The 144,179-nt window shown below is 37.1% G+C and overlaps 1 pseudogene; it reads right to left on the bottom strand.

Annotated features, from left to right (window-relative positions):
* Positions 1-52,490: 52,490 nt before the first annotated feature.
* LOC149176794 (uncharacterized) lies at positions 52,491-88,362 on the bottom strand (annotated as a pseudogene).
* Positions 88,363-144,179: the final 55,817 nt, after the last annotated feature.

Genomic DNA, 144,179 nt, shown 5'->3' on the forward strand with positions numbered 1-144,179 from the left:
GCAGCAGTAGGAGACTTTGTCAACAGCCCTAATCTACTGTGAAGAGAGACCCATACACAGTCTTGGGAGGCTCCTATTTACTATCATGAAAAGGCCTTATACATAGCTCTCCTAGCCATAGTTTGTGAGGCCCTAATCAACAACATATGAAGGTGTAAAGCCGTAGTTAGAGGAGCCCTTATAACATCTTGAAAAGTACCCTTAGATGCAACTATAAGTGTGGACCTAGCCCCAACAAAATGAGTACTACAGCAGTGTGAAGGTTTTGTGTTAATACCACATTGTTGTAGGTGACAGTGTAGTCTCCTTCAGGGTTCTTTAGGCATGATAAGGTTGGTCTTAAGCTCAATTTGTAGGGTAGTAGAAGTCGCTTAAAGGAGGAGCAAGAAATTATTGTGTAAGGGATGATTAGGTCACTATTTGAAGGGATCAAAGTTACAATCCACCGTTGGGCTAGGATGCAAGCCATAACCTGTAGTTGGAGACCTTTATAGGAGTTGTGTTCAGAGGGTAAGCAGCCCTATAAGGTAGTGTATGGTTGGAGGGATTGTATGAAAGCTAGACGTAGTCAATAGGTGGACTTTGGGGTGTGTTTAAGGTGTTGTGGCACTCATAGCTTGTGCCCTAACAAGTGACCAAGTCTGCCGTGAAATGCACCAGTCCTTGCAGTATAAGAAAATTGCTATATTAGTAGCCTTATCATGATCAGGGAAGCAACAAAGGAAGGAGAGTCTTATTGAAGGAAAGCCTCAGTCTTCTAGGTAATTGGTTGAGTTGTTCTAGGACTATCATCTATTGCATATCTTCAGTCCTTGGTATCAGAATTGCAACCTCATTACATGCATGGTCGATATGGAATGAAAACTACCCTCAAAGGCCTTCCCGGGACCTTCGACAGACTGTAAGATTATCTGCAAAAGCTACCAAGTTACACACATGTTCATCTATCAAACATAAATTGACAAGGTATGGAAAGAGGATCACCTTTAGTTCCTTCTAGATTTGTTTGGAGATCTCTATGCGGCAAGAAGAAATCCTTCAAGGCCGGCTCCAAGACAATTCCTGCATAAAGGACAAGGCAAACCAATCACAGCATACGCTCTTGAAAACTAATGTAATAATGCACAATAAACATATATTAGTGTATAACTTAACTACTCATCTCAACAAGCATCAGAATGAACAAATAAATGAACAAAATTACCGACATTATGGAGTAGAGAACACAACTGCAGCTCTATATTTATAGTGGAAGAGTGATTACAACCATTCGTTATATCAGCCTTCCTTTTACCCTTCTTCCTCTCTCTCTCTCTCCCTCTTTCAGCTCGCTTCTTCAAGAATTATATTACAGTTCACAACAACTCTATCGGCTATCCTTCCAAATGCTTTGACCCTTTTCACAATGGCCCTCTTGCTACTTATGTAGCAATCGAATTAGGGCTGCCAAGCTCCTCCTAGAGTTCATTAGGGCAAAAGCCATGAACCTGCCCTGTTTTCAAGCTTTTTCCCACTTTCCTTCATTCTCAGATTGGAATTTCTCCAAATATCTTCATTTTTGGAGTTTCCTTGCTTTTCTTGAGCAAATTTAGGGATAAATATCTAGATATTTGCGAGCAGATTTGTTGGCTTGACCCACTGAACTTCCCTTAGGTTCACTAACGCTCCCCCTGGTCTAACAACTTGAGTTAGCAGGGTGACTAAGGCTCTCTATGCTTGGTAACAAGCTTTATAAGGTAGGTTAGTAGTGTGCAGAGAGTGTTAGTGTGGAATCAAGGCCTGCAATTGTGGTCTTTGCTTCAGTCATCTTGTCTTTCACCTCTGAGTTAATGAGGAGGTCATTTTGTCCTATAACAATTTCCTATTTAGCAATTCAAGTATTGACTTCAAATATTGTTTTCTTTTCTTCTTTCTCTCTGCTAAAATATTGAAGAATATAAGAAGAATTGGTCAAGGGTTTCCCCACATTGGGGTTTGTCCCTGGTTGGTGCCACATCTTGTGTCCTCTTGCTTTTGCGTGTCTTCTATTGTTTATGTTTATGTTCTATCTGCACTTTACTATCATGCTAATGTGATTTATAATTTGAATATTGACATTGGGATAATATGAAAAATTGAAGTAAATTTCTCTAAGCATAGAACATACCTAAATTTAACATGGTATCAAAGCTGAGGTGAAGATAAAGCCCAAGCAAGAGTGGAAGAGAAATCACCGAAGACAGTTGGAAAGGGAAAAATGCTCAATGGGTTCCTCATCCCACTTCTCGGCTGAATACAAGCTTCGTTAAAAGTCTGAATATCATGAATGGAAGATGTCAATTTATCTAATTTTGGAAGATCAAGAAGTGTTGGATTACGTGAAGGGTAAAATCCCTGAGCCTTCATCAAATGCACTAGCTGCTACAAAGAACAAGTACACCAAGGGTGAAGTCAAAGTGAAAAAGATTACCAGATATTCCATTGACAAGTGTTTCATGGCCTACATCTCTGATCTAAACACCTCTAAGGATATATACGATAGATTGGTAAGCATGTTCAAGGTTAGTGATGCAAATCAAATTTTATTTCTAAAAAATAAGCTAAAGGATATTAAGAAGGGTAAAGACGAGGATATTCAATCCTACTTCTTAAGGATCTCTTAGATCAAGAATGATCTTATATCAATTGCAGAAATCATATTGTATTAATTCCATCTACAGTTCGTGTAGGAAAAAGGGGGCTAGTAGTTGTTGCTAAAGAAATACCAAGGCAATAAAGGACAACGCATAAATTGTTTGAGAAATTATCTAAAATTTTCTTGAGGGTGATAGAGCTCATGGAGGCGTGGGTATCATTAAGATGGCAAGGAAAAAATCAAAGTAATTACAAGTCTGAAGATGATGATAGTAGAACTAAAGAATTAGTGGTCTATACCAAGGCAGGCATAGAGTAAGACTTGAAGACTACCAAAGATCAAGTAGCTTTCGAAATTACATCTGAAGGGAGCCAAAATAAAAGTGATGAATCAAAAGATATGGAGAAGGATATGAAGATCACTTTCCCAGAAAGCATCCTGAGGGCATCGATGAAAATGATTATTTGATAGGTAATAGAGGACCAGAGAAGTCCAAACCTAGCCAAGAAGATTATGGTGACACTGGTCATTGTATAAATAATGATAGTGGCAGTATCAATAAGAATTATTCTATCACTATCAAGGAAAAACAAGCTGTGTTGTCCATCAAATGACTTGGAGCCTTGTTAGAACACATTAGACCTGAAAGGAAGATATTTGAGTGGGATAATCCAGATATCCCTAGTACTTGTACAGAAAATATCACTGATCCAACACAGAGTAGTAGGACCTTGGGTTTATTGCCATGTGTGATTACTTTACAAGGAAGAAACATCAAATTTTCCCAAAGTTGAAACAAGGATCAAATTATGAAGGGGACTCTTTTCAGCTCTTGTAAAATGGAAGGTATTGAATCGGGGGATATGTATCATCATCAAGATAGAAACAAAAAGTGTTACCCAACAACATAATTATAGTATTTTATCGAGGTAAGGGGAGAATACACCATAAATGGTGCAGTTCCTTTGAGAATGGCCTAACTGAGAAAATGGGCCATTGGCATACTTTCAATGAAGACGCTGCAGAACCGTATCCTCCATTCTTTGTTAAGGAAATTTGTAGGACAGAGGGTATTAAGACTTTAAATCTGGAAACATTGTTAAAGGAAGGTGTGCCTCGTACCTTTTGGCCCTTCTTAAAGGAATATGATTATTATTCAACCAACAGTCTATCTCCTTTTGTGGCTTTGCAGATTTTGAAATGAACACATCAAAAAACCATGAAGGAATTAGGTGTGACCACTTCAGTAATACAACCTGGTGCATTTATTTTAGATTTCCTTCCTAAATGTGCACTAATTGTTGATATGAAATTTACAATGAAGAATATTATTAGTGCTATTGGAAAGGTCAAAGAATCAAATTCAAGTGGACCTAAATTCTTGTTACATAATCTATATGTATCAGCTTTTGTGGATAGGTTGCATTTAATCTCTTCAGGATTTTCCCCACTCAATGGAGCCATTCAATAAGAACTTACAATCTATACCCTTGGAGATTTAGTTGCACATTTTCATAGAATGAAGCCAGATGATGATCTTTCTTAGTATAGAGTTATTTCTCTTGATAAAATTTGCAAGGCTCTATTTGTAGAACATCTTTTAAGGCATTGGGCTTGCCACCCTTTGAGAAGTAATGGAGAAATTAATGCTATAGAAGAACTGTTGGCTTCTCCAGAAATTGAGGTTAAGGGATTTTAGGGCTTGTATACAATACTCAATTGATTGGAACTTATAATTAAAAGTCATTTCTCTTTCAATATCGAATCTCAGAATGTTGTATTTTCCTTCCCATTGTATAATGAGGTTGTTGAATTCGTTTATTATAGAGACACCATGGTCCACACAGTTGTACGTGCTTTGAAACTTGCTATATATAGAGGCGATGAATGTGTCAACAAGTTTATCACAAGCCACACAATGTTATCATACTGATATTTGATGAAATTCCTCAAGGAGAAAAGCATAAAATTAGATGTTCTTGTTGTTCGTGTAGTACAGGTTGATGATGTTTCTGAGATTACAAAAACATTATTTTCTATAGTTGAAGAAATCAGAGATGACCTTTATTACTACAGTGACATAATTTGTGCCATTATTTCTGATTTGAGTAGGCCGATGACACATAATTTTCTTCATTTATTGGTTTTGCAAGATTTTCTACCATCACTTAACTTATCTCTTCCCAATATGAGCACTCTTACATCATTGTATATAACGTCTTGTCTTCTACAAGTGGTCAATAACAAAGAGTTGGTGAATAGTATTGCTACTGCTTTTTTGTGCCCATAAACATCGGACACTACAACCTTCAACCCTGAGTGAAATGGTCATTTATTTGTTGGAAACTTGCTAAATGAGAGCACGAAGGTACCTGCAGGATCTGGAATATCTATGGTCAAGACTAGTATTCGAATTGAAGAGCAGAAAAGTCAGGGAAATGTTATTGGACCTTTGGAAAGAAAATTTATGAATATTACACTTCTGGATACAAATAAAAAGACAAGTTCAAGTGGATTTCTATCCTTTGTTTTTTGTGGGAACAACAAATTAGTGTTGGCATCTCTGAGCTTGTTGGCTATCCAATTACAGAGTGAAGAGTTGGATAATTCAATGTTGGATGTACTGGGTATTGTTGCTCTAAGAGTGCAACATAAGAACTCACAAGGTGACCTTAGTAAGGAACTAGGATCTAGCAAGAGCATGCCAATGTGCCCGATTATTGATACACTGATAAGTATTCTCTACTGGAGACCTTTGTGTACATAAAAAACATATCATACAACCTTGTATTTTCAAAAACTAATTCCATAAAATGAAACAAATTTTTATGTTCATAATTTTAATGTTGCTTATGAGAATGCTGATGATGATCTTATGAAATAAGTCAATGATTCATGTTGTGATCCTATTTCAAATGTTATTATAGAGGAATAGAAACACTGCAAGAAAGCCTTAGAGATACCTACACCTCAGGAAGATTTCAAGTTCATCCTTCTACCTGATTCATGGCCACATATTCTAGATGGTGATGATTCTTCTTACTTTATCAAATGAAGGAAGTTGGTAGCAAAAATAAAACATATGGAAGGTAAAAAATTAATTGGTGAAGGAAAGCATGTTGATTTTGTGGCCTGTTCCATGGAATATTGTTGTGTTAGTTTGGAGGGCATTTAAGACTCTAGCCAAAACTGCAATGCTAAAGTCTACAGTTCATTATTGAGGGACACACATTGCTCTGCCTTAATGGGCATTCACTTTAAGTTTGCAACTATACATGGAATATTTCTTGCATACCTACTAGAGGAATCTTGTGAATCCTTGAATAGAGATGCCATGCTAGGGACTTTTGAGCCTAATGGTGCTAATGCAGTAGCTACTTCTGAATCCTTGGTGAAATGGCTTGTGCTTGTTGGGATCTGGAAAACCATTTTACTATGGAATCCATGGTACTAGAACAATATAAAGTTGCAGGTTCAAAATAGATGGGAAACTTTACAAGTATATGCAAGATTATCAAAATACCTTTTGGTCTCAACAATGGCACATGCCACAAACATCGTTAGTTTTAATAGTCATGGGGATGAAAGAATTATGGCTCTTGTATCTAGGGTTTTTATTAAAGTATGGGACCCAAACATGCAGGCGGATTTCATGGGACAAGAAATATTAGGCAGGGAAGACTGTAATGTCCCTATTATTTGAACAACAAGCATATTTTGTACTTTTTTGGCATTTTTGGTTATTTTCACAGAGGGGGAAATATTGTTTTTTTGGAGATTCGTGGAAAATTACTATTTCATTGGAGAATGGAGGAAAATGAATATTTTATTAAAAAGGTGGCAAAAAACTATTTAGTGGAAAGTGGCCTTGACTAATAAAATAATATTTAAAAGAAATTGTAGAGGTTTCTTAAAGATAAATTATAAAGAGGGGAAGGACCTCATTTGGGCGTCATTCTAAGTTACCATTCTACTTTTAGCTGAGGGTGAGATCAAGAGAGTTCAACTAGAGTGTCTCAAGGGAGATCCTTAACCCCACTTCGTTAGATTTAATTGCTACCCTAGCTAGTTTTCCCTTCTTTGGTGAACATTCTTGGCACTCTAGTGGGATTTTAATTTTGTGCTTATTTCTGAAGACATGATGAGAATTTTGGCACAGAGATTACTGGAATAATAATTTTATTTTGGAGGCCTGATATTCCTTCCTCAAAGAAGCATGAGTTTCATTGTTTCCCAAGCCAGAAATCAGTCAAATTTGTGGGTTGACTTCGATGAGTTCTATAGAGGCAGAGATTAGGAATGAAGGGGGTTGTATTCCTTGCATTGATATAGGTCCTGGGTTATTATTACTTGTTGGAGGATTCCTAAGGGTGATTGAGCTGAATCCCTTGCCAATACCAAGGTTGTGGTAAGTTTCTCTTGAAAATGGACACATTTTGGGCATAAAGCCAACATCCCTCTCTGTTGTAACTAAGTTTAGGGAGACCCATAGTGCTGAGTATTATATAGACACCAGTGCCACGAATTTATTAATTTTTGGTCATTTGGCATTGGAGAGAGAGTACTGAAGGAGTGTTAAGAATTCTGGGTGCACCTGGACAGTTTGTGGGGGGAATTTATATGGAATATCAGCCTCAAAGGAAGGGCCACGAGCTTCCCATCTGCTGGATTACAAATCTGTTAACTATGGATCACTGAAATCGTAGTACCCTGAGGGAAGAACACATAGAATATTTCTTTGCTAAAGTTTATGATGTATTGCTGGTCAAATTCCTTCTTCAACTACCACTCTGGAAGCACACCGTGAGACAGAGGCCACAAGTTCCTTGATTTTCTTATGTCTTTTTGTATTTAGTTGGTTAATGTGAAAGAATATCCTCTATTTTATTTATCTATGATGTACCAACTATACACATATGTAAATTTCTGAACTTTCATAAATCTATTTGAGCACTTGGAGTACTTTATTTTGGTATGCACGTTAGTTTTTTATCCACATTTAATTGGGTGAAATTTGTAAAGGCGAGCCTACAGTTACACGTGGCTAAATTGCTACTAGAACACATCACTAAACCTCACACACACTTAGAAACCTATTGAAAATTTAAGGCTTTTCTAGAAAGGAACATTACACTTTTCAAAGCTCTCATCAACTACATGCTTGAGATTGTCAAACCATCTAAAATCAATCATTGATTCCCTAGTAGGTCTTGGAACATATCCAAGAGATTATTCTCACTATTTGGTTACGACATCCTTTTGTACCTTCTTAGCAGCTACCCCTAAAAAAGGGAGGGCTATGTCTGAAGAATAGAGGACAATAGTGCAACATAAGTAAGAAGTTCCGTAGTTTGATGACTCACCTTAGACGTGGACATAGATGCTCCCACTTTTTCCTGTACACCGTATAATGCTTGAATAAGCCATCTTGACTTCCTGGATACACTAGAATGTAATGAGGTCTCTGTTTTTTAACTAGAATCTTGCTGACCTAACTTTGATTTCTTTTTCAATTTTAGAACAGAATATGGAACAACAAGATTTTTGTGTTCATTAATCACTATAAGATATTTCTATGATTTTGGACCATTCATCCTCATCAAAATTCATATCCTTGCTCACCAATATGCTCATTTGAACTTGAATTTAGATTCAATAAACCTTAGATGTATTATTTTGTCCAACAAATATCCCCTTTATATTCAAGGGTTCAAACTTCAAAATTTAGTTCTTTTCTTATCATGAATATGCATATAAGTTGGGCAAACAAAAAGATATGGAAATTTAATACTTGTGGCTTCTCACTAGTAAAATATTTCTTTGGTGTTTTGTCCTTTAAGATCCTATGAGGACATTGGTTCAAGATATAGACAACTATGTTGTGAGCTTTGTCTTAAAGACAGATGGGTAAATCCACGTCATGGATCATGGTTTTATCTATCTCAATGATGTATTTGTTACTCTACAAACCCATTCTTAGTACCCTCTTGATTCTTGTTTCCTTGCAAAAGGTGCCAAAATCCTTGGAGGTGTTCTCTCCCGTAAAATTAAAGCATTTTGATCTTTTCCCCATTTGATTTTCAACCAATGCTTTGAAATCTTAAAACTTACCAGATACTTCATACTTAGTCTTCATAAAATAAATCTTGGTTTTGTGAGAGGAATCATCAATAAAAGAAACATAATATAGCTTATCTATGAATGAAGAGGAAGGCATAGGCCCACAAATATCTGATTGCATTAACTTGAGAATATTTCTTAATTTTTCCTCACTAGATGGAAAAGAAATCTTTGAATGCTCATTGAGTGCACACCCTATACACTCTTCAATCTTCTCTACCTTGAAGTTTGGCAATCCATACACCATATCCGTCAAGAGTGGAAGAGCTCCATGGTTCAAGTCACCAAAGTTCTTATACCAGAACTTGCATAGATTTCCACTATCATGCACTAGAGTATCATCCTTTGTAGTATTGACAAGAAGCTTGTAAAGGCCTCCTTCCAACACACCTTTAGCTAAGAACCAAGGAAATTCATGGTTGCAATATCTAATAATGCACTTCTGATCATTGAGCTCAACTATATGCTTCTTATTTGGGATAGATGAGATAGAAAGGAGGTCCTTCATTAATTATAGTACATAAACAACATATTTACAATCAATATTATCCCTTGATGGCATCCTAAAAGAGATGGTTCCAATTTTAATCATATGATATGTAGTATTATCACCCAACTCCACTTGTATACCCACATCTTGTTCTAGAAGCTTTCTGATTTTTTTTTTTATTGGTCACATGCTAAAATGTTCCATTGTCCACATACAAACAACACTAGAAGGGGTATTGGTAGAGAGGAAAATCAAGTTAACAATGAACAAACAGACTCTAATGATATGGCTTCATCTACGAACAAGACAGGGAAAAGATTGTTGCTAATTCTAGAGGTTTAGGGTCATCATTCAAATGTATTGGGTTGAGTTTACCCAGACGGATGAATACAAAGAGGGATGAAGAGATGCATGCTTCCAAGCGACATATAGAAGAACTTAAAGGTCTTATTGTAGCTCAAAAAAAGGAGGTACATGGCTGCTCTTTGGAATGATATTTTGGAATTGCAAAACAATATTTTGAAAATCTAGCAACAAGTTGCAAGGTGATCATACTTGTATTAATGATGATACATGGATTCAAAACCCTCTAAGTGGGTGTAGATGAGACCAGGTGTAAGTCTTGGATTATTTTGACCCCACAGAATTTCCCCTCATAGTGTCATTTCTCAGCCAAAGGATAGTTGTCAGCAACTTTATGAGAAAACATATCATAAAATAAAATCAATGATTGAATCTTCCCAACTTTAACTTATGTTACCTTCATACCTTATTGTTGATTTCATGCAAGGCTTAAAAGTTTGGCATCTCTATTCGATTGATATAGATTTAGACCTTTTTAGCCTTTTTTTCTAACCCTTTTATGTTTAAAAAAAAACACATGCGAGGTGTCCAGATGTCCCCCTTTTCGGGAGGGGGCACCCACAAGCCCAACTTAATTGGGAAGTGTCCTTACACACCAACAAAACATTGCACTATGCATTTCATGTATTTTTTTGCAAAAGAGAGGACGCAATAAAATGTTTTTCTAAATGGCCCTGAGGCCTATGGTCCTGAGAATGCAAGGAGCATGTCCCTAACCTTGGGAGTATGTCCCTATGTAATAATGGATATTTCCACAGAAATCTAATAGCGGAGACTTTGGGAGCTAGACTCTATCTCATAACTATTTTCATCTGTCCCTAGTTGTCTGTGTGTGTTGAAGGACAAGACCTTTCTAAGCAATTGGGAGGTTATAAATTGTTAAACTCATCTTGAAACCATTCCCAGAAATTCTTAGCATATGCGCATGTGTGCTTCGGTTTAACCACTTGACCCATTGTTCAATAAATTAAGATAAGTTTGGTATTGAATATAACAATTTAAACTCCACTATTTCAGTGTTTGTTTTAAGCCTAAGTTATTTGAAATTTGACAGATTCCTACATTTTCGTTAAGAAAAGCATCAAATACTACCACAACTAACAAAGATTAAAATCTTTATGGCAAAAATTGAATTTCGATTCAAAATCATTATAGAATAAACTGAATTTGGTTTTAACAAGAAAAGCCAGTTCTTGCTGAAAATGATTAAATTCCCCTCAGCTAAGAGGGGATGTTACCATGTGAAAATGTAACCTTACATATTTTTGCATATCTAGTTGGTTAAATACATTGTGACATACTCTAAATGTGTACATGCTTATTTTCTAACGCAATTACTCACTCTAAATAGAAGCAGTCTCTTTCCTATGTGATACTAGTCTTCTACAACATAACTACTATGACTCCCATGACTTAACTTATTTCACCTTCAGATTGAGTGTACTCTCTCTTGTACTTGTACATCATTAAAATAACATTTATATCCAAAGTGATTCCTTGGGATACCCCCAAATACATACTCCCAGTCCAAAGTTAGAGGGCATCTTGTTGAGGTGATAGTGGCAAGATCCCTGATTTGCCCAAAGTTGGCACCTTGTGAGCCTTGCACTGCTTCTTAGAGCCATAGAGTGGGGGCTAATACATTACTTCTTAGAGCATCTAACCATAGAGAGGGAAGTGGAACTACTCACTTTAGATTGCAAATAAAGAAGTGGGAAGTTGAACCGATTCACTAAGGATGGGATGAATCAAGATAGATTGCATGAATCACACTATCCTTATTAGAGGCTTAGAAAAGTTGAACTCATTCAGTAGCCATAAGGATGGAATAGAACCATAGAGATTGCAACCAGTTCACTAGCCTTTATGGATCCATAGTGTGTGGTTTCACTATAGAATGTAGTATAGACAAATAAGACGAGAATGCGCATAGATTCTGGTAAAGAAAGAAAAGCATAGAATCATAGATAAAGAGGAACGGTTTTTGTCTAATCCCCGATTGAAGGGAGGCACCATATAGAGGAGAAGGTTTGAATTAGAAGGTTTGGAATTGGAAGGGAAGGGATGGTACCATGTACCAGGTACTATATGGTACTATATATCACTCTATATGAATTATAGGCATTCCAATCTAATATTTATTTTGAATGGTACCAGATATAGTGTCAAATATAGTGCCATGCAAAAACAAGAAAGAATTTGAATGGAAGAGATCATACAATCTAATAACAAAGTAAAAGTTGGTAATACTACCTCAAGCAAGTAGGAGAATGGTCTTACTAGTCCCAACACCCATTGAAAGACAAAGAAGATGTGGTCAAAGGTTAAATGATTGGTTTGAGTGCCCTATCTCAAATGAGCACACATGGAAATAATGTATGATATTAAGGAAGAATGATAGTCAACCTTTAGAAGCGTTGTGCCCAAATTGAGGTTTTGAATTGCTATATTTGGACATTCTTGAGGAGCACTTCAAGGAGAGGAGTACATGTGTTATGTGCACCCTATTGACAAAGTAAACAATCCTCATTTAAAGGGAGCACTGCTTATAAAGCTAAGACTGAAACAAGAAGAAGAAAGAAACAATCTTAATATTTTCATATAGGAGACAATCAAGAAGGCAGTGAGTTGGAAACTAAACTTATTAATCTAAAGAATCAAATGATCAATATGTCTCTAAACATGTTGTAGTAGACCATAAGCATGGCAAGGTCAAACAATAACATAACCTCATGGATGAGGTTTGAGGCTTGAGTTCTAAATAAGAAGAATCTCTATGAGAAGAGAAGAAAAATTGGGAAAAAGGGAACACTATAAAAGTCCAAACACCCATTAGAGAGAAAGTGAAGAGTGACTTCAAGCCATATGTACTTTATATTTTCACCCTTATTCAATCAATGGTTACAACAAATCGATGTTTATTTAAGTGTGCATGCAATTAGTGAAGAGGAAAGAATCTCTTTCACTTGGTTGAATTTAGAAGGCCATGCATTAACCTAGTGGCAAGGGTATGTTACCACTCGAATAACTGAGCAGGAACCACTAGTAAATCAATGGGAAACATTAAAGAATCTTATTATGTTAATTTTGGTATGTTATATGCTTAGAGAAATTTATTTCATTTTTCACCATTAGGTCAATATCTTTTCCTGATTAGAAATCACATCAGCATTAAAGTAAATTGCAGATAGAACATAAACATAGATTGCAGAAGAAAAGCCAAGACAATAGGACACAATATGTGGTGCTAGCTAGGGACAAACACCAATGTGGGGAAACTCGTGATCAATTCTTCTTATATGTTCTTCAATAGTTCAATAGAGAGAGAGAGAGAGAGAGAGATAGTACATTTACAAGAGAAGTCAACACTTCAACTTATCTTAAATAAGAGCATAGATCATCTCTAAGAAGATGATACATGAGGTGGCTAAACTCAGTTGAAGACATGTTGCTTCAACTGATTCTCCCAGGTGACTTCATCACCCATCATAGTGTTGCACCTCTTCATCATGCTGCACCTCACTACGCTACACCATGTTGTATCCATCATCACTATGATGGACCTCATTATCATACTACTGCACCTTTTAGTACTGCAACATCTTGATGTACCTTATCATCTTGCTGCACTCACTAGTGTTGCCTCAACCTGTACCTCACCATGCCCATCATGCTGCATCTCATATACCATGGTCCATCAAGCATCATAACCTTACTATCCCATTTGTTTGCTCCACCAAACATCATAGCTAGCTATCCCATTTGCTTGTTACACCAAGCACCATTGCCTAGTTGTCCCATTTACCATCCTCCAACAAGCACCATTGCCTATCTATCCCACTTACCATGTTGTACTAAGCACCCTTGCGTAGCTATCCCACTGTTAGTCATTTCTTTCATTGTTATTTATAATATGACTAGTTAGGGCATCTGGTCATGCTGCAACAACCCTTAACCATCCACCAAAACAACTCTTAAGTTTTGCAGCCCTGCTAAGGTAGAGTCCTCCACATACGTGTTGTTGTTCCATGCACAAATATGGCCCAAAACCTCTCCACACTATCCCTATTTTGAAGTGGTTAGGACTGCGGCCTACCACAGTCCCATGCTATCACCTACAACACACTCAAAACATACTTCCCTTACCTTTTCTCTTCCCCAAACAGTCCTGCATTCAGCCTCCTTCAACTTGACCTCCAAGCTCAGCTCCACGGCCCTCTAATAGTAGCTCGATTAGCCCTGAAACACACCTTAACTCCCTCTCTTGCTTGGCCTCTTCTTTCTATAGCTACCATAGAGAATTATCCTCCTTCAATGAGCTCTCTTCCTCCTTGTGTGTTGCACAATCGACTGCAGCTAGGGAATCCTTAGGACTGCGGCTAGGGCTTCCTTAAAACTATGTCTAGGGCTTCTTTAGGACTGCATCTATATCCCTTCCATAGTTTTGTTGGCATGTGTTCTTTGGTATAGCTAGGGAAGCCTCCTTTCCTCCAACGTCTATGGCTTCCTCTCTTAGATTTGTCTTCCACTAAAACCCAAAGCGAGTGGAGAGAAATCAAGAGATAAGTGTGTGTGAAATAACTCTCAAGTCATCTCCTTTTATACTAAAATGTTGAGCACATGTGGGATTTATTTCATTGTTGGACAACCTTGAAAAATTGTCTTATAATACAAATAAATTCATAACTCCATGAATACTTATCGGAATTAGATGATATTTAGATCAATCCTACACCTCTCGATGAGAGGGATCCAAGAAAAATATCATCTATGATAGATAAGATGACCCACATGGAGTTTGGACCTAGTTTCCAATTTTAACACATTATGTGGTAGTTCTATCCCAGTGGATATGAGTAAGAAAAAAAAGATAAAAATGAATCTATTTCAACAAAGACAAGGAAAAACCATGCAAGAGTCCACCATTGAGTTTCAAAAATGGGCCATTCAATTGATTATATCTCCCAATAAGAATATTTTTTTAAGTCAATATTTCGGAGGACTACATAGTGATATTCAAAGAAAACTGATGTTTTGAAGACCAACGTCCATTGATAAAGTCAGTGTACAAGAAATTGGAGTTTTGATATCAGTGTCCCCTAGTAACCAAACTCAGTTAATGGGACTAGAATATCTCTGGCAGACTTCAAAGGGAAAAGAAAATAAAATAAACAAGTAAGCCCAAATGATGACCGGAAAGACAGTCGTAGAGGACTCTTCAAGTCTAAATGAAACCTACAAATATAGCCATAGAGATTGTCAAATGGTCAAGGGGATAAATAACAAAAAGTTACAAAACCCAACTCCTAAGGACAAATAATCTTGTAAATCTATGTTGTGTATTGTGACCTTGAGTTTGTTATGATCGAGGGGTTCTCAGAGCACAAAGGGAGATTGTACTTATGTCGAAGAACCATGAAGAACCTAAGGAAAAGAGGTATGTCAGTGACCAACTGCTTGTTGCATCTTGTGCTTAAATGGGGCCAAAGATGTGGATCATCTATTGTTGCATTGCAACTACTCAAGAAAGGTTTTTTGTGAACTATTTAAACCCCTGGGAAGAAAATGGGTTATGCCTCCCTTTTTCCAAATTATGGCCAATGGGATGTCAAAGTCTGGTGGAATATGGCCCCCACATTTTGTATGGGCTATTTGGAAGGAAATAAATTGAACAATGGGACAAGAAAATGGAGGAAAACACTTTGGCGAGAAGGAACAAGATTCTAATAAATGAAAATGTGAGCATCATGCCAGAAAAGGAGAAGGACAATAAACCTTAAAGCCTTGAGGGTGTTTGGTTTCCCTATCCTTCCAACTACCTTAAGAGAATTTAGGGGTTTGGTTATGGCTTAAGCATTAGACATTGTCGTCTGAAACATTTAAGTGGGAATAGGATAAATTCATCCCATACTATTAAGAATTATTCCCATACTATAATGAATACTCACTATGAACTTGGCGTAGAGGAGTAGAGCTTTAGATTGAGTTTGATGTTCATGGTTACTTGGTTCATGGTTAGTGAGGCACTATGTGATTTCATGGTTGATCTCTCAAGTAATTACTCTTGTGATCATCCTAGTTGTTGAATATTTGTTTACTTTGATGGTTCCTCTCTCTTGTATTGGTTAGGTGTCCTTATAGTCTATCAAGGCTAAAACATAGTTCGAAAGCCTTAGTTGATTGATGCCCTAGTTTGATACCTCATCCTTATAAAACCCTAATCTATGATAACCATTTTATTGTGTTTGTAGTTGTGCTTGCTAGACTTCACTCTCCTTCCTTGAGTAACCTCAAACCCTAGCCCTAGGGTTTCCTTGACTCCATTTGTCCTAACCCTAGATTAGAGTGAGGCACTAGTCTTTCCATAAATTTGATCCTTTTCGCAAAATCCAAAGTCTCATCCTAGGTAATGATTTATCTAGGGTTTTACCCTAAGCCATAGAAAAACCTTTAAATACTATAAAACCCTAAAATACTCAAATCTAGATCTACTTGACATAGGTTCCCTACCTCCTTGTTTTTCCCTAGATAGTAGGATAAATAAATTTACTGTTTTTATAGGGTTGTATCAGCGTTACTATGGTAGGAACTTGCTATTGTTCTTAATCCATTGATTCAAGCCTTAATGATTCACTCTTACCACTGCAAAAGTACAACTGTACATTTTCTTCTTATTTCTTTTGGTTTGACCTCAAAAAGCACCCACTTACCTAGGAGAACTAGGTCCAACACTGGTTTCAATCTGTTGTTGATATAATTGATTAATTTGTTGATATATAGCTGGTGTAATTGACTATATATATATATATATATCTATATGTATATATATATATATATATATCTGTTGGTTGACTGAAAACAAAATGTTGGTATGACATGATATAAGTGTTTGTGTGATTCTGATAGATACTATTTTGTTTATGATGTATAACAACACTTGTTAAGGGAATAATCTTATTACCAAGGGATTATACAATTACATATTGTTGCACATATATTTGGTTAAATACATTGAGTGTAATCTCCCTTGTACCTGGAAATCATTAAAAGAACACTTATATCCAAGTTTATTCCTTGGAATACCCCAAAAGTCTTATCTCTTGGTCCAAAGTTAGAGGGCATCTTGCTGAGGTGACAGTGGAAAGATCCATGAGTTGCCCAAAGTTGGAACCCTATGAGACTAGCACTACTTCTTAGAGCCATAGAGTGGGAACTAATACACTACTTCTTAGAGAAGCTAAACGGGAACACATCCTCTTAAGATGGAACCATATAGAGTGGAACTCAATCATACTATCCTTCTTAGAAGCTTAGACAGGTTGAACTCATTCAATAGCAATAAGGATGGAATAGAATCATAGAGATTGGAACCAACTCACTAGCCTTCATAGAGCCATAGTCTATGGTTTCACTATAGAATTTAGTACATACAGATAAGACAAGAATGCATGCATAGATTCCAGAAGAAAGAATATCTTACAGTAAGGAAAGAAAAGAATAGACTCATACATAAAGAGGAAAGGTTTCTCTCTAATCTCTGACTGAAGGGAGGCACCATATAGAGCACAAGGTTTGAATTAGAAGGTTTGGAATTGGAAGGGAGGGGATGGTACTAAGTACTAGGTACTATATGGTACTATAGATTTCACTCTATATGCATTCTAATATAATCTTTATCTGGAATGGTACCAGGTACAGACAAGAAAGAATTGAAGGGTAGAGATAAAACAATCTAATAACAAAGTAAAACTTGGTAATACTACTTCAAAAAAGTAGGAGAATGGTCTTAATGGCCCCAATGCCCATTACAAGAAAAAGAAGACATGGTAAAAGGTTAAATGCTTGGTTTGAGCGCCCTAGCTCACAGGAGTGCACATGGAAACAATGTATGATCTTAAGGAAGAATGATAGTCAACCTTGAGAAGCACTCCACACAAAATTGAGGATTTCAATTGCTATATTTGGACATTCTTGAGGAGAAATACAAGGAGAGGAGGACATGTGTTATATGCACCCTATTGAAAAAGTAAACAATCCTGGTTTAAAGGAAGTACTCCTCATAAAGCTAATATTCGAGCAAGAAGAAAGAAACAATCTCAATATTTTGATATGGGAGACAATTAAGAAGGTAGTGAATTAGAAACCAAACTTATTAACCTAAAGACTCAAATGATCCATATGTCTCTAAACATATTGCAACAGACCATAAGGATGGAAAGGCCAAACAATAACATAACCTCATGGATGAAGTTTGAGTTCTAAAGAAGAAGAATCTAAATGAGAAGGTAAGCAAAAGTGGGAAATGGGGAACACTATGAAATTCCAAACACCCATAGAAGAGAAAAATAATATTGACTTCAAGATGTATGTAATTGATATTTTCACTCTTAAATTCAATCAGTTGTTACTGTTGGCACAAGGAGTTACTCCTAGAATGCAAAAGGAGTAAGCCTTACAGATCATGATTTCATTTCAAATTTAAAAGGGTTTTTTGAGTGGTGGGATGGATTTCTGAAAGGGTTTTGAAATGATTGAGTTCCTCTTTAACTTTCATGCATTTGACAGGCTATGGCAAGCATAAATTGTATGATTAAGTGAGTAGTATAGGGGAGCAGAGGAAGGAGAACAGGTAGTTGATACTTATCCTAAGAAAACTAAGTATCTTAAGACAATCACCTCAACTACATAAAGCCTTATAGAAAACTCTATTTTTTGATAAGGATAATAACAGATAGAAAGTAGGAAAAAGTATAAAGTATTTCACAAATCCTTTGTGAAACCTTCACTAACAATTTCTAATTAAACTGATATTATGATTTACAGAAAACTGGGCAGTAGATAAATCATCATTAGGTCCTCTTAATGATTCTCACTCATACTATACTAGCTGTTGCAATTTATCATTTAAAAGATTAAAACAGGCTTGACAAGGAAAACAACAATTAGGAAGTAAAAACATGTATAAAGTATCTCACAAATCCTTTGTGAAACCTTCACTAGCAAGTTCTACTTGAACACATATTATAATTCACAGAAAACTGGATAGTACATAAGTCATCAATAGATTCTCTTAATGATTCTCGCTCACAATATACTAGCTACTACAAATTTATAATTCAGAAATTTGAAAATAGGAGATAGACAAACCACACATTAGATATGACTTGAATCACAAAATCCTCCAGCATCAAGTGTAGAAAAGCTATTTTATTAAGTTGAGTCTTCAGGTGAACCAAAATCCAACCCTGAAGTGATATTTACAAAAGGCATATATAGGGAGTGAGGCACCAACTCCAACTCTCCTAAATTGGTGGTTCCACTACATTCTTGTTACATGAGTACCTTTTAGACATTAAGATCATCTGCCATCAAATTACAATAGAAAGTACAGGTGTAGATGAGAAGAAGGGGAAGAATGACACTTTGTTGCTAGAAAACTAATTGGTTGCCCCTTTTGCTGCTGAATTTTCTCTTTATGGTCTTGCCTATTGAATGACCATATGTCTTCATTAAACATAACCTTCAACAACCTCATAACTGTCTCATATCCATCATCTTTATTATCCCTATCATTATGAGTTGTTGTCTTCCAAAATTGGCCCGGAGGTTTGCTGCTGACAGCTGTATATTTCTATTGTGACAGGTGCTACTGGAAATTCCAGTAATACCTGTAATGGCGAAAAAACTGGAAACACTTCAAAACTTTTGGTAGGATAATGTTTCCACTTCAAAATTTCAACAAAAATGCTTCAAAATACCCTTTCATCCTATGTGAGCTGCAACCTCTACAAGCTTATCCAAGTTGGTTTTAATTCTAGAAGATTTAGACGTTGTGATTTTTGTTGTATCTTCTTTGATGATGGCCTCTCTCTTTTCTTCTTCTTTTTGGATATTTTTTCTTTTGGAAGACTATGATGGCTGGTCCATGGGAGCTTTGTCTCTTTGTTTCTTCAAGGATCTTCTGATTTCTGTAACTGAGTGATCCTCAATCTATAACTCTGTAGGCTGTTCTTCTATAACTATTGCTTCAGTTAGCAAATGAGTGTTATTTAGGGCCTTTGATTTCAGTCTGTATTTGTTCTTTTCCCTAGTATGCCTCCTCCTAGTTCCAACAACTAGCTTTAGCTCTTCCTTCTTGTTCTTACTGCTTCTTGTATACCCTACTTCCTTCAATATTTCCTCATGAGAATCAAGAGGTTTGTCTTCTTGTTGCTGTTCATGTGCTTCTGGAATTTCAGGAAACACATGCGCTTTAGATTTCTCTTTAGCTACAAGTTTTCTTCTCCTAGTTCTTATGTAAACCTTAGGAAAAGGTCTAACAGGAGGAACCATTTTTGAGCTTTCAACTTTCTAGGCAAAAGAGCTTTCTCCTTGCTCCTTTTTCTTTTCAATTTTAGTAGCTGAAGGCTTCTTTTTGCTGCTTTTGGCACCTCTGCTCACACCTTCCCTTCTTGTCTTTCTTTTGGAGTTTCCCTCAGCTGATGCAGTTGCTGTCCTCTTTGTCTGAACCCGTGTTGAAGAAGGCTTATTAGTTTCTTGGGGTTTTGGTGCAGGTTGGCCTGCTCTATAAAACAAGAAATGGTCCCAAGTCTGGTTCCTCTTTTTCAATTCTTCTTCAACCAGAACCTTGATAATTTCCTGATGATACAGGCTATACTCTGATGCTTCTTGATGTGTTTGAATCCTGGCTGCCATTTTGGTTAGGCTCTTCAATATAAAATAAGGCAGATTAAGAGCCCTCATACCTGCAAAATGAAACAGAAACCTCATATGGTACAGAAAAACTACTGTATATCTTCTCTCACAAGCGAGGAAGATCTTAAGTAGCTTGACGTTTTCTTCTCATTCTTTCTTTAGATAACTGTTGGGAATTCCTTTGGCCCAATTGGGATCTCTGTATTCATCTCTAATAAAAGCATTGAGATCTCCTCCTGTAATAAGTTGTCCTTTAAACCACTTTTGTCCTTCCTAGGGAAGGTTAAAAGCATCTGCAATTGACTATTCTGGAACCTGCAATTGAAAACAAAAAATGATAGCTTCCTGTCCATCTTAGAAAATTTACGGGTTACTTGATCCAGGTGGCTCTAGAGACACACATAGGACAAACAGGGTTTATGAATGCTCGGAAATGAAAGTGTTCAGAATGATGTCAACCCAGGACCAGATCGTAGATCTTGTCATCCTGATCGCGAAGTTGTGAATGGTTTGTCAATCCGAGCTCATATGAGGGAGAACGAGCCAGTCAATGTTTTGGTCAAAGTTGGGCTGTGGGCCAGGTTTATGTGTCCTACAATTTTACCAACCGCGAGGCATGAAACCTAGCTCCCAAAATTGGTCAAAACTGTGGCCTCCTTAATTTGCCCAATATCCCTTATGTTCTAAGGATTTGAAAACTTCTCTATGTGTTATATATATATATATATATATATATATATATATATATATATATATATAGAGAGAGAGAGAGAGAGAGAGAGAGAGAGAGAGAGAGAGAGAGAGAGACCCCCAAATCTATCACATAGAAGAATCAAAATTTTTGGGCTGATAGGCCATCACCCCCACCGGCGCTCCCGCAACCACCTTACAAAATTAAAATTAAGTTTGGCTCAACGACCATCACCCCGTTGAGCCCTCCACCATACACATAACTGTTATGTTAATTATGGGGTGGGCACGGGCCACCTCCGGTGGACCCGGCCCACACCCCAACACTTTACAACACCATATAACATGTAATATGGGAGCGACGGGGGTCGAACCCACCCGGCCCATGTGGCCGGCCCCCAAGCGAGCGGCCCCAAAAACCAAACACTCCCCATTAATATGTAACCCCACACTGAAACTTAATGTGCCTCCAATGCACCATTAATAACGCGTGATTCAAATGTTATAGGGATTATGGGGGTGGGCCACCCAATGCGGACTCGAACCCCCATTCACACATATTTTTTGGTTTTGAAACTATAATGTGGAAAAAAATAGGAGGGACAGGGTTTGACCACCCGACCCCTCCTCAACTAATGCCTTAATTTACCACAATGCCAAAACCAATTTCTTGTTTAATTTGCCCTCCAAAATTTAAAAGAACCCAATTTTCTCAGTGCATGGGTAGATGGAGGAACTAGGAGTGAGCACGAATTTCGAGACAGAGGAGGTAGAATCTTGGCACACAGTTCTAGGCAGAATTTTGCAGGAGGGCCAAATTTTCACTTTGTTAGAATTTGACAAATTTATATGGTTTAAGCACTTCTCGACGCCATGAACTCAATAGTGCTATCTATTTCTCCATCCGAGTTCTATGTTTTTCAGCCATTTTTAGTATGAGGGTGGAACCATGATTGCTGCAAAAACAGGGAGCAGAACCATGATCCTTGCAATTTTCCTGAGGAGGTAATTTTTCTCCATGTCGGAATATAGTGAAGTTTACAGTCATTTTTCATGGTTTTTCGCAGAGATCGTAATGGAAAATTTAGATTCACCTTTGGAGTTGGAGATTTCCGGTCCACCCATGGAGTAGAATCTTTGAGGAATCTAGGGGGAATGTAAAAGATTCCTTGAGCCCCAGATTCTCAACTTCTCGGAATTCAAAAATTGGACAGTCGATTTTGCACTATTCGACGTCACAAATCTGATGATGCATTCAGATTTTTCATTTTCTCCTATACTTCAGCCACTTTTCTAAGTGGAATGCAGGTTTCACCATTCATGTGCGAGCAACCATTTCCATGCGATTGATGCCATGAGATTGATGGCACAAACAGCTTCAGCAGTTTGACATTCGCTTCTTTAGATGGCCCTTGGTTGTGAGGTATATGCAGTGTTCATGTACTTCTTTTTCTATGCATTATTCTACACAAGTCCTTGATTGATGTTTGATGTGGGATCCTGTTTCTTACTAATTTTTATGATTCCTGCTTGATGTGATGAGGAATCAACTATGTGATGTACTTGTTGTCATGATTCATCACGTTGTGTTTTGATATCCCTTTGTTGTATGTTGATGGGATACTCATGTTGTCGTCATGCATGTTTTCTTTGAGATCCCTTTTATGCCACATTGGCGAGATGCTGATCATGCATGAGTTTTGTGTCATACTGATAGGAGCCTTTTAACTGAGAGTTCCTGTAGTGGAACATCTCTTAGAGCCACTCCTGTGTGAGGACATTTTCCTTGTATGATCGTGACATCATCTCTTGTGTACATCATCACTATTGATAGCACTTAATGCAGCAACCTACACCATCTTGACACCGGGGCCCGAAGACGTAGTCCCTCCTGGACGAACTCCGTTATCAACGGCTTATGTTTTCATGTGTTGATGATTTTCATGTTCCTCTTCTTTACAACATGCACATGTATTCAGTTATGTTCTTTTAAAAATGCAATTTAACACATCACGAAATTAAAAGGTCTTGGAAGGGTCCTTCGTCACACCCGGACCTGGATCATTACTCCTTGATGTGAGTCTCCTAACCTCGTTCAGAGTGGATCTCATGATTTGGATTTGATATTCCGCTATTATGATACGTGGACAATAGAAAATGGTTCTGTTCTCGGATTTATTTTAAAAAACGCGAAACGCTACTGGAAATTCTGCTAGCATTGGATTTTTTTTAAAGAAAATAGGAAATAAAACAAGAACGGTAAGACTGTCCGAAAAACAGGGGAGACTGTCTGAACGACAAAAATGGGAGCTACCAGAAATTCTGATAGCGTTTTAATTTTTTTTGAAATTTACAAAATTAATCCTAAAAATAAAATTTTCAAAACCTACTCATGACTTAGCCTAGAACTGTGCTAACAGTTACAACATCTCGATGTTTATTTAAGTGTGCATGAAATTAGTGAAGATAAAATAATCTCTTTCACTTGGTTGAATTTAGAATGCCATGCATTAACCTAGTGGGAAATTTATGTTACCACTTGAATAATTGAGTAGGAACCACTAGTAAATCAATGGGAAACATTAAAGAATCTCATTATGTGGAAGTTTTTTCCCATTGGATATGAGTAAGAAAGAAAATATAATGGAATCTCTTTCAACAGAGACAAGGACAAACCATGCAAGAGTCCACCATTGACTTTCAAAAATGGGCCATTCAATTGATTATATCTCCCAATAATAATAATTTTTTAAGTCAATATTTGGGAGGACTACATAGCAATATCCAAAGACAACTGATGTTTTGAAAACCAAAGTCCATTGATGATGCCGATGTACAAGCAATTGGAGTTTTGATATCAGTTTCCCCTAGTCCCCTAGTAACCAAACTAAGCTAATGGGAGTGGAATATCTCTGGTAGACTTCAAAGGGAAAGGAAAAGTAAGCCCAAATGATGCCCAGAAAGAAAGTTGTAGAGAACCCTTCAAGTATTAATGAAACCTACAAAGAGAGCCATAGAGATTTTCAAATGGTTAAGGGGATGGAGAACAAAGAGGTCAAAAACCTAGTTCCTGAGGACAAATAATATGGTAAATATCTGATGTGTATTGTCACCTTGAGTTTGTTATTATCTAAGGGTTGAGCACAAAGGGAGACTGTACTTATTTTTATCAAGACTCTATTTTTAGGTTGGTCTATTCAATGTCGAGCTTGTATATTCAACACAATTGCATCTTGTCAACATGGGTTACAAGAAATAGTAAAGATCTTGGATTCAAATAGATGAGAGCAATGTTCAAACCCCATGGAAGACATGAGTGGCTGTCAGGATGAGAAACACAAACTTTGTAAGGAATAAAAATGCTCCAATTCTATTTTTACAACTTGAAGAGAAGGGATTTAGAAGTAATCATGCACATATCATGGGTGAGAGAAAAGAGGCTTATATTAGGATAGTTATAATAGACAAGAAGCTCTTCCTTGGCCTAGAAATAAGCTCTTAGACAAACTATATTTTGGTGTCAAATCTTACCCACCATCTCCATATGCCTCTCAAATTCATCCCTAGTCATCTTGTTAGAATTCTTCAATATCTTCACAGTTACAATTGTTTTGTTCTCCATCAAAGCCTTATAAGTAGTACCTAGCATGTGTCTCTCCATAATTTCAGCAGATGCACAAAGCAGATCCTCATAGTGTACATCTGAGCTTCCCCACAACAGAATGTAAGAACCTGACCCCTTTGCTACTCATACTGAAGGCTCTTAGCATCTATGTTAACATAATACATATGATTACTAGTCTCCTCAATATAAATCTTATCACCTGGCATTTTCAGCCTCATCAAGAGGCTTTTGCTGTCTGTACCTCTTGCCATAAAAGCTAATAAGGAACACCATGGAAATCACCCCAACAACAGATCCCGCAATAATTCCTGCTATCTTTCCTGGATTTAGCCTTTCATGCCTCTTAAAAAATGGCCTAAAATATTGCTCCATTGGCAAGATTGTAATAATAGGGCATGGAGAAGGGGTCACTACTATGTTAAGCATGCAGGACCTAGGTAATGGGCCCCCACAAAGCCAAGGATTTCCTACAAATGAAGAATAATTGAACATGGCCATAACTATAGTAGCTGGCATTCTTCCATAGAGTTGGTTATTAAAAAAATTGAATATTTTCATGCTAGACTGATTAAAACTAGGAACAAGGCCCTCAAAATGATTGTTCTCCAATAGAAGAGCATACAGGATGACTCATTGGTCCATCAGAATTTGAAGGGAATGGAGTCTGTGAGTGTTCATTGTCCCTTCAAGCATTCACTATCTGAGACTGAGAAGATTGAGTGACTTTAAGTTCTATCATACCATAACTGGAACCATTCCACTCTTCGACATCCCCAGTTTTCCATATTGCTCCACTTCACAACCCTGCTTCGCCAAAATGAAAAAACATGCCCATGGTTACAAACTTATTTCAAAAAGCCAATTATATAGTAAACAATCTACAACCATTACAACAACAGATTGAATCTATCATAGGCTTTAAGTTATTCTATGCAAGTAAAAACCAATCTTGGATATAATAAAATTTGGGTATTTAAACATTCATCATATCCTAACAATGGCATTCCAAACATCTCTGAAATTCACTCAACATTACATAAAATCATCGACGAACCTCACGCAGAATTTATCATAACAACAAGATAACTAAATGCATATTGCCACCACATACAAAATAAAGACCCTAAATCGAAATCTAATAAATGCAGCCAACCTTTGGGCCGATAAGCTTCACCTTAGGGCCAGGAAGGGAAAAGTCTCGATGGCTATTGGTTCTCTAATGCAAAGACAACAATTCAAACAAACTTTGAATCTCCGATAGCTAATTGTTCTTAGATGCAACTGTAACCATCTCGGATAGCTAATCCGATAACTAATTTTTCTTAGATGCCACTGTAACTGCCTAAACAAACTTTGAAACTCTGATTTTGAAGCTCCCACCAAATTACTAAATGCTTAGAGGGAAATTACTAAATAGTTAGAGGGAAATTTAAAAATGCAAATTTGTGATGACTAAAAACGTGAGGGAAACAAAGAGGGCATCTTAATTTGATGACAAATGGGTAATGAAAAAATGAAGTAGGTTATAATAAGGAAAATATAACACATCATATGACTTTTAGGTAATATTTTTTTTCTTTAGTCATCTAAATATTTAAATTATTTATTTAATATTTATTTATTTTTTTTCTAATTTTTTGTTTTGAAGAGAGCACCACAAATTTTAAGAAGGAAATATTTTATTATTATTGTTTTGTAATTTTTTGCTTTGAACAAAGGAGCACAAATTTTAAGAAGGAAGAGATCACACATTAGATTACTTTTAAATAGTCTTTCTTTTATTTATTCATTTTTGTAGATTTTTTTCTTTTTTTCTATATTTTTATGTTTTTTATTGATTTTTATAGTTCTCTTTACTTTCTATGTTGCTAGGAAAATTTAGGCAAATATTCGAAAATCTCCCTAAGCTAAAAGCTATCAAAAAACTAATAGATGTTGATGTAGAGGCATGGAAATAGGTGTAGGTAGTGGGGTGTGGCGAAAACGAGGGTTTGGTGGTGGACAACAAACTCCAACCATGGTCCAGGTTATCATTGGTTTCTGGCGATGGCGGACTGCTCATCGACCTAGACTAACTTCGCTTACCCATGCCCTGCACTGTTTAGGCATTTAGTTGCTCTCTAACTAGGTGACCACCTCCATTTCGGTCCATCCCGTCCATTCTTTATTTTTTTCGTGGCGATCTGCACTGCATTCCCTCTTGACCTCGCATTTGTCGTTTGTGGTCTTGGGATGGTTATACATCTACTGTCGGTTATCATGGAGGATGATGTCGTTGATTAATCTGAGGACCCCTCTCCACTAGACCTCCACTAGACTATCTTCCCCTCGCATATGTTGGTTATCTCCTCGAATCTTTCACTTAACATTCCCTCTACCCTAGTTGGGTCTTCTAGGGTTTACTTTGTCCCGGAATATCTTGCTTTCACTTCTTCGGCTCTACAGACTCACCATTCTGGGCCGTCCTCCTCTACCTTTCCGTTTTCTGGCTGCCTGGATGTGGTGGATTTCCCACCTGGAACCGACCTCCCTCCATTATCCCCAACCTCTCTTCAGTTCATTTATGCCTGCCTCGACCCGCCTCATCCCCCGTATCCATCGCATCTACCATCATCCTCCTCACTTTCCCTCTCCCACATCCCACCACCTCCAGCATCTCAAGCCTTGTTGGCCCAACCACTTGAACCTATGGTCCCATTCCCCCCTCCTCCCTCCCATGACCCTCCCACATCCGGATGTTTTGTTGATTCATTGCCCCCCGAAATCAGTTTGTCTAGGAATCTTGGCTGGGAGGCTACAGTGAACCCACCACTCTCCCAGTAAGTGAGAACAACCCCCATTCGGTCGAGGCACCCTGCAAAGCACTTCGAAGGGGTTAAAGCGGGCAATAAACATATATCCCTCACTTTTGGGATTGATATACAGATGGGAAAAGTTATGGATACGTCTGACCGAGTTCTAGTTGGTCATGTTCGTGGACAGGCATACTTGGCAGCACGTTTGAAGCAGTGGGTGTTGGATATTTGGGGTCATATCCTCACATAATTGTCGTTAGTGGTAACTCTCTCTCAAGGATGGTTCACATTGCACTTTCAGAGGCCTGAGTTTATCCCATGGGTGTTATCAAAACACTGGCACATTGAATTGGCCCTGGTCCTCCTTAAGCGTTAGAGCCCCCTCTTCAATCCTGAGCATGAACACCTTGGGGTTGGACCCATCTAGGTCAGATTACCTGGACTCCCTCTACATTTTTTGTCAGAAGACATTTTCAAATGGATAGGGAATGCTCTTGGTAGGTATATGGACTTTGATAAATCCTACATGCTGATAGGAAACATGTCCATGGCACACATTCTAGTCTTCCTTGATACCAGAGAAGGTTTGGAGGAAAGCATGCAGCTGCATTGGTGGGACACTTGCAGGATTCATATATTGGACTATGAGGGAGTCCCTTACCGATGCAGGAGATGTCAAAAAATTGGACACCTCTATAAGGATTGTCCCCTTCTTGCATCCAGCTCGGCTTCGGTCGCTCGGTCTGAACATGCTCCTGCAAATCTAGATACTGATCGATGAGGGAAGGCACCTGCAGGTTAGATGGTTGATCAACCTTTTGACACTTAGGCTACTCGTGCGACAGACAAGCGCAAGGAGCAGTTTCATCCCCCATCCCCACGTATCACCAGATCACATGCGGTTGTGGCGGCGACTGCCTCTGATGCGGGTACTATCTCTAACCCTCCTCCTTTCCATATGATGTTGTCTATTTCTTCTTCTAGTTTATTTGTTTGTAATGTTGGCTTTGTGCATTGTACCCCTATTGTTTGTACTCTAATTACCACTACAACTATTTACTCCCCCACTCCCCCCACCACCTTTGGGATTGTGGACTCTCCATCCCCTCCTACGCCATCTAATGAATCTATTTCAGGACATGGTTATCTCCTTCGGTCTATATTTCATATACCTTTGGGGGATGGTAGTGGCCTTGGCATTAAACCTCGTCTGCCTTCTTCCAAGTCAGCCCAAGTTCGACAATATAACATCTCCAAAGCCATTCTTTAGGCTGGTCTGGAAGTGGCATCTGGAGGACAACTACCCATTGATCAGGTCCTTAGAGAAATTACCTCCCTCCTCCTAGTTCCCCATTAAGTGGCTCTCTTAAAAATGTAGGGGATTGGCTAGCCCTACAAAGAAATTAGCCTTCTGTCTTTTGATGGAATTGGAACTGGTGGATATTATATTCTTACAAGAGACCCTTACGACTGGTATGAAAATTTTTCCCACCCTTTAGGCTATGCTACTTGAATGGCACTTACCTGCACTGGATGCTCGTGGAAGACTATGGTTTTATTATTGGGGATTGACCTCAGAACCATTAGACTATTAAACTCCTTGGGGGGGTGGGTTTCATCGGAGTAGATATTTACTCAATAGAGCTTGGTAGAGAGCTACGAATTTTCAATGTCTGCAAACCCTACAACAATAGGCTCAATTTCTAGCAGAAGATTCTAGACATGGAACAATTCCATGCTAAGAACATTATTATTGGTGGGGATCTTAATCTTTCTATGGGACATGCTGAGTCTTGGAGAATGAATTCTCAACTGGACTCTCTATTAGATGGGATATTACATGTTATGGAGAATCACATGTTGATTGATATCCCCTCGCCTAGCTTAAAGCCCACTTGGAGAAAATGAATGATCGGGGATGTAGCATTAGCCAGAAGACTGGATCAGTTTCTGGTAAAGGAAGCACTTTTGGAACAATTACCCCTTTATCGATAATAGGTGGGATTCGGGGGATTATCAAATCATCATCTCATATATCTGGATATTGTTGGTGGTGTTAGAAAACCTAATGCACCCTTCAAGTTCAACTCAACTTGGCTAAATGATGAGAGTTATATATAGTTGATTACCTAGACCTGGAAATCCATAGATTCTCAGCAGGGTTTAAGTGTCTCTGATATTTTTGCAAACAAAATGGAAATCATAAAACATAAATATATTAAATGGGTAAAGGATAAAAGGATCAAAGATGTGATGATACTGAGAGACACTGAACTAGAGATTGAACAATTAAATGGACATGAGAGTCGTGGATTCACATGTGTTGATGCGAAAGAGCATTTGACTTAGCTTGATATCAAGTGAAATTAGATCCTGAAAGATAGGGTAGAAACCTGGTGACTCAGAAGTAGGGCCATCTGGTTAAAGGACGAAGACGAGAATACAAAGTACTATCATTGTGTTGCAAATGGGCGTAGGGTCATCAACACCGTCTGGCATCTAAAGGATGAGCATGGTACACAAGCAAAGACCTTTCACGAATTGGCCAACCTTGGTATGTCTCACTTTGGATGTTTATTCAGGGCTCCCCCTAATGCAAACCTTGTTGATATTATCAAGGTAGCTGGACTATTCCCTAGTTATGTCGATCAGGATGTCGGTGAAGATCTACTTAATCCTGTAACCATGGGGGAGGTAGAGGCTACTCTTAAGTGGTTTAAGAAGGATAAAATTCTTGGACTGGATGGTTGGTCAATTGAATTTTATATTGCATTCTTTGATATAATTGGACATGAGTTAATATAGGTCATCAAAGAATGTCGAACTACTGGGTGAATGTATGATGCCTTCAATTCAACATTTATCTCTCTCATTCCCAAGTCGGATGACCCACAGATTTTTGATGATTGTATACCCATATCCATGTGTAATTGTATATTCAAGATCATTTCTAAGATCAGTGAAAATCAGATCAAACCCATCCTATTTGAGCATATATCCTCGGAGAAATTTTCATTCCTTGACCATCGACAAATTCATGAAGCAGTTGGCACTATAAAAGAAGCACTTCACTCTATCAAATCAAAGAACCTCAAAGGGATGATACTTAAAATTGATTTGGAAAAAGCATTTGATCGCACTTTTTGGATATACATTCGAATGCTTCTTATGCATCTTGGCTTTCCTCTTCTATTCATTCAATGGATTATGCTATGCATTAACAATGTATCTTATAGCATTTTGATCAATGGATCTGCATCCTCTTTCTTTCATGCAGAACAAGGATTGAGACAAGGATGTCCACTCTACCCCCTACTCTTCTTATTGATCATGGAAGGCGTGAGCTGACTCATCACGACAGACCAATTGCAGGGTAGACAGAAGGGCATCAAGATCACAGACAACTAGATTCTCACCCATCTCCTATTTGTCGATGACATTCTTATTTTCTGAATGGATCCCTTGGAGATTCTATAGCTTTTGCTGCTGCATTCTGTTTATTCTATCATGCTACTGGGATGCACTGCAACAACCAAAAATCTACTCTATCCACTTATGGGTAAGAGAAATAATATTAGAGTGATAATATTTAAAACATTTAGTCATAGGAGAAATAATATTAGAGTGATAATATTTAAAAATTTGGTCATAAGAGAAATAATATTATATTGGTGTAATATTTAAAAACTTTAGTCATAATGATCCATATTCTTTGATATAAAATAAATTTTTAAAATTTCAATTTTTAAAATCTCTTGTGTAGTTATCTATTTTCAAGTAGAATATCACAATAATTTATGTCGGTAATGGTGTGATCATTTCTTTTATTTTTTTAAAGGAACCTTTTCTAGACCTACATCCCATCAAGCATAAATCATTTTAACATATATCTACTTTTGAAGTAATATAAATCATCCTATGGTTATCCTCAAAAGAATTATCACCCATAGCCTTAGTGATAGTGTAAGGCTCGTGTCAAAGTGGTATGAACTTCTTATAGGAGTTTGTCAATTGCCCTTTATGCAAGTCCAACCATAACTCGTCACCAACCTGAAACTTATGTCAAACTCAATGGATTGTGTATCTACTTGTATTTGGAGTTGGCAACTTTCTACAAAATATCATGAATTCATTGTTGAATTTGTCAGATATATTCCTAAAAATTGGTTTCTTTACTTATTTCGTTCCAAGTATAGGAGGTATCTTCATGTGTTATACCATGAAAATAGCTATATCAATTTGTGCCAATTATTGGGACCCTAAGCACACCTAAAAAGTCTTGTGGAAATAGAAATATGAAGAGTTATTTCGAATTTATGTTGAAAATATGGAAGGCTTTCAACACGTGTATGTGGATGCTCGGAATTTTATAGTCTAAATAAATCTATAATAATCGTATTAACTACTACTTTTCTATTGATCAATCTAGAGATGGAAGGTAGTGGATGGTCAAGCTTGATGTCCATTATGGACCAAAGGTTAAACCAAAAAATACTAAGGAACCTATTATACCTATCAAGAAATGTGGTATTTGGAAAACATGACATAAAATCCAGGGGCACTAACTCCCAAGGATTATCTAGAGTAGGCAAAGGCCTACAATTGGTGTGGATGGTCATTTCCTTTGGTATAATATAATTCTTCCATTGCTTATAGGCTTTGTCAATAGAATGTAGCTTGTTGTCATAGGTTGAGTATCTTTGAAACCCATCATAGTGTATTTGGCTATGATAGACCATTGAATGTTTGTGTCGTGTGGGCACTACATTGACAACATGAACAATTGGCTCATAGGGTCCCTCTTGTTTAGCCATTCATTGAATAATGGTGTTGGAGATAATATTGTTTCCATAAAGAAGAGAACTAGAAATAGGCTCATGAAAACCATCAATATCTACTAGAGGGGTTCCAATTAAGGCAATAATGAATACAAAAGTTGTGGTCAATAGGATAGGTATCATCAAGATGTTGAGCCATCCAATGTAAAGATGGTTTTCAGTGCTAGTGATCTAGTCACATAAAAGACCCCATAAATTTTTTCTTTGGGATACCCCCAAGATTCATTAAGTAATCCAAAGTGAGAGGATTCGTTGATAAGGTGATAATTCCAACAACCCTGAGTTGACCCAAAGCGACACCTTCTAAGTCTTGCACAATTAGGGTGCCAATTTGTGCATCAAAAGGAGGCACAATTGCACAAGTGGCAACATCTCACATTTATGGCACTTGGCCACAAATCTTTATGCGTTTTTCCATTTAGGGTACCTTTAACATTTCCTAAGGCACAAATTACATATTTGGAGGAATTTTGGATGACTTGTCGCATTCCACTAGCTTCATGCATGAAGAGGTGCTCCCATCCTTTAAGAATATTTTGGAGAATTTCATGGCATAGTCAAGGGTCACATGTATAAAAGAAGAACGCCATAGTTAAGAATATGAAAATTGGCATTTGTATCACGTGGCATAAAGGAGAAGGACATAGGTGAATATTACTCCATTTAGAAACATCTAAAAGCTTGTTTATGTCCTCTTTCCAAAGAAGAGAAGATACCTTGTGACAAAAGGCCCAAATTGCCAATGGAGGAAGACTAGGGTAAGGGTTACTTTTTCTTTCACATGTTGAGAGACATTATGTATTTTAAGGCATGTTTTGTTCTTGAGTTCACATAATTGGAAGAATAATTGCACAAGTGGAAACATCTCACATTTGGGGTACTTGGCTACAAATTTGTATGCATTTTTCTATTAAGGGTATCTTTTACATTCCCTAAGGCACAAATCAAATATTTCACTGGCTTCACACATGAAGAGGCATTCCCATCATTTAAGAATGTTTTGGAGGGTTTTCATGGCATAGTCAAGGGTTACATTTACAAAAGAAAAACTCCCAAGTCAAGAAGATGTAAACTATGTTTCCAAGGGATTGTTAGATGTGGCAGGTGTTATGGCATGTCAAGATGTAAACTATGTTGCTTAGTTGTTTTATGGCCATGGTTAGATGTGAGCCTTGACTTGGTAACTTGTAACCTGTTAAGTGGGATAAGTTGAAATTGGACATGAGTATCCTAAGATGAGTTATATTCAGTTCTTAGGTGAACAAGGCACAATCTAGTTGTAGTAATCGTAACTTGGTCAGGTTGTTGTAGTCGAGGCAAGACTTGGTTGGGTTCCCAAGTCCCAAAAAAAGTAAGGGTAGTTGTGATGGCATGATAATTAAGGAGTGTCGAGGTGTGCCAAAGAATGAAAAGGCATGCTAACACATGCCAGATAGTTTCAATGCATGTTGAGGAGTTTTAGGAAGTTCCAAAACATCATAAGGGAGAACTAGGTCAAAATTCATAGAAATTGATGAATAAGAGTGTGTGCAAAGGAGTGTCAATTGATTCCAAGTGTCTCAAGGATAAAGTGTGTTAGGAGAAGGTTAGAATAATACTTGTAGGAGGAAATCCTATGGTTATAATAAGGGGTTGGACAAAGCAGTTACAAAGAAGTTTTAGACAAAGGGACACTTTGGGTTGGGCATAATATTTATTTACCCAATGACTTGGTTGGGTTCCCAAGTCACAAAAAAAGTAAGGCTATCTACAAGGGAATGAAAGTTAGGGAGTACGAAAGTGTGTCAAGGAATGTTAGGAAGTACTAGTACATGGTAGATGATTCCAAGGTATTATATGCATGACAAGATGTGTCATGTGCCAGGGTGTGGCATCAATGCATGCTAGGGAGTGTGAGGACGAAGTGCTAGGGAGACACAGGGGAGCACCAGTTTCAATTGCATGGAAATGAAGTGTTAGTGAGTTCCAGGTGTTCTAAGGAGGGAGTGACAAGGTATGGTAGGTAGTTCCAAGGCATGTTAGAATTCTAGGTAAGCATACCAAGATGTGTCAAGTGCCAAGGTGCGCCAATGTGTGCTAAGGAGTGTTAGGGAGTACCAGGGAAACACAAGTGAGCACTAGGTAAAAATGAATGGAAATGAATGAATAAGAGTGTGTGATAGGGAGTTTCAGCAAGTTCTAGGTGTGTTAAGGAGGGAGTGACATGGTATGATATGCAATGTTAAGTCATGCTAGAGTGTCAGGGCGGCATGCGCCCAAGATGTGCCAGGTGCCAGGGTGTTCAAATGGGTATTGGCACCAACACTAGGTGCCAATTGGTTCCAAGTCCCAGGTGTCAATGCATTCTAAGTCCAAAATCTTTCTTCGTTTCTTCTCATCTGGTTTTCAATAATTGATCTCAAATAAATTTAATATTAAACCATGCCAAAGCATACCACGTCATCTCAATGCATGCTGAACATGCTAATACTTGCCAAGTGCCAACACATGCCAAGTGTCAATCTATGTTAGGGATTGTGAAGCATGATATGAAGTGGCAGAACATATCGAAGAGTGCTAAGGTGTGCTAGAGAGTGCCAATGCATGCTGAGGAGTGTTAGGGAGTAGTAGGGAAACACAAGGGAGCACTAGGTCAAAATGCATGGAAGTGAATGAATATGAGGGTGTGTCAGGGAGTGTCAATGAGTGCTAGCTATCATGCTAAGGAGGGAGGGTCAAGGTATGATAAGAATAGGTAAGGCATGCAAGGGAATATCAGGGAATGTCAAGAAGTGCTAGAGTGTGCTAGGTAGTTTCGGGGTGTGATAACTTGTGTGAAATAGTGCCAAGGCATGCCAAGTGCTAAGACATGCTAGGATGTGCAGGGTGCCAGAGTATGCCAATATGCGTCAAGGAGTTTCAAGGAAACAAAAGGAATAACCAAGCTAAAATTTAAAGAAATGAACAGATAAGAGGGTTAATAAGTCGAGACTTTATCTTTTTCAAAAGGGGCATGCTAGCCACACTAATAATATGTTCCAATACATGCCAAGTGCCAATGTGTGCCAAGTGATAATGTTTGTCAATGCAATATTATGCCAAGGTATTCGAGGGCATGCTAGGGACTACAAGGCATGCCAACACATGATAGGGGAGTGCTATGCTATGCTAGGGCATGCCAACATGTGCTTGGGCATCCTACTCATGGCAAGATGTTCTAGGTACAAATATGTTTGAGGTACAAAGATGTTCCAAGACATGCGAGGTGCCAAGGAATGTTAGTGTATTGTTCCAAATCATGTTAAGGTGTGCCATGAGTGTTGAGGAGTGCTAGGTCTCTCTCATTAATAGAATTGATAGATCTTGATTATGTATTAAATAATATAGTTCCTACACACACTAGTGGAACTTTATTTAAAGGAAATTTGCTAGATAATAAACCTAATAGAGATGAATCATGTGTTGACTCATAGGAAAGCTATATTCTTATGACTTGAGGGAAATGATACACACTAATTACTTCTTAACAAATTGACTGACTATTATAACGATTATGACCTTGAACACATAATGAAAAAGACTCCACAACAATGGTCTTAAGTCATTATATTTTGACAAAAAATATAGTAACAGGTACATAGCGTCATCAAAAACTCATTGGAATGATCAATGATGACGAACATTTTTTGACCGTCACCAAAAGTAACCAAAAAGAGCATTAGTGAGGGTCAATAAAAGATCATCACTAGAAGTGTCACCAAAGAGAGAATTAGTGATGAGCCTTTAACGAACTTGACCAAAAGTGTCATTAAAAATGGCTTTGGTGACAAACCTTAAAGGACCATCACTATATACACTTACAACAACGATTTTTTAAAGACCGTCACCATATGCGACATTGGTGACAGACCTTAAAGGTCTGTCACAGGCATGAAGCATCATCAAAAAATCATTGGAATGATCAATGATGATGAACATTTATTGGTTGTCACCAAAAGTAACCAAAAAGATCATTGGTGATGGTCAATAAAAGATTGTCACTAGAAGTGTCACCAAAGAGAGAATTAGTGATGGGCCTTTAACAACCCTCACCAAAAGTGTCACCAAAGAGAGAATTAGTGATGGGCCTTTAACAACCCTCACCAAAAGTGTCATTGAAAATGGCTTTGGTGACAAACCTTAAAGGACCATCACTATATACACTTACAACAACACTTTTTTAAAGACCGTCACCATATGCGACATTGGTGACAGACCTTAAAGGTCTGTCACAGGCATGACCCTCACCAATGATCTTTCTTCTTGTAGTGCATCCAACAACATTAACCTCTTTTGTATTCCCTTAACGATATTTTATACTTTCTTTCCAACAACTTTTTCCTAGCAACATCCTGCTTTTTGGTTCTTCTCCCCTTTCGTTACATAGGATTTTTATTTTAAATAGGATAATGTTTTTCCCTTTTCCTTTAAATCACACCTTTCTCTCACATTTTTCTTTTCTCTTACTTTTACCTAACTTAGCATTTCTCTTCAGTTAAGTTTTAATTTCCACTTAGCATAATCTTTCTCTCCCATTATGTTATTTTTGTAACGACAATTTTCTCTAGGTATTTTGAGGAGAAAGATTTGGGAAGGTCCACCATGTGGATTTGACCACTTAAAAACTTTCTAGAATAGCAAGAAGTCTATATTACTCATGTGCTCTTTCCCATAAATTCCAAAAAATATAAAAAATATTCATAATACAAAATTTAATTACACATTCAATCAATTCAAACCCTGGCCTCCATAACCATTAAGTTAAAATAATAATCACGATATTCTAAAAATAGTGACATATCTAAGAAGTAGAGAAAATGGATATCACATCTTCCCCATATCAAAATAAACATCGTCCTAAGTATTTTTGAGTTCCCATTACTTCTGGAACAAGGTAGGAAATGCTTCATGCATTTTATGCTCCATTTGTCTAGTTTGAAGTGCTTCATTTGTAGTTTAACCAAGGCGATGATTTAATTTCAGAGTGAATTTTCCCTCTGATCTAATATTCGTAGAGTTTCAACTTGGAATTCTCCTTCAATTTCAACCTAAATGAAATTCCATTCAATCACATGAGTAAGGTCATGACAAAACTTCTTCAATATGGAAACATGAAAAATGTTATGGACTTTTATATGAATTGACAGCGCTAGATGGTAGGCCATCGACCCTACTTTAGCTAGTATCTTGAATGATCCACATAACCTTGGTGCTAACTTAGCATAGGTTCTGAATTTTATAGTACTTTTCTCTGGCTTAAATTTTATGTAGACATGCTCTTGCACATTGTACTCTTTATGAAATATCTTCTGATTTGCATAAATGTTCTACCTATCTTGGGTAGTTTTCAATTTTTATCTTATCTTCTTAACCAACTATTCCATTTCATACAAAGGATCATGTCCTAAAATCAACCTATCTTCTGGATGAATCCAACTTAAAGGAGTGTGGTGCTTCTGTCCATACGAAGATTCAAATGGACTCATCTAAATGGATGCTTTATAACTATTACTGTAAGCAAATTCTACTAAGGGCAAATAATCCGCTGACTTTGTGGGTTGGTCCATTACATACATACATAACATATCCTCAATTATTTGACATGTCCTTTCTATCTGACCATCTATTTGAGGATGGTAAGTTGTATTGAAGTTCAACTACGTACACATTCCTACAAATAGTGTGTTTGAGAAACTAGAAGTAAACTTTACATCATGATCTGATATAATTGTTTTCGGTATCCCGTGTAACCAAGAAATCTCCTTCACGAAGATGTCTTCAATTTGCACTACTTTATATCTGGAGTGGACTAGTATAAAGTGAAATGACTTGTACATATTGTCCACCACCACAATGATTAAGTCGTGTTGCTTCCTTTCTAGGTGTGCCTATAATGAAATACAAAGAAATAATCTCCCATTTCCATTCTGGAATGGGTAAAGGATTTAACATTCTAGTAGGGTGTTAGTGTTCCACCTTAACCTATTAGTATTCTAAGAAACTAGCCAAATACTCATCCACTTCCCTTTTTATTCCTATCCAATAAAAATCTTTTCTTAAAGCTACAATCATTTTCTGATACTTTGGATGGGATGAAAAGCGTTTCATGTGATTCTCCTTCAATTTTTTTTTTTAAAGTGGGCTCATTTGGAATATATGTTTTGTTTCTAAATGTTAGCAGCGTATCCTAGATTTCTACCTAAGCAAACTGCTCTACACTGCTTAATTTTTGTTTTATATGTCCATAATCTTCATCTTTTAAGGTTGTTGCATTGATTTTTCTACAAATTATGTTTTTCCATTGCTGACAAAATTTTGATAATCAAATTTTCATTCCTACTCAATGCATATGCTACCTTATTCTATTTCCCTTTGGTGTGGTTAAAATCGAACTCGAATTAGCTCAAGAAGGGAATCCACCTTGCCCACCTGGAATTCAAATCTAGTTGGCTAAAAAATTACTTCAAACTAATATGATCAGTAACTAATAGGTGATGTGTCAAATATTTAGCACATGTATAACTGCAACGAACTCAAGATCATAAACAACATAGCTTTTCTCATGGTCTTTCAACTTTCTTGATTCGTATGAAATTAAATGATCTTTTTGAATCAATACTCCATTGATCCCTTGAAGACATGCATCAATGAAAACACTGAAATATTTACAAGGATCAAAATTTTAATATTGGAATACTATTAATAAATGTTTCATTCTATCAAAGCTCCCTTGAAACTTTTACGTCAAATTAAAATTCACTCTTTTTTTCTAGAATGAAGTGATGAGGTAACCAAGTTTTGAGAATCTTTTAATAAAACTATGGTAATACTAAGTTATACCCATGAAGGACCTAATGCCTTCTAGATCATTAGGTATTGTCCAGTTTAAAATGGCCTTGAATTTTTTAGGATCAACTAAAATCCCATCCTTGGAGATCACATGTGCCAATTACTAGATTTTTTTCTGATAAAATTAACATTTGATGAACTTTGCATAAAATTGGTGTACCCTAGGAGTTTTTTGGACTATCATCAAGTGTTTTTCATGTTCTTCTTAAGTTTTTGAATATATCATAATATCGTCAGTAAAAATTAACACAAACCTGTCTAGATACATACTGAACACACTATTTATTAGGCACACAAAGGTAGAAGTAGCATTTGTAAGACCAAATGGTAGTACATCAAATTCATAGTTCCCATACAAGGTTCGAAATGCAGTCCTATGTATGTCCTCATCTTTCATTCTTAATTGGTAGTAACCAAATCGAAGGTCTATTTTTGAAAATATTGTTTTGTATATAACTTGGTCAAACAAATCATCTATCGTTGGTAGGAAATATTGATTTGTGATAGTCAATTTATTTAGCTATCTATAGTGTATACACATCCTGAAGGTATCGTCCTTCTTTCTTACAAAAAATATCAGGGCTTCCCAAGGGGAAACACTTGTTCTAATTTACCCTTTATCTAGAAAGTCTTACAATTGCATTTTTAGCTCCATGAGTTATGACACATGCATTTTGTAAGGTTCTTTGGACATAAATGTGTCTCCCGAAACTAATTCAATTGTGAAATCTATGTCTCTTTTTAGAGGTAGTCCTAGAATCTCATCTAGAAGCACGTCTTTAAATCTATGATCACTTCAAGGTAATTTAATTATTTATATTTTCACATTTTGTTTTTTGTGTAAATTCTTCTACCTATACAAAAATCAATTTGCAGCCTTTCTAGGCGCATTGTTTTAGTTTTAAAGTTGAAGTTTTCCTAGTGGATATAAGCATTGGTATTTCTTTTATGAGTTGTACATTTCCCTCTTTAGTGGTGCATGTAAAGAATTTGTATAGACAATTAACTATGGACTTATGTTTCTCCAACCAATCTATTCCTATCAACAAATCGTAGGAACATAGAGGAAATAAATTCAGATTAAATCTTGTTTAACATCCATTTATATTTACAACATAGTTTTTAACCTAGTTGGTCACTTTTCATTTATTATCGGTGACCAAATTAACTAACCATGAATTCTTAAATTTTTCTGTAGTTAACTTGCATCTGTCTACAACTTGTGGACTAGCATAACTAGGGTTGGCTCATGGATCTACTAAAATAGACATAGTCTAGTCTAGAATCATACCTTCAATCTCAATCATTATTGATTGGTGTTTTTATTGATGATCTTCCAAGGCAGTATTGATGCTTGGTATATTCCTAGCTACACCATTCACTAGAAATGCCTCTTATACTTCCTACAAGGCTTGAATTGATTTGGTATTATATGGGAAGTTTCTAAGAAACAGGGTTTTCCACAACCCCAACACTTTAATGATCCCCTCTCTTGCCCCACAATACTTCCTTTTCTATTTAGGTTAATTGTTTGAGAACCTATTTGGGACCACTAGTACAAAATGGCTAATTAGTTACTAAAAAAATGACTAAAATTTGCATATAAATGACTATTTTTCAATCGATGACCGATAGTGGCTAATTTACAGTATCTTATAACGCGACCAACTTTTAGTCGTTTTTAGCATAGTCATTAATTGGTTGTCTCAATTTAATTTTCTATTAGTATATTCAATCATAAATTTGGTCATTAATTGAGTCATTGATTTAGTGATTAGTTGTCACAATTAATGAGCAAAAAAATATAACCAAAATGTTGGTCGCGTTATAAAATACTGTAAATTAGCTACTAATAGTCATATATATGGAAATTTTAGTCATCGTTTGAAACCAATTAATGACCAAAGAAATATGAATAAATTTTGGTTGTGTTATAAGATACTGTAAATTAGCTACCACTAGTCATATACATGCAAAATTTAGTGGTCAATTTTAATCAACAATTTATCATTTACAATAGTCATTTATATTTTTTTGGCAATTTCATATTCATTATATAAACGACTAAGTTAGTAGTTTATATTCATTTCATTTACTTTCATTAATAATAATTATAAACAACCAATTTAGTCATATAGTCATTTTATCTATGTTCATTGTTAATCAATATAACAACTAATTTAATAGTTTTAGATTGATTTTATTAGCTCATTATTAATCAACATAAATTAATATGATTTTGCAACTAAATTGAAAAAAAATGTCATACAATGTGCATGTTCATCTAATATAAAAGCTCAAAGTTACACTTGGTAATTACAATACTAAATAATATGAAGTACAACTATAAATAATTTTAACCACATAAGTTCCCGGATGCGGGTGATTTCACCGCGCGATAGGCATGTGGCTCGTCACATGGGCAGGTGTCAGCCCGGACGAGCCACAATGAAACAGCACGCAGGCACAGTTAATGCGATTAAGGGAGAGGTAACTTGGGTTTTAAAGCCCGTCTCTTCGGCATTCATTGCGCAGCAGAGAGCGATGTTGATGGCGCTCCTTAAACCTGAACCCAATGCCGCCTTCCCGCATTCCTTCAAGCCGTCCGAGCAAGCGCTGGCAGAGACGGAACATTCTCTGGTTCAGTGTAAGATTTCTCAGAGGAATTCTTGTCTGGAGATGCAGAGAGAAAGGCCCAGGATGAGCAGTCGTCGTGGCGGCTCCAGGGGACGTGCTGCAACACAGAGGCCAGTCGTTTCGCCTTCCTCCTCGGTGGAAATCACTTCTGAGCAGCATAGGAACTCAAGCAGACTTGCAGGCCGCAGCAATATGCGAGTGTGGGGAGAAATTATGGACTGTGGACATGTGGAGCATCCGGCTGTTCGCTACCGGATCCCCTGCACTCTGGAGAACAACACTCTCATTGTCTCAGTCTCGGTGGAACATTGCAGCAGTCTCAGGGGGCAATTGGAAGACCTGAATGTGCCAATGGTTGATATGCAAGTTCCTGCGGTTGATATGAGGCGGCCAACTAGAGAAGACATTCCCCCAGCCACACAAGCAGCTGATGCTGGCCCCAGTGAGCCGGTACAGAAGTCTTTGCTCTCGGACACGGAGAAATCCCAGAAGCTCAAAGGCAAAATGAAGGATGAGCCTTACACAACTGATGAGGATTAGCTCAGCCATCATTCTGATCTTCGCTGCCGGGAAAGGAACGCAACTCTCTGTTCGTCTCTTCTGCTCTCTTCGTCTGTTTGTCATTCTGTCGATGTATGTGTCCAATGTGTCGATTTTTATGTCCACTGTGTCAGTTTATATGCTGTCTGTCGATTTATGTACCCACTGTGTCGATTCCTATGTCCACTGTGTCGGAACTTTGCACCGTGTTGATCCATTTTTGTAACAGTGTCATCACTGAAAGGTCCATTATGGAGAAATTGCCAATCTCTCTGGAGATGCAGGGCCTCTGCCCTGATGTAAAAATTGTTGTAATTTTTGATATTTTGTAATATAAATAGCTTAGTCTTACGCAGAAAAAAAAAATAAAAAAATTTAACCACATAAGTTAAATTATATGAAATGTCAAATATTACAATATGAATTTCCAACTTAATATTGGTTCAATTATACATAAAATATTGTTTCATCACTTCAAAACATTATCATTGTGTTGCCAATGTATTGTAGGTGAATTCACCAACTCTAAAGACTTGACCATCAATATCTATGTGTGTTTCTCCTACGGGATATTGGATTTAAGGGTATCACTAGAGTGGTTCATTTCTTTCTTTCTTTTTGCATTTGTTGCTTCAATGTTATTGTTCTCCTCTTTCTTCAATTCTTGCTTCTTACCATCAATAGTGAGTTCCTCTTCTGAAAACGAAAGAAGATATAATGTAGAGTATAAGACATGAAAGACGACGAATACTAGAATATAAACTAAAGTATACTATAAAGGATTTATATGACATATACCTCAACATTAGCAATGTCAATGCAATTTTTCCCTAAAAAAGCAAGAAACTCGAACAAGTTTTCTTCAGTTGGGTGATAGTGGCCACTATGTGGCCAAATAACCTATATTACCAAAGAAAATAAAACGTCACCATAGAAAAGAACTCCTTAGTAACTTAGTATTCAACCTTCAGGAAAAGATCCGCACAATAATGCCAACTAAGTTACATGCTAAAAAGCTCAAGCTATAGATAACTTGTGAAAACAAATAATTTGGGGCATCATGTCTAATCCTTGTCATTTTATTCTCAATAACACTGATTCTCTAACACATGAACTTGGTAAAGTATATAGACGACTTGTACTCAAATAACAACATGAAAGTAAATTTTTCTAATAGTCATGAAAATATTTTAACACAAAACAACTAAAAGGATTTCAATCAATATCATGTAACACTATTTTCATCTTCAAGCTTTGGATGTTGTTTAAATGGACATGATACCAAGTATTTTCAATTTCATAGTTAAAAGAAAAACAAGATCAAATGAAACATTCAAAATACAATCAAACAATAAAGATAGAATATCTTGTAACATTTCAATTATAAAAAAATTGTCTACCAGTCCAACAATGTCTAGCATTCCTAAAACATTTGCTTGCCCAAAATAAACATGAGGTGAGAGAATCACAACATTAAAAACTATATGAATCCCTACTAGAAACATTTCCAAATTCGATGGACCAGGTACCTAAAGGATTTCCAAAAAGAAATGAATCATATTCAAGACATGCTCTACATTATCTCCCCATCCTTTTTCCAATCTCATTCCCTGTAACCTGCCGACACTAGAGTCAAGTAACAATCAAATGAAGGGGTTAACATTTGTTTTTATCTTTTATATCTATAAAATTTGAATCATATTTGTTTCAAGAACATAGTAATTCATATTTAAAGCCTTCCTATCATGAGAATGTATCAATCAAGTAAGACATCATAAAAATGGAAATCAATGATAACAAAATGAAATATATAAAATATCACATCCATCGCAATTGCAAGTTGGAAGGGGCTTCGGTGGAGGAGGAACTTGTGACTTGAGCAATCCGCAATTGTGATATCACAATCGATGGGGGAGGACTTATCGAAATCAGCGGGGAGAGAACTATTGCAATCAGTGAGGGGAGACAGAGCTTACGATATCACAATCAGTAGGATGAACTTTCAATATCGGAGGAGGAGTGGTGACGAGACTTATGTGATATAACAATTAGTGGGGAGGACTTGTGATATCAGTGAAGGAGAGATGACAAGACTTATGCGATATCACAATTCATGAGGGGAGACAGAAATTTGCAATATCGGTGGAGGAGAGATGACAGGACTTATCTGATATCAAAATCGGCGAGGGGAGACAAAACTTTGCGATATCGCAATCAATAGGATGAACTTGCGATATTGGTAGAGGAGTGGTGATGGGAGTTATGCGATATCGCAATTGCCGAGGAGGACTTCCAATGTCAATGGAGGAGAGATGAAGAGAATTATACGATATCACAATCAGTGAGGGGAGACTGAACTTTGTGATATCAACAGAGGAGGTATTTATGATTTGTGAAATCCAAGAAGTTATCACAATCAGCGAGGGGAGACAGAAGTTTATTACAGTAAGCAGGAAACTTTGCGATATGTGATATTGCAATCACAAAAGGAAAAGGGAGATGAATAGATATGTATAGAAAATGAAAATGGGCAAATAACGATAAATTTTTGCGGGTCCCAGGCTTTTAAAAGGCCTTAAGTATGTTTTATGAATGTTTTTAAGATATTTCAAAGGGGAATGGGGAAACATAGCTAGAGTTGGAAATAGAAAGGGATTTTCCATTGGAGTTAAAAATGGGTCACTGCGACTAGAGTTTAAGAAAAAAGGAAAGAATGGGGTTTTTGAAAGAAATGGTTTTACGAGAATATGGAAATTTCTCCAAAACAATTTGAACTGGACCTGTTCTTCCTCCTTTAATCTCCAATCTGCAAAGAACAACAACCTCTCTATTCTTTTTCCCTCTTTGTACAACTAGAACTCTCCTTTCAGAGGGTGACAACATTGGCTCCAACTGGGGTATAGCCTTGCTGGCAAGGTGCTGAGAACCTGTAGACCGGTAGCCTTCACAATTTGGCATGGAGTCAAAAATATAATGAAGCTATATAACCAAAAAATCTCTATGGAACATCTTTTGTAGGGAGTACTTTCCTCACCAAACTAAAACGCTGAAATATAAACTCTAAAAACTAGAAATTAAATGTTCATCAAGTGAGCTTATTTATTTACAAATCCTACTTACTTACAGGGCTCAATTCACGTAAGTGGGTTTGACCATATAATGGAGACAGGCCAGCATTAGAGTACTGGACCTTGTGCCTCCATGCTGCTGAAAGTTAAAAATTAAAATAGCCATGCACAATGAAAAATCTACAAATCGAAATCTTGACGCATACTCCAGAAACAACCTCTGATGCTGACTTAAGAATGTGGTCATGTAATCAACTACAGGGTCATAGAACTAAGAAGGGAAATTTGAAGCACCTTATTTTCATAAACCAACTACTGACCAATATCTTCTTGGTTAGGGAAGTCTCAAATATTGTTCGGCTCCTCAGCCTTAAAATTTTCAAAAATCTTATTGCTAATCTGTTGCTACGCACTTGTCAACAAGCCAACCCTCTTGGAAATCTACAATAGAATGTTCAGTTTCTGAACTATAAGAGTCATAGATTGGAGGGCCTACTGATAATTCCTGGCAGGGACGTTTTTGCAATAAGTAATCATAGGCACTACTTGCTCCTTCAGCTTCGGGCTCTTCTTGAGAAACTTGTTACTGGGAGCCTTCTCCCCACGTGCTGGTAAACAACTCCCTTTGAACCACTGTGGTCATCTCATCCTCCTATGAGTAATATGGATCATAAATCGATGGAGATTATTGAACATTTTCTCCAGGTGAACAATGTGCATCGTGGTCTAGAGCCTCTTCATTCTGTGCATCTTCTCATGACTGGGATTGTTGTAGTTTAGCATTGCTGGACTTCCCATCGGAGTCATACTCATCATAAGAAGGAGAATCATTGAATTCGGTTGGATAATATCTCTGAGAGTTTATTTGCAACTCGATGATGTTTCCTTCTTTTTTTTATTGACCACTGGGCAATGCTTCCTGATGTGAGTATATATCTTCTTGGAATGGAGTCTCACAAACATCTTCAATAGGATCATTACCCTCGGGGATATTTTTGACATTAAAATGTGTGCAACAATCTTCAAACAAAGCATTTGGTGGTTATAATCTTTTGCAATAAAGATGGAATGCTTTATGAAAACATTTTAGGGAGGATATGCTACCACGAGGTATTGTTTTGTACCAAACACTAAAATCTTCTTCTAAAGAGTGAATGAAAATTTTCATTTGCGCATCTTCAAAATGATACCCTGTTGCTCCATGCATTCATGAAAGTCTTTTAGGTGCTGGTCAGGCCTTCTATCTGTGTTCCCAATGAATCTAGGAAAATATGTATTCCATTCATGAAACGAAGGGACATGATTGGGATAACCAAAAATAGAAGAAAAGTTCAATGGGGTAAATTGGTTTGCTAGAAATGCAAGAATGCACATTTTGAAAAACCCCTAGGTGAGTGATCTCAGTTTAAAAGGCAGGGAATTTTTTCGGTTGCTTTAGCATCAAAGTGAGTATGAGTTTCATTGAAAGCCATAATGATGAAATAGAGATATGAATAGTGGATTCACAAGGATATTTACCATAAAATTGAAACAATGGAGTCACCAAGGTGAGAGATCTGCAAGCCACGCTTCCCTTGCTCACCTAACAGAGGGAATGTAAATATTTTTCATACCCAAGGAAAATTATTCTAATCCGTTCTCCGGAAACGGCACCAGAAAGATGTTTTCACTTTTAATGGTACTTGCAGCACGAGTGCTTCAGGGGACATAGAAAGCTTCCTAGAGACATCGTTTGGGTTGATTGTAGACCAGTGCCTTGGACATCTTAAAGAGAGGAGTGCATGGAAGATTTTTAATGGGGGCTTTCAGTTACACTCTAATTTTCGTGTTGTTAAAAGAATAATAAAGGGGATTTGGTTCAATTAGCATTCATGAAGGTAAACTTGAGCCAACACATGGATCTGAATGCTCAGGGGGTAAATCAGGCCAACCTCAAAGAGAAATGCCTTGTTCTGGTGGCCGACACACAACAACGGGTAGTATTAATATCGATGTTGTAGTAAAGGTGGAGAGGAGAGAAAGGAGAGGATTCGATGCATAGGGCTGCCATCGGAATCCTAAGAAATAATGTTCCAAATAAAATATGGAAGAGGGAGGAGATGAAGGAGCTACAGGAGTGGAGTGCTATTTAGGGTTTCAGGCCATATACTCATGGGCACATTTGTATCCAAAAGCTTAAGAAAATATGTGCACATTACCAGTGTTTAAGTAAATCTGTAGCTAACACAGGTACTGTTGCTTCTTGGTAACAAATACACCATCATGAACGAGGGAGAAATCGACAACATCATCAAACTATTTTAGAGACAGAAAAACATATATGGAATGAGATTACAGAAGGGAAAAAATAATACGCATTGATCTACTTGGAATCACCAGGGAGTTTCATACTTGAATGGTCCAAATAACCATTCCATTACATTCAGCATGCGTCACTCTAATCCCTCATGAACAGGAAATTAGAACCAAATGGAACCCAAGAATTAGGACCTTGTGGGTGCAGAATTCTAGAACCCCTTTAAGTATTTCTCCCCCTTATTTATACTGATAATCGACATTTACAAAATATCTCAGCTAGGTCTAGTTTCCTGATTGACTATTTGTCTCGGGCTGCGATAGCTCTACTGCCCAAAAATGATCACAATCGGGATTTTATTCCTTTCTTTAATAATGCAAGAAATAGAAAAACATAAGGAAAATTGACTGATGGCAAGGAGAAAATCTCCCAGTTGTTCCTGTTATGGCCTCTAGGCAGGCTGCATCTCTGCTATGATGTGCCTTTCTTGTTATTCAGCCGGTTCCTGTCACTTTCGCCTTAACTACCTGATTTCTCCACTCTCTGTAGTTGGTAGTAATCGACTGGGTTTGCTTGTCACAAAGAAACATCAAAGTTTGTCCGGGCAGTCCTGAATTTATGACTAAGTGGAGCTCCACATTGAGGCATTAAGCCTTCCTGAGTCCCCATACCATCATTTAATCTCTATTCTATTTGATTACCGTGTTGCTGGATATATGCCGAAAAACACCCTCGTCAGCCCACCGAGAGGAAGCAAAATAGACGTTTTAATGTTCATTGATCTGGAGTCGTTGATCCAGGCCTATTGGTATCACAATCGTAATACAAGGGAGGGATTTTTACCATATTCCATAATCCTTTTCCGACAGGTTGAACTCGAAACTGTAAAAAACTAAAATATATAAAGTATCACATCCATCGCAATCGTAAGTCGGAAGGGTCTTCGGCAAAGGAGGAACCTACAACTTGAGCTATCCCTTATTGTAATATCGCAATCTGTGGGGTAGGACTTATCATAATCGGTGGGGAGAGAACTATCACAATAGGCGAGGGGAGACAGAACTTACGATATCACAATCAGTAGGATGAACTTGCTATATCGACGGAGGAGTGGTGATGGGACTTATGCGATATCGCAATCGGCGGGGAGTACTTGCGATATCGGTGGAGGAGAGATGACAGGACTTATGTGATATCACAATAGGTGATGGGAGACAAAACTTTGCGATATCACAATTAGTAGGATGAACTTGCAATATTGGCAGAGGAGTGGTGATGGGACTTATGCAATATAGCAATCAGTGGGGAGGACTTGCGATATCGACGGAGGAGGGATGATGGGACTGATGTGATATTGCAATCGCCGAGGGGAGACAAAACTTTGTGATATTGGTGGAGGAGGGATTTATAATTTGTGTGATCCGCGATTGCGATATCATAATCGGCAAGGGGAGGAGTTATCACAATTGGCGAGGGGAGACACAACTTTATTACTGTAGGCAAGAAACTTTGCGATATGCAATATTGTAATCACAGAAGGAAAAGGGATATGAGAAGATATGTATAGAAAAGGAAAATGGGCCAATAGCGATAAATATTTGCGGGTCCTAGGCTTTTAAAAGGCCTTTGGTATGTTTTATGAATTTTTTTAAGATATTTCGAAGGGGAATGGGGAAAAACGGCTAGAGTTGGAAATACAAAGGGATTTTCGGCTAGATTTAAAAATGGGTCACTGCAGCTAGAGTTTAAAAAACAAACGAAAGAATGGGGTTTGTGAAAGAAATGGTTTTAAGATAATATGGAAATTTCTCCAAAACAATTTAAACTAGACATATTCTCCCTCCTTTAATCTCCAATTTGCAAAGCACAACAACCTCTCTGTTATTTTTCCCCCTTTGTACGACTGGAACTCTCTTTTCAAAGGGTGACAACAGTAGCTTTGTAGAGCCTAATACAATATTTAGGAGTGAACAAAACTATATATATGATCATCTTAAAGGAGGAAAAGGAATATTTATGTTAGAAGATGCCTGAGAGTAAGGATGTTTCCTGAAAATCTATTACTCGTTTAGCATATTCATCTATTTTTCTGCTAGAGCACAATAATATTCTTCATGGAAAATATATACGAACACCATCATATTTTGCTGCATTATCTCTAGTGAATTTATCACTTTGTAAATTTATGACTCCACACTTTCTCTTTATAATATTTGTTTTATTATTGTGTATTAATATTAGGGACATAACATTTTCTCATTTGATTGAGGTGCTTCTTGATCATTACTTCACAATTTATACTCAAAACGTTCAACTCTCACATAGTGAACATGAAGTTCTCTATCATAGTTCAAAGCAATTCCTTACATTTCATCACTAAAGAATCTTCTTCAGGATTATGAGATTAAATTACACATCTCAACCATATCAACAAATACATATACATCATGCAACATTCTAAAGCTTCATATCGAATCCATGTTTCTTAAATACCTGATTAGCAAGGTCATAAATTAGCTTAGAATATTAACCTTACTTTCCCATCAGAGTCTCTCTCAACTCAAAAACTGGAGTATCAAGGCCCATAACACCATGATGCTTGAACACCCCTACAATTATCGAAAATGCTCTCTCTTATGGCCATCTGTTCTGGTGTGAAATCACGGGTACCCTGTCATTTTATCAATTCAAAGCTACCAAAATAAGCATGTGGAGGCATATGGAAGTAAATAAATAACATTAATATTCCCCATAACAAGTACCCAATTAAGAGAAAATCATTACATAAGTCATGGAGAAACCCCTCTGAGTAGGAATATTATCATACTGCTCACTAGAAAACCAACAATTTCAAAATGAGATAACTTCTTCTGCAATAAAGGAAATAACTACTACAAACAGCTCAAACCAAACTTTAGAAGCATCTAACAGTGTGAATCATGGAGTTGATAATGTTTTATCTAAATTCAAGCCACTAGACAAAGAACTCTAGTATTGTTTGGTAGGAGTGAGAGATGAAAATTAAAAATGGGACTCATTATGAGAACCCTGAGAAACTGCAATTAGCTTAAAGAGTGAATTTTTATTGCATGAATGGTAAAAGATTTAAATCATAACATATCAACTGAAAGCTATCAAATAAGCATGTGGAAGCATATAGTCGTAATGAGAAGAACATTGATATTTCCCGAAACAAGTACACCATTTAGAGGCAATATCATTACATAACTCATGGAAGAACCCCTCTTCATAAGAATAATCTATTGTTACTCAATTGAAAAATAATAATTTTAGGATGAAATAACTTAAGTTGCAGGAAAGAAAATAAGTACTACAAATAGTTCAAACAAGTTTCACAAGCATTTAAAAAGCAAACAATACAAATCATGGAGATAATAAACCTTCATGCAAAGTCAAACCATTAGACAAAAAATTCGAGTACTTTTTCTGAGATTGAGAAATGAAAATAGAAATATGACCAATATGAGAACCTTGAACCTCCCAGATATTTAAAGAGGGAGGTTTCATTACATTGATAATAGAAAGTTCGAGCATAATAAAATACAATTTACTAATAATGAAGCTAAACAACTTGTACAATTAAGCTTCTAGGAATTCAATACTATAAGATTGAACTGAAATTTTCAAGTAAAAACAAATACCATTTGACTATTGACAGTAGTCACAAACCTAGCCATGGTTCTTTGCACAGGGAGACACAATGGCCAAAAGAAACATCTATAAGGAAGCAAAGGGAATGCAACTGCATGTTAAAGAGGTCATTGCAGGCATAACAGAGGATTATATAGAGGGGTTTGTAGCAGCAGAACAAAGGTTGACAGAACAAGTGGCTAAGCTAAAGCAACAGCTGGAAGTCCATGGTATAATCCTAGAGTTCACTCTCAAGAGTCAAAACACTCGGAATTAAGAAGTAGATGGAGACGGACCACAACCAAAACAATGGAGACCGATGAGAAGCACATAAATGTCAGAGTATGTCCACCAAATCAACTAACTTCATGACCAATCTAGATAAGTATTGTGGTTTTATATTTCACGACTTTTCTTATAAAAACATTAATAGTCAGGCTAGCGTTTTAAGAAACTGGAAAGCCAACATTTTAATTTGATGAGAGAATATGCTAGAGATTTGCCATGAACTAAAACAAGCAGATTCAATGATTTCATGTAACTATTGGTCTTAATGACAGAGACTGTGAGGAACAGATCTGTACACTTTGTAGATAAAGAAATATTTACTTATCAAACAGAAACAATAGTCACAAACCTTGGGAATTTTAGGTAATCTTCTAGTTTCATTGCTTTCTAAAATTGTCTTCATAGTCTCTAATAGCATCTGAAGTTCTGAGTCTTTTAGATCGAGTAACAAATCTAGTTCCTTTTCCCATTCATCCGGTTACAAATAAACCCAAGTAGGTGTATTTCCTAGGTGTAATCTCTTTTGAATAATTTGAACAATGAGCTTCCTGACAATAGCAGTTCCCTTCCCCAAACCAATTTCTTGGTTCCCTTTCTTCTTCTTTTTGCCTCTCGACTTCCCCTTAGTTTCATGTGCCTTCGTATCATTTTCCTCTATGCTTCCCCCTTCATTGTCGCCCTATTTGAGAACAACATCCTGGACAAAAATATTTCTCGGGAATATTTCTCTGCTGCTCCACCTGCAATAAGATTTTCATGCAAAATAAGTAAAGAGAGTGTGAAAACTGGAAAGAGCTAACCAGCCATATATTGGGTATTTAATGCCCTCAGAGCAGCACGCGACTTAAAGCGATAACACGGGAGCAGGCAAATTCGGCATTAAATAATATTTGCCCGCTCCCATGTTATCGGGCTAAGTTGCGTGCTGCTCTAAGGACATTAAATACCCAATATATGGCTGGTTAGCTCCAGCCGTGAAAACTGACTCGCAAGCCAAAATTTGTCTCGTCTCGTACAATAAGAAAAGAACGTGACTGGCCACTAGAGCTCCATCTAGCTCATTCTCAGAAAAAACCTTCAAGAATATTGATTGCAATTTATGGTTTAAGGCATCTAAGTGAGCATGCTGCCGAAGAAAATGGTCATCCAACTTCATATCATTGTCAAGGTTATTAAAAACTCTAACACTATTCTCAGCCCTGCTGAAGCTATTGTTTCCGACCGCCTGCAAAGAAACGACAACTGACAAAACCGCCTGCTTTAAATCCTGAAGCTGCACGACTTCACGTGAACCCTGCACACTGTCGGATTTCTTCTTACCCTAAACGGTGTTGTTAACTTTAGGCCTACTCTTGTTCTGCGACAATTTAACATTTTCGCAGAGGCATCTATGATTGTAAGGGATTGAGAAAAATGCAGAATCTCCATCAAACCGTAAATTCTTAGGGTTTTCCAGTTTCAAGCAGAATGAAAGTGTGTGCATATCACCAGCGACGTCGTTGTCTGATTTGTTTGAAAAGCCCTCGCTTGAAACCTCTAGATCAAAATCCTGCGTGTTAATTTGCACTGCTTCACAGGACAAACCCGCAACAGTGTCTACAGCTACACACAAGGCCGACGAAGTATAAATGGCGGGCGAGCTAATTACAATGGTAGCCGGAAAACAAGCCTCCATGACCTCAATTTCCTCTGCGATGTAAAAGAAATCCTCTGAAATTCTCATAAAAGACTCAACCCTGAGATCATCTTTAAATTTGTAAATTGCTTTCACAACTGCGTGGACAATTTCAAAATATATTATCATCAAAATAATATATAATTCAAAATATCCAAAGCTTTATTATCATTATTATTCAAAATATATTCAATAAAGAGTGGAATGATTGGAAGGATTCGAGCCTTGGCTTGCAGAAGCTTGTTTACAAGCGCCACGAGTGCAGCTCTGGCTTCCACACAGGTTAAATATGGGTCGTTTCCTTTCGCATTTTCAGTGATATTTTCTTTTCTGTCAGCCTCATAAATATTTCGAATCACTTCTAGGGGGCTCGCTGCTACCCGCTAATGCTTGGATCTGCCCAGTGAGCGAAAGTTCATGCAGTAATCCGCTCAAGTGCGGTTACAACCTTTAGTTTTTCACGGAGAGTTTGGGCTCCGAAAGCTCAGAGGAGAGGGAGGATTGTTCTACGCAGCCTAACCTTATGAAGCCTTGTTGAAATTGTAGTTGTATTATGTGGCAGACGCGGAATCTAGCTACAGTATCGTGAGGAAAATTTTCATCATAAAAAACCCTTAGGCTTAACAAACAAAAAGCAGAGTCGGTCGTGATCACTTAAAAGAAATAGGGAACCAAAAAACTCTGTTACCTAAAAAAGTAGAGTCCTGATCACTTTAAAAAATAGGGAACATCAAACTATGTTACCTGTTACCTCTTAATTGGGTGAAAAATGGGTCATGATGAGAAAGAATAGGTTGTAATAAGGAAGATATCACGATTTCTAAATAGTGTGCCTTTTTTTTCGGTTGTCTTTTTCTTGAAGAGAGTGACATAAGTTGTAAGATGAAAAGGTCACACATTATATTAATTTTAAATATATGTGTATACATGTATTTTTTAAAGATGCCTATAATTTTTTTACTTTTTAGGTTGCTAAGAAAATTTAAGCAAATAGTAAAAAAATCTCTTTAAAATAAAGTGATCAAAAAACAAAATATTAATAGATATCTCTATAAACTAAAGCCATCAAAAAATAAAAGAGTAATAGATGTTGATATAGCATGAAAATAAATTCTGAGGGAATTACAAGAGGAGGAAAAGATCAAAAGTGAGTGTGTAACCTGAGGAGTGGACCTTAAGATACTAGCTTGCATGGTGGAAGATTTATATCCCTTTCACTTTGTACATTTCTAATTTCGTATTAATAGATGGATTGGTTGATTAATTGAATTTTATTTTATTATGTTCTTCTAGACTAAGAAATTCTAATAGAGAAAAAGAACCACCTCCCTATGTTCAAATTTTTATTCCACATCGATATACATCCCTTCTCATTATATGTATACTTATATTTTCAATTGTTAAAAACTAAATTACAGTGAAATTTTGGTCATGAGTCGTGGTGATAGTTGTTAAGACGAACTACATGACCATGTTAATATGTGTTGAGGTTAATCATTTTATTACAATGATGGTAAACTTCTATGTTGGTTTAGTAGCGTTTTTTTTTGTTTTTTAAGATTCAAACATATGACCTTTTAAAGTTAATATATGGCCACAGAATGTTGAAGCTCAACTGCAAAGTTAGGCTATTAAAAAAAAGTGTTTAAGGAAGCATAACCTTTCAACCAATATATAACAGCCTTTCAATCCAATATCACTTGTAAGTTTAGATTGTTGAAGTGACACAATTAAAAGACTAACATAAATGACTAAATTGTATTATTGTAGTACTTGTTAGGTAGTCATACTTTTATTCCTAGACTAAATTAGTCATTCATGTTAGTAATTTTTAGTTGTATTGCTTATTATCTAGTCATATATTTTTAACCTGGAATTAAATTAGTCGTTTACGTAGTCGTTTTTAGTTGGGTGAGTTATGATTGCTCATTTTTGGTAGTATTTCACTTAAAAAAGTTGTAGTGACTAACATTTTTAGTCACCTAGTCACCACTTTATCATTTTCTACTAGTAGACTATGTAGGTTATCTCTAAATATTTCTATTAAACTTTTTGGGTTGATGGTTTTGTCCCAAAGTTTTTGAAAATAACAGATTTTGACTTTTTACTAACTACTCCCAATATATATTTTCGTTTATTAGGCCATGATTTTGATCCATCAACTTTCCACTTGAACTCTTGATAGGGGATTTTAGCTATTTCATTAACATTGTCTATTATTTTTGGATTATTAAACTCAATTTTTTTCTTATATGGAAGAGGGAGACATTTAAGAAACCATTGTACCTTTTCTTTTTCTTCTCGAATATAAGGAACATACCTTAGTATATTTGAAAATTTGTCCATGAACTCATCTATGCTCATTTGAGACAACTTCAAACCATGAAATTATTTTTCCTTGTTGTTGGCTTGCCAAATTTTTGTATTTTTCAACATCATAAACAACCATTTTCAGTAATTTATCAAACCTTCTTGCCCGTTTATCACACATCTTGCTGTGTTTCCTCGTGAATGTGCCACACTAAGCTTATGAATACTAAAGTACTTAATTATCATAGATAAAATATAATTTAATTATTTTCCTTTATTTTTATGAATTAGAAAGGATTATTGTTGGTTTTTCTGATTATGATTTTCCTATTTTTGTTCAAGTGGTTCTCATGCAATAACAGTAACCAAACTCCATGGATGGTATATCTACATAGCTCTAGGAGACAATCTGAAACATGGATTTTGTTCCTATGGATGTTGACATGGATTTGTGTTACCTAACTCATATTGATTTCAACTACATTAGGCTCGAGGTTGTTGTACCTCTGAGATAGTAGTACGTCAGCTACCAATGCCAGAGCATCTAAAATAACTGTTTTGGGGGTTTTTGGTTTTAATTTTGGAAGACCAATTAATGAAGATAGATGTAGAATTGAAGTAATTAATCCTTTGGGTTATATTAATATCTCAGCACAGGGCTGCTATAAGACTTTACACAGTGATATAGGTCAAAATAGTGGTGAGAATAAGACACCAAAAAAATATGATTATCACAGTTTCCTGACTGTAAAACAGAACAATCATAAGTTGGAAAACCTTCTAAACTACATTCCAAAGGTTCAAGGCAGTGTACTTAAGCTTACACAAGATGCTAATGATTTATTGATTAGAGGGGATTAACTAAATAGACAGTTCATTAATCCATTCTCTTAATAGATGATCACTTCAGGAGCTTATAGGAATAAATTGAGACACAATTTTTCCTACCTAGATATCTCTATAAGTCATAAGCGTATGAAGAAAAACATAATGATTGATAACTGGAAAAGCTTACAGGATAACAGAAAACTGTGTAAAACCAGATTCAAAATCCTCTGCTTTGTATTAAGGTTTCAGAAAAGACTGAGTACATCAAGTTTCTACAAAAGCTTCCTTCAAAGGTGGCTTCCAGGTTCAAAGTAGAATTAACAGTGAAGATTTTACAAGCAATGAACTATGAATCTTGAACCCCGAACCTATAACATCTCGTGAAGAGAGTTATTTGTACAATAATAAAATTGAGAAATATCCTAAAACTGATTAAGATTTATTCTAGGAAAGGAAAAGGTCTTCATGCATGAAGATAGGGGCAGCTATTGAACTGCTTCTTGCTTTACCTTTTAATGAGGTTGTGCTGGCTTTGATGTTTGATATTTCACCCTTTAAGTTGCTAAATTGTTTGAATCCTTTGTGCTGGTTGATTTCTTCAGTTTGATTTCTCATATGATATTCTTTAAACTCTGTAAATCTTTTTTAACCATGAAAAATAACCTTTTCTATTTCTTTTTACCTTTACTATGCAATCCAGGTTTTACTGTGTTTTTCAACAGTAATCCCTTTAGATTTTGTTTTACGGGGTAAAGTAAATTGATATGGTCTTCATACTTGTCTTCCAACTATACACAGGCTTTTGTTTTCTGTAAGCCTGGAACAGAAGCTTTACCTGCAAAACATAGAGACTGTTAAGAAAAACATAGGTGACATAAGGTCTTCAATGGCTATAGTGAGCTTGAAAGGACATTGGAAGGAGTCCAGAGCATATCAGAAGGCAAAATGATGGTTTTATTGGCCGCAGAGGCTTATGGAGGCTTTGCTGTGTAAAACAAGAAAAAACATAGCAAAATGGTCATTTTGGCGTTTAAACACGAAAAACAGTTTTCTTTTGAAATATGGCGCGATAGTGAACAGTAACTATTTTTTCGTTTTGCGGGAGGTGGTTTTGGTTTTCATCGCACCGCTTATGAAGCGTGGGCAATTTTAGGAAGGGTTCACTTGAAATTATCTAAGCTTGACACATAGCAAAGGAGGATGGTGGAATACCACTTTTCGGGTGGGTAATGTTCGTACAGAGAGAGTACCCAAAATCATCGAGGGCCGTTGGATTTGAATGGCTTAGATCGAACGATGATTGAGTGAAAAAGTAGTACGGAGGGTATGAATGATTAAATATGGCGGAAATGGCTTTATTATGGTTAAAAACCCAGATTAGTGGTGAAAATGGAGGTTTAGTTATTTCTTCGTGTAAATCATAAAAAATGATTTAACAAAGAAAAACTTTGCAAAATGCATATGTCGGACTTGAAATAATATAAATGCGGGTGGATAATGATATTGGGTCCAAATTTATATCGAATATCGCAATCGCAGTTTAGCGAGATAAAGCCCATCGCAAAGGAATTCGATAAGGGTCAGATGCGACATAGGAATAGACTATATATGATATGTCGTCGGGTCCGGGTCCCAATCGCAATTGGAGATTGCAATGGTGGAGTGTTATGCTATTAGTGGGACTTGCGATGGAGGCAGATGCGATATGAATATAGGTTATAATATATATTTGGTCGGGTCCGGGTCCATCGTTGATCGCATATCGCAATCGTAGAAGAGAGCATGCATATGAAAGGCTTGCGATGTGACAATATTGTGATGCGATATTAAAATACATAGTTTTACTATAAAACTAAGGTTTCGGGTTATTTTATAAAGGAGTTAATATATAAGGGAAAAGGGAATTTAAGGGGTTTAATACTATAGTTAGTGTTAATATGGAAATATAGGCAAAAAAGGGGAAATATACTAAGTAAAGTGCTTTTTAATGGTTTATTTGCTTTTCATATGTGCATCAATACTTAGGGAAAACATATTTTTGTGGGTTTTTTTGGGTAAAAAGGGATTTTACATGGGATTTTCACTTTTCTTAGGTAAAAAGGAATTTAACCTTAGGAAAAGGGGTTTTTATGGAAAATGAATGAATATGAATGTACGAAGGTAGGAATGGGAAATTAATGAATATAGGGATGAATGGGGATGAATTGGAAGTTAATGAATTGATCTTGTAGACCTTCATTTGCTTTGTGCAATTGCATCATGGACATAGAAACATATGGTAAAACATGATAATGTACCTTTGTCCAATCAATAATCAAACTTTTGCAACCTTTCTCTACTTACCCTTTGCTTATCCTATCATTTTCTCTTCATTTAATGGGTGCATTTAGGCTAGCAAACCCTTTTCCTTTCTTCTTATTTTACAAAAGAAAACTATATAAATCTACCCTTATAACCTCCAAGGGCTCATATTAAACTGATGAACACCTTATTATTCTCTACCTAACTACTAATCTGCCAAGATTAAACAGTTTGACCAGATCTTTTATTCTCTAACTATAACATCAAATTTAAAGCATGAAGCAGTCAAGATTAAACTATTTGACTGTCATGGGTTGTGGCAATTAAGACAAGATGCACACAACCATTATTTTGCAGAAAAAGAGTAGTGGCATTTAGACTTGCTCACTTTCAGAGTTTATTTGTTTTCTTTTCTTTCTAACCTAACATTTTGTTTTGCCTTGATTTTTATAGAGCATCTAATCTAACATTTTCTTTGATATAGACATTATCATGAAAATATTTTTTCACTAACATTTTATTCACTATTGTTATGTCCATATCCTAACTTAACTTCTTCTTTTTTAAATATTCTATCTTATCAAAACCAAAAAATGCTACAACAGAGGTCATGATCTATAGTTCAAACAACTCATGCAAAGCATAACGAGGTCACAAATTCAGATGTGATTTGCAGACAAATTATGATGAATATTTGAAATTTGTGACATGGGTTTTTCTCAAAACATCCCTACTTAGGTGACACATGTGAAACTTCTCCAAAACGTTCATGGATTGGGGTTCTACATGTGCTTCTTGCAGGAACATGTTTCTTGTTGGGGACATTGACAAGTGACATCCCAAATAGAGAAACTAGTTATCAACTAAAAAAACTTGAGCCTATTCTAAGATGATTCTATTATATATTAATCCTATGCACTCATATCTCAAGATATTTTCTAACTAATATCTTCCAAAAAAAAACAAGCACAATATCTTGTAAATTTGTCCATGACTTTGATAGTACAAATAGATGGGGATTAGTTCTAATTTGCTCCCTTCTCCTCTCTTGTATAAATGTATGGATAAATAGAAAGTTGGTAGGAAAGCTAGTTTTATAAATTGGGTTAGAAGGGGGAGGCATCATCATTATCAGACTATGCATCTTGTAACTTCATTTGCAAATCTAATATAATATCTACAAGTTTGTGGCTTATCTCTGAATAACTAAGTTATGAGCTATGATTTTACCAGCTCCTAGCTAAGGAGGAAGGGCCCTCTTTCTTAGGGAGGATCGTTATGTCAATAGAGGTTATGTTAATTTATTTCTTATTATAATTTCACTTATCACTATTACATATTCTTATTAATACATTATTGTTATTAATGGTTAAGTTGTAGTAGCTACAACCACCCTCCAAAATTTTGCCTTAGCTTTGTTTTGGAGTCTCCCTACCAACCTTCGCAGCATCATGTCTTGCTTCATCAAGTACATAAGCTCTAGTGATTTTCTTGTAGAAAGAAAGCCTGTTGATCAAACCTTGATGCATTCCCCTAACAGGTTGTTCATCCGGACTTGGTCCAGCAGCAAACTGAGCAGCTCCTTCAAGAATTTGCACAAATCTAGAAGGCAACCAACCTTCCCTCTAGAAATTGTGCAATCCTGAGTGGAAGCCTACTTGGCCCGAGAATTGCGCAATTCAACTAAGAAAGCTTTCACCCAGAAAATTGTGCAATCCTTATGAGCTAGGTTGATCAGCCGAGAATTTACACAAATTTGGGCAGCAGTCAACTGCTTTGCCCGGAAATTGTGCAAATCTTCTGAGAAGCTAGCCTAGCTCCCAGCCAGAAAAGTGCATTTTCCCCAAAAGTTGAGCAACCACTTTCATGTGCAACTGAGTTGATCGGTTCCCTCCGTGACCGAGAAAACCAAACTTACATGCATGGGTTGTTTCTCCCAAGGAAGCATGCAAAGGCATCCCTTGTTTCAGGGACCTATTTTTGGTAGTTGGAGGTTACATGCAAGGATGATTTCAGAAACCTCCCACCAAGTGTCGCTTTCCCTAGATTTATGGCATGAGCGGCACAAGCTTGATTTGATCAAAACTCATCAACCAGATGCTGCAGAGCTCATTCCTCACATCAACCTTGCAGCTCTAACATCCCACATTGCATCTAGGAGTTGTCGGCACATTCAACTCAACTATTTCAGGGTAAGCCCGCCTCCCATGTCTAGCACTTTTTGTGTTTCGCTTCATACATATGATGTTTGCATGATTTCAGTAAGTGGTTTCTGTTGTTTTGATACATACTAGTTTGCAATAGCATAGTTTCCATTTTTGTTGCTACCTCACTTTTGTTGCATGCATGAAATTGTTTTGTACGAATGACCGCCAATTTGGTGACTCGCTTCACCCAAATGCATGTTGATATGTTTACCAAGTCTTTCATTAAATGTTTGCATGCACTGTCAATCACTTTTACTTTCATTTAGTGTTTCCATGGATTCATTGTCATATTTGCTTTCAGTTTCCCGTCGGCGAGTCTGACCAACCTTGACCCGGACCTTGCCTTCACTGAGACAACATTACACAATCTGGGGAAGGAAGGCTCTATATTCCTCTCCAGAAATGGGCATTTCTTCCCAGGAACTATCCTCCAAGACTATTTTGTGCATTTCTGAGGGACAGTGACTGTTGGCCCAGAAAATTGCGCAATGCAGTCACTGAGTCTGCAACCATTTCCAACCGAGATTGAACATTGCGTAATTCCAGTAGTCAATAGCCAGAGTGGACCCTGTGCAGTTCCAACAGCCTAGAGTGTGCCTTACACAGTCTTTCCAGTTATTCTCCCAACCTCCCGACAGAAATTACGCAACCTTCTTGATCAGTCACCCAAGTATGTTGCAAGTAAATTCTCAAGTTCATTTTGGTTTTCGACTAACCAATTTCTTGCCATGAGTGTTGTCATGTCTCTAGGTATCGCATGTGTTCATTTGCCTCTCAGTAGTACATGTATAATGGTTTCTACGAGAGCAGAGATGAACACACCATTCAGAGCACACTTAGGATGCAGCCAATCAAGTTTCTATGAACTGGCCTACCCACAAAGATATCAAGTTGTTCATAGAGAAGGACATCAAGATATGATAGCAACAGTATCACAGCGAGCAACATCATGAACATCAACTGAAGGCAGCATACCATATGCAACGAATGTGAGAAGAAGGTTGTTGACAACATAGAGGTGCAACAAAGTTGCAAGCTCAAGTAGATCCACTGATGATGAAAGTAACTTTGGAGACTCAAGCTATGAGGTGATGGCATGACATGGAGATCGCGTGAAGATAGAGAATGGAACAAAGAAGGAGGTGCATGTGCTGAAGCAACAAGTCAAGGAAGAGCATGAGCTGCACAAACAAGAAAATGTGTTGCAGTAGGAACAGGAACAGTAGAGGGTGCAACATGCACTCACAGATGAAACTACACCCTTACAAGTTATAGATCCATCCCAGTAGTTGCAACGGAGCAGACATGATGAGAAGTGTTGTTGATCGCATGCAAGGGATTCAACATCATGCATGTTCACATGCATGCGATCCAACCCATTCAGTACACTCACCAAGCCAAAGAAAAGAAGAAAGTACAACTGGAGTTGAACATGTAGTTGGCAGTTGATGCACATGACCACCAGCACACACTGGAAGATCAACATGGACACTATGCATCATTGTGTTGCCGGTTCATCCACAAAAAAGAAGACCGTGTGCATGTTGGTAGACGAGCTATATGGAGGAGCCATACCAATGCACCTGGATGAAACAGAGGCAAGAGTTCACTTTAGTAAGATGTCACCATGGAGCGCATCCACACCATCACAAATGACCAATCTTGGCACCAAATCACCACCTTCACCATCACAATCATGCCAAAGAGTTGGTCTCACCACAACGAACCGAGTGTCAGTGATGTCTTGCATGGCTTGCTCAAGCCATTTTGTCTCACGTGAGAACATGTGCATTCAAATGTAACGTCGTGTCAAGTGGAAGTTCAAATGTCAATAGTTGGATGTAACAGTCACATAGTAGATGAAGAGTCATGAGGGTAGATGAACTGTCACAAAGGGGAATGTCAAGGGTCACCCCACCCTTTGCTATAAATAGAAACTCATAACTCATTGTAAAGGCTTTTGGTCAACTAAGCTTCGATAGGAGTATCTTAGAGAAAGCTTGGACAATATTGTAACAAACCTTGGCTTCTCCATTGCACGAAGCTAGTACATCTCTTTGGAGGAGTAGGTGGTTGTGGTTGTAATGTTCCACTATTGGGACTAGTGGTTGGACATGGATGTATTGTATGATTGGAACTTACACTCAATATAGCAGAGCCAACATGTTTCATGCATATGTTGTATTGTATTCTATGCTATCTGGTTTACTCTAAATGATATATGTATTTGTTTTCTTACGCATGCATGTATGGACTATTCTATATAAGTATGTATGAACCTTTTTGAAATTTGCTATTGGTTTAACCATCACTTTGGATTGCTCACTAACTTGCTTTCAAGCTTGTGATGCATCTTCGCTCGTGTGTTCCCTTCCAAGCCGCATACTATTATAGGTTTCCAAGGGGTACACTCACCTTACCCTCTATGTGTTTGAACCTCTCATGCACCTTCCTTGGCTTGTTGCAACTGTCAAACACTTGCTACCAACAGAGACATCTTACTTACCTTTGTGCGAAATCACTTTTAAGGCATTACCATACAACCCACTGTTAGGACTCCTACACCAAATGCTCTGAGGTCTAATTGGGACTTGTTATCCGAGATATCCCCTTACATGTTGGTGGGTCCAGCACGTCAACATTTTGGCACTAGAAGGAGGGCCAGATGACAAGCTGAGTCCTCACATCTATTTTGAATCTCTACATATCTATCATGACTAACTACTAAGTTGCTCTTCTAGACTGTATGTCTTATGGAAACAATTTCATCATCTCAGAAAAGCACTCGGATAAATTATTTCATAAAACATTTGATGATGGAGGCTACGTATCCTTGGTTAGGCACGCGATCGGAATTGTAGGCTCATGTGAAAGACATGGATTCTTTGAAGAATACATGAACTGCATGTTGTTCATCTACACGCTTCGAGGGCACCAAATGCAATGGTGTGCCATGTTGCCCGAAAAATATATTCATTCTCTTACTCATCTGGTCATAGAGATAGATTTTGCTTTCAATCACTTCGACCATAAAGCACTCAACAAAGAAATTCTGAAATTACGAAAAGCACCCAATGAATTTGTTGAATAGTTTCCCACACACTTTTGTAATCTTTCATACCAATTCCCAGAAGATGATATTGATATCTGCACAAATTTGGCTTGCAAGCCTGTTGGTTGTCACATGGATTCATTCCCTTGACTTCCATCCTCACATTCTGTTGATCCTTCAGATTGTACTTTCTTGTGTTCTTCCATTCCAGACTCCTCACCTATTGTGAACAAGGATCAAGTTGTCGACGAAATTGGTTTTATGTAGCCAACCTGTGCCATCATTCATGGTGAGTGTGTGTAGTAATCTAAAGAAGAACCCACGGTGAAGGATGACTCCCTTCTAGATGTGCCTCATCCGCTTTATCCTGACATCCCTTGTGATTCTGTCACTGTTTATTTCCCTTGTGAAAACTCATTTCCAGATGTTTCTACTTCTGATCATTCACAGGACACGTCGGATGTTAGTCTGTAATTACAGTGTGGAGAGGACACATCTTCCTCAGAAAATCCGTCTAATCTGTCATCTATCTTTCCTAAAAACACAAAGGGTGAACATCTTTGCTTCCCATCTACCTCTCTACCTGATTCATCAAATCATGAGGATATCGACAAACATCCTAAATTTTCTGATCTTGGTTGTTACGATCTATTCACTTCCTCATCCGATCACGATGCTGATTCAATCATTGTTAATCTATCTAAGACACTAGTTTACAATGATCTATCTATGAACAAAGTCGAAACCCCATAGAATGTTGAGGCACTTCAGCCCATGCTGATGGTTATGTCAGGCCCTCGCTGTCCTGACGTTGGTTTCACTTCCAGTTAGGAAATTGTTAAAACACTCAAGGTTCCTCATCACTCTCTAATTTGCATTGAAGATCAACCAAACACCCAGATTTCTCTTCCCCACTTGAACTACATGATCCCATCACTCATGCATTGGAGGAATCTTACACAGCAAGCACACATGCACAAAATAAGTGGTCTACCTTTCTTACGTTTGCTTGCATGTCACAATCGAGAGAATGCATACACTCAACATTTGCATGAAGTGTAGCATAGCACCATGGTAGTTCCACATAGTGCATGTCATGTGCTTTCACTCATCTCTATTCTGTGGTCACTTGTAAACTCAGAGTGTGTTTTTCATCACTGTTATATCTTTCTAGTTTGCTGGTTCACATAGATCTCTTGTTCATGAACCATGCCTTCACCAACATGGGTCAACAAATGTGTTGGTGGCTACATTAGAAGTATCACTTCACGTGATATGGCCCATGCATCGATAGATTACGAGTATGGGTATTGTTTTTTTTCAGTATATTTGCTTGCATGCTTGTTTGCTTACTTGCTTTGTTGGTTTGTTTGCTTGCTTGCTTGTTTGATTACTTGCTTTGCTTTTGCTTTTGCTTTTTCTTTTTCTTTTCTTTGTTGTTTGTTTGCTTGTTTTGTTTGTAGGTTAGTTTCGCATGAAACCATGTATGACTCTTGAAACAAGTTGGTAAAGTACGAGATGACTTGTACAACTATCAACATTTGGTTATCTTTTGTCTGCTGTCTTATGTAAGAACTTGTTTCCTCCAGTCCATGATACATCAATGGAAAATATGTATTGTTCGAAGTGAACCTTTGTGAAAACACAATGCTTGTGCGCTCACTAGTATCACCTACTCTAGTCGGTTGTTTTTGGGTTAATCCTTGTTAGCTCAGTCAAGTAGAGTAAGGTGAGGGGGGAAACCTTAATAGGCATGTCAGAGGTATAATAAAATACTTCTCTGTAGGAACAACCTCTTTTGTTCTCAATAAGTCGCGATCCCTCTTCCACCTCTCAAATGAATAAGTGTTATGCATAGTTATGAAGATGAAAAATGAAAAAATGAAAAAGTGAAAAAGGTTTGAAAAAAGGAAAAATGAATAAGGAAAAGGAAGAGAAAGGCTTCGTGTGCAGAGAGGTGATGCAACTAACTCCACTGAGATATTGATCAGGCTCACTGGCAGTGGAGCCATGCTTGTGTTCCTATGTGACTCCACTAGGGTACTATCTAGGCCTACTGGCAGCTAAGCAACACCAGAGATGAAACTAAGACTATGACGAATATACTGCTTATGCACAAATATACCCCCCAACCCCAATTGAAACAATTGTGTTACCTTGGCTTGGAATGTGCATCAATCGACCATGAGCTTAATAGATGCTACATATTACAATCAAGCTAGTGTGGAAACCAAGAGGTGGTGAGAACTAAACAATACTTCTGCAGGTGTTAGACTTGCTTTTCATGAATAAGGTCCATTCACAGAGCTTGAGTTCTACCAGTGTGTCACCAGGTGTTGTAGCGGCTACAACCACCCTCCAAAATTTTTCCTTAGCTTCATTTTGGAGCCTCCCTACTAACCTTAACAGTAACATGTCTTGCTTTGTCAAGTGCACAAGCTCTAGTAATTTTCTTGCAGAAAGACAACCTATCGATCAAAACTTGATGCATTCCCCTGATAGGATGTTCATCCGGACTTGGTCCAATAGCAAGCTAAGAGACTCCTTCAATAATTTGTGAAAATCTGGACAGCAACTAGCCTTCCCTCCAAAAATTGCACAATCCTGACTGGCAACCTGCTGGGTCCCAGAATTGCACAATTTTACTGAGCAAGCTTCACCCAGAAAATTGCGCAATCCTTCCCAGCTAGGCTGCTCAGCCCATAATTTGCGCAAATCTAGGCAGCAATCAGTTTTCTTACCCAAAAATTGTGTAAATATTCTAAGTAGCTAGCCCAACTCCCAGCCAGAAATGCGCATTTTCCCCAGCAGTTGAGCAACCTCTTGCATGTGCAGCTGAGTTGATCGGTTCCATCCGGGACCAAGAAGAACAAACTCACATGCATGGATTGTTTCTCCAAAGGCACCATGCAAAGGCATCCCTTATTTCAGGAACCTATTTTTGGCAGTTAGAGGTTACATGCAAGTATCGTTTCAGAAACCTCCCACCAAGTTTCACTTTCCCTAGATTTGTGGCATGCGCATCACAACCTCAATTTTATCAAAACTCATCAACCGAATGGAGTAGACCTCATTACTCACATCAACCTTGCAACTCTGACATCCCACATTACATCTAGGAGATGTTGGCACATTCAACTCAATTGTTTCGAGGTAATCCCGCTTCCCATGTCTCGTGTTTCATTTTTGGCGCCTTTTGTGTTGCTATCTCACTATTGTAGCATGCATGAAACTATTTTGCATGGACAGTCACCGATTTGGTGACTCACTTCACCCACATGCATTTTGATCTATTTAGTGAGTCTTTCATTCAATGTTTGCACACACTGTCAATCACTTCTACTTTCACTTAGTGTCACCATGCATTCACTGTCATATTTGCTTTCAGTTGTCCGTCGATGAGTCTGGCCAACCTTGGCCTAGAATTTGCCTTCACTAAGATAGCATTGCGCAATCTGGGGAAGGAAGGCTCTCTCGTCCTCTCTAGAAATGCGCATTTCTGCCCAGGCACTATCCTCAATGACTGTTTTGTGCATTTCTGAGGGACAGTGACTGTTGGCCCAGAAAATTGCGTAATGTAGTCACTGAGCGTGCAACCATCGCTAGCTGAGATTACACATTGTGCAATTCCAACAGTCAGTAGCCAAACTAGACTGTGCATTGCACAGTTCCAATAGTCATTCAACCTTCTAGTAGCCCAGACTGTGCCTTGCACAGTCTTGGCAGTCAGTCTCCTGACCTTCCGGTGGAAATTGCGCAACCTTCATGATCAATGACCCAAGTATGTTGCAAGTCAGTTCTCAAGTTCATTTTGGTTTTCGACTGGAAAATTGCATGCTATGAGTTTTTCCATGTCTCTAGGTATTGTAGGTGTTCATCTACCTCTCAGCAGTATGGGTATAATGGTTTCCAAGAGAGCAGAGACGAAGACACCATTCAGAGCACACTTGGGGATGCAGTCATTCAAGTGTATATGAACTGGCCTACCCATGAATACATCAAGTTGTTTGTAGAAAAGGAAATCAAAATATGATAGTAGTAACATCACAATGAGCAACATCATGAACATCAGCTGAAGGCAACATACCTGATGCAACAAATGCAAAAGGAAGGTTGTTGACAACATAGAGGTGGAGAAAAGTTGCAAGCTCTAGAAGATCCACTGATGATGAAAGAAATTTTGGAAACTTAGGCTATGAGGTGATGACACGACATGGCTATCACATGAAGGTAGAGAATGGGACAAAGAAGGAGTTGCATGTGCTGAAGCACCAACTCAAGGAAGAACATGAGCTACACAGACAAGCGAATAAGCTGCAGCAGGAACAGGAACAACAGGGGGCGCAACATGCACTCACAGATGAAACTGTGTCCATACAAGTTATACATCCATCCCAATAGCTAGCACGGAGCAGACATGGTAAGTGGTGTTGTTGATTGCATGCAAGGGATTCAACAACATGCATGTCATTGTGCACACGCATGTGATCCAACCTATTTAGCACATCACCAAGGTGAAGACAAGAAGTAAGTCCAACTGGAGTTGAAAATGTAGTTGATAGTTGATGCTCATGACCACCAGCACACACTAGAAGATTAGCATGGACAATATGCATTAGTGTGTTGTTGATTTGTCCACACCCAAGAAGACCATGCGCATGTTGGTAGACGAGTTGGATGGAGGAGCCATACCAATGCACCCGAATGCAACGGAGGCAAGAGTTTTCTTCAACAAGATGTCACCGTGGATCACATACACACCATCACAAACGACCAATCCTGGCATCATCTCACCACCTTCACCATCACAACCATGTCAAAGAGTTGGTCTCACCACAACAGACCAAGTGTTGGTTATATCTTTCATGGATTGCTCAATCCATTTTATCTCACATGAGCACATGTGCATTGTAATGTAATGTTGTCTCACATGAGCACATGTGCATTGTAATGTAATGTCATGTCAAGTGGAAGTTCGAGTGTCAATAATTGGATGTAGCAGTCATAGAGTAGATGAAGAGTCATGAGGGTAGATGAACTGTCACAAAGGGGAATGTCAAGGGTCACCCCATCCTTTGCTATAAATAGAACCTCATAATTCATTATAAAGGATTTTCATCAGCCAAGCTTCGATAGGAGTATCTTAGAGAAATCATGGATAATATTGTAATGAGCCTTGGCTTGTCCACTGCATAGAACTAGTACATCTCTTTGGAGGAGCAGGTGGTTGTGGCTGTAACATTCCACTATTGGGACTAGTGGTTCGACATGGATGTATTGTATGATTGGAACTTACACTTAATATATCAAAGGTAATACGTTTCATGCATATGTTGTATTGTATTCTATGCTATTTGGTTTACTCTAAATGATATATGTATTTTTTTCTTACGTATGCATGTATTGACTATTCTGTATAAGTATGTATGAATCTTTCTGAAATGTGTTGTTGGTTTAACCATCACTTTGGATTTCTCGTTAACTAGCTTTCCAACTTGTGATGCATCATCGCTCGTGTGTTCCCTTCCAAGTCGGGTACTATTACAAGCTTCTAAGGGGCACACTCACCTCACTTTCAGTGTCTTAGAACCTCTCATGCACCTTCCTTGGCTTGATGCAGCTATCACACACTTGATACCAACAGGGACATCTTACTTGCCTTTGTACGAAATCGTTGCCAAGGCATTACCATATGACCCACTACTGGGACTCCTACACTAAACGATCTGAGGTCTAATTGGGACTTCTTACCAGGGAGATCCCGTTACATGTTGGCGGATCTAGCATCATCAAAACTTAACCTGAAAAACACTAATGTAGATAATATTAATGTAGAGTAAGCATTGTTAGCATATTTACTGTCAAATTGATCCCTACTAACTATGTGCTACTACCATTCAATTGTTTCTATATATTTATAATTCACTTTTGATACACAATATTAGTTAGTAGCTGTTACATTTGATATAGTGTGTTATGCAGATTAATTTTGATTGATTTGATGATTTTGTGGTTGTGAATGAATGGCTTTCTTCAATTGATTCAAGGAGTGCTCTTTATTTTCCATGCAACTATAATTTCACTTCCAACATTCTGTGGGAAGTGTTATTTTTATGCAAGTCAAGCTTTGATAGTAAGAATAATTTTCATTCCTACAAGTGTGGAGAGTGACAAATTTGATTTGTTTGTCCTAGTTCTTGTAGAAAAAAGTGTAACAATAGGAATTATCCAATGTCAGTTAGAAATTGTTTCCTACATGTACCTTGCACGATAACCTTGAAATAAGAAGACATACCTGTTATGTGGACTTTTGCATCTATGGATAAATACAATTTCCCTAGGTGGGTAGCTACACCTAGAACAACATATTTAAAGCGTTTATCGTTTTTCTATAGAATATAAATAAAACAAGGGACCTAATTGTTATCTTTCGCTTTCCCTTTGTCTCCTTTGTATGGCTCCCATTGCTCCTCGAATTTAATCCGCTTGACAAGTAACTGTAATCATAAAGAGAGGAGAAAAACCAATCAAAGCAGGAGATCTATCTACTATAATCAAATGGAATCGAAAGCATTTACACATATAATCATCATACATAAATACAAGAATATGGGAAAAGGTGTAAACAACTTTATTAAGTAGAAGGAAGAGTTACAACCATGAAGTTCGATACAATGTCACTCCTCTAGCTTGAGTTCCATCCAACGTCACATCAAAAGCACAACACTTCAGAAGCATAACAATATTTTCTTACAATCTCAACCCTCACACCAACTGTATCTCCTTACAAATTCTCAAAGTCCAGCCCTTGATCACTTAGATGAGTGCTCAATTTATAGGAAAATGGAGGTGGTTTGGTCATAAATGAGGGTATTGAATGGACTTCCAAACTTACAGTTGGTTTCCATTGAGGAAGGGATGAGAGGATAGGAGGTTACTTAACTCATTCCCTATCCAATTTTGAGCTCATAGGAGATGATAAGTGTGGGAATCTTCTAGAAGGCTCCAGAAGATAAGAATATTCCCAAAACCCTATCAAGATTTCACTCAATCTCGCCCAGCGCATGTCAACATTGGCCTAGGTGCACTGAAATGCACCCTTACATGGGCCTACCTGCACTGAAGTGCATTTACCCCTAACCAAGGCTGCACCAGTCCCTCAAGGAGGCATTTTTGGAGGGCTTCAGGCCACAAAACATTCAGGGAAGGAGGCATTCAAAGTGATGACTTGTCTAAGGCATGTAGCAAACGGATTAGGGTTTGATTAGCCCTAATAGTACTAGTCTAAATGTTGGGAGTGATGTGCCCAAATGGATCTTTAATAGCTGCCCCCTAAAGCATGAAGTCGAAAATGATAATGTCGAGTGATATGCTTTACGATGTGATGAGGAGGTTCCGAAGCGGATGGTGACTTGCATCAATTAAAATACATAATATCATGATATTTTAAATATTTTCATGAATCGCTGAGGGAAGGCATACCTGTGCTCAACATATAAACTTTCATTACAGGTACATAGATAGTCATCTATAGATGTAGACCCATGATGGGATGACCATCAATGTAAAGCCATTGTACAAATGATTTAGTATTATCCTAGAATCGCAGCCCAGATGGATGAAACTAGATCCGGGGTATTCTATCTCATTCAATCGTTCACTCAAGTACGAGTCTAACCATGTGAATATGTGATCTGAAGTCGAACATGGGAAGACACCATCTGATTAGTAGCCAATGATGTAAGCCATTAAAAGATGTGAGAGGGATCACCAATAATGATAATGATTCTCAAGGTACTGCAGTACATTTTGCATGGTGTGAATATATGATTTGATGTCGAACACCATAGAAAATATTTTGGTCGAAGGCCAGTGATCTCAACCTATCGTCAGAAGCAAGAAACTTGTCATTGATTTATGATAGCCCCAAGGTACGGAAAGGGTGTTTCTAAGTCAACTTCTTGGATAATGTGTTGATGTCAACAAGAAGCGACTTGTTGCAGGAGGGCCTTGATGTATCCTACATCAACAACATGAAACGAGTGCAATCATTCTCGAAGATGTAATGTGACTGACGACACATGGTTCAAGAATGGTGATCATGAAAATGAAGGTTTATGAGTATTGCAAAGGATGAATTTAATTGAGTGAGTTCTCTTGAACATGTCGATGACACTAAATGAATTGGTAGCATTGACCCAAAACCAAAGTAATGGATGGTATGATAGACGATAGGTGTGATAACCGTCAAGTAGATAACCCAACCCAAATAGTCATAGTGATGAAGTGAAAGTGTCATGTTCAAGAGTGACCTGCTACCATAAAGTGATTTTCCCCTTTTCCTATTTTCCCTAGTCATTGCTGACCACTACCTCTTTATTTTTATCAAGCTTGAGGAGGATAACATATGGTTTTTTTATACTTCCACCCTTCAGTTGAATCCATTGCTATGTGATGTTTTAACAAGTCTAGCAAAGGTGAAACTCTGTCTTGTCATGATGGACAAGTTTGTCGCTATTTGATGTTTTAACGAGTTTAACGACAATGATAAATTAGTCCTTTTCATGTTTCGAGAGCTTCAAAAGGGACAAAAAGAAAACTCCACATGCTCTTTTTCGTAAGCTTGTCTCTCAAGTTTTAAAAAGCATAAAATAATACAAGAGAGAACCTATTTACCATGTTCGATCAATGTATTCCTCTTTCGTAAGTAATCTATCTCAGTCCAGAAAAGGGTTAAACTTATACTGAGTAGATGTCGGTTCCAATCCATTTACGAGATGAAAAGGACAAGCGCTCGGCAATATTTTCATATTTCGAGAGTCTAAAAAGAGCTCAAAGAGGACTCCAATTAGAGGAACAAGTGGTGTCTAGGATAGCAGCTGGTTCCGATGATGTTGGAACTTCTCAAAACATGTTGATTTATGTGAAGAGGCTATCTAATAAGACCACTCATTGCAACTGTTCCTCAAAAACGATAAAACAACCAAGTGAAAGCGTATGATCGGCCAAGCAGATAGTGACGAAGGAGGAGAAAAACCAAGGCTCATATGACAGAAGAGGCTGATAGAATGGCAATAACAAGGGTTAAAATGGAGATGGGTTCATTTTTACACAAGCTTGAACCATAGGGAAGTATGCTTGGATTCAGTTTCATGTTTACACAAGCTTGAAACGAAAAACTATGCTTGGATTCAGTTTCATGTTTACACAAGCCTGAAATGAAAAACTATGCTTGGATTGTTTTACATGCCCCTAGCATGATGACTAGATTCTAGGTGCATGCCCCCCAAGCTTCATTACATTCACCTAAGTAGACTAATCGTGGCTATTAGATGGATGGAATGAAGGTTCATTTAGAAGATCAAGTGAAAGACTCGACTGGTATTTTACGAGATCTACTCAAAGACTCGACTTGGAACTTTGCTCTAGGGGACCTTGTTTCATTTTTTAATGAGCTTGACACAGGACAAGGAACTCTGCTCATATTCCCTGTTTCATTTTTAACGAGCTTGACACATTTTGAAATGTGGCAACAAGAATATTCCAATTTTAATTTCTCCTTGAATTAAAATTTTGAATTAAAATTCGAATTTAGTCTCACTAGCTGTTTGGAATTAATTAGTTAATTCATTATGGATTAATTAGTTGGATAAATTCAAGTTAGAAGTCTTTCTAAAGTCATGCAAAAATTATCCCTTAAATTAAGAAGATTATCCCTTAATTAAGGAGATAATATTGAGTTATATTTGAGTTGTAATTAGTTAGCTCAGCTTACTGAGTTAAGTCCAGTTAAATTAGTTCCAAACTGTTTGAGGAACTAATTGTGAGTTATCAATCAGTTGATGCATGCATGCACTCAACTAGTGTACTATAGATAACTAAAGATTCCCTCATCAGAAACTCATGCATGTCTATTCTAAGAAAGACCTAGTTGAGATTAAAGACAAGGACAATGTACTATCAGTTGCATGTGTTTTCCTATAAAGGAAACTCATGCATGCAGTCAAGGTAAGGTTCCTTGAGGATTGCGCAGTTCTAACAAGGTGTGAGACCAGTGTGATAGATCAGTGTTCCACTTGGTAACAGGAGGATCACCCAGGAGAAATTGCGCAAGGAAATAGGAGCTTGGAGGGTAGAGAGGAAGGCTTGTGAGAAGCTTTGATTGCCTATGAGCATCTAGGAGGATTGTACTGAGAGCTGGCTAGCTATGAGAGCTAAGGCTTTGTATAATTTTGATGTATTTCCACCTTGTATGATAATATAGACAGTGGGGTTTTTAGATCAGGCTTTCCCCTGTGTATTTTGTCTTTCACGTGCATCGATTCTTCTTCTTCTGGTTATATTGTTCAGTTCTGATTTAGCTGGATCTTTAAGCTTCCGCAAATAAAATTGATAGTAGAAGTAGATTATAGTATTTTGATTTAATTATATTGCATTATCAAGTTAATCTATAGTTAGATTTTCTACATAGCCTTAGAGCAAGATTTGTAGAGAATTTGCAGAATTTCTACAACACAAGACAAGGAACTATGCTCTGATTCCTTATTCCTTTTTTTAATGAGCTTGACACAAGACAAGGAACTATGCTTTGGGACCTATTTCATTTTTTTAATGAGGTTGACACAGTGAAAGAACTATACTCATATTCCTTGTTTCATTTTTTAACGAGGTTGACACAAGACAAGGAACTCTCCTCATATCCTTTGTTTCATTTTTTAACGAGGTTAACACAAGACCAGGAACTATCCTCATATTCCTTGTTTCATTTTTTAACGAGCTTGATACAAGACAAGGAACTATGCTCATATTCCATTGTTTCATTTTTTAACGAGGTTGACACAAGACAAGGAACTATCCTCATATCCTTTGTTTCCTTTTTTAACAAGGTTGATACAAGACCAAGAACTATCTTCATATTCCTTGTTTCATTTTTTAACGAGATTGACACAAGACAAGGAACTATACTCATATTCCTTTGTTTCATTTTTTAACGAGGTTGACACAAGACAAGGAATTATCCTCATATCCTTTGATCATGACCCATAAGAGGTCATGACTTCCAAGAGGTTCTCATAATATGGGAGAACAATAGAGAGATTTGGTTCCAATGCCCCCAATACATAATGCACAGCATCACAGAATTGATCATCAGTTGATGTAGGCATGGAATGGGTTGCCACATAATTGACCCATGGTAAAGAAGATACCATTGGGACAAAAGGACCATTTAGGGAAGATGGTTGACTGGAAGCCATACTTGGATCGGGAAATGAAAGCTGGTCAACAGTGACAATTCTTCCTTCATGTGGGAAACACATCACTCGAAATACTTTTGAAACAATAGCTCCCATGTCATAAACATAGTCGCACCCAAGAAGTAAATTGTAATCTAAAGGGCTTGGGACTACCATCACATTGAGATAAACAATTTTTCCTCCCAAAAGAAACTAAGGAAGGATACCTAATGGTTGACTAGTTCCTCTATTAAAAGCCAACAAATTCTGGATAACAGGCACAAGTGGCAGAGAACTGAGCGCTTGCCAAGAAATGGAGGAAAGGGTACTCACCGATGCACCTTCATCTATAATAGTTCTAGATACAACCATATTACAAACCTGTATTATGATATAGAAAGGCACACAAGAAGGAATACAACATCCTGCAAGTCGATTCCAATCAAAGGAAGAGACCAGACTACTTGGAGGGGGTACCTTAAGAATGGGAGAATTACCCTCTTGAGTTACAAGAACGGGAGGATTTTCCTCCTATCTTGATGGAACAAGAGAGTTGCCTCCAAACTCATTGGAATCTAAAGAAATGAAAAGAACCTGAGTGGTATCATACTCACTCTCTACGGGAAAGGTACAATTAACTTAATGTGAAATCAGGTCAACTATTTCCTCGACCTGTGATTGGTCAGGTATAGACTCATGGGATTCACATTCAGAGAGATTGTTTTTGACCGATGGTTGATTTGGGTTAGTAAATTTATCAACTAGTGAAGGATTAAGGGAGAGTCTCCTATAACCAGATGGAAGTCGAAGTAGGATGGTTATCCAACACTTTTTTGGATTCATCTAGATAGGGGCAAAGGTGAATAGGGTGATTCCCTTCACATAACCTACAGGGAAACTTAACTTTACCCTTCTTTCCATGGACTTTACTACCTCTAGTTGATGATGTGTCACCAACATGATCTCCAGAAGTTTATGACACATGACGATGTGAATGAGAAGACCATTCTTCTAAGATTTGAGGAATATCATGACAATTTCAAAGAAGATGGTCTCCTGTACAAAGTTTGCATGGATATCAAACTTTGTGAGGCTTATCAGACAGTTTCTCATCAAAAGTTGCATTCGAAGCAATGGTTGCTTGGTTGCCCCCCTACTGAATTTTCTTCTTCTTATTCTTCTTCCCTTTCTTCTTCTTCTTAGCCACCTGGTTACTAGTGTCAATAGTTTCACCAAGAGAAGAGGAAGAAGGGGAGGAAGAAACAACCGAGGAAAAAGGCAAAGGGTCAAATTTAGGATCAAATGGAGGTTGATTTTTTCCAGTTGGAGGAGTACTCGATTGCGGAGAAATCACGACATTTTGAACCAAGGAGGTTGAAAACAACCATACAGGAAAGCCAATGGTAAACCCCAAAAGGGACAATCTAGCCATATAAGGAGCACCAATATTTTCGAAAGGAGGAAAAGGACTAGGATTCCCATCAAAAGGAATTAGTTGATTAGTGGACTCCGAAGTTGTTGACATATGTCTCAACCTAAGATCAACTAAGGAGTGATCATGAAGGATGTTATCCACGGTCAATTAATTTATTTTAATCAAAATAACATAACAAAATAAAAGAGGGATAATCTAGCCAAAAGGATTACCAAGCAGCTGTGAACTACAATATACTGCCTCGATAAACCAAGGAATTAACATACATGTAGGAAACCTCCCCGAATGCTATGTTCGGTGTATCATAGTGTACAAGGCGACCTACTTAATTACCTAAGGATGGATAGCAACCTAATGTAGTCCTCCCATATATACCTAAAAGTACATGGAGGCCCAATCCATGTTAGCGTTGTCTAATGTGAAACCGCACAGTGAGAGCATTCCTTTATACTTATTGTAACACCGCCCTATATACTCGAAGGCACGTGGACGAACTACGATATACTTATGTACATGTAATGAGGTATCGCACTCGGAATGAATCGCAGATAAGTTAGCAATAGCTGCTATGTTTAATGACCCTGGAACACATCTCTAGCCTAGGCCTCTAAATGTTATGCATTAAGTTACAATGCTCCATTCGGTTAATTGAGATAACTTTTAAGTTGATCTTCTTAAGAATTTTCCTTTTAGGTTCACCGCGTGATGAATGTTTGAAATTCCTAGAATGCAACTAACATGAGAAACATTCTTTCATTCAATTAACAATGAAAACCATAGCTAGTAAGGGATCGAGCAATCAGATCTTTGACAAAGAGAAAAGAGCACACCTAATGCAACTTCCTGAGCTATTCCTATCAAGAATTCACAAACTTTTTTCAATGCATAATGCAATTTTTTCTTTTCAATTCCCTTAATGTTGAAATGAACAAAAGGAAACTAATTCACATACAATCAATCAATATTTTTGCAAGAACAAAGACTTTATGACAGTTCCTTTTCGAAAGAAATGAAGATTTTTACACACTTTCTTTTGAGCAAAGATTAATCGACTATAAACTAAATTTGACAATGAAATGATAGTGATAAAGAAATCATTTAAGAAACACTAAACAATAGAGGCCAAAGTAGGGCTAGGAGAGATAACACAAATTGATTTTATAAGTACAACAATCATTGATCTTTCAGCAAGCAAAAACAGAAGGAAATTTGGGAAAAATCAAGTCAAAGGTGGGATCTTTTACCTAAGGAGGATCAGCGTAGCCTTGAATGGGAGACAGTGTGCTTCAAATTACTTTCCTCAAGCCAAGGGTTCTCTGTAATGCTTTGTCTCCTGACCAATCCTACGATGGTGCAAGAAAGGACATTCTAAGGACTTTCAAGCACAATTAAAAAAAAAAAAAACACTTCAAAAAGGTTGAAACAAGATCAATGGAAGCAAGTAAAGTCTACTAGGGTGTACTAGGATGAAGGTGAACTACCCAGAACGATGATCGATCTGCAACGGAGTCGCCAATTTGTTATGTGGAATTTTTCATCTACAAATAAATAAAATTTCCCTAGGTGGGTAGCTACACCTAGAACAATATATTTAAAGCATTTATCCTTTTTCTATAGAAGATAAATAAGACAAGGGACCTACTTGTTATCTTTTGCTTTTCCTTTTTCTCCTTTGTATGGCTCATGTCGCTCCTCAAACTTAATCCTCTTGACAAGTACCTGCAATCATAAACATAGGACAAAAACCAATCAGAGAAAGAGATCTATCTACTATAAGAAAATGGAATTGAAGGAATTTACACATATAATCATCATACATAAATACAATAATATGGGAAAAGGTGTAAACAAATTTATTAAGTAGAAGGAATAGCTACAACCATGAAGTCCGATCCAATGTCACTCCTCTAGCTTGAGTTCCATCCAACAACACATCAAAAGCACAATACTCTGGCAGCATAACAATAATTTCTTACAATCTCAAACCTCACACCAATCATATCTCCTTACAAATTCTCAAAGTCTAGCCCTTGATCACTTAGATGAGTGCTCAATTTATAGAAAAATGTAGGTGGTTTGGTCATAAATGAGGGTATTGAATGGCCTTCCAAACTTAGAGTTAGTTTCCATGGAGGAAGGGATGAGAGGATAGGAGGTTATTTAACTCATTCCCTATCCAATTTTGAGCTCATAGGAGATGATAAGTGTCGGAATATTCTACAAGGCTCCAAAAGATAAGAATATTCCAAGAACCGTACGAGGATTTCACTCAATATCTCCCAACACATGTCAAAGTGGGCCTAGGTGCACTAAAATGCACCCTTACATGGGCCTACCTACACTGAAGCACATTTACCGCTAACCAAGGCTGCACTAGTCCCTCGAGGAGGCATTTCTGGAGGGCTTCATGCCAGGAAACTTTCAGGGAAGGAGGCATTTCTAAGTGATGACTTGTATAGGGCATGTAGCAACTAGATTAGGGTTTGATGAGCCCTAATAGTACTGATTTGAATGTTGGGAGTGATGTGCCCAAATGGATCTATAACAATACCTTGTTTGATAATTTATGTTTGAGCGAATTGACTTGCTCGATTAAGACAATTCATTTTCCTAACATTTTGGCAACATTTCCGGGGAGGTTATTAATGATGTAAGACCATACTAGCATTGTTTCTTTTTATACATGCAGTTTTCATGAGTGCATTAGATGTGTTTCTAAATCCAAGGTGATAGGGTAGTAAGACAAGAGGTAGTAACTTGCAAATTGCTTCGAAAGAATGACACATGTTCAAAATCATAAAGAGTCACGACACATAGGCTTCATTTTCTACAATGAGTTTTTGTTTCAATAAATTTTATTCAAAGAAGAAACAATTATTCCCCCCTCCCCCTCGTGAATTAACCCACTTACTAGCAGAGTATACTAGCTAGCTAAAGAAGCTTGTTGATCAAGGAAGAAATGGTGCTTCAAGTAATATCTCAGTGAGGAGTACAAGATGATCATGAAATTCTTTTATTGAGATAAAAAAATCATCCAATTGTGAAGTCATGAAGGTAGAAATTAATATTTTTCTTGAAAATTTTAAAATTGATATGATTATCTCTTTGTCTTCACAATTGGATGTTTTTTAGGAAAAGGAAAAGCATGATGAAGTGGAAAAACGATTGCTATTTCTGCTCAAACTATAGGAAGAAGCACTTCCTTAAAGTTGTCCACTTAACAATGTTAAGGTCTTTGGTATTTGTTGGCATGATAACTCAACAAATCATTGCCCATGGTTACCAATATTAAAAGAAGTTTTCAAGGAATCAACCGAGGAGATAGAGAATCCACAGCAAGTATGATCACCAAGTATGGATGAAAACCCATCATCACATTTTAATACCCGAAATACCCTATTATTCAACAATTTTAAAATCCTATTATTCCATATAAAATTCCTAGTCCTCCTCCTATTCAATACCCTACACTATGGCCACAATGGTCCTCTCCCCTGAGCTAGATATTCCTGTGGCCTCAAGGATGGTTTGAAGCCTCCTTTACAAGGAAGGTTTCCATGAAAATGGAGCTACCTGTGAAATAACAACAACAACAACTCATGTCCAATGCACCACTAAATAATTGTCCTGTATGGTCCTAGATGCCTGTGCAACCTAACCCAAATCCAAAAAATAAGGTTGCACAACAAGTCAAAGAACCTATGTTTCCCACTTACTCCCCCATTAAATGTAATGACATATATTTTAGATCGGGGAGAGGAGTGGATTCAAGAACTTCCCCTATTGCCATAAAGCATGAAGAAGATAATTTACCTCCGAAATAAGTCGTAGTCCAAATATCATTAGAGGAACAATACATAATTGGAACTCATGTTGAATCTTTTGTTACGACTGATACTTCTGTTGCTGTTAAAACTTCCATTACAATTGATGTTGTTGTTACTATTGAAACTCTTGTTACAATTGATATTGTTGTTACTACTGAAACTATCATTACAACTAATGTTGTTGTTAGTGCACAAATTATTATAGCAGTTGATGTTCGAACAATTGATATTGTAGTAGTTGTTACTATTGAATTTGATGAAACTGTTACTTCTCAAACTACTATAACAAATAATGTTGTAACAATTGTTACTGTTGAAATTTTTATAACAATTATTATTATTGAAAATGTTGAACCTATGGCCATCTAGATGGGAAAAACAAGTATTCTAAACATTTTGGACAACCTATTCATAATAAGAAATACATTTGCATCTCAGGGAAGAGGAGAAAAACAAGGAGCTAATGAGAAACATCAAGGGGAAGCTCAGATAGTTCATGAAAAATATTGAGGAGAAAGCCCAAGAATTTTTTTGATAATCGTTGACAATTTGGAGGAGAAGAAATCATCAATGAAGAGCATATATTGGAGTCTAAGATCAAGGAGTTTCTCTCCATCCTCTCACCAAACCCTTCATTCCTTCAAGAGAGAAATGAACAAGTCATGGTATATAAGCATGGCTTGACAAAGGGAGATACACCAAAAATTTTTGGTGAACCAAAGGACCAAGAATATGTGGATCAAATTGAAGCCTAGTTCCAAACAATCATCGACATACAACATCATTCCATCACTTGACAAATCTTAACAGCATTTCAGTTAAAGCATCTAGTTTCTCATGCTATGGTATGCATTAAATTTTATATTCCAATATTGAGTATGAATCCATTTCTACATCTATAACACACATGGTTACACTAGAAGTACTCCTAGACTTGAAGGATATCATTCTTTCTTCACGTAAGTAGGGTAGGATCGTATAGAAAAATAAAATAAATAAGATATATATATATATATATATATATATATATATAGATAGATAGATAGATATATCTACTCTCTTAAAATAAAATTGTTGCAACATTTTATGATTTAAACACTTAGTGTTAATCATTCTCGAAGTTGCTACTCGCTAAGATTATTGCTACATCATAAGGCGCAACCATTGCAGCTCATCGATCACGATTAATTATTATTTTTGGCAACATAAAATTCTCTTGGGGAAGTCTTATTACATACGATTCACTCTTAATCTCTCAATATTTTGTAAAGTGACTAAGATTATTTATTGGATGATCCTTCTCCAGATTATCTGGCCACGATCATCCAATCAGTCAGTTGGGGAGGGAGGGTGTTACATGGAATTTACATCTACGGATAAACACATCTTCCCTAGGTGGGTGACTACACCTAGAACAACAAAAAGAAAGTAGTTTAACCTTTCCTTATAGAAGATAGATGAGATGGAGGAACTTACTTGTTTCCTTTCACTTCCTAAATCTCTTTTGAATCACTCTCGTTGTTGCCACTTAAACTAAATCTGCTCAAAAGGTACCTGCATCAATAAAAACAGAAACAAGAAATGATCAAAACATACATGATATATCGACTATAAAACAATGGAACCAAAGACATTGAAACACATAATCATCACAAATATGAACAATCATATGAGAAAAGGAATAAGCTCTTTATTAATGTAGAAGGAAGAGTATCACCCAATACATTTTTATTATGTGCCACTCCTCTAGCTTCAGTCGAACCCTCGCCACATCAAAAGCACAACACTCCAGTAGCACAACATTGCTTAACATAAACTCAATCCTCAAACCAACAGAATTTCCTTACAAACTTTAGATTCTAGCCCCCTTGATCACTATGATGAGTGCTCAATTTATAGGACATGGAGGTGGTTTTGTCATAAATTATGGTATTTAATGGCCTTCCAAACTTGGATTTAGTTTCCATGGAGCAAGGGATGAGAGGATAGGAGGTTGATGGATCCTTAGCCTATCCAATTTCGAGCTCATAGGAGGATATAAGAGATGGGAACCTTCTAGAATCATCTAGAATGAAGGAATATTCCCAGAACCCTATCAAAATTTCACTCAATCTTGCCTAGCGTAGGAAAAAGAGGGCCTAAGTGCAGGCCACAATGGGCCTACCTACTTTGCAGTGTACTGTCTTAAGGCTTGGGTTGTGCTAGTATCCTAAGGAGGCATTTCAGGAAGGCTTAAGGCCATGAATCTTTCATAGAAGGAGGCATTCAATGAGTTGACTTCTATAGGGCATGTAACAACTGAATTAGGGTTTGATGAGCCCTAAAAGTACTGAACTGAATGTTGGGAGTGATGTGCCCAAATAAACCTGTAACATTTCTCCCCTAAAGCATGAAGTTGAAAATGATAATGTCGAGTGATATTCTTTACGATGTGACGAAGAGGAACTGAAGTAGACGGTGACCTACATTGATTACAATACATTACATCATGATATTTTGGATTTTTTTTCATGAGTTGCTGAGGGAAGGCATACCCATGCTCAACATATAAAATTTTATTACATGCACATAGATAGTTGTCTACATATATAGACCCGTGATGGGATGACCATCAGTGTAAAGCCATCGTACAAATGATTTAGTACTTTCCTGAAATCGAAACCCATATAGATGAAACTAGATCTGGGGTCTTCTATCTCATCCAATCATTCACTCAAGCACGAGTTTAACCATGTGAATATGTGATCTGAGGTCAAACATGGGAATATAGCTTCTGATTACCATCCAATGATGTAAGTCGTTAACCGACATGAGAGAGATCACCAATAATGATAATGATTCTCAAGGTACTGCAATACATTCTCCATGGTGTGAATATATGTTTTGATGTCAAACACCATAGGAAGTCTTTTGGTCAAAGTCTAGTGATGTCAACCTATCGCCATAAGTGAGAAACTTTCCATTGATGTATGCAAGCCCCAAGGTACTGAAAGGGTGTTTCTAAGTCAACTTCTTGGATAATGTGCTGATGTCGATAAGAAGCAACTCATCACAAGAGGGCCTTGATGTATCTCACATCAATGACATGAAATGAGTATAATAATTTTAGAGACGTAATGTGATTGACGACACAAGGTTCAGGAATGGCGGTCATGAAAATGAAGGTTTATGAGTATTGCAAAGGATGAACTTTTATTGAGTGACTTCTCTTGAACATGTCGGCGACACTGAATGAATTGGAAGCATTGACCCAAAACCAAAGTAATGGATGTTGTGATAGACCATAGGTATGATAACCATCAAGTAGATAACCCAATCCAAATAGTCATGGAGATGAAGTGAAAGTGTCATGTTCAAGAGCGACTTGCTACCATAAAGTGATTTATCCCTTTTCCCATTTTCCCTAGTCATTGTTGACCAATACCTCTTTATTTTTTATCAAGATTGAGGAGGATAACATATGCTTGTAGTATAATTCCACCCTTCAGGTGAATCCATCGCTATGTGAATTTTTAACAAGCCTAGTGAAGGTGAAACTCGGTCTTGTCATGATGAACAAGTTTGTCGCTATTTGATGTTTTAACGAGTTTAACGACAATGAGAACTCGGTCCTTTTCATGTTTAAAGAGTTTGAAAAGGGACAAAAATAAAAATCCACAAGTTCTTTTTCATAAGTTTGTCTCTCAAGTCCAAAAAAGCGTAAAATAATACACGAGAGAACCTATTGACCATGTTCGATCAACGTATTCCTTTTTTGTAAGTAATATATCTCAATCTAGAAAAGGGTTAAACTTATACTGAGTAGATGTCATTTCCAATCCATTTACGAGCTGAAAAGGACAAGCACTTGACAATCATTTCATATTTCGAGACTCTGAACAGAGCTTAAAGAGGACTCCACTTAGAGGAACGAGTGGTGTCTAGGATAGAAACTAGTTCCAGTGATGTTGGAACTTCTCAAAACATGTTGATTTATGTGAACTTCTCAAAACATGTTGATTGATTTTAGGGGACCTTGTTTTATTTTTTAATGAGCTTGACACAAGACAAGGAGCTCTGTTTAGATTCCTTGTTTCAATTTTTAATGAGCTTGACACAAGACAAGGAACTATGCTCTAGGACCTCTTTAATTTTTTTAATGAGGTTGACACAGTAGAAGAACTATCCTCATATTCCTTGTTTCATTTTTTAACGATCTTGACACAAGACAAGGAACTATGCTCATGCAACTATTTCATTTTTTCGTGAGGTTGACACAGTAAAAGAACTATCCTCATATTCCTTGTTTCATTTTCTAACGAGCTTGACACAAGACAAGGAACTATGCTCATGGACCTATTTCATTTTTTAATGAGGTTGACATAGTAAAAGAACTATCCTCATATTCCTTAATCATGACCCATAAGAGGTCATGACTTCTAAGAGGTTCTCATCAGATAGGAGAACAATGCTCTGGAAGGGATATGTAGTAAGGAATCCATTAGAGAGATCTAGTTCCAAGGCCCCCAGTACATAATGAACAACATGATAGAATTGATCGTCAGTTGATGTAGGCATGGAACAGGTTGCCACATAATTGACCTGTGGCAGAAAAGATACCATTGGGACAAAAGGACCACTTAGGGAAGAGGGTTGACTGGAAGCCATATTTGGACTAGGAAATGAATGCTAGTAAATGGTGACAATTATGCCTTCATGTGGGAAACACATCACTTGAAAGAGTTTGAAACAATAGCTCCCATGTCATAAACATAGTTGTGCCCAAGAAGTAAATTGTAATCTAAAGGGTCTGGGACTACCATCACATTTAGATAATAAAAGAAATCCTCCCAAAGTAATAGGCAACTAAGGAAGGATCCCTAATGGTTGATTGGTTCCTCTGTTAAAAGGCAATAGATTCTGGGTAACAGGCACAAGTGGAAGCGAATTGAGCACTTGCCAAGAAGTAGAGGAAATGATACTCATAGATGCACCTTCATCTATAATAGTGCCAGATGTAATCATATTATAAACCTGTACTATGATATGGAATGACACATAAGAAGGAAGATGACATCCTACTAGTCGATTCAAATCAAAGGAAGTGACTAGACTACTTGGAAGGGGTACTGTAGGAACGGGAGAATTACCCTCTTGAATTACGAGAACAGGAGGATTTTCCTCTTGTCTTGATGGAGGAGGAGGGTTTCCTCCAAGCTCATTGGAATTTGAAGAAACGAAAAGAACATGAGTGGTATCATACTCACTCTCTACAGGAAAGGTACGATTAAGTGAAGGTGAAATCGGGTTAACTGTTTCCTCGACCTACGATTGGTCAGGTATAGACTCATGGGATTCACATTTAGAGAGAGTGTGTTTGACCGATGATTGATTTGGGTCCGTCACTTCATCAACTAGTGAAGGATTAAGGGACAGTCTCCTGTAACTAGATGGAAGTCGCTGCGAAGAAGCGGGACGGTAATCCAACAGTTTTTGGGCTTCATCCAAACAGGGACAAAGGTGAATGGGGTGATTTCCTTCGCATAACCTACAGGGAAACTTAACTTTACCCTTGTTTCCATGAACTTTACTATGACTACTTGATGGTGTGTCACCAGCATGATCTCTAGAAGTTGATGACACAGGATGATCTGAACGAGAAGACCATTCTTCTAAGACCTGAGGAATACCAGAACAATTTCAAAGAAAATGGTCTCCCATACAGATTTTGCAAGGATATCGAATTTTGTGAGGCTTATCAGATGGTTTCTCATTAGAAGTTGCATTTGAATCAATGGTTTACTGGTTTCCCCCTCGCTGAATTTTCTTCTTCTTCTTCTTCTTATCCACCTGGTTACTATTATCAATACTTTCACCAGCCAAAGAGGAAGAAGTGGAGGAAGAGACAACCGACGAAGAAGGTAAAGGGTCAACTTTACGATCAACCGAAGGTTGATTTTGTCCAGTTGTAGGAATATTATGTTGCGGGGCCAAGGAGGTTGAGAAAAACCACAGTGGAAAGACGATGGTAAGTCCCAGAAGGGACAATGTAGCCATATAAGGAGCACTAATATTTATGAAAGGAGGAAAAGGACTAGGATTCCAATCAAAAGGAATTCCTTGATCGATGAACTCTGGAGTTGTTGCCATATGTCTCAACCTAACATCAACTAAGGAGTGACATGGAGGATGTTATCCATGGCCAATTAATTAATTTTAATCAAAATAACATAACAAAACAAAAGAGGGATAATCTAGGAAAAAGGATTACCAAGTAACTGTGAACTGTAATATACTACCTTAGTAAACCAAGGACTTAACATACGTGCCGACAATCTCGTCGAATGCTATGTTAGGTGTGTCACAGTGTATAAGGCGACTGACTCGGTTACCTATGGATGGATAACAACCTAATGTAGTCCTCCCATATATACCTGAAAGTACGTGGAGGCCCAATATGTGTTAGCGTTGTCTAATGCGAAACCGCACTGTGAGAGAATTCCTTTATACTTTTCGTACTATAATATTGCCCTATATACTCGAAGGTACGTGTATGATCTACGATATACTTATGTACATGGAATGAGGTATCACACTCAAAATGTATCACAGACAATTAATGACAGCTTCTATGTTTCACGATGCTGGAACAGGTCTCTAGCCTAGAACCTTTAAATATTATTCGTTAGGTGACAATGCTCCATTCGGTTAATTGAGATAACTTTTAAGTTGATCTTGATTAAGAGTTTTTCTTTCAGGTTCACCATGTGATGTCTTTACAATTCCTAGAATGCAACTATGATGAGAAACATTCTTTTCATTTGATTTTGAACAATGAAAACCTTAACTACAAGGGATAGAGAAATTAGAATGTTTAATCAAAGAGCAAAGAGCACAACTAATGTAATTCCCCTATATTATTCCTACAAGCACACACAAACCTTTGATTGCATAACGCAAGTTTTTCTTTTCAATTCCCTTAATGTTTAGATGAAAAAAACGAAACTAAATGCACATACAACCAATCAATCTTTTTGCAAGAAATGAAGACTTTACGACATTTCCTTTTCGAAAGAAATGAAGACTTTACGACACTTCCTTTTCAGAAAATATTAATCAACGATAAGCTAACCTTGACAATGAATTGATAATGATAAATAAATCATTTAAGAAACACTAAAAAATCAAGGCCAAATTAGGGCTAGGAAGAGAAATAAAACTTGATTTTAGAACCACAAGAATCATTGATCTTTCAGCAAACAACAAGAGAAACAACTTTGGAAAAATCAAACCAAAGGTGGGTTTTCTAGCCTAAGAGGAATCATCGTAGGCTAGAGAGGGAAACAATGCATTGTAATGCATTGTCTCTAAGGTATGGGATGCTCTGCAGTGCACTGTGTCAATACCAACACTCCGCTGGTGCCTGAGAGTCAATTCAAGAGACATTGAAGCACAATTTTTGACTAAAAACTGTTGGACACCTAATCCTTAATGGGTTAGTGTGGAAGCCGAATAGACCAAAGCAGTCCAAGAGACCTTGGGATGTGAAACCCAATGGTCACTACATGTACTATAAATGTAAACCATTTGTTAATAAAATTGTACTACATGTTTTATCTTTCATATCTCTCTTGCTACCCATGTGTGTTTAACATGGTATCAGAGCGGGCGATTGCTGGTCCTGCTCCAATTTGAGCCACTTGTTTTGTGGTCTCTATATATATGTCAGTTCTGTGTTACCTGACCTCTGCCTCTGCCTTATTCTCCTCAGACCTGAAATAACCTACCTCTGCCAGCACTGCACATCTGTCCATACTGTCATTTCCTGTTTTAGCGCTGAAGCTGATACGCCACCATCGATGAAGGTCCAGCTCCTTGTATGCGTTGTTAAATGAGATACCTGCGTTCTGTCTGCCACACCTGCGCTGCCCTGACATATTCTATTTATGATTCTGCGCCCTCTTCAGTTGAATACGCTCAAACTCCATAAACGTTTCATATTCTGTGACCACTGACAACTATGACTGTGCATAAACGTTTCTGTCCATAACGCGCTGGTCCGACCTGCCGGATTGATGAGCAGCTGCCCCCGCCTGTTTGTCAGTCGCACCATTATTGAACGTTGTTTTGACAAACCCTGAACATTTGAACGCCTGAATGATCCACGCAGTGCCTGTACGCCTGAATGACCTGCTCCACAGCGAATTATAGTTTGTAGGAGAAGATATATGTCTGCTCTGGGAAGTGGAGATACATTTAACAGGTGAAGGTGACTTAACCCTTAAAGGAGAAGGCGACCTGTCTCTCGCAAGTGATTGCCCCAGAGAAGATTTCCAAGGTGAATCAAACATCCTGCCAGGACAATCCCCTGTCTGATCTTTACGACGGGAGGAAGCCACCCTTCTTCCTTCAGACATGTTCTGTATCGTAACAGGTGAGACTGATCTCGACTTTGAAAGAGACGGAGAGCATCTATTTGACTCGGGACTTCTATTCATTTCGATCTTCATAGGTAGGTATTGAACAAGAGCTTGAACTTGATGATTGCCATTGCTTTCAGTCTTCTCTGGCTCTTCTTTATAAGGCTGATAATCATATTCAACTCCCTCGTCAGCCTTATTCAGATCGAGATTAGCTGATCTTCGTCCATAGCCTCCTTGTTTTAAATTGCTAGTTCAAAGATCTCCACTTTTTTCGTGATTGTTTCTTCAAGGGATTAATGCAGAGAAGAAAGTTGAACAGTGAACACTATCCAAACAACAGAACTTCGCTCAAACCATATCTCAGTTCTTATTTTCAGGCAAGAATAAGTAGCGAAACCTTAAATCAAATGGTTTCCATTTGAATGCGTATAAACGCTGTTTTAACGCTGTCCCATTAAACTGTGGTATTAACGCTGTCCCATAACGTTATTTGAGCCATTTCTATGTGAATTGATATGGTATAATGTTGAACGTTTGAATGGTGTTGAATATTAACGCTGTGCGTTATTGTATGCCTATTGAATATTAACGTTGTGCGTTTGAATAGTGTTGAATATTAACGTTGCGTTACTGAATGGCTGTTGATATGATGTGCGTTTGAATGGTGTTGAGAAGAGTCCATGCGTTTCGTGTTGAGAATATATGAATGGTGATGAGCACATTCCAGAGATTCTTGCAGAAAATGATCTTGAATGTGATGATTTGAGATCCATTTGTTTTTCGGATTCGGGAACTTGTTGCTGATGCAGCAAGCCTTGATAAGTTGACTGCCATTGCTGGGAATTGGAGAAGAGTTGTGGGTGATGCGCACCATAAAAAGGATTTTGTACGCTGATCTTTTGGCATTCGCTCTTACAATCTATCGACCTGGAGCTGTCTTGAAAATTTTTCTTGGAGGCCGAGAATTCTGAAATGGTTTTGGGCTTATCTTCTTGTGTTATGTTTTGGTAGGGTTCCACTGGGTTTTCTCAAGTTTACTTCACAGACAGCTCTGAGAAAGATTCACACCCTGTTTTGGATTGATTCTTTCAGCATTTTGGCTTCTACTTGAAGGACAAATCTGAAGTATGTTTGGGCTACAGACTACAATCAAACCGAAGTTCTTTTGGAGTGCCTCTGATAATTTTCGGCCCTTTAGGGCACCTATCTGAACAGTTGCATGGACCTGCGGCCTTGAATATTTGGCATATGTTTTTGAGGGTTTCACTATCATACAGATGTCTAAGGCTAGTTTTCCTTCTCCAAAATTGCACAGTAAACTCTGATATGATATCTGTGATTCCTATTTTCAGGCCTGTGGTTCAATATAACTTTGTATATAAGGCAAAGAATATTAAACCTTGAAAGAGATTTGTCTGTCAAAGCTTCCGACGGTCTTTCAGGCAAATTGAGGACTTAATTCACAGTCTTGTGATTTCCCTCGTTCGATCCTCACCGGTCACGGGTGCTTTGTCAGCGGTTTGCAATTATGTATACAATGATGATGAAGATTGAAGGTGTAATATCAAGTCTATGGTGACTGAAATGGAATGAAATTCTTTATGTTCTTGACTTCAAGCTTTGAGCAGACTCAAAGCAATGTTAGAATTTCACACTGGTCTTCCTATTTGAAGGGGTTTTGAAATTCAAGTCTGGCGGCTGAAATACATAGATATTCAAGTTATAAGACAAGTGTTATGACTTCTGCAAATGTTTGGGTTGTCATATATTGATTTAGTTTGTTGAAGAGATCTCATTGTGTAACCAGGTTCTCTACTTCCCAGCTACTTCTTTATTACAATTTGTTGGCTAAGATGTTTTTCTGTGTAATTTTGCACAGAATAAGTTCCTGAATATATATATATATATCATATGGTATGAAATTGCATGGTATATGGAAGTATATTGAAAAGCTACATACTTGAAGATTTTTTGAAGACAAAGTGGTACACCAATCAATTTTTTTTGCAGTGATATTATTGTGAAATGGATAGAATGGGTGTTGTATTAGAATTACTGAATACTCTAATACATTCTACCATGGACAATACAATTATGATTGATAAAGCCATTGTCGCAAACATTCAAATCTGTTTGAAAAATGTACAAGAAAACATTGAATTTTTGCAGCTGGAGTCTCAGCTTCAGCAAGAAGAATTAAAACAAAAGAGTCATCATTCTGAACATGTTTCTGTTCAGAACATTGAGACTGCAACCCATCAGAAGCAAGTCAATAATGTTACAGTTGGTTCAGATTTAGTTCCCAATAAAGCAGCAATTGTACATGCAGATGCAGAAATTCAACTTGCACTTCCCAAGCCCATCATCAGACCTTGGGAACAGCTTGTCCACAACAAGCACAGAACTAGTCTTGGATATGACAAGGACGTGTCCTTTCATATTCCAGACTATGCCAAGCCCATTCAGTTTCAAAGTGCTGGATTTATTCATGACAATTCACTTGCTCCTCATGACAGTTCACCCGCTCCTCATGACAGTTCACCTCCAGCTGTTCCAGATTCTGCCCCTCTTCCATAGCAACAACAGCAACAACAACAACAGATCGTGAAATGCCAACACTATGACCGAGTTGGCCATTTGAAAGATCACTGTTTTGATCTTCATCCATGTAAGCACTGTCATAAAACTAGCCATTCTTCACACAGATGCTTCAGAAACAAACGTCCTGCAAGAACAAAGATTTAACTTGGATGGATCGCTTCTTGGCAATGGGCATCAACAACCAAGAAGATATTCCAAACACATGTCAGAACTTGTTCCAGAATATTGAACAGTCTTGCAGTCGAGTTTTCTCCATCATCTCACCTTGTATCTGACAAGGGGGCAAATGATGGTCATCTACAAGCTTCAAAGCCACATCAAGCGAGCCTGAGCCACAACCTGCCACACCAGTTTCAGAGTTGTAGTCAGAGACAAAGATGCCCCTGAACATGCCTTCAGTTGGCAATCTGGGACACTTCCTCTAGCAGAATACTTCAGTTTCTTGCCAGTTTTGGAAGAATTCCAGGAACAAAATTGAGAACACTTCCTCTAGCAGAAGACTCCAGCTTCTTGCCAATTTTGGAAGAGTTCCAGGAATTGCAGTAAGCATTCCAGAGTTGTTGGTTATCCTTAAACCATCACAGGTTGAGACTTCCCTTTTCAGGTTGAAGTTCTCCCTTTTATGTGAGGTGAGGCCTCCCTTTCATGGTCGAAGGTTTCCCTCTTTAAAACAATAGGATCACTTCCTCTAGCAGAAAACTTCAGTTTCTTGCCAGTTTTGGAAGAGTTCCAGGAACTGCACTAAGCATTCCAGTGTTGGTGGTCATCCTTAAACCACCGCCCTTTATACCAACATTTCATAGAGCACATTCAGCCTAGTGCTACCATGCATTTTTTTCACATTTTTTATTACAGCTCTCTTCTTGGACTCATACATAACCCTTCGGATTAAGGGGGGGAATGTTGGACACCTAAATCTTAATGGGTTAGTGTGGAAGTCGAATAGACCAAAGCAGTCCAAGAGACCTTGCGATGTGAAACCCAACGGTCACTACATGTACTATAAATGTAAACCATTTGTTAATAAAATTGTACTGCATGTTTTATCTTTCATATCTCTCTTGCTACCCATGTGTGTTTAACAAAAACACTTCAAAAAGACTGAAATAAAATCAGCAAAGTCAAGAAAATTCTACTAGCGTGTAATATGATGAGGCTAAGCCACCAAGAACGATAATCCTTCCCTAGTATGGTATCCAATTTGTTACATGGAATTTGCATCTACGGATAAACACATCTTCCCTAGGTGGGTGACTACACCTAGAACAACAAAAAGGAAGTAGTTTGACCTTTTCTTATAGAAGATAGATTAGATGGAGGAACTTACTTGTTTCCTTTCACTTCTTAAATATCTTTTGAATCACTCTCATCACTCCCACTTGAAATAAATCCGCTCAAAAGGCACCTGCATCAATAGAAACATAAAGAAGAAACGATCAAAGCATACATGATCTATCGACTATAAAACAATGGAACTGAAGACATTGAAACACATAATCATCATAAATATGGAAAATCATATGAGAAAATAAATAAGCTCTTTATTAATGTAGAAGGAAGAGTTTCACCCAATACACTTCGATTTTGTGCCACTCCTCTAGCTTTAGTCCAACCCTTGCCACATCAAAAGCACAACACTCGAGCAGCATAACATTGCTTAACATAAACTCAATCCTCAAACCAACAAAATTTCCTTACAAACTTTAGATTCTAGCCCCCATTATCACTATTATGAGTGCTCAATTTATAGGAAATGGAGGTGGTTTTGTCATAAATGATGGTATTGAATGACCTTCCAAACGTGGAGTTAGTTTCCATGGAGCAAGGGATGAGAGGATAGGAGGTTAATGGATCCTTAGCCTATCCAATTTCAAGCTCATAGGAGGCGACAAGAGATGGGAACCTTCTAGAATCATCTAGAATGAAGGAATATTCCTAGAACCCAATGCAAATTTCTCTCAATCTTGCCTAGCGTAGGCTAAATAGGGCCTATGTTCACTGCAGTGCAGGCCACAATGGGCCTACCTGCTCTACAGCACCTTGTGTCAAGGCTTAGATTGCGCTAGTGTCCCAAGGAGGCATTTCAAGAAGGCTTCAAGCCATGAAACTTCATAAAAGGAGGCATTCAATGAGTTGACTTCTCTAGGGCATGTAACAACTGAATTAGGGTTTGATGAGCCCTAAGAGTACTGATCTTAATGTTGGGAGTGGTGTGCCCAAATAGACTTGTAACAGGGGGGGTAGGAGCTATCACTGTCATGCTTGGTACTTCCTGTCCATAAACTTATAGTTATATGGGGAATTTAGGGGTTGTAACAAGAATCAATGCATTTATCAGGTGAATAAACCATATATGTCTAGTTTCTATAAAAGTTGTTATCCAAGAAATATTTCCAAGTTCCTCTAAGGGGTATTGTCAAAAAAACTCATATCGTTGATTGCCCTTGTAGAACCTCAATAATACTTCATGAGAAATCTAGCATGATCAACTACAGGGTCCTTTCAGTTATCATCCAAAATGCTTCATTCCAATACACATTAAATAGCTAGTATTTAAGATTGTTTGAATGGTGTCTCCCATGGGCTAAACTTGAAAAATGAGTTATGTTCCTAGAAAATCTAAAATAATCTCGTACCACCCAACTTCCTTACACTATGAAAGTTTCTAATGAGAAGTATACATTATTTGAAATCTTTTGAGTGGTATATATGTAAGAATATTCACAAGAATAAAGAAATAAAAATAATAATAAAAGGAAGTATCACAAAGTACAGGTAAAGTCGTGTGGGTACTAAACATGCATGTTAACAATGGGGCTATGCTTGTATACTACCAATGAAAACTTGCTGAGGTACTGAATAGGCCTGTTGGAAGCAGGGCTATGTCAGATAAGAGAGATGAGGAACACATATTGGAACACATATAACTCATTTCAAGTGAAGGCCTTGGGAAACATTATGAAACAATTGTCATTAAATTTAAAGCTAGGAATAATAAACCTCATATCTCAACTTTTAGAGAATGGTTTTAAGTTCCTTCAAGTATTTTGCTTTGAAACTATATATTTTGGAGAATAAGGATGTTTTCATGGAAGTGGGACCCTTAGCATAGGTGATTTAATCTCCCCATATAAGGGGGATCATTTTATACACATGGATAATGGTAATACTTTGAGGGACAAAGATATAGATAACTCATTCATCCTAGGAATGTATCTTCTTGTCATCATTTTTAGATTATTTGTAACATATTTTCATCCTTCCTTAATTCCATTGTATTGAACATGATTATGGCACTTTTATTTATAATGAGGTTATTGAGATGATGAATTACTGACTTAAGCTACTCATGCAATGTTTTGTAAAAATTTGGATGGTAGGGAAATTGGTGGAAAATTGTTTAGTTTTGGGGAAGGAAGTTTTGCTACAGTCTATGGATGGTAAAAATGAATCTTATAAGTTCAAAAAATACTCCTTCATTCATTTTCCAACAGTTGTAGCCTTTCGTTTTTGGAAATGGAAAGAATCAAACCAAATGTTGGACATCCATAGAAGCAATGATTCTTTCCTTCACCCCTTCAAAAGCTTCAGTATCCATGTTACATTGATGCCATTACTTCATAGGTGGAGTTATAGGATGACTATAAATATGTATTTATAAGAATCCTTCATCAAACATCAATGTTCTATTTTAGAATTGGATTTCCTTTATTAGCATGCTTGGTGAAACTTGAGGTAAAAATCAGCTCGAAACATTTTGATTTGCTAAAAAATTAGGGGATAATGATAAGAGACTACTCTAAGCTTTGAATTTCATTTTGTCTCATCTTGTATCTATTTATCATATCTATTTAAGTCCTCATGTCTTAACAACCCACCCATCTACATCACTGAGCAAGAAAGATTAAATTATTTCTCAGCATTTGCATGATTCATGTTTTTTCAGTCCCAACAAGCATTCTCTTCATTGTATATTGTATTTGCACTTTTCTTTCCTTACAAATGTCACGCCCAAGCCTATTTTCAATCATCCATTCAATGAACATATTGGTATGTGGCTTCCATCTAGAGATTGAATTTTTATTCAATTTTCTCCTTAGTATTAGTAACTCAAAACTAACTACAAATAATCAAAGTCGTATGGACCATGTACCCACCTTCTTTAGAATGTGGTTACTTCAATTCTCATTTTTTTCCAATAAAAACTTTGCTACCAATAGAATTGTGTTCCTAACCTATATTATGAGTATAACTACCTCAAAAGAATCAACAATTTTCTATTTTATGGGAATTTTAACTATAGTTGTGCAAACACACTTATGGACAATGTCTTATAAGGATTCAATTGATTTGTGACTTGTTTTTGCATCCCCACAGACTACAAATGATGTAATAGCAACCTCAAATGAAAACCCTGGGTTTTATTGGTTATACATTACAAGTGCAAGTTGGTCGACTCTCAAGTTGAAAACTCTACTTCATCCACATCAACATGCAAAAGCATAGGCATGGGGGAGAAATACTTGCAAAACATGGATTGATAATTTCTCATTTAATTGCACTATTTTTCCATATAAAATGAAAAAATTAACTTGTCAATATTTCCCAAATAGTGCATCGGATTTCCACAAAACTTAGAGGAGGAAATCATTAAGGTAAGATGAAGAAACCTACTATTAGGTAATTTAATTGTTGGTTAAATTACTTGACATTAAATTATCAATCCTTGTTCATACACTTGTGAAGTACACTTGCACAATATATTCTAGGAAATTGAATTTCATTTTAAAAGGAAATCTAATCTATTGTAGGAAATCACAGTCATGAATATATAAAAATGAGCACACACAATTTCTAAGAGAACAAGATAAAACTTGTATCTAGGAAAAATAGTAAATCCTAGGCTAGAAAGTAATGGAATTTTAATATATTGAATAGAAATGACATAGTCTTTTATAGGAACAATAAATGTAAATTTATGGAAGAAATTTTGTGCTATGAAATCTTTCGAAAGTTCTAAGTTCTCATTCAATATTTTAGTCTAATGACCCATGAAAATCAATCTATTCTATGGAAACCATAAAGCTTATTCTATGTAAATTCATTTGACAATTCTATTCTAGAGTGTAATAAAGTCTCTTTCTAGGAAATAAATGAAATTCTATTTCTAAAAAAGCAAAACAAATTCTATTTCTAAGAAAGGAAATGAACTCCATGCTATGGAAAATAAAGGTAGTCTATTATACAACTATAAACAAAGGATTGAACTAGAATTGCATCTATAAAGGAAAATTGAGATTATTGGTGTGCACATTCAAAATTAGAACCATTCATGTCTATTCATTACATATAAATCTAAGACTATTTAAATCTAGGAGCAAATAAATAAATATTTTGGTTATTTTTATTTTTTATTCAAGTGCTTTATTTGTAAAAGAAAAAGAAAGAAATGAACATAAAAAGAATATGAAAACAAGGAATAAAAGTAGAGAATTTAAATCTACAACTTTAAATGAAACAAAGCATTAGAAATCAAGTGAATTGTAATTGAAAATAAAACATGTCTAGCTTGTACTTCTTCAGGGGGTCGTCCTGAGATGCACAAGTAATTGTAAAACTCAGATCATGAACTTTAATCAATCACCAATACTTATAAAAGGTAGCCATAACTAAGATTATATTACTGGAAGTGCGTACACAGAGTTTTGAAAAACAATAATATCTGGAATTTAACTTGACTGTCAAGATTCTCTATTCGCTTCCAAATGAAGAAATTTATAAGGTCTTCAAAATAAACATTATGAGAGTCTATTGGCTAAAAACTAGATATATAAACCCACATCTCAGTATTTTATTCCTAACAGAGTCTTCCTTTTCATGATTCTCTATCAACAAAACAAATTGCGAAAGGAACACACCATCAATATTCATATACCATGCCTTCTTCAAATCATAAGATCTCGCTCACTTCACAAGAATCTCGCTCGATGTTCTGCCTTCTAAATATGTGTCAAGTAATGTTTTAATTGAGAGTTTGACTTTAGTGTTGCGGTGGATCCATGAAATTCCATCCGTTCTTGATATGTGGATCACGATCTCGACACCATTTGGAAACTTCTTGTATGCTTTCGCTGATTTGTAGCATATGGAATCTTATAAAACGTTTGAATTAGCTAGAGAATATTAGTGGAGCTACAAAATATGTTGGATTGGGTAACTTAAAGCTTAATCAAGTCTATTTCACAAAGAAACATATATATATTTGAGAAACAATGGACTTTTACCTTATTACTTCATGTGTATGGCTCTAATGACATTTAAATAAAAAATAAAGCTACATGATATGAAGATAAGTGGAAAAATGAGTGAAATATAGGAGATAAATTGTCAAAAAGAGGCAATTTTAGAGGCTTGATAGCTACAAAGTTTCAAGAAAACCCAGTTTATATTTTTAAGCATCATCAACTACATCCATTTGGGTGATATCTCGAGATCCATGCATCATAATTCGATGAAATTTGGAGGGATGTATTAAGGTAATATGAACAAACCTGCAAAGTTTTTGGTAAAACTGATTTATAATTTTTGAAAATTTAAAAATCATAACCTATAGCCTTTTTACTTATATCTCGATATTCATGCATCATAATGCTCTAAGTTTATGTGTGGAGAAGCATTAAAATAGTGGAAACTTTCCCAAAAGCTTCATCGAAATCTAGTTTGCACTTTGTGAGTATTTTTTTAACAAAGGTTGTTGTTACACCTATAACAGTTTGTTGGTACACCTATAAAACCTTGTTGAAATTTTCGTAGCAACTTATTTGTTATATTTAAGGATTTGTGCAATGGTTTGTTATGATTTTTGGAAGATGAGGACATTAATTGGTGATGAAAACACCCACTGAAAATCACCTCAATATGAAGTGTAGCTTCCATAAAATGTCTATGTTTTTGAATTTGTTATAACTCCATGTACATAATGCTACAAATCAAATTGTTGGAACTCCACCATAATTGTTAAAAGGTTATTTTTGAAGATATGTTGGTTGTGGGAATTAAAATGACACTAATAAGTTGATCTAGCAAACCATGGATTAAAATATCACAAGTTATATCACTTTGTATTTCTCTTGACTAACCAATAGAGACATGTGTTTTAAGGCCTTTTTATGAGAAATGCAATTTTGAAAATGAGACAATCATTGTTTGAAAAGTTTCAAGGTGATATTCAACATGAATTTAAGCATAGATGTAGCATGTATGTATACCAAAATATATAGAAAATTCCCAATAAAATGTTAACACTGTCACACAAGAACCAATGATGGATATGGATTGGAAATATGGTACACAAGAACCTACTATTGAATAAGAAAAATGATCAAGTTCATTAGCATTAATTCCGTGGAATCATCCATGGTAGGATAATGGATAGACAACAAAGAAATCATTCAAGGGGTAGAATGATAAATCCTAATAGTGCCATGGGAGATGGTATTCATGAAATTGAGAAAAATAGGGTAAGGATGAAAATTTGTATTCCACTACAATTGTTGTCAATGAGATTCTGGGTACAATCATGTAGGTTGTGTGCATTTGAAAAGTTTGACAACATTTTGTTGTCTATTCTACTATGTTTGCATGAGTGATCTAGGTGGCTCCAAACACATGCAGAAGTCCCAGAGGACTCAGAAAGGGTCAAAATTCAAAGTGGTCATATTTTTTCCAAACGAGCACCAGATCAAAGTGCTCGTCGCCCTGATTCCAACGATGTGAATGACACTCAAATACAAGCTCGTATCAAGGAGATAGAGCTAGTCAAAGTTTTGGTCAAAGTTGGGCAATGGGCCAGGTTTAAGTGTCCTAAAAATTCACCGTCAACCGGTGTGGGAACTTAGCTCCTGAGAGCGGCTGAAATTGTCGCCTCTTTAATTTGTCTAATATCCCTTATATTAGACAAAATAAAAAAAATGACCTATTATTATAAAAATAATAATATTAAAATAGGTACCGGGCCATGACCCCCGCCACCTCCATCGGACCCCAAATATATATATTTAAAAACAAAATTTTATTAACAAATAGGTTGGCGGCCATGACCCTGCCGAACCTACAACCACCCAACCGCATAACCAAACAAACATTACCATATGTGTGTGTGTGTGTGTGTGTGTGTTATAAAACATAAAAAAATCGGTGGGAATCGAACCACCACCCACGTGGTGGTCCCACATCAACTCCACCCACACCAAACCGATACCATGTCAATGTTACAACAAACATTTAAATAATGCACCATGTTAAGATGACATAACCGCGCCCCAATATTAAAACAAAACTTTGGTTAAACGTTTCAAAAGTTGTTAACTACTATTATTTTTGGAAGGGGCAGGATTTGATCCCCCAACCCCTTGTTAACAAACCGCCAATATTACCATTGGCCCAATGGCCTTTTCGTTGATATCTCTGCCAAGGAAAAATATTTAAAAATCCATTCTTTCTCATTTGCACAGAGGCCGGATTTGAACAGAACTGTGCAGAACGTTGGAACTGCGAGCTAGGCTAGAGGTGGAACCATGACGCAGGGCCAGAGGGTGGAACCATGATGGCACGCTTTTCGAGACATAATTTTTGTAGAGAATCTTAAGATGCTAAGAATATTCCTTAGGAGGTAAAAATTCATTTTTTCATAATGTAATCAAGTTTAGAGTCTATTAGGTTCCTATACCAATAGGAGTCATAATTTTTGAATGGCTAAGATTAAACCCGTAATATGTCATACCTTTTCTTTTTGCAAATGTTTTCCATATTCAAAAAATTAAATAATTTAAAGAGGGTATTTCCTAAAAGAATAATCAAAGGACAAAAAGAATAAAAAGGAAAAAAAAGATTAAAAGTATGAACCCCAAGAAAAGAAAATACCATGAAAGTGTGCAAGTCAAAATGCCACTACTTTTTACTTTTTGTGCAAAATAAATGATTGTGTACAGTTTTTAATCTTTGCCACAATCCATGATAGTCAAAATGTTTAAACTTGGCTATTTCATGTTTAAATTTTATGGCTATAAATAGAGAATAAAATCTGACCAAACTATTTAATCTTGGCAGATAAGTAGATTAGGTAGCGTAAATAAAAGGAGCTCAACTGTTTAAGCTGAGCCCTTGGATGTAATAAGGTTAGATCTAGTTAGTTTACTATTGTAAAGAAAAAGAAAAAATGTTTGATAAGGGTTTGCTAACTCAAATGCACCCTAATAAAGAGAAGTAAAAATGGTAGGATGAGTAGATGGGTAAGTAGTAGAAAGGTTGCAGAATTTTGATGATTGATTAGACAAAAGCATGTGTATCATATTTTTCATCATAAAGTTCCAAATGTGAATGGGAACTCAAGCATGCAGATGGATATCAAAGTCAATTACTTAATTTCCCTCATTCATTTCACCTTTTACTTAACTAATTTCCAAAATAAAGATCAAAGTACTCAAAAACCCTAAGTCAAAGAGGCTCAGAGCATTTCTTTGACTTTTGGAGGGACCGAACCCTCGACTCAATGAATTATAGGGTATAAGTACTAAATCCCCTCATAAGCATTCATCCACCCCCCCCAGATCATTCATCTTTCTTAATAATATTCTTTCCTAAGGTTAAATCGATTTTACCTAGGAAAAGTATTCATTCCCCCCACATAACCCATTTTCACATCAAAAACCCACAAAAACACTATATCCTAAGTTTTATGTGATTATCGGAAAGCATTAAAAACATGAAAATCATATGCTTAGGGTATGGTGCCCCTTCTGCTCATTTGACTAAATTATTAACGTATTTATTAAACCCCTAATGAAAACCCATTTCCCATATATATATTAACTCCCACAATAATTAATTAATCCCACCCCAGTTTAATTATATAAACTAAGGTTTTCTACCTCGGACCCACTAACTAATCGATCCTCGATTAAGTTAGTTAAAACCCAATTAAATCCAGCTCGATACCTTAATCCCCACCTTAATCCCTCATTAAACCAAAACCGTCGTGCTTAAACGCCCGTTGGGACCCCCCATTATCTTCCCTGCAACTCCATCGCCCGACCACCACACGATCTCTCCCCTCCCCATCTGACAGCCCGTGTTGATTTCGGAAGGGCCCAAAATCCGAATGATACCAGCCTGAAATGGGTTGTTTTCCGCTGGGTCCCTGAGGCAATGTGGCTCTCAATGAATGGAATCGGGGGGCCTCCACCCAATACCGCTAAGTTCCCAAAAGCTGTGTGAAGTGAACCACTTACCACCAGCCCGCTACATGCCAAAACGACCACTGTTCACCCCGCTACGCAACAAATGGTCAGTGCTCACTCGTACCCCCCAAATTGAATTTTTGCAAATAAATACAAAAAAGCCCCAAATCATTGTTTTTATCGTTTTTCAACTGAAAAATCCCATGCACGTGTCTGCGAATGTCCAAGCTATCAACCCACGTACAAATGCACCACTAAAGATGCTACGAAGCTCCTAGATTGCCTTCCAGCATGCTTAAAGCTTTTTTAACTGTTCACAGTTGCCATTCACCTAGTTCAAACCTAATTTTCTTCAAATTCTGAGTATTTAAGTCAGAATCCATTGAAAGGCCTATCAATTTCCAAACCAATCACTATGTCTTCTTAATTGAAATTAAAGAGGAACTTTAGTAACTTAAAACCCACCTGGAATTGTACCACCATTACCTTAAAGACTGATAATTTACATCCTCCATTCTCAAATCCACAAGAACTGAGAATGGCAACCCCAATTGCCATGGATGTCAGACCAATTACCACTCCTCACCTAGACCTGGACTACCTTCCCCTTGTTGATAAAGATTTCCAAATCAAGGACACCTCTGTCCATGAATCCCCACTCAAATTATACTGTCGATACAGAGACCAATACCTAAACAATGCTGATAAAATAAGTCTTTGGGAGTCTAATTTGCCCAAGTATCAATTTCCTGAGGTACACATCTTTCCAAAAATTTTCCATTATTGCCATGCAAACTACATTCCCAGTCAAAGAGCAGTGATGTCCCCTGACCAAACCATACTTTTCACCATCACTGCCGAGTCAATCAATGAAATGTTGCAACTACAACTAGGGAAAAACTTAACCCCTATTTCAATTGGAGACCTACTAGACAGATTCCCCAAGCTAACCACTGCAAAGCTTGCTAAAATGTTCCAAACTTTTATTGTAGAAGAAAAACATATCCCAAAAGATCCTCCCCCATATATATATACCATATTTTCTCAATTTGTCCAAGACATTGTAGCAATGATATCTAGTATCTTAGGCTATACTACTAGTGAATACATAGATGAAATCATCTTTTCCTTCATGTCCATTTTCACACCAGGACAACCCCCTACTGTCATGTATGATTATGCCAAGTATATAGCTGATAGGATGTATGGACAATTTCTTAGAATGAGTTATGAAAGGGTATTCAAGTATTCTTTAGTTTTGTACCATCTTTTTCTATATTACCAAGCTGACAAGTTCCCCTTCACTCTCCAAAAGCTTGATACCAAAGGTCATCCTAGGTGAGTGATTTTCTAGACTCCTTTGATCCATAAGTATGACTCACCATATACATACACGGAGTTCATATATCTTTTTGTACATCCTGTAGTGACCATGCTGCTAGGAATTCCTCCTCCAAGAATCAGTTGAGACATCAGGAGGATCCTGCAGCTTTCAAAACAACACAAAGTGGGAGATTGGTACTTGTACCAAAATCACACTGAAATTAGGATCTATGGCTATGAGTTGGCCCCATATAAACTGCCTAGATACCTCCCAATGAGGTTATTTTCTCTGGAGTACTACAGGCAGATAATCAATTCAGATGAGGTGCATTTTGTTAAAGCCAAAAAGAAGGCCCAACTCAACATCAAATATCAACTAGGCCCCTTTGTGTGTAATAGCCGAGAAGCAGGAAAAGAAGTAGAGAAAATCCTTCAAAGACTTAAACTAAAATAGAGCTTCATGTGGAGATATGATCCCCTGGACTTCATCTGCAACAGAAGATAGAAAAACAAGATGGCTCCCTACATTCACCACCAAATCCCTGAAATAGAGAAATATGCAAATCAATTGGAATGGGTGGAGAATACTTTAGTGGACAGGGATAGCACTAAAGTTGCAGTTGATAATGCTCTAATTGATCTAGAGAAATAACTTGATGAGGGTTCTTTCCTGTAGGTGCCAGGAGAATCTCAAGTCTAAGAAGAATCACAGCCATAAGGAAAATCTCAGGCACAAAGTTAATCACATATTGAAGAAGAATCCTAGGTGGAACAAGAGTCAGAACAGTCAGGCCTATTAGAGGAATTGAATCAAATAGGTATACCAGAGCCCATCATGAGTACTCCCCCAATCTTGCAAACTCATCTGAATGAGGAGAAAAGCCTCAAAAGAAATAGGGAAGAGGCTACTACTTCAGGCAAAGCAACCCCACAGACATATGCAGAGACTAGCCTGGTCAAAAGGAAAAGGTTAAATCCTATCTCTAAACAGGAATTCACAGAAGAAACAGTTGGGGCCACTAGCATAGAAAGAGAAGGAAGCAAGACTGCCACTCCTTCTAGGGGCACACTAGAACCTTCTGCATCACATACTTAGATGTTGGAAAGGTAGCATATTGTTGAAGTGTCCTCATTTAGGATGTCAGCTGACAGAGACCAAGACATCAGGGAAATATACAAGGACATAAAGGCCAGGAATGAGAGGCTAAAAGCCCAAACTTATGCATAGTACTTAAATATGGCACCCACAAATCAAACAAGGCCTATATCAGCCTATGATGTGAAAGAAGGCAAAACACAGATGACATTTGTGAAGCCTACCACTCAGCAACCAAGAACAACAACAGACTTCAAAAAGATAGATTTTGAAGTACTGGCAAAGGAAATTCATCTTATTGACCAGATTGAGTTGCACAAATAGACAGGGGAGATGATCTACTCCACCTTGACAGGGAAAGCCATCGCAGCTCAACAGTTGCAAAATTCCCTGAATAACATATCAGCTCAGTTCCAATTGGAGAAGGCCTCTTCACAGGTAAAAGACACTAGAATCAAGTCCTTAGAGGACTTAATCATTGAGTTGGTACACGATCCCAAAGATGTAAAGGCCACCAAAAAATTGATAAAGAAGAAGAATGATGACATAGCTTCTTTGAAGAAGCAACTCAAGATTCCACTATTACATCACCCACAAACAATAGAAGTCCTGGAGACACAAAAAGGACAAGAAGAGCCTATGGACTTGGTCCTAATGCTAAATGACCAACTGAAAGAAACAAAGAAAGAGTTGGACACATTGATTCAGTCCAAACAAAGTGACTTGGCTACCACTTCTAGGACTTCCATTCCCACTATTTCTACTGCAGTTCCTTCAACATTGGCAGCATCACTGGCACCCACAGCTCCACCTGCCATAGCACTACCAATCACCACAGAATCTAAAATAGTAGGTACTTCAACAGAAAAGATAGAAGAGATGGTAAAAGCCAAGGAGGATATTTCAATCTAGGAAACAAAGCTTAAAAGGCTAAAGGAGAAAGTGGCAAGCTTAGAAACTGAATGTAACCTTGCCCAAATACAGCAAATAGAAGAAACACAGAAAGCCATAAGGATGGGTGAGAAGATCAAGCTACTAGAAAAATATTTAACTCTGCAAAAGCCACTAGGACAGACCAAGAAGATGCTTTGGGCCAATATCATTGACTCTGTAAATGATATTTTAGCAAACTGAATTGGTAAAAGTGGCCACTGAAGCAATTCAAAAAGTAAAGGAAGATTTAGGAGACCAGCCTAAGGATGCTAATCGACTCATCCACTTACTTAATAGCAAGAATAGACATGAGCTTAATGAGCTTGGTGTAGAGGATAGAACTGAAGCCATCATAGAAGTTAAAAAGGTTCTTTCTAAAAGAAACCTTCTGGTCAACTTAGAGGGAAAATGCCATAACATGTAGGTGGACATTGACAGATTCATGGCAAAATTTCAAATTTTGAGGGACAAAGGCCTTCCCAGTCCTATGGTCATCCATGATAAACATATGACCCAATTGGACTACACTAATAGATTAAGGAAGTTGGCTAAGGAACAAGGAAGCACTTCAGGTATCAAAGCCTTCCCAACTAGGAAGGTATTGTATGATACTTTAAAGAATCTGTTTTTTCTAGAGAATGAGGTGAAACATTTGTTTGTCACCAAGCCTAATTTTTCCAAATACACAGAGGCAGATGAAATCTACAAAATAATGCTCAAGGTAAAGTTACCTTAGGATGAATGGTGGGAAAAAATGATAGATTTATTATAAGTTACCACAGTAAATCTAAAGGAAGCCAGATGAAATAGGTAAGAGACAGATTAATAGGGTCAAAGAGTAGCAGGTTAATGAGTATCAATAAAATATTAAAGACAAAGATGATTCCAGCATACAAATATCAGCCAGCTTAAAGGGCTCAAATTCAACTACAACAGCCAACACTACCACAATAAGAGGGACAACATGATGCAATTTTCCATCTGTCTCTATTTTTATTTCCTTAATTAAATCTCAAATAGTTGTGAGATATTTTGAAATATTTTTTGTATAAATACTTCACATTTCGAAGTATTTAGGGTGGATTCAAAGACATTTCTATAGACTTTTATCTAAAATCAAAGTGCTATTGTATCAAAACTAGATTGGCTTGCTGGATCATGGAATAAAGCTCAGATATTTTTCAGGATTCTTATGTAGAGCGAAAATCAAATAAGTATTCTCTCTTGTGTATTATTGTTTTTCATTGTGTTTCTTAATAATCATATGTGTTTCTATGAAATTTGAACGGTAAACTAGGAATCATATTTCAGAACTTGCTTTAATGCACTCTATCATGACTGTTTACATTCTTAATGTTTTCTACTAAACTATCTCAGTTAGGGAATTCTTAAATGCGCCCTTACTTCTGTAGTTTCTCCCCCTAGTTTATAGCAAAGGATTTTTAATCACCCTTTGCTGATGATCACCTGTTTTCTTTCATTCTAGTCCCGATCTAAGGATTCTTCATTGCCCTTTCACCCTGGTTATAACCATCTCATCCATTAAACCTGAAGACTTGCCTTTTTCTTTGCTAGCCTGCCTTGTGAACATTCCCTTTAATGATCTGATCTAGTTAAGCTATCCTTTTATTGAATCCATAGCCCAATGTCTTGAAAACCTAGCTCTATCCATCTGTTCCAAGAATTCCACCACCCAACCTTCAAATCCAAAACCAAAATCCTCATGAACACTAAGAACTAGCCTAAAATATTATAAAAACAAAGTTAATCATAGAGAGAGAGAGCCCTCTCTAGACTTAAGTTGGCTAGAACCTGAGTCTAAAAGATTGGTTTGTGGTTACCTCAGATTATTCCTTCTTTTGATAACTTCTAGGGAAAACTTCTGAGTGATAACATAGTGGCGACCATACTGGGAAATCAAATCCTCAGTCTTAATAAACCTTTGAGAAATTTCAAATCTTTATTTCAAGCCTCTTGAAGGGTTTATTAGAAGTTATTTACAAAAATTTCATAAAAAGAAAGTAATTAGAAAAATTTGAAATTCTGGCTTCAAGGAGAACTCACTATACTAGGGCCAACCCAGATCCAAATCCTCCCCCAGTAGTGGATAATCCCAACCTGATTTCGAGAAGATCCAGAAGACAAGAAAGTTCAGTAAGTCCAACACCTTCAATCAAAGCAGATTCATGCCCTGATGAGTGGTTGTTTTTAGAAGACCTCCCCTTTGATGAGTCATTTGACCTTTCCCTATTTAGAACCAGGTCTGAAAGTGCACTTGATGACATAGTTCTAGATCTAGAGTTTATTGCAAATCTTGAAGTCCAAAAGGAAAACCTGTCAATTGATCAGTATATTCTAAATTCGCCTCAGTCATCCCTTACTACTGTTAAGATCCCTGAGATTTCTGAAACAGATTCAACTCCCTTTAGTTCACCATTATTCCTTTCCACCTCTGAAGTTCATTCCTCACCTCCATTTATACCTTCACTTCCTCACCAACCTATCATTACACATCAGTCACCCATTACTCCCATTTATCCATCACCCACTGTATCATCTCCTGGTACCTAAACCCCACCTCTTAGTCCTGCCCAACTTAGAGCCATGGAAAATAGATATGCTCCTCTTGTGTTAGCTGCTCCACGTGGTGCCATGCCACAAGATTACCAAAACAAAATTTTCCAATTCGATGGCATAGGAGCTTACACAACACAACAACATACAAACAAAATGACAGATTTCTTTGAATTACAATAAATTGATATTGAAGATGTCCAAATGAGACTTTTTGCTCAGACGCTAGTTGGTGATGTAAGAACATGGTTTAGATCTCTACCTGCTAATAGCATAGACACTTTAGAAGTATTTTATCAACAATTTTTAAATATATGGGAAAAGAAAAAGAACCCTCTGCAGATCCTTTCATAATATGAAAACATTAGGAGAGGACCAAATGAAACAGTCCAGGATTACTGTATTAGATTTAACAATATATACAATGTAATGCCAGTCAATCTCAGACCCCCACCTAGCTTAGCTCTGTTAAAGTTTCCTGATGGGTTTGATACTGATATGGGATTCCAACTTAGAGAGAGAAATCCTCCAACTTTAGAAGACATGCAGAGTATAGCAGTTAGTGTAGAAGATAAATTTCTAGCAAAAGAAGCTAGGGTTAGGAATGAAAGGAGAGGACCTTTGAAAGATGAAGCCTCACCCTTTGACCTTAAAATAGATGCCATATCCAAAGGAATGGAGAAACTGATGGACAGGATAAAGAACATTGAAAGAAAGCCTCACTGGGATAATCAACAGGCACCTCCAGTGAGAAATCCAAACTTTAGAAAGAATCAAAATCAAAATATTGGAAAAAATGGGCCTGATCAGGATATTAGGCCTCCTTTTCAAGAAAACTATGCTAAAACTTCCCATTCAGAAAACTTTGAACAAGACACACAAATTAACTTAATGGGATTAGATGATGAGGAAAATGTCTTTTTGACCCAAGATGATTAGGAATTACATATGCTTCAGCAATAGTAGACCCAATCTGGAGAATCATTCGATTACAAGCAAGGGTATGATTCTACTATTTTCAAAGTGCACAAACAGTACAAATTAAGGAGTACAAAGAACACTAATACTCTTGACGAAAACAAGAAAGAAGTACCAAATCAACCTAAGAAAATCAAAACAGTTCTAGTTACTAAAACTCTCCAAATCCTCTCTAGACCAAATCAGAACCCTTCTGGTCACACCATTGTAGATATAACCAATGACCAACCCCCTGATGATCAACCGTCCACTTCAACCCCCTCCAAGGAGACAGTGGAGGAATCTCCAAACATCATATTAGAAAATCCACAGAAAAAGACTTCAAATGCAAAAAAAGAAGAGCAACCTACTCCAAATCTTGCCATGAAAATTCCAAATCCTCAAACAGAGAAAGCCCCTTTTCCTTTCAATTTGGGAGAAGAGGTGGCTAAGCTAAAAATCTTAGTACCCTTAACAGAGTTGATTAAAAATGAAACTTACAAGTCTCAAATAACCAAATCCTTAAACTTCGTTGATAATGAAGACTCTGTTAACTTGTTTGATGATCAGCCTGAGCTTATATTTGGTCTTGATGTTAATAGCAAACCATTAGAAGGAGGAATACCACCCTTTTATATTAGCCTTAACATTCATGATAAAATCTTACACAATGCAATGTTAGATTCTTGGGCTTCACACAATTTAGTGCCTAAATCTGTTATGGAAAAATTGAACTTGGACATCACTAGACCTTACAAGGACCAATTTTCATTTGATTCAAGTCAGGTAAAGTGCAGAGGGCTAATTAAAGACCTGTGTGTTTCCTTAGTACAATATCCTGGTAAGACCATTCTCATGGACATAGTTGTTGCTGATATACCACCTAAATATGGCATGCTATTGTCTAGATCATGGGGGGTAAACTCCAAGGATCTTTGTAACTTGACATGTCATATGCCACAATTTCAGTCTTTGGACATCCTAAAAAATTGTACAAAGAGACCCTAATGAAATATGTAGTGAGTAGCCAAGCTAGGCCTCAAAACTTTCCTATCTATTCCATGCATTCTGACATTGATTCTTTTATTTTGTACAATGCTGAACAAACACAAGAAATTACTTCAAACAACATTATTTCATAACCAAAAGAAATTGCAGTTACAGTTCAAAATGAAATTGTCCAAACTCAAGAGCTTTCAGATAAAAAAGATGATCAAGATACCTTAATCAATGAAAATTTTGTCCCCCTAGACAGTAAGAATTATGAACATGAAATATTATGGCATCTTGAATTTGATGGATCAGTGAACAAGTTAGGAGCAGGAGCAGGAGTGTGGATTTACAATTTAGAGAATGATTACTCAGAGGGCCATGCTTATAGACTGAATTTCAAATGCACTAACAATATGGTTGAATATGAAGCACTTCTTTTAGGTCTCAAGTTGGTTAGAATGTTAGGAGCTATAAGAGTTTCTATTATGGGAGATTCTGAGTTGGTTATAAAACAAATTAATGCTGTATATATGACCAAAGACCCTAGATTAAGTTTTTATAGAGGAACAATTGTAGAAATATTGAACACTTTTCTAGAAACTAAGCTTGTAATCATCCCAAGGAAACATAATATGCAAGCTCATAGTTTAACAATGTTTGCCAGCGCTTATAAGTTACCATTCCAACCTAACCATCAATACACTGCTGAGGTTAGGCATAGACCTGCTATTCCAGGTAACTTGAAAAACTGGCAAGTATTTGCTAATGACCAACAAATAAATAATTTTTTAACTTTAGAGGAAGAATTTGTAAATAGTAACATAGATACTGACATAACATTAGATCTTGATTTTAAAGATAAAATAGAAATTAACAAATTAGAAGATGAAGAGATAGATAGATTCCATCCCACTAAATTTACAAAATTAGATGTACAAAACCTAAAGCAAGTTGAAATTGAAGAGATAATTAACGAAGATTTTGAAATCATTAATCTCAAAGACAACTTTTTTCCCAAAGGATTAACCCCTTTAGAAGACTTGTTTGATTCAAATGATGTCCCTAGAAAACCAAAAATGGAACCCTTAAAATCTGATATAGAGGAGTGTAACATAGGTACTGAGGAAAATCCAAAATTGATAAAACTTTCAAAGTCCTTACCTCCTACTGAAAAAGTGAAATACATTGAACTGCTAAAGGAATTCCAAGATGTCTTTGCTTGGAGTTATGAGGACCTCAAGTCCTATGACACCAACATAATACAACACACCATCCCCATAAAAGAAAACCAGAAACCTTTTAGACAGAAGCTTAGGAGGATTAATCCTATTCTATTGCCTTCTATTGAAAAGGAAATCAGAAGAATGTATGAAGCCAAGATAATAGCACCAATTAGATTCTTTGATTGGGTTTCAAATTTGGTGCCAACAAGGAAGAAAACTGGTGAGATTAGACTATGTGTTGATCTCAGGAATCTCAATAAAGTTTCACTCAAAGACAATTACCCTCTCCCTAAAATGGATCATATATTACAAAGGGTAGTAGGGTCAACCAAAATCTCATTATTGGATGGGTTTTCTGGTTACAATCAGATTTTAGTTCACCCAGATGACCAGGCTAAAACTGCATTCACTACTCCTTGGGGCACATTCATGTATGTGAAGATGCCTTTTGGATTAAAGAATGCAGGGGCCACCTTTCAAAGAGCTATGGACATAGCTTTTGCTAAAGAAATTCATGACTTTCTAGTAATATACTTAGATGATATCATTGCATTCTCAAAATCTAACAAAAAACACTTAGATCATCTATGGCAGGTCTTCATCAAGTGTAGGAAGTATGGAATTTCTTTGAATCTTAAAAAATCTTTATTTGGGTTAGAAGAGGGAAAATTGTTAGGTCACATTTTCTCTAAAGATGGTATCTGAATAGACCCTGCAAGAATTGAATCCATCTTATAGATACAACATCCTAGGAACATTAGGGAATTACAAGCCTTTTAAGGAAAAGTAAACTTTCTGAGGAGATTTATTTATAACTTAGCAGAATTAATTAGATCATTGAATAACATGTTGAAGCAAGATTCGACCATAAAATGAACAGTTGAGGCTAATAAGTCCTTTGAAGATATTAAGCTAGCCTTAACAAAAACACTAGTTTTGATCAGTCCAAAGTTTGATAGGGATTTCATTACATTTTCTTTTGCCTCAGAACACACAATTGTTGCAGTCCTACTGCTGAAAAATGATGAGGGTTATGAACAACCTATTGCCTTTTTTAGCAAAGCCCTGAGAGGTGCCCATTTAAAATAAAATATAATGGAAAAGCAAGATTTTTCTTTTTTCAAAGTTATCAACGATTTTAGAGTTTACATTTTGTGTTCTCATGTAATAACCTATGTCCCCAATGCAGTAGTCAAGGATATCCTAACTCAGGATAGTCCACATGGAAAGAGAGGGAAATGGATTGCTACTATATTAGAATATGACCTAGAAATCAAGCCAACATAGTTAATCAAAGGCCAAGGTTTAGCCAAGCTCATCGCTGAATTGAACTGTCAGGCCTTAGACATAAATTTTATTGCAAAAATGGATAATGGAGAGGAGATGGCTACTCCACCAATCAGTGAGGCCTTTATTGAGTCACCATGGTATGCTGACATCATATATGTTTTACAAAATTTACAAGCTCCTCCTGAATTATCCAGGACCAAAAGCAGGTTTTTAAAACTGAAATCTTCAAAATTTTGCATAATTGACAATGCTTTATTTTGGAGGAATCATGAAGGTATGCTTCTTAATTGTTTGCTGAAAGAAGAATCTGACAAGGTGTTACAAGAATTTCATGAAGGTGACTGTGGAGGACATCTTTACTAAAAAGAAACTGCTGACAATACTTTTAGAGCCGATTTCTATTGGCCCACTTTGTTTATTGATGTAAAGAAATTTGTAACCTCATGTCGTAAATGCCAAATTTTTTAAGGAAAGAAAAAGCTTTTACCCCTTCCCCTAAAACCAATATCTGCTGAAGCACCTTTTCAACAATGGGGTCTTGACTTCATTGGTGAAATCCACCCACATTCCTTTGCCCAACACAAATGGATTCTCACTGCTACAGATTATTTTACCAAATGGATAGAAGCCATACCATCAAGGCAAGCCACTAACACTGTTATAATAACCTTCCTTGAATCCAAAATTCTATCTAGATTTGGGTGCCCAACCAAGATCATCACTGATAATGCAGTAGCCTTCAAATCTAAGAGAATGATTGATTTTTGTAGTAAGTACCATATAACGTTGGGCCATTCCACAACTTATTACCCCCAAGGAAATGGACTAGCAGAGTCCTCAAACAAAAGTTTGGTAAATATCATCAAAAAATTGTTAGAAGATAACAAGAAAACATGGAACAAGAAGCTAGTGAATGCCTTATGGGAAGATAGGCTAACCACAAAGAAATCAATAGGTACTAATCCTTATCAATTAGTTTATCGAATGGAAGTTGTTTTCCCATCTTCCTTGGGAACACCAGTGATGAAGTTTCTCCAAGATTTGCAGGTTGAACCAAATGATATCCAAAGGAGAATCAACCAAAAAATTCACTTACAGCAGACCAAGGAAGAAGTGTACATCATATCTCAAGTTGTGCAGGAAAGGACCAAGAAGGATTTTTACAAAAGGACTATGGCAACAGATTTTTACCTAGGGGACAAAGTTTTGAAATGTGATTCAAGAAGAGAGGATAAAGGTAAACATGGGAAATTTGATTTCCTATGGAAAGACCCATATATCATATATGCTTTTAGTGGAATTAATGATTTCTTCCTCAGAGAAATGGATGGCACAGCAGAAAGAGGACCTGTTAATGGTCGAATGCTTAAGAACTACATTGAACCCAGTTATTGATTTCACTAACCATTTGTACATATTCTGTTTTTCAAAGTTTAGAGTGGATTAGATGGTAATATTTGAAGTTGAAGCCCGAAGAGAAGGCCCAAAGCTTCAAAGGTTTTACTGTCATAAATACAAATAAGGCAAAAAAGAGAAAGGAAAAAATTTGTAGGAGAACATCACAACAATTCAGAAGGCCATTGATCTACAAGTTCTTTACAGTTCACCAGGAAATTCCATCCCCAAGTGGAGCCACTCTTAGATACCTATACCAATAGGAGTCATAATTTTTGAATGGCTGAGATCAAACTGTAATATTTCATAACTTTTCTTTATGCAAATGTTTTCCATATTCAAAAAATTAAAAAATGTAAAGAGGGTATGTCCTAAAAGAATAATCAAAGAACAAAAAGAATAAAAAGGTCGAAAAGGATGAAAAATATGAACCCCAAGAAAAGAAAAGACCATGAAAGTGTGGAAGTCAAAACGCCACTACTTTTTACTTTTTGTGAAAAATAAATGATTGTGTGCAGTTTGTAATATTTGCCACAATCCATGATAGTCAAAATGTTTAAACTTGCCTATTTCATGTCTAAATTTCATGTCTATAAATAGAGAATAAAATTTGACCAAACTGTTTAATCTTGGCAGATAAGTAGATTAAGTAGAGTAAATAAAAGGAGCTCAATTATTTAATCTAAGCCCTTGGATGTAATAAGGTTAGATTTAGTTAGTTTACTATTGTAAAGAAAAAGAAAAATTGTTTGATAATGGTTTGCTAGCTCAAATGCACCCTAATAAAGAGAAGTGAAAATGGTAGGATGAGTAGATGGGTAAGTAGTGGAAAGGTTGCAGAATTTTGATGATTGATTAGACAAAAGCATGCGTATCATATTTTTCATCATAAAGTTCCAAATGTGAATGGGCACTCAAGCATGCAGATGTATATTAAAGTCAATTAATTAATTTCCCTAATTCATTTCAACTTTTACTTAACTAATTTCCCAAAATAAAGATCAAAGTACTCAAAAACCATAAGTCAAAGAGGCTCAGAGCATTTCTCTGACTTTTGGAGGGACGAACCCTCGGCTTAATGACTTATAGGCTATAAGTACTAAATCCCCTCATAAGCATTCATTCCCCCCTCAGATCATTCATCTTTCCTAATAATATTATTTCCTAAGGTTAAATCACATTTACCTAGGAAAAGTATTCATTCCCCCAACATAACCCATTTTCACATCAAAATCCCACAAACAAAACTATCTCCTAAGTTTTATTTGATTATCAGAAAGCATTATAGATATGAAAATTGTATGCTTAGGGTATGGTGCCTCTTCCACTCATTTGACTAAATTATTAACGTATTTATTAAACCCCTAACGAAAACCCATTTCCCGTATATATATTAACTACCAAAATAATTAATTAATCCCACCCCAGTTTAATTATATAAACTAAGGTTTTCTACCCCAGACCCACTAACTAATTGATCCTCAATTAAGTTAGTTAAAACCTAATTAAATCTTGCCTTAATCCCTCATTAAACCAAAACCGCCATGCTTAAACGCTTGTCAGCCCCACCCCCCATTACCTTCCGTGCAACTCCATCGCCCGACCACCACATGATCTCTCCCCTCCCCATCCAATGGCCCATGTTGATTTCAGAAGGGCCCGAAATCCGAACGATACCCGCCCGAAATGGGATGTTTTCTGTTGGGCCCCCGACGCAACGTGGCGCTCGATGAATGGAATCGGGCAGCCTCCCCCCAATACTGCCAAGCGCCCAAAAGCTGTGCAAAGTAAACCACTTACCGCCAGCCCGCTACATGCCAAAACAACCACTATTCACTCCGCTACGCAACAAACGGTCACTGTTCACTCGTACCCGCCAAATTGACTTTTCGTGCATAAATCCAAAAAAGCCCCAAATCATTGTTTTTATCGTTTTTCAACTGAAAACTTCCATGCACGCATCTGTGAATGTCCAAGCTGTCAACCCATGTAAAATTGCATCACTGAAGACGCTATGAAGCTCCCACATTGCCTTCCAGCTTGCTTAAAGCTTTTTCAACCATTCACAGTTGCCATTCACCTGGTTCAGACCCAGTTTTCTTCAAAATCCAGGAATTTAAGCTAGAATCAATTGAAAGCCCTGTCAATTTCCAAACCAATCACTAAGTTTTCTTAATTGAAATTAAAGAGGAACTTTAGTAACTTAAAACCCACCTAGAATTGAACCACCATTACCTTAAAGACTGAGAATTTGCCTCCCCCATCCTCAAATCCACAAGAACTGAGAATGGCAGCCCCAATTGCCATGGATGTCAGACCAATTATCACTCCTCACCTGGCCCTAGACTACCTTCCCCTTGTTGATAAAGATTTCCAAATCAAGGACACCTCTGTCCATAATCCCCACTCAAATTATTCTGCCAATACAGAGACCAATACCTAAACCATGTTGATAAAATATGTCTTTGGGAGTCTAATTTACCCAAGTATCAATTTCCTGAGGTACACATCCTTCCAAAAATTGTCCATTATTGTCATGCAAAATACATTTTCAGTCAAACAGCAGTGATGTCCCCTGACCAAACCACACTTTTCACCATCACTGCCAAGTCAATCAATGAAATGTTGCAACTACAACCAAGGCAAAACTTAACCCCTATTTCAATTAGAGACCTACCAGACAAATTCCCCAAGCAAACCACTGCAAAGCTTGCTGAAATGTTCCAAACTTCTATTGTAGAAGAAAAACATATCCCAAAATATCCTCCCCCATATGTATACCATATTTTTTCAATTTGGCCAAGACTTTGTAGCAATGATATCTAGCATTTTAGGCTATACTACCAGTGAATACATAGATGAAATCATCTTAGCCTTCATTTCCATTTTCACTCCAAGACTGCCCCCTACTTTCATGTATGATAATGCCAAGTACATAGCTAATAGGATGCATGAACAATTTCTTAGAATGAGTAATGAAAGAGTATTCAAGTATTCTTCAGTTTTGTACCATCTTTTTCTATATTACCATGTTGACAAGTTCCCCTTCACTCTCCAAAAGCTTGATACCAAAGGTCATCCTAGGTCAGTGTTTTTCTTCACTCCTTTGATCCATAAGTATGAATCACCATATCCATACACAGACTTCATAGATCTTTTTGTACATCCTGTAGCGACCATGCTTCTAGGAAGTCCTCCTCCAAGAATCAGTTGAGACATCAGGAGGATCCCGCAGCTTTCAAAACAACACAAATTGGGAGATTGGTACTTGTACCAAAATCACACTGAAAATAGGATCTATGGCTATGAGTTGCCCCCATATAATCTTCCTAGATACCTCTCAATGAGGTTATTTGCTCTAAAGTACTACAGGCAGATAATCAATTCAGATGAGGCGCATTTTTTTAAAACCGAAAAGAAGGCCCAACTCAGAATCAAAGATCAAATAGGCCCCTTTGTGTGTAATAGCCGAGAAGCTAGAAAAGAAGTAGAGAAAATCCTTCAGAGACTTAAACTAAAATACATCTTCATGTGGAGATATGATCCCCTGGACTTCATCTGCAACAGAAGACAAAAAAACATGATGGCTCCCTACATTCACCACCGAATCCCTGAAATAGATAAATATGAAAATCAATTGGAATGGGTGGAGAATACTTTAGTGGACAGGGATAGCACTGAAGTTGCAGTTGAAAATGCTCTAATTGATCTAGAGAAACGACTTGATGAGGGTTCTTTCCTGCAGGTGCTAGGAGAATCTCAAGTCCAAGGAGAATCTCAAGTCCAAGAAGAATCACAGGCACAAGGAGAATCTAAGGCTCAAAGTGAATCACATATTGAAGAAGAATCCCAGGTGCAAGAACAGTTAGAACAACCAGGCCTATCAGAGGAATTGACTCAAACAGGTATACTAGAGCCCATCATGAGTACTCCCCCAATCTTGCAAACTCCTCTAAATGAGGAGAAAAGCCTCAAAAGAAATAGGGAAGAGGCTACTACTTCAGGCAAAGCAACAATACAGACATATGTAGAGACCAACCTAGTCAAAAGGAAAAGGTTAAATCCTATCTCTGAACAGGAATTCACATAAGAAATAGTTGGGGCCACTAGCACAGAAAGAGAAGAAAGCAGGCCTACCACTCCTTCAGTGGGCACACTAGAACCTTCCACATCACATACTCAGATGTTGGAAAGGTAGCAGAGTGTTGAAGTGTCCTCATTTAAGATGCCAGCTGACAGAGACCATGACATCAGGGAAAGATATAGGGACATAAAAGCCAGGAATGAGAGGTTAAAAGCCCAAACTTATGCACAATACTTAAAGATGGCACCTACAAATCAGACAAGGCTTATGTTAGCCTATGATGTGAAAGAAGGAAAAATGCAGATGAAATTTGTGAAACCTACCACTTAGTAGCCAAGAACAACAGCAGACTTCAAAAAGATAGATTTCAAAGTACTGGCAAAGGAGATTCATCCTTTTGACTAGATTGAGCTGCAAAAACAGACATAGGAGATGATTTACTCCACCTGGATAGGGAAAGCCATCACAGCTCACCAATTGCAAAATTCCCTTAATAACATATCAGCTCGGTTCCAATTGGAGAAGGCCTCTTCACAGGCAAAAGACATCCGAATCAAGTCCTTAGAGGACTTAATCATTGAGTTGGGACACGATCCCAAAGATGTAAAGGCCACCAAAAAATTGATAAAGAAGAAGAATGATGACATATCTCCTTTGAAGAAGCAACTCAAGGTGCCACCATTACATCACCCACAAACAGAAGAAGTCCTAGAGACCCAAAAAGGACAAGAAGAGCTTATGGACTTGGTCCTAAGGCTAAATGACCAACTAAAAGAAACAGAGAAAGAGTTGGACACATTGATTCAATCCAAACAAAGTGACTTGGCCACCACTTCTAGGACTGCCATTCCCACTGTTTCTACTGCAGTTCCTTCAACATTGGCAGCATCATTGGCACCCACAGCTCCACCTGCCATAGCATTGCCAATCACCATTGAATCTACAACAGTAGGTACTTCAACAGGAAAGACAGCAGAGCTGGTAAAAGCCGTGGAGGATATGTCAATCTAGGCAACAAAGCTTAAAAGGCTAAATGAGAAAGTTGAAAGCTTAGAAACTGATTGTAAGCTTTCCTAAATATAGCAAAGAGAATAAACATAGAAATCCCTAAGGATGGGTGAGAACATCAAGGTACTAGAAAAAGATTTAACTCTGCAAAAGCCACTAGGACAAACTAAGGAGATTCTCTGGGCAAATATCATTGACTCTGTCAATGATATTTGACCATCAATTCAAGTAATATTTGAGCAAACTGAATTGGTAAAAGTGGCCACTGAAGCAATTCAAAAAGTAAAGTAAGATTTAAGAGACCATCCTGAGGATGCTAATCGACTCATCCACTTCCTGAATAGCAAGAACAGACATGAGCTTAATGAGCTTGGTGTAGAGGATAGAACTAAAGCCATCATAGAAGTTAAAAAGGTTCTTTCTAAAAGAAACCTTATGGTCAACTTAGAGTCAAATTGCCATAACATGCAGGTGGGCATTGACAGATTCATGGCCAAATTTCAAATTTTGAGGAACAAAGGCCTTCCCAGTTTTATGGTCATCCATGATAAACTTATGACCCAATTGGACTACACTGACAAATTAAGGAGTTGGCCAAGGAACAAGCAAGCACTTCAGGTATCAACGCCTTCCTAACTGGGAAAGTATTGTATGATACTTTAGAGAATCTATTTTTTCTAGAGCATGAGGTGAAACATTTGTTTGTCACCAAGCCTAATTTTTCCAAATACACAGAGGCAAACAAAATATGCAGAAGAATGCTCACAGTAAAGTTACCTGAGGATGAATGGTGGGAAAAAATGACAGATTTACTATAAGTTACCATAGTAAATCTAAAGGCAGCTAGATGAAACAGGGAAGAGACAGATTAACAGGGTCCAATAGTAGTAGGTTAAAGAGTATCAGTAAAAGATTAAAGATAAATATGATTCCAGCGTACAAATATCAGCCAGCTTAAAGGGATCAAATTCAACTGCAACAGCTAGCACTACCACAATAAGAGTGACAACATGATGTAGTTTTCCATCTATCTCTATCTTCATGCTTGAAGATATTTTTATTTCCTTAATTAAATCTCAAACTGTTGTGAGATATTCTGAAATATTTTTTGTATAAATACTTCACATTTCGAAGTATTTAGGGTGGATTCAAAGACATTTCTGTAGACTTTTCTCTAAAATCATTGTGCTATTGTATCAAAACTAGATTGGCTTGCTGGATCATGGAATAAAGCTTAGATATTTTTTAGGATTCTTATGTAGAGCGAAAATCAAATAAGTATTCTCTCATGTGTATTATTGTTTTTCCTTGTGTTTCTTAATAATCATATGTGTTTCTATGAAATCTGAATGGTAAACTAGGAATGATATTTTAGAACTTTCTTTAATGCACTCTATTTTGACTATTTATATTCTTAATGTTTTATTCTAAACTATCTTAGTTAGGGAATTCTTAAATGCTCCCTTACTTCAGTAGTTTCTCCCCCTAGTCTATAGCAAAGGATTCTTAATTGCCCTTTGTTCATGATCACATGTTTTCTTTCATTCTGATCCCGGTCTAAGGATTCTTCATTGCCTTTTCACCCTAGTTAGAACCACCTCATCCATTAAACCTGAAGACTTGCCTTTTGCTTTGCTAGCCTGCCCTGTAAACATTCCCTTTAATGATCTAGTCTAGTTAAGTTATCCTTTGATTGACTCCATAGCCCAATGGCTTTAAAACGTAGCTCTATCCATCTATTCCAAGAATTCCACCATCCAACCTTCAAATCCAAAATCAAAATCCTCATGAACACTAAGAGCTAGCCTAAAATATAATAAAAACAAAGTTAAATCATAAAAAGAGAGCCCTCTCTGGACTTTGGTTGGCTAGAGCCTAAGTCTAAAAGATTGGTTTGTGGTTACCTCATATTATTCCTTCTCTTGATAACTTCTAGGGAAAACTTCTGAGTGATAACAGAGTCATTTTTCTTAGATTTTCATAGGGAATGCTATGGCAAGGTCGAATTCGCCTTTTGAGCAGCAGATTTGTAGATTCGCAGTAGAGGAGAATCTTCGAGAATCTTGAGGGAATCTTCCAGAGTCCTTGGAGGCTGAAATTTCCCAGATCCAGAATGCAACCAACTTTATACTCATTCTTCTCAGAATTTCACAAGGATCTCAATGGCGAGATCAGTTTTCTGATTTGAGTTGCAGATCTCCAGTCAACCCAGAGGAGGGAATATCTAGGGAATCATGGGGGAATCTAAAAGATTCCTATAGACCCAGATTTTTCTGGTGTCAGAATTTGACAAATGGATAGTCGATTTTACACCTCTTGACGACACAAATTCAGTGGTGCAGTCAGTTTTGGTAGCTGAGCCTTCTATTTTTGTCAATTTTCCAGATTGGAGTGGTGGTGTGAGATTTCAGAGTGTGGACACTCGATCTTATGCTATGCGATGCCATGATTTCGATAGTGCATTCAGATCTAGCAGCGGAGTATTCTATTCTTCAGCCATCAACAGAGTTGAAGTATATGAAGTGTTGTTGTCATGTACTTCTTTGATCATTTGTTGTGATATGTACTATGTTTTTTTGATTCCTGCTTGATGTATGATGCAGAATCTTTGTGTCTATTTCATGTGAGATGTATTCACCATGGATTGTTATGTATTTTTTGATTCAGATCCCTTTGTTCCCATGATGGCGGGATACTCATTGTCACCATGGGTGTTTTGGTTGAGATCCTTTTGATGCCATGATGTTGACATACTCATGGTCACCATGTGTAAGTTTATTTCATGCTAATAGGAGGCCTATTATGAGTGATAGTTCCTATAGCAGAACGTCTCATGGAGAGACTTTGGCACTCATGTAGAGGGCACATGTCCTTGTATGACAGAAAATAGATTCCATGTACATCTTCACCATTTTCATCACTGAATGAAGCGACCAACACCATCTTGACATTGGGCCCCGAGACGTAGTCCACATTGGACAATCTCCATTATCAATGTCTCTTGTTTATGATTTTCTGATCATCATTATGTTCCCATTTTCTTAAGCATGCATATATGTTCATTTATGCTCTTATAATATGCAATTCTAACTACATCATGGAAGAAAAATATCTTGGTTAAATCCAGGAGTTGAGTCAACTCGGATCAATTTTGGTACCGGGGCGGTATTTTCATTGATGTCAATTGCGAGCATGAACAATGGAATGTGCAGTGGTGGAGGATGACAAAGCGATGTACAAGACCATGCTCATAGTGTCCAAAAAGATGGACATAATGTATGAAGCTCTACAAGAAGAGACATAGGAAAAGAAACAATTGCAATTTCAATTGTGAGCCATAGAAGAAGCCATGGAAGAACTGAAGCACAACAATCAGAGTCTTCAAGCATATAACACTGAATTGAAGATGCTTCTACAAGAAGAGAAAGAGGAGAAACAGAGTTTGCTATGACATCTGAAAGCTAAGGACGAGGCCTTGGAAAAGATGCAGCGTGACCTGTGTGAGGTAAAAAGTAAATCTCCAGCTTCATGTATGTTTCTTGATGATGATTTTGCTATTTTTGAAATCATACCATAGGAATTAGATCCAAACTGCTGAAGAGAATGGGGTATGAAGGAAAAGGCTTGGGCATTAATGGCCAAGGCATTATCAACCCCATCAAAGTAGAGGAATTACCCCGTCAGGCAGGACTTGGGTATGTCAGGAAGGAAGTTGGGGAATGCGCCAAGACAACCAATGAACCACCAACAACAGATGATGAGAAGCCCTCATCAGTTCTTTCCAAATCGACAGTGGAGGTAAAAGATGTTGATTTCCCTTCAGTTTCATCTTCACATAGTATAATTTATGTTGGAAATGTGGAGATACCAATTACAGGGACAAACATGAGGCTCCTTACCAGGATGAGGTACAAGGAGGAAGAAGGACTTGGTGTTAATAGCCAAGGCATAACTCAGCCATTGGAGGTTGAGTAGAGACCTCGATTTGCAGGCTTGGGATACACCAAAGGAGAATGCTCAAAGGTGTCAGATTCTTTCGAGACATCGTTGAAATCATCGAGGAAAGAGAATGATGGGAACACATCACCATCATTCCATGGAAGTGCCCATTGCAAGGAAAGAGCTGAGTTAAGCTCTCATCGCCATAATTACACCAGAGACAACAAGGAAAGGTATAACAAGTCTCAATATTTGAATGTTAATTTCAATTAAAATCATATTGTTAATGATAAATGTAAAACATGGCATCGGAAAACATGTACTTTTTGTGGTTTCCATAACCATGTATTTGATGAGTGCTAGAAGAGAATGGCAACACGAAAAAGGATGAGGCGTGAAATACCCTCTCAACAATAGGCAAAGAAGAAGGTAAAACAAATCTGGAGGAAGAAGACTTATTGTAGTCATTGCAACAGAAGTGGCCATCAAAGAGCCACGTGTTGGAGGCTCCATCCCGAGTAACACCTTAAAGACAAAGCATCCATGCATGAAGCAGGTGAAATAGTTGTTCGACCAACGAATGCACCACAAGGAGGTGACTCATTCACTTTGATAAGTGATAAATGGTTCTTGTAGATGTGGTAGAATGTCATGGTATTATTTTTTCCAATCATGTGTTGCATTTTAAACTTCTAAAGTGATGGTGTTTTCCATCACTTGCTGCAGCAACAATGATGTCTGGCATTATTTTGTGATTGCATTGTAAACAGTGAAAGTGATGTTGTGTTTTCATCACTTGTCAAAGAAAAAATAGTGTCTGGACTAATTTTTGTAAATCATATGTTGCAGTGATGATGTGTTTTCCATCGCTTGTTGAAGCAACAATGATATTTTGGCCTTGTTTTGATAGTTAGGGTATTATTTCTATTTTGATGTAGACTTGACCACCGAGTATGTGTTATAAACTTGTGGCAAGTATGGAATGCTTGGGTCATTAGTTGGTCGTGTAAGTTAAGCATGTAATTTGCAGAATTGTACTACAAGTTTGTAGAGGGTGCAGGTGTAGGCTCATCACTTATGTCTCTAAAGGACAAAGATCAAGGAGAAGGAAGGGTGACTTATCAGACACTTGTAAGTGCAGACAAGGTACAAAGAAGTTGTAGATTAGTTTATATGCTTTTGGAGGACCAAAAGCTCCCTAGTGAAGAGGATTGATCCAGGTGGCTCTAGAAGCATGCAGAAGTCGCAGAGGACTCATAAAGGGTCAAAACTCAAAGTGGTTAGATTGTTTCCAAACCAGAACTAGATCAAATTTCTCATCACCCTAATTACAATGGTATGAACCACACTCAAATCCGGGTTCATATGGAGGGTATAGAGCCAGTCAAAGTTTTGGTCAAAGTTGGGTAGTGGGCCAGGTTTAAGTGTCCTACAAATTCACTGTCAACCGGTTTGGGAGCTTAGCTCCTGAGAGTGGGTGAAATTGTTGCCTCTTTAATTTGTTTAATATCCCTTATATTAGATAAAATAAAAAAGACCTATTATTATAAAAATAAAAATAAAATAACAGTAAAATAGGTGGCGAGCCATGACCCCCACCATCTCCATCGAACTCCAAATACATAATTTAAAAATAGTTTTTTATTAAAAAATAGGTCGATGTCCATGACCCCGTCGGACATCCAACCACCCAACCGCATAACCAAACAAATATTACCATGTGTGTGTGTGTGTTATAAAACATAAAGAAACGAGTCGGAGTCGATCCCATGGTCGGTGGCTCTGCCGGCCGCACCCATGCAGTGGTCCCATATCAACTTCGCCCATACCAAACTGTTACCATATTATTGTTACAACAAATAGTTAAATAACGCACCATGTTAATACGACGTAACCATGCCCCAATATGAAAACAAAATTTTGCTTACACGTTTCAAAAGTTGTTAACCGTGCGTCATTTTTGGAAGGGGTAGGACTTGATCCCCCGAACCCTTGTTAACAAACCACCAATATTACCATTGGCCCAATAGCCTTTTCGTTGGTATCTCTACCGAGGAAAAATATTTAAAAATCCATTCTTTCTCATCTGCACAGAGGTCGTATTTGAATGGTACGGAGGCCGAATAGAACTGCGCAAAACGGTGGAACTGTGAGCCAGGGTAGAGATGGAACCATGATGCAATGTCAGAGGGTGGAACCATGATGGCATGCTTTTCAAGACATAATTTTTGCAGAGAATCTTAAGATGCTAAAAAGATTCCTTGGGAGGTACAAATTCATTTTCTCAGAATGTAATCAAGTTTAGAGTCATTTTTCTCATATTTTCACAAGGAATGCTATGGTGAGGTCAGATTCACCTTTTGAGTAGCATATTTGCAGATTCCTAGCGGAGGAGAATCTTTGAGAATCTTGAGGGAATCTTTCAGATTCCTTAGAGGCTTAAATATACCAGATCTAGAATGCATCCAACTTTATACTCATTCCTCTCAGAATTTTGCAAGGATCTCAATGGCGAGATCAGTTTTTTGATTTGAGTTGCATATCTCCAGTCAGCCTAGAGGAGGGAATCTTTGGAGAATCATGGGGGAATCTAAAAGATTCCTACAGACCCATATTTTGTCTGTGTCAAAATTCGACAAATGGATAGTCGATTTTACACATCTCAACGAAACAAATTCAGTGGTGCAGTTAGTTTTTGTAGCTGAGCCTTCTATTTTTAGGTAATTTTCTAGATTGGAGAGACAATGTCAGATTTCAAATTGTGGATAGTCGATTTTATGCCATGCGATGCCACGATTTCGATAGTGCATTAAGATCCAACAACTGAGTATTCTATTCTTCAACCACGAACAAAGTTGAGATATATGAAGTGTTGTTGTCATGTACTTATTTGATCATTTTCTTTGAGATGTACTATGTTGTTTTGATTCCTGCTTGATGTATGATGCAAAATATTTGTGTCTATTTCATGTGATCTGTATTCACCATGGATTTTTATGTATGTTTTGATTGAGATCCCTTTGTTTCTATGATGGCAAGATACTCATTGTCACCATGGCTGTTTTGGTTGAGATCCCTTTGATGCCATGATGTCAGGATACTCATTTTCACCATGTGTAAGTTTATGTCATTCTGATAGGAGGTCTATTGTGAGTGATAGTTCTAGTAGCGGAACGTCTCGTGGAGAGAATTTTCCACCCATGTAGAGGGCACATGTCCTTGTATGACAAAAAATAGATTCCATGTACATCTTCACCATTTCCAACACTAAATGAAGCGGCCAATACCATATTGACATTGGGCTCGAAGACGTAGTCCACATTGGACGAACTATGTTATCACTATCTCTTGTTTATGATTTGTTGATTGCCATTATGTTCCCATTTTCTTAATCATTCATATATGTTCATTTATTCTCTTATAAAATGAAATTCTAACTACATAACAGAAGCAAAAGATCTTGGTTAAATCTGAGAGTTGAGTCAACTCGGATCAATGAGAACATGTAAAAGTGAAGGTGTGGGGGAGATTTTGGGCTGCCAAATTGTCCCATATTTCATCATCCTAAAAAACCATTTTAAGTCTTTTATAACACTTATTTGTTCGTTTATCACCCATATTATTATGCTTTTTTGTGAATGTGCCACAGTAAGATTATGAATACTAAAGTAGATCATTATCATTTTTTTCCCTTTATTTTTGACCAATTAGAAAGGATTATTGTTTCTTTTGTTGATGATGGTTTTCCTAGTGTTATTCTAGTGGTTTCCATGTAGTAAGAGTGACCAACCTCCATGGTTGTCATATCTACATAGCTCCAGGAGAATTCTAGAACATAGATATTGTTCCTCGGGATGTTGACATGGATTTGCATTACCTAACTCATACGTAGGTCAAATCCATTTTTCTCCAACTCATGATATATAGTTGAAACAAATCACACAAGGCACAATCGGGTGAACAATTTCAGACATAATTTGTAGAAAAATTATGATGAATATTGGAAATCACAAAATGGGTTCTTCTCAAAACATCCCTAAGTAGGTGTTAGGTAAGAAATTTATTTAATATGTTCATGGATTTGGTTTTACATTAAGTTATTTTAGGATCATTTTTATTCTTCTCTTTCTTTTTGTTTTCACAAGAAAAAAAAAAACTCACTTTCCATCTAAAAATTAATTTTCACTTACATATAACTTTTTCATCTATATCCATCTCATTGAAATTCAGCCAGACTCTTGCAAATAAAACAGGGTAAGCCTACAGAAATTTGTGTCATCCTTCTATACTATTTCTTATACTAATAATCCACCGAGAATTCAAACTATGACATCTCCTGAAACATACAAAAAAAAATTAAGACTCTTAGTTATTCTATGCAATGAGGTTATGACATTGCAACACAAAATAAACAAAGAGTTCCAAAGATAATACCACCATATTTCTCTATGTATATACCTCTAGAAAATGTCATTGGAGAACAAATAGTAATATATCTTTCACGGGAACTAGCTACAACCTTCTTTTGAAAATTTATTAGCGTTTGTATTCTATTGACAGAAAATGTTGGAGACCGAAATCCTTTCGAAAGACATGATCAAAGATCATAAAGCACAAACTGGAATGGATTCTTGGACAACTTCTGTGAAGTTCTAGGAGACAGTCAGCTGGCTCATTTCCAAAATTGCATAGTGCAGGCTGCCCGGGAGGACAACCTCAAGCTCTGTGCAGTTCTACGAAACAATGAAGGGTCACTGAGGGCTGAGACTGTGTAGTTTAATTCAATGGAGGTCTGTTTGATGGAAGGTTCTCCAGTTGACATATTTTCAGGAAAAATGGTTAAGTGTGTGAGATATAAAACTCGTGTATCTATGACCTTGAGAACAAGCACTTACCATGACTCAACGACAAGACACCTTAAACCAAGAAGACAACAAGTCCTCAGTGCGATCATCTAAAGGTGAGAGTGACAAGTGTGACACTTAAGATGGGTCATTGAACGATCGTGATGACACTTGTGTGACAATGTCTATAACTTTGTGTGTGAGTACGATGGAAAAACTCATGCACACAAAGGAAAAAATTTGATATCACTAGAATAATGTCACAATCATGACATAGAAATCATCATGCCAAAGAGGAAATTTGGTCAAACAAGAAAAAATAAAGCAAGCCATGTAGAGGAAACACATGAAATGACTTTTGTGTTTGTACAAACACATGTTACTGAATACAAAATGATATGGAAATGACAAGCAGTCCTGCAAACTCAACTAGGAGATGTACTTCGAAAGGTGTTCTTTACTTACCATACTTAACCTAAAGATGATCATGCATCTGACAAAGTTTGCATGCGGTACTGATATTTTTCCATCACTTAGTCTCTTGGTCCTTCTCCTTAACTCCTTGGGAGTGATATTAGCTTGTCACCATTTCCTGTAGTCACTAAAAGATAGATCAATGTAGTTTCATCGGGCAATGACTGTTGCCGGAATGAGGCCCTGGGAGTCCCATCTACACAGTTTCTGCATGCATGATAGACATGACAGCTTGGACAACAATGCACAGTTTTGAGGTACAAGAAACTACTGCGGGATGGGGTCCTCAGAGGACACCTCTGCATAGTTTCTGAGAGCATTACATCCTAGGAAGCTAAGAGGCAATACTGCACAGTTTCTGAATGCAAGGCACTACTATGGGATGGATTCTAAGAGGAAAAATCTACACAGTTTCAAGTTGCAAGGCAGACTGAGCAACTGAGAGACAATACTGTTGATTTTTTAATGACAGTGGGTTCTGGCTAAGGGAAGGAAATTGGAGGAAACCACTGTGCAGTTTTGGATAGCAAGGGAAGCTAGGGTTTGTACACATTGTGTAGTTCCAGTGGGCAAGGGAAAAAAGCTTGAGGGTTGCAGAAGCAAAGTACATAGTTTTGGGAAGCTAGATGAGGCTAGGTTGCTCGTGAAATTAGCTAAGTCTGAGATCAGGGAACAGATGTAAACAATGATTAGACTTGACTATGATCACACATGAACACTTAGTGATACAAAGTAGACCATCTAGAATTTATAAAAGAAACTCTGCTTGATGCAACAACCTTTGCAACAAGAGTGCGTGAAGTGAGTGTGAAACATGTCTATGTAATGAAAACACAAGATTTCCCTTGAAGAAAAACAACATTCCCTTTGCATGGGAAACAACAATCCCTATTCCCGAAGATGACACATGGTACATAAAGATGAGAACATGAACAACTCTTAAGGTCAAGGATGGCAGCTTGAGATAATCAACTTACCAATAATTGACCAAGGAATGATCGATCATAGTGTCCAAGGTAGGCTTCGAAATTTGCATGCAATCCAAAATTTTGGATGGTGGTTGTAGCCGCTACAACATTGGCAACAAACTAGTAGAACTCCAACTCTCTGTATGGACCTTGTTTCATGAAAGGTGAATCTAACCTCTTCAGAAATATTGTTTGATTCTTTGATTGTGATGGCTTCTGCACTAGCTTGTGTGAAATATGTAGTCCCTACCATTCTCTTGATCGGGTAGCACACATTACAAGCTGAGTTAACTAAGTTGTTTTGATTAGGGATGAGGAGTATATGGGTGCACAAGTAATATAACTATCAGAGTTTAAGTTTCATCCCTAGTGTTGCTCCGCTGCCAGCAGGACTAGAGAATACCATGGCGGAGTCACGCGGGAACAAAAGCATCGCTCTGCTGCTAATGAGCTTGTTCAGTATGGTGGTGGAGTTACTTGTATCAACTCTTTGCATAGGAAGCCTTTCTATTCTTTCACCTTATTTTATTTTTTCCATTTTTCCATTTTCCATTTTTTTCATTTTCAAAGAACTGTGCATAGGTACTTATTTATTTCAGAGGCAGAAGAGGGATCCCTACTTATTGAAAGAAGAAGAGGTTTTTCCTTCAGAGAAGTATGTTATATATACCTCTGACATACTTGTTAAGGTTTTCCCCCTCACCTTACTCTATTTGAGTGAGTTGACAAGGGTTAACCGAAAGGACCAAATAGAGTAGGCAATACTAGTTAACAGTGCAAGCGTTGTGTTTTCACCAAGACTCACTTTGAACAAAACGTATTTTCCATCAAGGTATCATCGACTGAAGACAAAAATCTCTTCATAAAGAGAGAGGACAATATGTAACCAGATGTTGATAGTTGTACAAGTACTCTCAGATTTTCTCAGCTTGTCTCGAGAGCCAAACATGGTTTCATGAGAGGCTAACCTATGGATACAAGCAAACAAGGAAAGTAAAAAGAAAAAAATAGAAGTAAAGTGAAAGAAAAACAAGTAAGAAAAGAAAGAAAGCAAACACTACTCCTACTCCTACACTAAACAATCGGGGTTAAATGAAATGAAATTTCCAATGAAGCAACTATAAGCATTCCCTACCTACAACCACAAAGATACAACCAATTAAAAAAGATAAAAAATATAGTGTGCAACAGAGAATACAAAAACTTGACAATCTTGCACATGAGAGAGAAGGTCTTGCCTGTGGGCAGAAATATGTGTCACAACCACCCAACCCACATGCTTACCTCTTCAATGACAACCATTTTTCAACAAATGTCGGAAGCGCCTTGCGAGTGTGTGTTCATCTGCACCAAGTTTCTTAGTGAGCGTGAGGAAGGAATGAAGCTTGTTACCTGCAACACGACTTGCCAAGTAAGATTTTTCCTTCCATTCAATGATTGGATCATTAAATTTGTGATGGTTGTTTTGAAAGACCCATGATCTTTGAAAAGATGGATTTTTGATTTGAGAGAGGGGATCACGATGGGAATCTTGTACAAATAGATAGATATGATCATTCTTGTTGGTCATGTCACGACCACGAGGACCTTCCATAGCCATTAGTGCAAGCTAAAGTGCCTCACCTACTTGGCAAAAGTCTGAGGAGAAAATGTTACATGGTGAAGATCATAGTGCGTGAAGTGAGTGTCATTGGATGTACTCTTGGGAAAATGATAAACTGCATGACAATCACCCAAAATAGAAGAAATATCAGACGAGTTGGTCGAGATACTAGATTCCCAGTTTGACATGAACAAAGAAAATTTTTGAACAATCTTGTGAATGCTCTGAATGATGGAACCAATTTTTTGTGTGCTAGATATGATAGAACACCCACCTATAACTGGTGAAAATTTTCATAAGCATCATGGTCATCATAGGAATGTGGAAAGGATGCCAACAATGTGAAGGTGTGAAGCTAGTTGGGGTGTGGTGTAATGAGAGGAGCTTGATTCATGTGATAGCTTGTGCACTCGTCATCACACAGGGAGATTGTTGGTGTGGTGAGCGAGCATATTTGAAGTGCAAGACTCTCAAGAAGACTAAGGAGTTGATCACGAGAGAGAAAATCCAATAAGTATGATTCCAAGCAAAGACAATCTTTGAGATAATCAACTTGACAGTTCCATGATTGCATGAGAGACAAACACTCCCAACCAGAGTTGGATGTAAGAGACATGGATGAAGATGGACATGCTATAATAGACTCATGGATTCAATCATGAGTGAAATTTTGAAATCTTGAAATATCACACCCGGAATAGTAAAATTTTTTACACGGGGATCCATGTCGAGTGAAACCACGTAGATAGATGGATTGTATGTGAGAAACTGGATCTGATTTAATTCTAGGGGCTTACCAAAGTCGCGAGGTCCTGACATAACCATCAACGGATGTTGAAGTGCCTAGATTCCCAGGCACATCTTGAAACTTTACAAAATTGAAAAGTTTCATTTTGAGATGTGAACCAGAGCATACATGGCTTGAGGATGGATGTTGTTTTTGATTTCGAAACTTCTCTTAGGATGGCAACCATCTCTGTCATAGGCTTCATCAAACTTTTCATCTTCAGCAAGATGACTTGAGGAGTTTTCTTCATGCAACATACAAGATGATGATGAGTGGGAAGAGTCTTGTGCGTTGAGACTCCTTTCACCATGGACAACGTCACTACCTTGTGTCCATCAAGGAGATAACTCATTAGGTGAATAAGTAAGAGAACAGGGAGTATCTCTGCCGCATGTAGATGTGTTGTAAATGGTAGGAACCATGAGAAAGTGAGTTGAAAAGGAGGTTTTGATATGGACTTCTGCTTTAACCGATGCGCATTCCAAATCTGTGTTAGAGTGTACATGAGAGAAAAATAATCACATGATGTGCTTGGGTGTTCATCACAACATATGGAAGCATGGGAGTGATGGTAGCCCAAGACTGGAGGTTGATCAAAAGAATTAATTGTGCCTGATGTTTCGCCAAGATTAGTGAGTGAAGAATCGTTCAAGAATGGAAGCTCATTGTCTTGATATGAACCATTTTTAAGCATAAAGGAGGAATTGATTTTGTCTTCACCTTTCTGCTCATTTTCCTATGTAATGAGACTACCTTGCACATGACCGCAATTTGAGCTAGCAACACGAGAATCAAGAGAATGCACATAGCTAGCTGGTGAAGCAGATTGATCAAGTGAGTCATGGTACAAGAAGTCATGGCTTGTAGATGATGGAGGATGGAAAAGATGCAGATTAGACTTGAGACTTGGATTATGAACAGGGATGTCCTCTTACGAATTGGAGGAATGAATCTTCGTTATAGGATTTCTAAGCCATTATGGAATTTCCTCCATTGGAGTGGGAGATAGTTGAGAAGATGGGCTTGGAACATGCTGCACAAATTTCTCATCTTTGCGACCATTGTGAGGGGGAACCCTCTGTGCATATTTCTTAGCTTTATGACCGCTGCGACGGGGCACCATCTAAGTAGATTTCTCAACTTTGCAATTTCTGTGAGTGGGCACCCACTTCAGGACAGAAAAGGTAGGAGGACAGGGAAAGAATGGGGTGTTGGGCTCCTCCTCTGAAAAATGAGGGACCTCATCATCCGCAAGAGTCAAGGAAGAAGGGAATTAGGAGGTTCACCTTTTTGGGAAACATGAACCAAGTGTTTCACCTCTTGGCTCATGAAGTCAAGGCCCAAAAACTATTAAGGAATTTTGTGACAGAGGTGAAGGATGTGGGCAGCAAAGTCCTCAACTGATTCACCAAGCTTCATTCTTAAACGAGACATTCTTTCATAGACATATTGGTGGTTATAGATATCGAAGGCTTGATGGAGCTCCTTTAGGAGAGTAAGAAAGGAATGGAAAGAAGAAGGTGGCAGGGTATGACACCACCGATTATCATGATCTTCAGGGGTGAGGAAGAAAAATATGCAAACAAGCTTTTCACTATCAATTTCACGAGATTCGCAGAAATGAAGAAAATCAGAAATGTTCTTGGTTACAGATGTTTTGTCCTCATCGTCAAACGTTAACAAGGACAAGGGATCGAGAAACTCGTCGGGAGTGATATTTGATTAAGGGAGAAATGGGAGAGACACCCTGGGAGCAAGATTTTTGTATGATCCATTTTGATAAGGGATTCAAATGAGATGCAATGGGCTCATCATGTCATCTAGCCCTCCTTCTAGCACCAAAAATGTTGATGGTGCTGCACCTGCCAACATTCAGGGGATCTCCCTAGTATGATGTCCCAACTAGACCTCGCATTGTTTAGTGAAGGAGTCCCATTTGGTACAATAGCCCGATTGCCATTCTCTTAGATATTTTCCTTAGCTCTTGTTGTTTAACACATGAGAGTGTTATGCTTGTAACTTCAAGAAAATGAGGTGAGTGTTCTTGGTGAGTGCTTAATGTAACTTTGTGTCCGGGTTCTCTTACTGTCAAAAGGGGGAGGTAAAAGTGAGCCTCTTGATAAGAGGGAATAGTACAATCCCAGGAAGAAACACACAAAAACAACAAGGGTCTGTTTGGCATCCAACAGAATAGTCCACAGTAGATGAAAAAGTCGTGAAAACCAAAGCTCAAGGGAAAACACATACACCGTCTAGCAGAATAGTCCACAAGGGGGTGACGGTCGTTAACACCAAGAAATACATAAAGATATTCTATCTAATTTCCGACAGAGTAGTCCACATGGACGAGACAATAATGATAAACAATATAACACATATTCAACAATATGAGTACTAAAATAACCGAAGTAGTTCAACTATCTTAGTACAGGTTAAGAAAACATGCATTACAAAAATTTAAAGAATAGTCTTACAAACGAATACAAAATATGTGTGAAAACTTGCTGGCCTGAAATAGGCTTCTGAATTAATAAAAAGATCTAACACACATATGTACACCATACATCACTAGTCCCAGTAGTGGGACATTAGAGCCACTCCTTGCTCCTCAAAGAATTGATTACAGACTCTCAAGGCTATGTGGGAGGAGCCAAGGTGAAAATTCCTTTGCATGTATAAATCAGGGGGTATATATACCCAAGGGTGAAACTGACCCTTGTGACTATTCGACTTCCCTCATGACTCTTAAACTTACATGACTCTTCAACTTCATCCATGGGTCTCTTGGACTTCCACATTACATTACATTGACTATAACAAGTATAGCCCAAAGTAGTGAGGTGGCCGAGACGACTCATGACACAAATAGACATGACACTCCTGACATGAACATGCTGACTGTGTTGTCCGTGTCGAGTTGTTATGCTGCTGGGTGATGAGTATGCTCTTGGTGTATCATATCTTCAACTCCGTAAGATGAAGTATGTGGGGTCTTTGATGGTCTTGGTATTCACTTAATGGTTCATGCATGTTTATGTATCTCCTTCGCTTGCTACTTGGTATGCTTTGTGTGTTCGTCCAACTGTGACAAAGCCTTATAGTATGCATTCCTTCTTCATCCCGTTCGTTGTCGTGCCATGTTACATTCATGTACCTGCTTCTACAATCACTCATGATGAGACAACATAAAATCCATAAATATCCTAATCTACCATGATGCATTGTTTTCTATGATCAATCAGGGTGACTAGGAGGGAGGAAAAGGTACAGAGACTACGCACAAAACAGGTCGAGATAGGATGTGGAATTCCAGGGCACTATATGCAAGAGAGAGCTTAGCTAGGAGGTGGAATTGCATAGTTTTTCCACCAAGGCAGTGGAAGCCGCAAGAATCACTAGCAGTGAAAATTGCATAGTCTTCGGGAGGAGGCTGGGATCAGGCTACCAGAGTTACTGCCCAGAGCTATGCAGTTCTCAGAGATATTCAAAGTAGGACATGACTTCACAGTTTCCAGGCTGAGAGGAATGTCAGGCAACAGAAGGAATGTTAGTGAAAACTGCGTAGTTTTTAGCAGCAGAGCAAAGCATACAAGCAGGGTTATTTCTTGGCAAAACCGCGTAATTTCTCGGGACAATGGAGTGACAGGTAGCAGAGGCCTGTCCCTCATGTCTGCATATTTTCTCCAGGCAGTGCAACTAATCATGGAAAAACTGCACAATTTCCTAGGACAATGCAATGACAGGCAGTACAGGCATGTCCCTCATGTCTGGCGTAGTTTCTCCAAGCAGTGTAGGCAAGCAAGCTAGACAACTACTACGCATTTTTGTGGATGAGTGTAGCCTTAGGTCATAGTTCATGTTAGATCTTTCAGTTGACTAGAGGGAGGCTTGGTGGATGGTCTTGCTGGAAGCATAGACTAGAATGGCTTCTTGGAAAACTTTTGTCTAGTTCTGGGAGATAGTCAGCTAGATCATTTCTAGAATTGCGCAGTGCAGGCTACCCGGGGGGAAAGCCTCAAGCTCTGAGCAATTTTGGGAAAAAATGCAGGGTCACTAAGGGCTAAGACTGCGTAGTGCAGCTCAGTGGAGATCCGGCTGGTTGAAGGTTGTCCAGTCAACAGATTTTTGGGAAATATGGTTAAGTGTGTGAGTGAGTGAACTCATATATATATGACCTTGATAACACACACTTAGCATGACTCAATGACAGGACACCTCAAACCAACAAGACAACATGTGCTCAATGCAACTATCTAAAGGTGAGAGCAACAAGTGCGACACTTAAGATGGGTCATTACTGATCGTGACAACACTTGCATGAAAATGTCTACAACATTGTGTGTTAGTACGATGGGTGTTTACATAGTCATGACAACTCATGCACACAAAGAGAAACCTTCAATATCACCAGAACAAGGTCTCAAGCATGACATAGAAATCAACATGCCAAAGATGACAGTTGGTCAAATAAGCAAAAATGAAGCAAGACATGTAGAGGAAACACATGAAATGAATTTTTTGTTTATACACATGCATGTTACTGAAGAGAGGATGATATGAAAATAACAAGCAGTCCCGGAAACTCAACTAGGAGATGTACTTCGAAAGGTGTTCTTTACTTACCATACTTACCCTCAAGATGATCATGCATCCGATGGATTTTGCATGCGGTCCTGATCTTTTGCCATCACTTAGTCTCTTGGTCCTTCTCCTTAACTCCTTGGGAGTGATCTTAGCTTGTCACCTTTTGTTGTAGTCATAAAGATAGATCAATGCAGTTTCAGCAAGCAATGACTGCTACCAGAATGAGGCCCTGGGAGGCCCATCTACGCAGTTTCTACATGCACGACAGATAGGACAACTTGGAAAACACTGCATAGTTTTGAGGCACATGACACTACTACGAGATGAGGTCATGGGAGGAAATATATGCACAGTTTTCGAGTGTAGTGTACCTTGGGCAGCTGAGAGGTAATACTATGTAGTTTAAGGTTGCAATGGAGACTAAGCTACTGAGGGACAATACTGCGTAGTTTCTGATGACAGTGGGTTGCAGCTAAGAGATGGACACTGGAGGAAACCACTGCACAATTTTGGATGCCAAGGGAGGCTGGGGTCTATGCACACTGCGTAGTTTCAGCAGGCAGGGGAAAAAATCTTAAGGGTTGCAAAAGAAAAGTGCATAGTTCTGGGAAGCTAGATGAGGCTAGGTTTCTCAGGAAATTGGCTAAGTGTGAGATTAGGGAACATATGTAGATAGTTATAGGACTTGACTATGATCACACACAAACACTTAGTGATATAACATAGACCATCCAAAATTTATACACCATACTCTGCTTGATGCAAGAAACTTTGCAACAAGAGTGCATGAAGTGAGTATGAAACATGTCTATGTAATGAAAACACATGATTTCCCTTGAAGCAAAATAACATTTCCTTTACATGACAAATGACAATACCTATGCCAAAATATGACACATGCTGCATAAAGATGAGAAAATGAACAACTCTTAAGATCAAGGGGAGGAGCTTCAAATTATCAACTTACTAACAAGTGACCAAGGAATGATCGATCACAGGATCCAAGGTAAGCTTCGAAATTTGCGTGCAAGCCAAAATTTTGGAGAGTGGTTGTAGCCACTACAACAGGACAATTATACTATAATATAGTATTTACCTTAGAAAAATTACATCAATCAAACATCCTAATGAACTCTATTCATTAAAAAGTCAACCATACATTGCAAGTTCCAATGATCATATAACTATAAAAATTCAATTTAATGACGATTGTAATTAAAAACCCTTACTAATATTATTCCACTTTCACTTTAAAATTATAAAAAAATTAGCCAAAAATACCACTCCTATCTTGAACTTATATTACAAATTCTAGTGGGTTGACATCACTATATTCATTTAATTTTAAAATAAAAATATTTGTCCCTTAAAGGGCCCATTGAACATATATTATGCAAAGATGTGGAATATTAAGGTATTCACAATAAATAAGCGAAGTTTTTTTTAATGAGAAAAACCATGTTTGTAAAATTCACACCAATACCAATTGACTTTTCATAGAGTCAAAGAATCTTTTCTACTTAGGGTCGAGTGAAACGTTATTATATAACACATTAGGGTCTTGTGAAACATTATTATATAACACATTTAAGTGTCACATTATACCTATTCTACTACTGAAATTTCTTTGATATTTGGATATATACCTTTTGACTTTGGGCTTGCTAATTGATGTGTTATGGATGTGTTATAAGAGGCTTGATATATATATTTTTAGATTAAAAAAATAAATTAATATTTTTTAATATTATTATGATGGGTGGTTAATGTAAACAAATTATTATTTCTGGGGAAGATTGATGGGGCGTTTATTACAAAATGTATGATAATTTATGGTTATTAAGTGATGATGTGAAGAAAGAAAGAGTAATAAGAGGAGAAATGGTAAAAATATTACATTTTCCATTATGATATATAGAATGTAAATATGTAGAGATGCAAATAAAAAAAAATAGTTTGAAAATTTGACTTCACACTTAACACTAGATGTGGCTACCCAAAAATGTTAGAACTCAATCATGGGAAGAAAAATAACATGACTTTCTACAATCCTCATTCTACATGCATAATGTAGAATGAAAATTTAGATAAGGGAAAAACAACTTGAAATCTCGCCTATGCACTTTGCACCAAATGCAACAATACATTCTCATGGGGAGAAAGAAAAACTAGACTCTCTACATTTTGCATTTTGCACACGAAATGTGGAAATATTAAAAAAAAAAAAAACACAACTTTTATCTTTTTCCTTTTTATATATATAGAGCACATATTAAATATATATGCTAAGGTTATGATCAAATTTATTATTATTAGAAACTAAGGAAAATAAAATTTTCAATTCCTTAACATATACCTAAGGAATAATGTACTTTTAAAAGTATATTAATTAATATATGAGTAGTTAAATTAGCAAAAAAAGAAAATAAAAAGTAAATAAAATATTATTAAATAGTTTCTTAGAGAGATTTGTTGGGGGAGTTGGTAGGGTCTTTATGTTAATGATATATTTCAATGTCATATACTTCATGAGCAAGAGATTAAAGTGTAATTGGGGTAGTATCTAGTTTCATGTATAATATTCTATACATTCTATACATTTTAATATAAAGAACTTATTCTTTATAATTAGTTTTTTTCATCTATTTTTCTAATTGTAATAACTTAATATTTAAATATTTATAATGATATTTTTGTTTAAAATTTAATTAAAATTTATAGAAAATATATATTAAAAAAATAATTGATAAAAATAATTATTATCTTCCATACTTATACTCAATTCCCGTGAAATAACACAATAAACCATATTATATCATCTCAAATGTCATTATTATATTTTGAATCTAAATCTTCCACTTTTATCCTTTTAAAATTTCCTTTCACACTCTCCTCACCCTTCTCATGCATACTACTCATCACCTCATTACAAAATCTATACTTAACACAATTCTTTGGACCTCCTTTGCACACTACATGGAGTTTATTTAAATCCAAATTTGAAATTTGGTTTTCCACATTAGTACTATTAATTTAAATCCATGTTTATTTTAAATATATTGAATGTTGAGGACTTTTAAATCTTTAAAATTATGAAACGGAAATCTAGTTTAAAAATAAATTCAAATTTTTAATTCCTTTAAATATTGAGTTTGTTAGTTAGTAGTTTGTTGATAAATAGGTAAACATATTATATCTTCTTGGTTCTTGATAGTACTTTTATTTAGCACTCATCGTTAAGGAGGAAAGAGTTAAAGTCTCCAATAAATTGCAACCCATTACCTCTTGCAATATAATCTAAATTATTTGGCAACAAACTAAAACCCTTTATGCACCTCTTTATCTCCCTAGAACCCCTTCCTAGGGACCAACATGCTTGGAAGAAGTCATTGGTGAAGGTATCCAAGTGAGGTATTTCCCTCGTATCATATCGATTACTGCTTGTTCTACTTTAGCTAAGGTTATTTCTCTAATAAGTGATTCATTTTGATCGTTAGAGACTAAGGAGGAGATGTGCAAAGTGAATTTATAAATGGTTAGAGGAGGGAGTGATAAAAGGTGATTAATTCTTTCTCAATATCCTTATGAGTTTTTAATTTATTGTCTTGGATATTTTTGATGTGAATGATATGATTGTGATATCAATGGTATATCATATTGTGGTGAAAGAATTTATTGTTTTTCCTCCTCCTTTAGCAAATGCACTCTTTACTTTTGTCTCCAAAGGATTTCCTCTTAGCCATTTCTTTTTCTTCCAGTTGAACTTTTTCGTGTTGGGAATTATTCTTTATTGAATATTTGTGTTGTGAAATATTTCTTCAATAAAAATGTCCCTAATTCCACTATTTCAAGAAAGCTTTAAGGTATCTTAATTGGTTGTAAAAGTGATGCATAATTGTGTCATTGGTTAATGGGGATTCCTGCAACCATTTGGAAATATTGTCTTGGAAGGATGAGCATTGGAGCCAAGAGAATTCAATATGAAATATTTGTACCCTTCTATGCATAATTAGTGTGTGTTAAGGACCCCTAATTGCACCTAACACACACCAATTATGCATAGAACTAATTGTACAAAGAATATAACACAAATATAACAATATTATGAAGAAACCAATTAACACTTTTAATAATTTATTAATGAAAATTTTTAAAAACTCTAAATTTATTTTAACACAATCTTTTTTCTAATGAGTAAAATTTTTATTATGCTTAAATTTCAAAAAGGACTAAGAAAATCTTAATGAAACTTTCATGTTTTTTTTTAGTTCAATAACAATAATGATAAATATCATAAAAATGTTGAATTATAAAATATAATGTAACATTTTCTTAAGTTTTCATAAAATTTTATACATATTTTATATTAAAAAGAGTTGGTATACATCTATTATAAAAGAGTTTTTATAAATATAATTTTCATATACAATACTTTGTTTTAACAACAACGATTAAAAAAAACTAAAAAGTAGTTGCAACAAAGGACAAAAGAGCTTTGGCAAGTGTGTTGTCGTAACATAGTTTCAACAAAAAACAACAATGTTGCAGAAGTACAAGGGAGTTGCCACCACTATAACAAGGAGTAGCTGTAACGTAGTTTCAACAACGAACAACTACAATTGTGTTGCTACAACTCTTTAAACAAAAACATAACAGGCCTTCGGAAACCTTGTTACATTACATATTCGGTCAAACTCTCTGAACAAAAACATTCACATTGGGCCAAGGTTCCCTAAAAATGTTTAATGCCTGCACTTTTAGAAAACCCACTATTTCTCGTTAAAGTAGCAAAGTTTCCTATAAGGTCAGAATTGCAATATGTTTTAAACTTGCCTACTAACTATAGAAAATCACCAAATTAGGATATCAGTCTTAGCAACCTAATATTCCAAAAACACATTCATTGGTGGACTCAAAAACTATTTTAAAATTGGTTCAAATAAATTTCACCTTACATTAAAATTTGAATAAGTATGTGGATCACTTGGCAAGTTCACAATTTTCTGTTTTGATATACAACTTTAGCATAGTTTCTTTGTTTAATTTTGCACATTGTTTAAATTAACACTATTGTTAATTTAACTTTTCCTTAACAGTTAAAATTTTACAACAAAATAAAACTCTATCTAACCATATTTTGATACCGATCTAAATTACACTAGCACCAATATCATCAATCCATCCCACACACAATTGTGTCTAAATTCAATTCACACATTATTTCATTCATCATTTAATCTGGGGAAGATAAAATTTAAGTCGTTTTATTGAACAAAGCTTGCAAGGTCTGCGCTATGATTTAGTTTTCTCAAAAACTTTTGAGACATTAAATTTTGCAATCACATCAAATTTATAATTTTAAAAATCTCCATTTTTTTCGCTATGATCATAGCATAGAAAACTAAACCAATGAAATAATGTGTGAATTTAGAAATAAACTACATTAGAAGAAAAATGCTACAACTTCCACCTTTTTCCAATAGTCCAATGGACACATAAGCTTGACATTGAATTCCCATTTGAAAAAGAGAATGCAAGGTGGCCTCTTACCAAATGTTGTATTCTAGGTAAAGACCTCATGTCTGGGTTGATTTCATTAGGATCAATGCCCTTCACATACAGAGACCATAAGCACCAGTCATAGCTAGTCATAGCTATAGCCAGTCAGAGCCATACAGTCAGAGCCATAAGCCATAGCAAGAGCCATACTTCCTCCCTCTCTCTAGTCTAGTGGTAAGTACTCCCCTCTGGTCTGGCGAAAAAGACCTTCTCTCTCATATCGCCAAAATCTCTTATCTCGTCTTCTAGTGGGTACTTTGAATGGGTAGAGGTAATTTTATACATGAATTAAGATATGAAATTTGGGGAAGAAGAGATTGATTCAGAAGGAGAGAACATATTCAACATCTACAAATCCTTCACGCAGAAGCCTTCCAACATATTCAAATGATGATACACATCACCAATTTCATTCCAAAGAAAACAAAACAACCAAATCTTACACACGCATAGAGACAGAGTTTTTGGTCCCAAATTTCCTCCCATTTCACCTCACTCACAAGAATTCTTTAGTAAGTGGTTAAATAATTGAAAATAAATTTAAATTGCAATCCCACCACTTTCAAATTTCAAATTTCAAATTTAATTGGATGGATCATGGCATGGCAGATCCATATATGATGGCAGATGGATGTCATATGTTGGCAAATAGTGGAAGATAACAATAGAGTCAGATTGAGGAGACCTCCAATGCAACAAACAGTTAGTGTTAGAAAGATGTTCTATCGTGCCAACGAAGCAAATAGTCAGTGTTAGAAAGATGTCCTATCGTGCCATCGATGAGATAAACAAAGCGTTTGGGAGACGAAGAAAGAGATGATTAGCACACAAAGAGTTAATAGGGATTCGTTAGAGTAGTATCTATTGGAAGTAATGTTTCCATGAATTCCAAGTTGTGGTGAGTTGTAATTGTGTGAGTTCTTAAGTTAATAGTTGTACTAGCTATTTTTAGTAATCTAGATTTACCATTCTCAGATCGAGAAGTAACATATATTCCTATATATGTAATGGTTGTGAGATCAATAAAAATATAATGTGATTTTTGTTGTGGGTAATCATTATCTCTACTCTATTCTATTTTTCTAATATGGTATTAGAGCCTGTTCTGGCTTGACTCCCTCAAGGGAAAACCAAGAAGATGAGACAACCTTAAACTTTATTCCTCTGTAAATAAATTAGGGTAGGAGATTATGTTCTATGAAGTGTTTTTATGTATTTGTAGATTTGTTTGTTCTATTGTTCCAGGTGCCATAAAGTCTTTCATCGTGGTCGCTTTTTATTACCTTTCATCTCTACTCATTGTATCTAGCTAAAGAGATTAATCCAAAATTAGAGCTATGGATTTGGAGAAGAAAATTGGCCAAGTACTGTAGAGTATTTGTGCGCATGAAGGAGCTTGCTGAGACACATTTTGTATCCAGTGCACCTCCAGATCATAAGTCCATAGGCTTTAGATCTAGATATAATTTGGCATTAGTTTCGAACATAAATTTGTTGAAGATTGTAGAAGGCACAACATATGTTTCCTTATTCAAGCCAACGATCTCTAAACAGTTGTGAGCTAGCACATAGCATCACTCGATGCATGCAATACACTTGGCAATCTAATCTGTAGTTGCTTGTTTCGCATCAATATTTCAAAGTCAGAACCCTTAGTGTATATATTGCAGTGTTATAAATAAAGAACCCAAAAAAATGGTGTGCGTGATAGATTTTTTATAGGTAGAATGGTGCTCTGCTAAATTTGTGTGATGTATGAAAACACACTCTGATATTTCATCCTTGGCGTTGTGCTTGCCAGGATCGTTAGATCTCGTTGTCAAAGGCAATATCGTATCTAGAACTGTCCAATCATCATGTCGTCGATGACGCCATTTTCCATTCATATTCTCGTGATGGGATGTTGCACAACCAATTCTTCACGTCTGCAATGATTTGCACCTTTGATGTCAATGGTGTTGGAAATATTAATCCCAACCACCACTTTAAACACAATGACAAACACCATGCTTTACCAGTCAACTACTGCGTGGACACCATGCTTTCCCAGTCAACTACTGTGCGGTTGCGATTTTGTTGTTTGTAGGCGAAAGGACTGAAGTTAGAGCAGAAGTATAATGCTAACCATTCTGCAACACAACAGAGAAGTTAATGCACTTAATAAAGTTGGTAAATAGATATGGGGAAACATTTACTCTGTGATTGTTGCCCACACTCCACAACACCTCCAAGTTTAGAAAACCAATTACTATGTAAAATCGCCCATGTTGCGTATTAATTATTTTCTCTGTCATGTATTAATGCCAAATTTGTATGTTGAGATAAATATGGATGTGAAAGTCATTTGTAACGTTGGGAAATTTAGGGAGTGAGAGTCTGTGAGGTAGTGAGGATAAAATAGTGGAGGAAATATTGGTGGGCACATGAAAACTAGTTTTACAGAGTTTTACAAACATTTACTCCGCAACCCCAATGATGTGTAAATCACATTAAGTCTTTTGTGTTTTCACTTGGAGCTGAAACCTCCTTTTATCACGTGAATGTTATTTCCTTATGTTTTTTCATATAATATAAAGTGTGGCTAGTTGTGTTATGGTATTAATCTTTCACAATTAGATTTACAGCAACCTTTTTTGTTTTACTCTGTTTTTATTGTGCGTAAAATTTCTATTTTAATTAAGTCCCTGTGAGGTTGTGATATCCTCACGGCAACTGAAGTTGAACTTTCCGTAACAAATTTCTAAGCTATAATCCTCTCCTTTGCCCCGTAAAATTTCTCTAACATGGTATCAGAGCAGGGTAAACTCTGTTAGTGTAAAAAACAAGTGTTCTTACTAGCAGTTAAAAAAATTGTTTTG

The sequence above is a fragment of the Pinus tabuliformis genome, chromosome 4_1 (genome assembly GCF_031772625.1).
Source record: "Pinus tabuliformis cultivar Carrire ecotype Pingquan chromosome 4_1, CPIR1, whole genome shotgun sequence".
Classification (NCBI taxonomy): domain Eukaryota; kingdom Viridiplantae; phylum Streptophyta; class Pinopsida; order Pinales; family Pinaceae; genus Pinus; species Pinus tabuliformis.